This window comes from Sinohyriopsis cumingii, chromosome 11 (assembly GCF_028554795.1).
Source record: "Sinohyriopsis cumingii isolate HCF-2022 chromosome 11, ASM2855479v2, whole genome shotgun sequence".
In the NCBI taxonomy this organism is placed as follows: domain Eukaryota; kingdom Metazoa; phylum Mollusca; class Bivalvia; order Unionida; family Unionidae; genus Sinohyriopsis; species Sinohyriopsis cumingii.
The window spans coordinates 90447319-90591497 of NC_142971.1; the positions used below are offsets into that span (position 1 = coordinate 90447319).

Here is a 144179-nt window from a genome sequence, read left to right on the forward strand (position 1 = left end):
CAAACCCGCTTACAACATGGGTGAAGGTGTGGATTCCATTTTATAGAAAATGCAAAAAGAATCAAACACTATTTGCTGAATGTGAATAAAATCTCAATCAAAACTGGTAATAAGTCCTCGATAGACTAGAAGTGGCCATCTTGAAAATCTTGTTATTGCTACTTCTCCTATATGGATGGTCATATCAACATAGGGTTTTCACTAAAAGACTTCTTATAGTTGGTCCTAAATATAAATGTGTCAGTCTGACATCCAATATGACCACCATCTTGAAAATCTTGATGGACGGTCATATCATGTCTAGCTGGTCCTTAATAAAACAATGCTGATGTGATGTCCAATATGGCCAACACAACAGCCATCTTTAAAATCTTGTTATTGCAACTCCTCGTGAACCAAAAGTCATATTGATAAGTTCTTCTGGACACATGTTTGCCATGATACAAAATAGATAAAATGGCTGTCTACATCAAATGAATCATGAAAATATTAGCTTTGACCTTTATTTGCAAGTAATTTTCTATATTTTGAATAATCAAGTAATAACACCTTTAAATGGAAATACTCTGAAGACTTTTAACAGACAACCATGTTTTTGCAAGGTTTTTCAGTCTGCTGTATTCACCTACCATTTGTATCCCTCTCTACTGATTTTAAAATTAAAGGTATCAAGGTCCACCAAACTTTGTCAATTTTGTCATCAATTTATAATTTCTAACGTGATCATCACTAGGGGATGTCTAATAGAGACCAAATGGGAGTTTCTTTATTAACATGGTCACCATACTTGCATGAGCAAGTATATATTTTTCAGACAGCAGATGTGATGTAGTTTTCACCATCTTTGATATACTCTGAGTAAATCCATAAATTTTTGTAACTGGAAGTTACATTCCTTTGAAGAGGTATATTTAAGAGTTAACATCTTTTTATTTGTTTACCTTTTTTAATAAGAGTATTAAAACTAGACAATGCAATATTGAATACAGACAACACAGATTTTACTGAACGTGGACTATTCTAGGAACCTGGAAAAGGGCTATGAGCAATCTGTCTGCTTATTTAGATCACCAGCTTTCATTTATTGGAAATGGAAATGAGATGACAATGCTATGTGTCCCTTGGTGACAATGAGGTTAGAAATTAAAAATTGAGGAATGAAGTTTTGTGCACTTTTTTAATCTCTGTTGTTCTTCATTTTTAAAATTGCTTGTGGCAGATACAAACTGCAAGGAGTGAGCCAGATACTACAGTTTTCCAGTGTACAACTAAGTTTTCTGAAAATGACTACTCTAAATGATTGTTAAATTTTCATTAAAAACTGAAATGACTTTTCTACACCTAATTAACAGATTAAACAAATACGGAAAACAAATTAGGATGAACTGCAAACATACTATGCAAAAACATGCTCTCAATGTATTCTTTATAGCATTATATAAGCCACATTGGGAAAATAAACACTTCCAATCCCATTTTTCAGTCCAAATTATCAACAATAACTCTTAAAAAATAAACATAAAAATTCATTGAATATTAAATGGTGGACCCTGTTCTCTGCTCTTATTTCTCATAAATCAATACAGCAGAAGTTAAATAAAGATAATTTTGTGAAAAAGAATGGAAGGACTAATTTTTCAATATTCATCTTTTTCTATCCTCCTCCCCCCACATCCTTGCTTGTTTGTTTTTATTTTCCCCCAATGATTGCTTAAGTAAGTCTAAATCCTCTTGAAAATCTTGTTATTGCTGCTCCTCCTGAACAGATGATCATATCAACATGGAATGTTTTTCTTCAAGACTTGCTATGATCTCTAGTTGGTCCTATATTAAAGTTGTGCCTTTCAGACATCCAATATATCTGCCACAACTGCCATCTTGAAAATTTCAACACTACTTATCCTGAATAGATGGCTGTATCAACTCTAGTTTGCAGGGCCCCGAGTGGCCAAGTGGTCTAAAGAGCTCTCCGTTACGGATCACTGCCACCTCACCTCTGCGTAGATTGGAGTCTCGGATTCGGCCAATGTGGGTATGTGAGAAAGCTTGCTAGTAGCTTCTCGAGGGTCAGTGGTTCTTTCCGGGGATCTCCCGGGTTCTTCCTTCACCATTATTACTGGCCGCCATGTATAGCCTATCGTGTGCTGAAAAATGGTGTTAAACCCTACAACAACTCTAGTTTGCCTTAAATTAAAATGGCACCCATCTGATATCCACTATGGCCACCATGGCAGCAACTTGAAAATCTTGTTATTGCTACATGTCCCAAATATATATTCATACTGTCCTGGACATTTAAGTGAAAGACTTAATATGTCGTCTAGTTTATCCTAAATGAAAATGGTGCTGATCTTACCTAAAATTTGGTTGGTATGATGACCATCTTAAAATCCTTGTTTGCTTACTTTTCTTAAACATATACCTGTAGCATCATGGGATTTTTTAATAATAGATTATTTCTACTTGGTACTAAATGAAAAGATGCTAAGCTAGCATCGAGTTTAGGCACCGTGTGCCAATCCTGAAAATATTGTATCTACTTCCTAATAAACAGACATGTGAACATATTAACTCCAGTGAAAGGAAATAGTTTTGTAACCAGATTTGGTAGGCTTCAGTTTCTTAGAATATCAGAAATGTTTTCAATAGTCTGCAGTTGAAAAGAAGAAACAGACTAATCTGGGATTCCTGGAAATTCTTTACAACCAGTAGAACTGTGGTTCCCAACTTCCGGGGTCGCAACCCAAGTCAGTGTCACGAGGACATTCTGGAGGGTTGCCAGGATTTTTACTGAGGGTGGCAAAACTTATAAAATTATTGAAATGAGGTTGAGAAAAATAAGGTTGGGAACAACTGCAGTGGAGCATCAGTCCCTGTAAGGGACTCGTTTATTCTTAAGAAGGATCAGTTGAGCCTACGTGTGAAGTTTCGTATTATTTGCTGGTTTGTCTTTGATCCCTATTTTATGCTTATTTTTTCATTTAGAACTTTGAAAAAGGAAAATGATAACCCTTTTCCTGTTTTTGAATGCAACTTGTGCCCATGCACTGTACAAACTCTTTCCTTTTTACTTGAAATGACCATGTTGTCAACACACTTGCATGCAGTTGGTTGGCTCATTCTAGAACTACGTCATCCCATAACAGCAAACTGAGCCTTTGTTAAAAGAGGTCATGATGTGTAGTTATTTTCAACTATTCAGTAATTTTAACTGTAAATTTCAGGAATTTGAGGTGCATTTTACCAAAGAAATGGATTTTGTTTCTAAACATAATCTTCTACAAACAGAATAAAAACTTTACATTTAAAGATTTTCTCCACATCTAACCTTTAATAAAAATCTAAATTATCAGAATTATTGGTTTCTATGACAATGATCAAAAAATCTGAATGAGATTTCAATATTTCAAGACAAATATTAAATAAACACAACCTCCTTTAATATAATCCATTTTCATTTATCTCTTACCAGTTCTGTATATAGTACAAGCTATCCAAGTTGTTTGCTAGTACAGTCTCTCACCTTATCCCCAGCAATTTTAAATACCCTACTGATTCAAATCAATTAACAGGATGACAATTTTCTGGACAATGTCCTCCTCCTCTTGGTCCAGACTATAATATATTTAGTAATGAACTTTGCAAGATGGTAACCTGTCCAAATGGGAAGCAAATGAGAAATATGCATTCTACAAGGTGGTGATCTTGTTAAGCTACACAAGAGATAAAATTAGAACTTATTCCATGGGTTTACCATGCCAAACATGCTAACATTTTAAATAGAACTTTCATGAATTTCGTCTTTGAACTTATATTTGAATAGTAGTCTAAACTTGCAACCTGCGCTCTCCTGAAACAGAGAAATCCTAGTATATGGTGGCGTTATACAGTTTCGCATTTTGCATAGGGTTAGGATTTTAAAGAAAAAGAATGTCCCCGGCTTTCCTCACTGGTTATACTGGCTATTTAAAAAAGACCTTGTATATCTTAGGTATAATGCAAAGAACCTTTAACTCCCTTTATTTTGGTGTATGATTGATGGGTGTACTATGGGTTATAGAGTATACAGCTTGGCCTTACTTCAAATGTGCACCTTTCAAAAAAGTGCTAGCTCTACTTGGTCATTTTCACTTCCTGAACTTCAGAGGTAAATTGTATAAAAAAGAGCCGATAACTTTTTTTTACATTTTGTATATTTGGTAATTCATTCACTGCACTTTCAGAAGCTGGTATTGTCTAGTCTGGCAAAATTCATTTTCCCTATTTTAATAGCTGCTATGTATAGTGTACTTTAGACTAATTCAGACTGATTTTTTAACACAAGGGAGCAGTCATTTTAGTTAGCAGTGTGCTTAAATCATGTAAAATTTCCAAAAGTACAATATCCAAAAGAAATATCATCCACATTACATTAATGTAGCATAGAGTTATGCAAACATTCTCTCCACTGTGGATGTTTTAAATGTGAACTACTTCACCTTACATACGCCACTCTCTCAAAAGTACATATTATCTGGTGAGCGCCACCTATATGGTCTACCATTCATCTTTTCTTTACAAACAATCTGAAATTATCTTAAAAATGCATATCTAAGCAACTTAAGAATTGGTAACAAATATTTTGTTGCCCCCAACATAAAATACTGTCTATACTCCTTTATAAGTCCAACTGCAAACTGCACAAACCCAGATTTGCCATCACATAATGCACCAGCAGATCTTGATTTATGCAGCTTGTTAGGAGTAGTTAGTAGAACAAACAATATAGAACCTGATATGCATGCACGTTATGTTTTAGCTGCTCAGGATCTTTGTTGTTTGCAGTTTGTCTCAACTTTTAAGCGAGTATATATGGTTAACCAGACAAAGAAGAAATCACTTTATATTTTGTTTTTATTTTAGCTTGTAAAAAGTACCTGGTAAATTGAAATCTGTCAATGATAATCACCAACTAGACTGGCAGAAATTGACCATTGTTTATATACATGTTAATATGAACCAAGTTAAGTTCAAAAGGGGCTTACCTACCTTACCTCACATTTAATTAACAGATGACCAATGGAGAGAAGTTTTAATGTAAAATTCATGTAAATTACACATGAAGAAACACAAATTGGCTAAAAAGCAAGTGCAGAAAACATCGTAGTAAATTAGTCTAATCTAATGGGAATAAGAGAACATCTTGACCAGTTATAACTAATAATGCATGAGATCCTTTTGTTTCATCAAAAGGTAACTTAATTTCTTGTTAGGTCAGGTATATTTATAGATAACAATTTTCAGACAATGATCTTTAAGGCAGTCTCTTGCAGCTTTAGAAAAGGAATGTCATCTAACCTATAGAATTCTGTCCATTCTAGATGTAGAAAAATTATTTTGACCCATTTCCAGTTTAAGAGATTCAATATATCCCTACAAGGGGTTGGTGTATTTCTTTTCCACCTTCCTTTTAAAAATGTATGTTACAAAACTGGATTATTTTTGCCATTTTCAATTGTTCAGAAGCAATAATACAAATCACTGGTATTGTACATCCTCATTCTTGGCAACCCCTCAATTTCTGTGACATTATTTCCATATTTCTGGCAAAAACAGAATAATTATACATTTTACAAAAATGTATCAACATGCATATAATTCATGGTCTTCATTGTTTATAATACAAAAGTTTCATTGTTCTTTTTAGTGGGAGATTACTGCCCTCACAAATTTCATGGACTGTCTTATATTGAAGGAGTCCAGTGCCAGTCAGAAAAACTACCTCCATTATTTTATCTTCTTCTAGCAACCTGTGTCAGCTTTACTTCTTAATCCAAAAAAGAAAGTCTTGTATATATTCCCACTTTCGAATCTTCAGTGACCAAAACAGGATGGTGCTGTAACTGCTGCCATTTCCAAATTATACACATAATCAACTTTGCACAAGTTCAAAGTTTTTCCACTTTATAATGGGATGGTTGTGACTCTGTCTGTCTGTTACTGGGCCAGGACTTTCCTACATCAGTTGCAATTTCTCCCTTCTTTTTATCGACCTTTGATGCCTTTTCCTCCTGTACTTGTACTTTTTCATCCTGTAATGTATAATTCATATTATGAGGATACGACACAAGCACCAGCTGCATATCAAACTTATCAAACAAGCTGACCATTTTTTCTATCATCTGCAAGCACTGGCAAGAAGAAATAAAAATTTTTTAATAAAAAATAAAAATGAAAAAAGAATGTCATTCTTATGCGAGCTTTGTGTGATAAAAGGTTGCACTTGCTCAAAAAAATCCTCATAATTTTCTAATGAAATGAGCAGAAAATGCAGGTGTATGTGATATGGATTTTTAACATAGCTTTAACAATTTTTCAGTCATACTGCTATGATGTCTGCAGTGTAACAGTTTATAGTGATTTCTAGCACTGAGACATCATGCCACAGATATGTAGCATAATGTCCCACCCAGTCACATTATCCTGACACCAGGCTGACCAGTCCTAACACTAACCTCTTAATGCTAAGCACCTAGCGAGGCAGCTGTTAGTACCATTTGGTATGACTCTACCAGGGATCAAACCCACGACCTCCCACATCCAAGGCGGACGCCCTAACCACTAAGCCACCAGAGCAGTCCTCAATGTAATCTTTGAAAGCTAATGCAGGGTTTCATTTATTATACAAGGAAAATGTGTAACGTAAATCATACATTACATAACCCCCATGTTGTAAGTGCACTTCTTTTATGTAAAACCCTCTTTCATTGGTCAGATATTTAACCTTTAAATCCAAAATCAATAGTGATTTCCTTGTGTTAAATGCAAGCCATACACAAAATGATGTCAGGGTATCTTACTTGTCTCAAATAGAAGCTATCTACAAAAGTTTGATTATGACTTGGAGCATAGGATATTCCTTCTCGAGTTTCTCTACCTTAACCTTTGACCTTTTAACCCCAAATCAAGCTGTCAACAAAGTTTAGTCAAGAACTCGTGTAGTTTTGTGAAATTGTTTTTCTTTTTTCAGTCCCTGTCACTTGACCTTTAACATTTTAACCCAATCATGAAAGTTTGTTTCCATGTCTGAAGTGCACGCTATACACAATGTTTGGTCAAAGTTGGTGATGAAGGCCTCAAAATATCATGCAGAAACCATTGTGTTAATATCACTGTTACCTTGACTTTTGACCTTCAATCATTTGACCAAAAAATAAATAGGTGTCTTTATTATGTCAGATGCAAGCCGTTTTACACAGGTTGGTCAAGGCATCAATTTATTATGGTGAAAGAGTTCGTCTTCCTTCAGCCACAGCTCTGGTGGCCTAGTGGTTAGATCGCCTGCCTCAGATGCGGAAGGTCATGGGTTCAAACCCCTGCCAAGTCATATCAAAGACTTATAAAAATGGTACTAACAGCTGCTTCAGTAGGCGTTCAGCATTAAGAGGTTAGTGTTAGGACTGGTCAGCCTGGTGTCAGAATAATGTGACTGGGTGGGACATCATGTTACATGTCTGTGACATGATGCCCCAGTGCTAGACATCAATATTAACTGTATGTCAATTGTATTAATCAATTCATACAATGAAGATCATGATAGGAATGGCTGACTGTACTTTCAGTGACATTCAGGAAGATTGCCTTTTATTCATGGGGTCTTTAAATTTGTGGCCTGTACAACTGTAGCAGCCACAAAAATTCAAAAACATTTGTACCTAATGACTAATAGTTAATATACAGTATAATGGGTTTCAGTATACATGTTAGTACCTAATGACTAAGAGTTACTACATAGGTGGCGCTCACCAGATAATATGTACTTTTGAGAGAGTGACGTATGTAAGGTGAAGTAGTTCGCATTTAAAACATGCACAGTGGAGAGAATGTTTGCATAACTCTATGCTACATTAATGTAATGTGGATGATATTTCTTTTGGATATTGTACTTTTGGAAATTTTACATGATTTAAGCACACTACTAACTAAAATGGCTGCTCCCTTGTCTTAAAAAATCAGTCTGAATTAGTCTAAAGTACACTATACATAGCAGCTATTAAAATAGGGAAAATGAATTTTGCCAGACTAGACAATACCAGCTTCTGAGAGTGCAATGAGTGAATTACCAAATATATAAAATGTTAAAAAAGTTATCGGCTCTTTTTTATACAATTTACCTCTGAAGTTCAGGAAGTGAAAATTAACAAGTAGAGCTAGCACTTTTTGAAAGGTGCACATTTGAAGTAAGGCCAAGCTGTATACTCTATAACCCATAGTACACCCATCAATCATACACCAAAATAAAGGGAATTAAAGGTTCTTTGCATTATACCTAAGATATACAAGGTCTTTTTTAAAAAGCCAGTATAACCAGTGCAAAATGCGAAACTGTATAGCACCACCATAGTTGTTGTTGTTGTTGTTGTTGCTGTTATAGGGTTTAACAACATTCTTCAGCACAAGATAGGCTATACATGGCGGCCAGTATTAATGGTGGTGTAAGAACCCGAGAAAACCCCAGAAAGAACCACCGACCCATGAGAAGCTACCGGCAAGCTTTCTCACGTATCCACATTGGCTGAGCCTGAAACTTGAACCCACACAAATAGAGGTGAGATGGCAGTGATCCATGATGGAGAGCACTTTAGACCACTCAGCTACTCAGGGCACCAGTTACTACAAAGTGTGAATGGTTTTAGTATAAACATTAGTACCTGATGACTAATAGCTAATATATAGTACAATGTGTTTTAGTATCTTCCTCGATAACTCGTGCACAATGGGGTCCACAAACATAGGCCGCACTATAGACAAGGGCGCGAGTTACCGAGGGACCTCCAAGATTTGAAAAAATTCACTTTGGCATTGAGAAAACCGTGGTGGGTGGGGGGTCATGATAGGGAACTGGCTGTTTAATGACTGAATCCCCATATAACAATCATGTTGATAATAATTTTTAATAACATATTTTTTATAATGAAGTTGTTTGATTTTCTGTTTAAATAACATTTATTTACAAAATGTCCAGCATGAGAAAGATCGTTCCAATTAGTTTCAACAACCATCACGTGTACATTAAAAATCTGTGTATTATGTCACTGCTTTTTGTTTTCTTGATGAGTCTGGTTCCCATTGTGGTGTTTAATATTATCCTGCCAAATCGAGAGTCCCCAGAGCAGGGAACTAGACTAACTGTTGATACACCACCAAACAAGATTCCTTTCTTTCAAAAACACATTACATTTATTTTGTGAGACAATCATCTATATCAAACTCAATTTTTGTATTGTTCAATTAGTAAAATTTTTATGTCATGAATTCACTGGAAGTAATAATGAAACTTCTTATCATCTTTGAGGATATCTCTAAGTGCCAGTTCAAGAATTCTCTGAAACGTGCTTGCCCACAATGGTCTGTATCTGTGAAATCATGCTCTTTATTTTAAGAAGTATTCATTTCACTTGGCTCCCTTGCTATCTTTGATCAGAGTTATGAAAGAGTTGGTAAATTTAAGGTAGTTTACGGTTGATACACAGTAACATTTATAACTGTGTTTGATTGATCAATCGAAGTGAGTTCACTTGACATACGACCGGGGCCACTAGATTTTAAGTTGGTAGGATTTTTCATTCCTTTTAACTTTTCTTTTATTCCACCTCCTTTATTTTATTCAAAAGAAATAATTAATTTGATAATACAAAGGAGGCTAGGCTTTAATTCAGTGCAACAATACAACAAATACTTCCTAAAGTCAGTTATCAAAACACAGCCAGTACCTAATTATGTTCTGAGAGAAACGCTCACAAACATAGTTTTCATGGTAGATTGATGCATTTTTATGTTTGATTACAAGAGAACACATTGCATTTATAATGATTAAACTTAAAAGGAACTAAAAGAAATAACTGTAACACAAATTTCAATTGATAAAAAAATTATTTAATTTGTATTTATTTTTTAAAATATTGCCTCCACTTGATGTGACATTTTCATTGATGAGAAATTTCCTTACATATCATTAATTGCGGTGTACTAGGAATGTTGTTTGGAAAGAAAATGTAAAAAACTGTATGACCTATTTTTTAAATTGGAATTTCATAATGTTGATTAAATTTTCCAGGTCCTATCTACTATTTTCAATGATAACAGGAGCAATATATCAAAGTTTCCAATTTTGATCGCAATTTTCTTCAAGTTCAACAAATAGGGATCAATTTTTGGGGTATTTTCTGGTTTAAAAAATGGGATCCATGCCTGACGCTGCATTTTAAGAGGTTTGCGAGTTATCAGGGTGCGAGTTATTGACGAAGTGGTGTAATATGATGGGTTTTAGTATAGGCAATAGTACCAAATGACTAATAGTTAATACACATTATGATGGGTTATAATAAAGGTAAGCTTCTCTTACCTCCAGGTTAAATCTATGCTTCAGTCTCTCCTTGATCAATAGCCCTTTGACTAACAGTTTCCAGTTAGCAAGTGCTCTCTTCTCACGTTTCTATAAGAAACAAAATAAATTTCACAATGCCTAATATTCCTAGATGTGTCATGTGTTTCATACATAACATCAGAATAATAAACATATCCATCAAAACACAAAAATTACAATCAAAGTACTTTAATCTTATGCTGATTTGTATGATACTTATATAAACTAAAATAATAAAGAAACAAGAGTTAGATCTATTTTTATCTAAATATACATCATGTTTCCAGCACAAATTCAAATCTCTTGTGATTATAGTGCAGGATTTTTAAACATTTACACATATATCAAAGGAATGCAAATGTAGGTTTCAACAAAGATCTAAAATATGTACATTTTCCAAAAATGAGTCAGAACAATATGTAAGCAATTATTATACTAATTTACTTATGACCGACTTACTAAAGTAAGTTATTAAACTGGAGAGATAATCTCATAACGTTCCTTCTATACATGACTCAAACAGATAATCTATATTATTATTTATGTCCAATGTCTGAAATCTCATTTGGATGAGAATCATGTAAATTTACAATGTAAAGGTATTTCTAAAATTGTGAACAACCAAAAGCATGTAAACAGTGTGGACTACATGCATGAAGTAAGACTTCATCCAGTAAGAACTGACATTTAAACACACAGGGAACGGGAAACTTGAGAATGAAAACACACAATGTTAAAGTCTCATGAACTGAGAAAGTCATTATTGCATGTCAAATGTGTTAAAATATACAGTAAACTTGTATACACCGCTCCCTCAATAACTCGCGCCCGGATAACTCGCGATCCCGCTTATAACACGGTGTCCGTCTTGGCTCCAGATTTTTTCCAGAGAAAATGTATCTAAAATATCTTTAAAATATGCTGAACATGAAAAAATTACGATAAGAATTGATAAATTAAACCTTGATACATTGCTCGTTTTATCATCGAAAATGGTGATTAATGCCCGTAAAAATATAATCCATATTTTGAAATTTGCAAGTTCTAAAGAAGAATTAATTTCAGAGATCTCGAAAACGCTTAATTACGCGTATTTGGACGCCAATTTTTGATCTGGGAGGCAGAAAATCACTGAGGCGGGAGTCCTCCGTACGCATGTAATAAGTGCGCTGGAAAATTCAAAGATTTGCCAGTCTTGTTTCAGCCACCTGCTTTGTGGGAAAATGTGTTGATCAGTTAACTGTGCTGATATTTACAATGGCAGAATTCAGTGACTGAAAGACTCTTTGATGTACTGTTGCCATTTTATAAGAGTACATTAAAAAAAAAAAAAGAACATGATGCAACAGCTAGGCGGCTAGTTCAAAGGCTTTGACTAGCGGCTGAGTGAGAAAATGTACTGATATTTAGTGATTGAATTCAGAAGCAGAAAGACCCAGTTTTGAAATCCTAGCGAGACCTCTGTTTAAAGATATCATATATTATGTAAGTTTTTATGATAAATAGTTGTCAGTATACTGTAAATAAACAGTCTGGTGAAATAGCAATCAATGAAAACTTCTGGTAAATGCTAACAGGTGGCAACAGAAAATGAAATAAACACCAATTAAACGTCTTCCTGTGTGAAAGTTACCTTCTAATCCTTTAATTCCGTTTCAGTGTAAACATTATAATCACAACATATTCTGTTCATTGAAAACATGAAAAGAGTCAATCGACCGTCACATCGAAACCCGTGAGTACTTCTGTGAGAACCTAATTACATGTACATGCCGGCTTTGTTTTGATCAACAACTTGGGGAAGTGTTTTTTGCATTAAAAAAAAATCGATTACAAGAGACCTCGGGTGCTGGATTAAGGGTCTTGGAGCTGCCTTTGACGTAAAGCAAAACAGTAACAGAGACAACGACGATGATAGTGACTTCGAATGTTTCAGTGAAACTGATGTCATTAATGCCGAGGCTCTTTGGGAGAAATTCGTACAGACTCATGGTCCTGAGATGGGTGTTTCTCTTATGGAGGAGTGGATTTGTGCTGACAATGATTGCCCCACAGCCGAATACATGTCAGATGAAACTATAATTATTTCTATAGCGAATAAATTTGCAGCAGAAGACGATTCTAACTGGAGTAACACAAGTGCTGAAAGTGATGCAGATGCAGATTTTGCACCCCCACCCCTCTGCACAGGAAGCAATCAAATATTTTGATATTGCCATAAGGTGGCTGGAGACCCAAAATGTTGACTATGTAAAGCTCATGCAGTTGAGAAATGTGAGGGATTTTGCTCAGCGGCAGAGAAACCAAGGAGTAGCACACACACACAAAAAAAAAAAACTGATTTTTTTCAAAAAGTGAATTGATATTTGTCAAGCGTGGCACAAACGGCAAGTATTAACTTGTTCTAATTTACGTTGTTTTAAATTTGTAGACCAATTAAATATGTTAGTACTGATTAACCCTTGTTTTTTTTTTTTGTTTTCCATTTTACTTCTATCACATTCAAAAATATTTATCTATCTATCGTTCGATTGACAGTTTCTCGAGAAGAGTCGATCTTTTGTATATAAAAAAACGTCTAATTTGGATCAAAGAATAAAACTAGAATGTATCCAATTCAAAATAAAAATTAGTGACGTAGTATACAATGTGTGAAGTGGTACACATGTTAAGCGAACGGAAACCACGTGGAATAATGTTTTCTCAATATACTGTAATTTATCCTGAAATGTTGTCCTATGAGGAAATAATAAAGTACACCGTTATGAAGAGATATTTATTAACATTTAATCTCAGAACGATTATAAAGTGAGTATTCAACAGTATAATCTGTCTACCCCCCCCACACACACTTATTTCTCCGTTATATCGTCAATCACTTTATTGGTTTTGGGCTTATTTTATAGGTCCCTCGATAACTCGCGCCTCACTTATAGTGCGGTCGATGTTTCTGGACCCCGATGTGCGCGAGTTATCGAGGGAGTGGTGTACATAGAAAATAAAGATAAAAACAGCTGGACAGACAGACAAAGATTTTTTTACAAAGAATGTCAAACATTCACACCTCAGCTTCCTTCTGTTTGATGATTTCTTGTTCCTCATCCCATGCTGCCAGTAGAATGTCATTAAACTCTTCACACACAATCCAACCATCCAACCTACAAGCAAAATTTAAAACAAATAATTCATTACAGTAACTAACATAATAACCACAGAACTCAAGTCATTGTTTGACCTAGTTGATTTTTCATATTTATTCAACTGGATATATAATTTGCAAAAAGAAGATGAACAACAGGTGGAAATTAAGTTGCAAATATAATGAATTTATTTAGCATTTAAGCTGCAAATATGATGAATTTATTAAGCACAATTTTAATGACACTAACATATTGTAATTTAAAGATCTTGAATGCGATTTCAAACCCAAATTCGATCAAAATATGAGACTGGTGTTAAAATACATTTGTCAGACTCTAGTGCAGCTATTTCCAAAATGATACAAGAAAGCAAGATAAAATACTCATCACTCTTTTCATTACAAAAAATTTATGTATGGAAACATCTTGCATGCATGTGCATAACCAAACCTTTTTCTTATGTTGACTGGTTTAGTACTATACTTACAAAGGGTGTGAGAAACCACAGTGATTATCCCAGCCGGTCATGGCTGGAACACAGTCTATCCCAAGCTTCTTTGCAACCTTGTTTAATCCAGGAACTGAAGCAATGAATAATTCCATTACTTTTTAAGTTTATGTTGTAGTTGCTGTTGATATTCCTATTATTGATAATATCAGTATAATTATTGTAACTGTCATCAACATCATCTTTATTGAAAAGACATTACCATCAACTGTATATCATTATCTTATAAGTGTATCCTTGGAGGGGGGGGCTGAAAGTAAATAATCGAGAAATAAGGAAACTAATTTTTAAAAGTCATGGTTGTCAAGAACATTATGATAAAGAGATTTTGTTAGAACAAGTAAGAATTTAACCTCAAAGACTATCTAGTATCTATATTCTTAGAACCAGTAAGAATTTAACCTCAAGGACTATTTAGTATCTATATTCTTAGAACAAGCAAGAATTTAACTTCAAGGACTATTTGGAATCTATATTCTTAGAACAATAAAGATTTTAACCTTGCAGACTGTTTAGCACCTATATTCTGAGAACAATAAAGATTTTAACCTTGCAGACTGTTTAGCATCTATATTCTTAGAACAATAAAGATTTTAACCTTGCAGACTGTTTAGCATCTATATTCTTAGAACAAGTAAGAATTTAAACTCAAGGACTATTTGGTATCTGTATTCTTAGAACAATAAAGATTTTAACCTTGCAGACTGTTTAGCATCTATGTTCTTAGAACAAGTAAGAATTTTAACTTTGAGGAATATTTGGTATCTATATTCTTAGAACAAGTAAGGATTTAACCTCGAGGACTATTTGGTACCTATATTCTTAAAAAATAGTAAGAATTTAATCTTGAAGACTATTTGGTATCTATATTCTTAGAACAAGTAAGAATTTTACCTTGAAGACTATTTGTTATTTACATTCTTCCAAATGATTACAAATCTTGGAAAATAAAATCTACTTACTCTTCAAATGTACAGTCCCAGCTGGAAGCATCGAAGGTAAAAACAGTTCCACATTGCCATACCCATTTCTGGGCACCTTTCCCTAAAATAATGGATGAAAGAAAAACACAATTTCAAAAACATACTGCTCCTTTTGGTCCCACATAGTTTTGAATTCATGTGCAGGTTCTGAAATTTAATAATATATTTTAGAAAAAACAAATTATCCCAACAAAACATACACACAGCTAACTAGATTTGTGTTCGCAAAACATGTGTGTTTTATCCTCCATATTTGAGCTAAAAAGCTACCAGGACAGACGATTGGGCACGACCAAATAAAGATGACCCAGCTGCAGACAGTGGATGCATGACAAATTTCAACTTTTACGATATTCAAACAAGATTACTGCGAATGGCACATTATATGCCCTCCCAATGTTTATTTGTTTTATGCGTAGATATCTTTTGTGCCAAAACCATTTTTCTTCTTTCAGTCATGGTGACCTTTGACCTTTTGACCCCAAACTTTTCTTACACCAAGTGCAATTCACCCACTAAGTTTGGTCCAGATCTTTGATGTAGAGCTAATAATACTGTGTGGAAACAATTTTTATTTTTTCAGTCAGTGATCTAAACTTTGGATCTTTTGATCCCAATATCAATAGCCTTTCTTTCTTAATAAAAGTGCATGCCATCCACAAAGGTTGATTGTTGTATGTGATGTAGATATGATGATATTGTGCAAAACCCTTTTAATGCTTTCAGCTAGTGACATTTTCACTCCAAATTTACTAGAGTTCTTTGTTGTATTAGTGCAAGCCATCCACAAATTTCAATAACCATTGATGATAGAGAATTCCAGTTACAGTAGAGAAACCATTTTTTCCTTTTAGAGTTACAGTGACCATGACCTTTTAATTCCAAAATTCGCTAGGATTCTTTTTCACAATGTTGGCAAGTGCTGATGATGGAGAGCTTCTATGCAGAAACCAATTTCATTCTTTCAGTCACAGTGGTGATAACCTTTGACCCCAAGATAATGCAAGCTATCCATAAAGTTGGGTAACTGTCACATGTGGAGAACTCACTGTGCAAAAACCAATTTTCTTTTCTGTCATGGTGACACAGACCTTGGACCTTTGAGCCAGAAAGTTATAGGGTTCATCCTTGTATCAAAGTCTGAAAACTGCAGATGGTGCACAAGTTGAGTTATTATGTGAAAACCAACTTGGTCAAAGATAAATGTCTGGAGATAATGTACTCTGCCTTATGACTGGCATATAAAAAGGCAAAATATCTAAAGTAACCAAGATTGACTCTTGAACACTTTATTTGCTCTATTCTTACATTTTCAGGCAGGTTTATACCTGGTCTGAGGCAGCTCTGCCCAATGGTTGGCACTCCTGGGTCAATAAAATCATGATGTTGTAATTTCTACTATACCTATCAGAAAGGCAGTTCACCTCATCTGATCTACACTTACATCTGCAGGCAGGTTTTTACCTGATTTGACATATTTATATCAATCTTACTCAAGTACTGCAACTGACATGCTGATAGTGTTTAGGCATAAAAAGTTGTTTTTTAAAGTATTTGTTACTTAAATTAATACAATTAGCTGTATGAAAATGTTCACCAGAGCACTCAGAAACAACCGGGGTCAAATTCTTCGCTTATGTTCTGGCATACAAATGCATATAATAAACAAAATATGATGCCTCTATCAGACCCACCTGTGAGGGACCCACAATGCTCCCAGGTTAATGGACAATGCTGCTTGGGGTAACATTTACAAGAGTAAAATAACGTTTAATATGACATCATGTCTAAAGTAATATTTATTTGAAAGGAAAGAAAATGTAAGTACTAATTCAGAAAAAGTTCAAACTTGAAGAAGCTATTATTCAGGGCAAAAGTAGCAGAGAGAAAAGAAACTACTGTAACACATTTAAATCATTCTTTGACAGGCACTCTGAACCACTTATTCTCTTTGAAGTCCAGTTAAGCTGCTGCATATACAGAAATGATCCAGTTTTCTACATTTTCAACATTTCTTACGTTTGTGGCAGCAGAGAGATGCAAAGAACACCTCCTTTCACAGGACAATGAAATGAAGAACTGCCAACAAAATATATGCCAGTGTGCTGTAATCGGATATGCACTTATTGGAGGCATCCATGTGTGGCTTTTGTGATTTGTTTTGCAAAATCAAGAATCTTCTTTCTTACCCCAAGTGCAAGCCATCCACAAAGTTGGGTCTAGATATGTGATGTAAAACCAGTGTTATTATACAGAAATAATTTTTTATTCTTTCATTGACCATCACCTTTTAACTTTTAAAGACATTCTTCCTTATTCTAATTGTAAGCCATCCACTGAATCTGGCAACAGTAGATGATGGACAACTCAAGTTATTGCGCAGAAAAGAAATTGATATCAGATAGATAGACAGATTGAGGGACAAAATCAAAACATAATACTCATGAAATATAAGCTAGCACATGTTGACTTCAAAACCAACTGACAGTATACACCAAAATTACCTACATCAACAGCAGGAGGTGGTATGTATTCCTCAGTCTGCCAGCGCCCAAACAACTCTAGATCTAGAGCATCAGGGTTTTCTTTAGGTTTTTTCTGTAACATTGAATAAAATAAATCAGAGGAACAATCAAAATATATAAACAAGAATCATGAAATAGTCATGGAGTAATTAATGCCTAATTTGGGCAAAACTAAGTAGGGATTATTCAATGATGTGGCATTGTTTATGGGGACAGTTCGGTACTAAATTCAACAGCAAATTACTGTCAAATTATTAAAGAATACAGCCAAACCTGTCTTGTGTGACCATCTCTACTGTCAAGAAAAACAGCAATGATAAGAACAAATAATCACTCTAATCATCTGTAGCTATTACAAATATAAAATGAACAGTTTTACAATTTCTTGATGTATCAATCACTGACTCAATGATGACCTCCTCTTCATGAAATGAAAATCATAGTGTCAGCTCCAGTGACCTTGACCGTGGACCCAGCAGCCCCAAATTCAATAGCTTATGCCTCTACCCATGGGCATGGCACATGAGGTTTAAGAACAAAATACCACAGCCAACTTAAGCTGTAATGCAGAAACCACCTTGTCTACAAATGGATGGATGGATGGATGGATGGATCGATCGACTGACAAACTGACAGGTGACACTATTTCTATATGCCTCACACCTTCAGTTAGGGTGATAAAAAGTGATCTCTCAAAAAAAGTGTTCTCTCAGTTGAGGTCATATAATTATAAAAATGACACAGATTCATGCTTGAAATATGTGGCCTTTCATTAAATATGGTTTTTATAATTAGTTATAATTCAAGTCAGGAGTAAAGCAAGGTAAATAAATAAAGATCAGTTAAGCCAAATCAACAATAAAAATTACACAAAAAATTCAGAGAATATTACATATCAACATTTCCAGGGAAAAAACCCAATCAGATGAAAGATTACATTATTAATATGCATAGATCTAACACATAATCAAACTCATCCAATATCTTGATAATAAAAATCATTTTAACAAATCTGTGATAAAAATCTGAACAAAATATAATTTTTAAGGTGCTGACAAGCTCAACCAATCAGACACAAGATTACATCATTAACACGCATAAATTTCACTCATAGTCATACTGAGACAAGCTCTTAATGGCATCTGCCTAGTTACCAAGTTTCATAAAAATCCTATGATAAATACAGTGGTAAATTAGGAGACAACTAGATGCAAGATCACCTCATAGATATGTATAGATCTCACTCACACGAATCATAGTAAAAATCATCCAATATCTTTATGATACTGGCCTATTTGCCAAGTTTGATTAAATTTTGGTCATAAAACATCTTTTGAGTTGTAAGAAGCTCAGCCAATCATGTGCAAGTTAACCTCATTAATATGCATAGATCTTGCTCATTACAAAGCACCTTCTATGCCATAATAATCTAAGTCTCTTTATCAGTGAAGTTTGATAAAAATAAGATCATAGAGTTGCTAAAATGTTAACAAGCTCAGCCAATCAGATGCAAGATCACCTTATTAATATCCATGGGTTCCTGCATGTTATGGCACTCATCCAAGATCATGATGCTTTAATGAGCTCATAATTGGACCACAAATAGTCTTTACAGTGGTAACAAGCTCAGCCAATCAGATGCTAGATCACCTAATTAATACGCATTGGTTCTTGCTCATTATGGCAATCATTCAAGATCACGATGCTTTAATGGGATCAAAACTGAACCACAAATAGTATTAATAGTGGTAACAAGCTTAGCCAATCAGATGCAAGATCACCTTAATATCACTGAATCCCACACAATATCGAATTCATGTGATATCTTGATCATGTAACCTGATATTTGAAATTTGATCAAACTCAGATCAGAACTTCCTACATGATACAACCTCAGCCAATCATATGCAAGTTTACCTTATTAATATGTGTAAAAGTTGCTTATTAATGAAATCATCCACAACCTTATAAGTGTGATTAAATTTGGATCAGAAATGCCGTGTTTCCCCCCAGGTTTAATAAAAAATGGACCCAACACCCTTCATTTAATAAAGTGGGCCAATGGTATGATCATAATGGGCCAACCTCATAATAAATAAAATACCATTTACATAGTCTATTTTACATGTTATCTGCATGAAAAACCAAATAAATAGCCATCTTTAAGGTAGTATTTCCCCATCTAATGCCTTTGACCACACTCTAACAGCATGGAAGATGTCAAGGTCAACATTACTCTCATCAGTCTTTACAAAGTTTCTCCTATCAAGCCATTTCTTGAGGGTGTGATAATGTTTTTCTTTATATTTTCCACCATTGTGGTATCCAAGTCTTTGTCATTATTTTCATTCTCTGTTTGACATTTTTGTGGATTAACCAGCTTGTACACTAAAGTCATCAAAGTAATTTTCATTTATTCACAATATGAGTGGGATACTGGGGTAAAGAATTGGTTACTCTCCTCCCTTGATGCAAAACTTTGCCAAGCTGACAAATGATAATCAGTGCTACATATCATGAAACTGGAACCACCTGCTTACAAGAATCACAGAGACTACAAATTTTTCTTTTAGGTCAAAATGCTAATAAAACAGGACTAGAAGTTACCTCAATATCTTACTTGAATTTGTTTACTATTTTTCACTGAGACTATTGCAATTTGGTCTGTGCCAAAATCTGATTCTCAACATCTCAACTAAGACATATGGAATATTGTAAGTATATGACTACTTCCAGATAATCCCACACTTTACTATATACAGTGGTCCACCTCTTATACAGCCACCCCTTCTGCACCAAGAAAGTGGCCATATAAAACAGGTGGCCTTTCCAGACGGGGACTATACTTGTGACAAGTATGTATATGTAGTAAAAAAGCTATAAATAACTTTCAAGTATTTAATATCTTCATTTGAAAGTAGCACTAATTATAAAAAGGTTCTTCTTGTCTTAAAAACTGACTTATTCAAGTTAACATTAAATTATAAATTTATTAGCTCTTATTCTTAAGCATGAAATGTGAGTGGGTTTTGTTGACATACGAATGGCAAAACCATTCAAACATGTCATTTAAATCTTAGTACATACATAGCTTGGCATTTAAAACAGTTATCTTTCCATTTACTCCATTTTCCCACTGACACAGAATATTCTCCTGATCTGTTATAATGTTGTATTTCTGAGTCTTCCCAACATACATTTTTTCAGCAAGAATTCTTGACTGCATCCCACTCTCATCAAGCTGATTAACTTTTATTATTTCTTCTAAAGTATTAATTCTCTGTTTATGTAATGAAATGTTCAAGTTTTGTAACGATTTATTCCTATATTGCTAAGTGTTCATTACAGCAACTTAATTGGGCAGATGAAACTTTTGTACAGTTGATGAAAGGCCTTGTTTATAAAGGAATTTATACATGTACTGTCACCTGATATTTCAGTCTTTGTCTGGTACCCTGTTTTGTTCAAGGTTAATTTCTCTCTGTGTGTGAAAATCTACAATTAGCCTATGCTGAACATGTTATGATATTGCCTATTATGTCTGGTTGTAATCATTAAAAAAAACTCAACCACTATGTGAAGCACAAAACTTTATCACAACAATGTTGACCCCATTCCCTGTAAATGTCAGCGTTAATGATATAACATTAAACTTAGTGGTACATGTACTTTAGCCAACATGCCTTTCAGTAACAAACACCTGACATCGGGAAACAGACATCGGTACAGATAATCGGATTACTTACAATACAGTATGACATTAAATATTGGTTTTGGATACATATTAGAATGAAATGTGGCTGTTTCTAAAGGGTAGCTTGTACATTTTTGCACTAATATGGTGGCCATTGGTCACATTAGAGAGGTGGCCTATTGTGAGGGGTACTCTGAACACAAATTTGTCGGTGCCAAATTATTCTGGCCATAAAAAGTTGGTGGCCACTGTTCAGGGGGACCGTTCATTTGGGGGACCACTGTATAGGATTAGGAGAATTGGGAAAAGAATGGGTATAGCCACCAACACAATCAAAATAGATTGCTTGTTGGATTTTGTTCTTTTTAAACAAAAATAATGTAGCAATTCAGAATTTAATGATTGGCTGCAATCTGTATCAGGTTAAAGGTTAAAAAATGCAACTTTTCCATTTTTTGTGTCACTTTTGGTACATTAATCATTTTTTATTTGCAGGACTAGGTGGGGTTTCTTTGGTACTAATTACCCAAGGACACATACTGGCTGATACACTGAAAATATGACTTCCAGAGTGGTAACAAGGTGAGTCAATCAAATGCAATATTAAATCATCAACATTTGTGGATCTCATTCTTTATAACAATATAAGCCCATATTTCAGGTCTGATCAAACTCAGATAAAGCTTCCAGAGTAACAGAAACTCAGCCATCAACTGCAAGATCCCCTAATTAATATTTGCCTCTCATTACTGACTTGTTCAAGATCTTGACAAATCCCAAGGTTGATCAAAACTGGACCAGAAATATGGCCTTTAGAATGGTAAAAAACTCAGTCAATCAGATGCAGCATAACCTGATCATCAAAGTCATCTGAGATCTTACTAAAATAAGCAAATGTTCCAATTTTTATAAAGTCTGGATCAGAGATATATACTCTTGAGTGGTAACAAGGTCAAGATCACCTCATTAATACACACAGATCTTGGTCATTATCGAATTCATTCAAGATTTTCAGGATAAAACCCATCTTTCAAGTCTGATCAAAATTGCATCAGAAATATGGACACCATGGACATAACAAAACAAATGTTGATGGATGGACGATGCATGAAAGATGACACAACACACGATAGACATAGTACCATACTGTAAGCTCACTTGGTCTTCAGGTAACAAACTGAGCTAATAAAAAAACAACTATATTTGTAACCAGGATACATCAGAACATGTATTCTGACAGCTTGATTACTCACCCATTTAGGTCTGGATTTAACCATCTTGTATGCTGTTTCACCAATCTATAAAAAAAACCCACAATATATAAGCAATTTTGTGTGTGTGTGTATGTGTGATTTGGATTTTTAATGTAGCTTTAACAAATTTTCAGTCATATCGCTATGATGTCTGCAGTGTGACAGTTTATAGTGAAGTCTAGCAATGGGGAATCATGATGCAGACATGTAGCATGATGTCACACCCAGTCACATTATCCTGACACCAGGCCAACCAGTCATAACACTAACCTCTTAATGCTGAGCGCCAAGCGAGGCAGCTGTTAGTACCTTTTTTGTAAGTTTTGGTAGGACTTGACCGTGGATCGAACCCATGACCTCCCACATCCGAGGAATCAATCTTGAAAGGATTGCAAACACTGCCTTAGTAAAACTCAAGATCAAAAAATATATAATCTTCACCTAAACTGTTAATATAATATAATAAAATATAATATATTATAATATAATATTGCATATAAAATAAAGTATGTAATGTAATGCAATACAACACGATAAAATGCAATGCAATATAGTATAATAATATATAATACAATTAAGGCTGCAACATTGGGACGTGAAAATGGCTTAGTTTAGTATACTGCCTGTACCGATACTGCTTGTAAACATTTACAAAAATGTTAAATGTATAAAACATACTCATGGCGGTCAGTGATATGGGAACCATTCAAATTAAATGATATACTTCGATATTTTGTTTAGTAGGATTTTTCTGTAAATTCTTTCCCATGTCAAGATTTTCACACTGAATGTAGCATCTCAAGCAAGCAAAAAGCAAAAGTTGATTAGAACCAGTTGTAGTGCACATTACATATCAGGTTGTGTCATACTGTGAGAAAAATTTGCTGATGTTCATGGATGATGTATACAAATATTTTCCTAAATTCGTAGCTAAAAACACCTGGATAATTTCAATATGTATTATGCAAGATTTCGACAATAGACCTGATTATGGACAAAGAAATGCCTGTTAAAGTGTAACCGTTATGCAACGACCCATTCAATGTTAAAGTTACATCCGAGTAGAGATGCCTTTGTTTCTTTTGCATTCAGTCAGGGGCGTCACGACTGGGAATTCAAGAGTGACAGGTAAGTAAGAAATTACCCCAGGGCAGTTTTCGAAGAGACCGGGTCGTATCAAATTGGAATCATGAGATTCAAATCTAGGACAGAGTCACAAGATGCAATTTGTTCTAATTACATTTTTCCAATTAGTGCAGGTTTGGATGTTAGTAAGAGTAGATCACAGAGAAGTTGGGAGACACCAGACTGCACTCAGAGCAGTGCGCACGTTAATAAAGTGTGAAATGACTTTCAGGGAAATTCTAAGTTTGGATTGTGAATGAAGGGTTCTTGAGATAACTTATCTTCACGCAAATTTATCTCACTTTCATAGCTAGGTGTTGTAAGATTAATCTGTTATTATGCGCACTTTATTTATTAGAAATGGAATCTTCAATGTACAGCTGAATTATTAACATGCAAGATTAATGAGATTGTTGGATTGTGTAATTTACTATGCTGCATCATAATACATGACTGAATTTATCAATGAATTGTGTTAGAACTTGTACTTGCTTTATTACTATTTGAATGAATATATATTGTGAATTATGCATAGTTAGTCACTGTTGGACTTGTGCACATATAATTAGTACTTGTATATTTTATGTGTCATTATAATTCGAAGGGTAGGAAATGCGTATGGTTGTTGTTGATGATGAGAGTTTACTGCATCGAGACATTAACAATTAGGGATGTGTATGCATGTATCGAAAGTAGTTGATAAAATTGTTATTGTTAAAGCATAATTATTGGAGAACCAAGCATGTATGAAATATTTAGATGTGAGTGCATGAGTTGACCTGATAATTTATATGCCATTATTCTGATGAAAGGTCTGTGAGAGTGTGGTTAATTCTTCTGAGATTAGAGACAGGCCAAAACACCAGACTATGTGTCCCTTCTAATTCCCCAGGAAGCTTTCAAGGTGGGAGTGAGAGGCAACACCCAAGGATTGAAGAGAAGGAAGACACACTGAGAATATGTGGGAATCTATTGTGATGTAAGCAGTTGGGCAGAAGAGAGTTCCGGAAGTGCAAGGAGAGCACGGAGACAAGGGAACCATAAGTACCATGGGAGATAACGAGAGGCAGACAGATGAGTAACAAAATCTGCACCGAAGGAACCACACTCTCTTAAGGCATTAATTTCATATGAGGATAGTAATTGGCAACTGTGATTAGGTCATTGTTTGTATTTATCAAAGAATTATGGTTGAGAAAAGTAGTTTAATATGTTGATATTTTATTAAATTGTAATACTTTTCACTTGAGTCCGTTATACACCTAGATCATCGGCAATGCTGACTGGGGGCTTGGAGCTATTTAAATTTAAATTGTCTGTCCTTCTCTGGGGTTAGAAATAATACTGCAGGAAGCTTGTGACATGTTGATTTACTAATAATTATATCAAATAATTTATAAAACTACATTATTTACATTTGTAAACAAATGCTTGTGAACAGAACATTTGATTAATAGCATTATATCTTGAAAAAGACAGCACCATTTCACGTTTTTAAGCCATAGCACAATTTACTCACTGTAGATCCTAAAAAAGCATCCCATGCACAAGTCCATGCAGTATGCCAGTTACTTTATCTATTTGTATGTAGCATTGAAAAAAAAACAGTATCCTAACAATGATTTACCTAAATTATCAGATACATTACAGAGACATTATCTTACATCCTGAAACCTATCACAACAAGCAATAAAATAAAAATGGCACAATCAGAATTTGAGCAAGGAATGCACATTATAATGGAAGTCAGTTTTTCACTAAGCACAAGTGGAAGATAGCTCATTTCTTATCATTTTGATTAAATAATATCTTTTCAATTACTGTAAACCATGTGCTTGTTTAAAAACATTGGTAAACATTGTAGCCATAATATAATATAATATAATATAATATAATATAATATAATATAATATAATATAATATAATACAATACAATATAATATAATATTATAGGTTACTGCATTTGTATGGGAAAATATAGTTTTTCAGCTTGATATACTGCACAACCTTGGGAGTACAGTATATCCGTCCAACAAAATGAGTTCACATTTTCCCATACAAATGCAGTAACCTTTTTATTATATGCTCATTTTCTTATTCTACCTAAGGCTTAATTATATAAACAAAAATACACTACAAGAAACAAAGTAACTGAATGTATGCTATATTCCAAAATAAATACACAAGTGCAGATTCATCATTACACAACAACATTATTAATGCGTGCATAATTCCACCCAGATAAATTTGAACTTAGTCACGTGCTAGACATAACTTTCAAAATAAAATTGCATTTTGGTCTGCTTAAAATTGAAATGTGGAGTCATATTGTGAATGACTGCGTATTGCAAGAAATTTTCGATTTAATTGTGAATGATTAGATTTTGGAATTTTTTATCGATTCTATGATGTTTCATGATTATGGACTGGATTTATCTGTGCCAATTCTACATGAAGCACATTGGATTTCAGCAGCTTGTTGACATCTGCAAGTGTGTTTCTGTTCTGTCACTGAATTTTGAAATCATAATGTGGGAAAAATATGAAGTCTTTCAATTGCAATTATCAAAAAGATGCTATGGAATATAATGTTTATTTAATTTTGAGTGCAGTAAGGATGATGTAACTGCACTTGGAATATAGTCTAAATTACAGTAAAATTTCTAATGTGCAATCAAGCTCGAGAACCCCTGACATGGCTCATGTAATTTGGATTTGCAGAATTAAGAAAGTACATTTTGAAGAAATTCAGGATGTAAAACTGTACCGTATATACTTGCATATAAGCCCGTTCGTGTATAAGCCAACCACCCAAACTGAACAGGTATAAACACTAAAAAGTGCAAGACCAGCATATAAGCCAACCCACAACTCCAAGACATCTCAAGATGCACGAGGTAAGTTCTAAATGCGTTTATTTAGGCAAACTTATATTTAACAAAAATTACATGTATACATAAGTAATTTATTTAATTTTCTGTTTTCTTATTGTTTTTGTGTAAGTTAGATTTGTGCATAATCTGATTGAATGGTGACAAAAATATAGCAATCGCGAGTTGTTGTAACACTACCTCTCCCTTTTGACTCAATTATATTTGGTTTATGCATTATTAGCATTGGACATTTTATAATAATAATAATGAGGACTTTGTATAGCGCCTAATCTTTAGAAGCTCTAAGCGCTTTACAACATTAGACAACACCTATAAGATAAAAAACATAATAATATTATTACAAAAACAAACACCATGAAATTAGAAAAACATTAAAAAATAAAAAACATGCTTAGAATATTTCAGGTAGAAAACATTATTAGGTCTTTAAGTTTGTTCTTTCAGTCGAAACAAGTGAGTTTTGAGAGCCCTCTTGAATGTGATCACTGTGTCTTTGTGTCTAAGTTCAGTAGGCAATTCATTCCACGTTGCTGGGCCCTGGTATGCAAAAGAATGCTGTCCATATGACTTTGTTTTCATAGTGGGAATAATGAGTATACGATTGTCAGAAGATGAGCATAAGTATCTTGCTGGTGTGTACACATGGGTGAGGTCAGATAGGTATGTTGGACTAGAGTCCGACAGTGAAACGTAGCACAGAGAACAAATTTTGTGTTTGATTCTGGATCGAATGGATAGCCAGTGTAGGGTACAGAGCAGCGGGGAGGTGTGCTCTGATCGTGGTACTCTAAGTATGATCCGAGCAGCTGTGTTTTGAACTTTTTGAAGTTTCTGGAGTAGATATTGAGATGAAACAGACAGAATTGAGTTACAATAGTCCAGTCTTGAAAGTACTAATGAACACACATATCAGTGCACTGGTAATTACTTTTTTTCTTTGCTTTGAAATTGTAAATATCCAACTCTTTAAAATGTAATCCCAATATGACAACACATGGAAGGTCAATAAGGTTCGATTCCATGCTCGCAATTACTGTACGTATTTATAAAATGGCACCACCGCATGTACATAGTAGATTTGATTGCACGCTGAACTCAGCAATCCCATGGAGTTGAATCATGGGCACCATTGCACTAAACTTTAATGATATTTCCAAAATACAATAATGAAGTTTCAGAAATAATGCTTCGAAAATTATGCTAATACCGCAAAAGATGAGTTGTAGTTTGATTTGATGTAAGCAACCTTACACCATACCTGTCAACTTTCACGCCAGGAGGGGAAAAAAAACTCCTGATTTTGGGAGTCACTCCACGCCTACCTTCCGATTTCATATCTTCCAATTTTTGCAGAGAACTCCCGATTATTACATTATGTCTTCGATTTTCATTTCTTCTAAACAAGAAAAGTCCAACATGTTCTGTTGTATCACCTGTGAATTATTGTTATGACAAAATAATTACTAGAAAGAATTCACTTCTTCACTAAATAGAATGTTAAGTTTAAACATTATTCACATAAATTAATTATTTTTTAAAATTCTACAACAATAAAAAAGCTAAACTAGAACAAAAAATAAACCACAACATATAAAAAACCGTCCACAATTAATTTCAGTCCCAAGAGTGATCACTACGAATGATGTAACTCCGTATGCTAAAGCGCTATTCCCACGAAAGAAACTTACACGAGTGAACACCTGGCATTTTTATACCATATATACCAATGTTAATTACACTGGTTAAATTAAAAGGAATGAAAATATATATCACACAGCAAATGTATCATCAAAAAACTCATTCGAAATACGTTTTATAACAATCAATAATAAATGCTTTACGAGTTGATAATAAGGAAATAAGGTCAGATATACAAAGAGGGGAAAATAGTTGCCACATGTAAGGTACCATGAAGCTGGCTATTTTGGTACCTTTAGTTCAACAAAATTGGGAATCCTTTATTTGCCAATCAATTGCTGGTGCTTGCATAACACACAATAGTGTAGAACATGGTTTCTTTGAATTTCGATGGAGGGCCAGTCGTTTTCATAACATAGTTGCATCGATAAGGATTAACTTTTAATTAGTCACGCTAGCTTTCTTGCTTGTTTATTTAAGACTAATCTTTAGCTATTAAGCAGTTTGACCACAGCTGACCAGAACATGAAAATAGGGCACATCCTGGGGGAAAATATGGCGCGTCACAAGGAGAAAGGGCGAGTCCTTTTGCGAATTTCACGTATATTGGACAAGGAAGATCAATTAATATTTAGTGAAAACAAGGCTTCAAAAATGCCACAAGAAACCGCATGATTTTAGGTCCCAATCTTTTTTTTTTATTCAGTCTCCATACTTGGCTTTTGAAAAGTTCATAGGTATGCCTTACACCCCATTTTACAAAATTACGGTAATTGTGCTAATATTATGGAATAAAAGGCAATATCACATCAATGTATCGGTCAAAATGCCCTCTTAACACAAGCCAGTTTCAGGGTTTTAATGATTAACAGGCCTGTATTGCTGTTGCAAAATGAAAGATAAATTCGCCAACTATCAACATAGGAGATGCCAAAACATCAAGCTTTCCATTGTGTGGAAAGTTATGATGTTTGTTCAGCCAAAACATGAAACTAAAATTGATTGATGTTGATCTTAGTTGAACTATATGAGAATTTTAGCCTTTATTATTACCACTCTTCCTGAACATGTAAATTATGCTGGTCATGTGCCTTGTATAATCAAACGTGCACACCTTTTTTAAAATATTACCTCAGTTTGTAGGATCGCTTATATCATTAAAAATTAGTCATTCGTGAGCGCGTGATTCAACGTAAATGAAACGGCTATTAAGGACTAGCCGAAATGTTATCTGGAAGAATGCAATTTGGTCGAAACAATGAATAAAGCAAAATCTGCATCTAACATGTTTGGGGAAAAAATAATGATTTAAGAGACGCTATGCACACTTTGTACTGTGTAAGTACTGTACATTATAGTTCAGCCTGGTCTCCCGTGTAAACTGAACCGTCCCACGAATTATGCAGTCTGTATTTACCTTAATTTAATTTTGTGTTAAAGAAATCAGAAAATATGAACTTGCAAACTAATAACAAAATCAATCATAGCACTTTATAACAGTTTAATAAATGTCAAGTTACCAAAAGTTAATTTTTACATGCCTGTGTCTTAGGACATGGAAAAAAAAATACTGTTTTGTGTCCCAGGATTTATAGCCATTAGTCACCAAAAATATCTAAAAACTGTCAAGTTTAGACACTGGCCACAGGTAAGTCGACCCCCTTACTTCCAGGCCTTTAATTTTTCCTAAATTATTCAACTTATACGTGAGTATATACGGTAAATACATTTTTTTGTTATTCTAATTATTGCCAAAAGAAGACAGTTTATGCCTTGTCACTTGCATGTTATCTGTAAGGACCCTGTCTGGCATCTATAGCTAACCTAAATCCGAAACACTGCATAGCAGCAGGTATGTGGCAGTCCACAAAACATCTGCTTCAGTTCATTCAGAAGCAAATTTACCAAAACGTAAAGCGCCTATAATGTAAGTGTACATGTTTGTTTACAAAGTAGTTACTTAATACACTATTAGGCAGACATGAGCATAGGTGTCAACCCCTTTAGATGAAAACCTGTACACCAGACCATGAAAAACCTTACAAAGACCCCCAAAACCTTACAACCTTACATGAAAAAATGTATTCATATATTATATAAAATCAACAGTTTTAAAGCACCAAATGCTATACACAAAGTATTTTTACAAATATTTACATAATTATTTACATTTCTGAAACTTTATTTCATTCTTTTTACTTATAACACTATCATCTTCCTGCTTTGGCTTTAGCAAAGAAGCTTTTGATGGGTGTTCCCTTCTTCATTTCAAAACTTCTTTCATGCAGTTTTGTCCTGAAGTGTTCCTCCAGGTTATATATGCCCGATGCCACCAATCTTTAATGTCTTTAATGCATATTTTACAAAAAGCATTGGAGGATCCTAACTTGGATACTTCAACAATGCCAGGGTGCCTTTAATCCAATCAGCCTGAAACTTGCCACAACCTATGTCAGTGTCTTCAAGTTTCCGTTCCTTTGAGTTAGGACCAGCCATTTGATGTACGGAATATTTCAACTAGATGAAATAAATTTTTTAAAAATAATTTTAAAATTTAGATTTGAGATGTGATAGAGGAAGATCTCCGATTACAAATATGTTACGAATTTATATTTTCCCCCATAAACCCCAAGATATTACACCAGAAGCTATCCAAAACTTTAAATCTGAAAATAAATAAAAAATTGACAAAGTAGCAAGCCCAGAAGTTTATACCTCATAAGCTGTTGATTGTTTCTCTTCAAATTACATATCTGGTGTTTGAAAACTTATGAATATGCTATATAGTGTCAGGATTTTGGTCAAAAACTTGATATAAATTGACAGTGTTATACATTTTAGAGCCATGAGAATGAGGTCCATCAGTATCTGTACTACTTCCATCATTATGGCAATGCATCTTCCTGTTTGCATTACATATCCGACAAACTTAATTCAAAACTATGACAGCACAATAAAGTGCCAGTGCTAAATTCAGCTATTTAATTTTATTTAGAATATTGTTACAATTTTTAATAAAACGACTTTAACTACACACAGAAAAGTCAGATGAATTACAGTTACACCAACATGACCACCACAATTTGTAAAATAAAAAAATTGATGTAAACTTTATGCATTTGATAGTAATAAGTATAAATAATAAAATAATAATGTATAAAATAAGAAAGCATACTTACTACACAGGAAGTTAGTCAGTATTAGAAATCTGAGTCAGCGTCAAATTTCAGAGCAATAAACTACAAGATCTTCACACACAGGAGTTGTACAAAAAATGTACAAATTATGGGTAAACCGTACAAGTTGACACCTACATGCATGAGTGCAATATGAATTGTGCGTGAGTGCAATATTGTAAAATACTGAATGATTCTGACAATGTAAAGTTAACAGAGAAAAAAATTAACATATAATAAAATATAATATATGAACTTTAAGCCTCAAGTGTATCATTGTTTTAGTATATTGTAGTCCAACAGTTGAAAGACTTGAGGAAAATCAGGGACTTTTTAAAAAATATAAGTACTTATTTACTTTATAAATTTATAAATTCTGTTAAAATTTCTGCTAACGATTATGGAATTCGCCCACATAAACATGTATATAATATTTAACATCATCTTGAGATTTTAAAACACAATATCATACCCTAACTGCTCTTCCTTCCTTCAACCAGTTTTCTCTTGAGTGCAGCTGAAAGAAAGGTCAGAATGATTACTTTAGCTATTGTGAAAAAATTAACCATTTAAAAATGCATGTAAATATCAGACATATATCAGACATATACTAAATAAATAATAATTTAATAACATCATACTGCTGCAGGAAGGTCCGCGGGTAACACAGTGCAAAGTTAATTCCCTTGTTAGTGCATAGTTCTGAATAGGGTTGGGTTACCTCCCTTGTTCATATCACTAACTCCCCCAAACTTTCCAGTTTAACGTCAAAAGAAATAAAGTACAGCACAAGATTTTGAAATGTACTTACAGTTAAACCAATGTTTCTGTTATTGAAAGTAAAAGATAAAAACAGAATCTCTATTATTTGTAAAATAAACAAAACTTATTATTTATTATTAAAAATTCAACTATTTCCAACCACAGTTATGACTAAACTTCACTGACCTGTTTTATATAGTACTGCACATGCATGGATAGTCGTGTCATAAGAAAGGAGAGAAGGTTAGCACTCCCCTTGATAAGGACGGAAGAGACCTTTATGGTCTTTATGACACACATAAGGCAATTCCCTTCCTACTTCGAAGGGAACCTTTATTTTTTGACATTTCTTGGTGGCCAAAAGGGTAAAGTGAACCATGCAAGTTTCAAATGTGTATCTATCTAGTACAGACTAGCAAAATTAATAAAAAAATTTTTTTATAATATCTGTATGGGATATTAGCCAAGAACATGCTACTGAGAATTGTATGGTTTCTTTATCTATGTCATGAGTACGTGTTCTTTTCAGTGTGCAAGAACTTCAAAAGTATAAATATCAAATATGAAAGTGATGAATATATCCAACCTGATACAAACTCTCTTGAAATGTTTTTCTACATTTCTTTATATGAATTAATGCCAATATTTTTTAATTTAAACATACACTGACAATAAAAGGAGCACTTATCAAATTCTCAGCAGGATTTCCACACTAAATTTATTATCTCTCCCCACTGTTTACTGTATAAACTTTTCAATGATATGTACAGACTATGTCATACTCTTCATTTATAATATAATGTTGCATAACTCCATCAACATCATTTAAGAGTACATGACTCAGGATACAAGTTTATAACCATGTTTCACATATAAAATCTACCTATAAGTCCTTACCAACAAAGCCAAATGATCTACAACAAATAAACAATAAAATCTACCTACAGGTCCTTACTGACAAAGCCTAATGATCTACAACAAGTAAGCAATAAATTCTACCTACAAGCCCTTACTGACAAAACCTCATGATCTACAACAAATAAGCAATAAAATCTATCTACAAGTCCTTACTGACAAAGCCTAATGATCTACAACAAATAAGCAATAAAATCTACCTACAAGTCCTTACTGACAAAGCCTCGTGATCTACAACAAATAAGCAATAAAATCTACCTACAAGTCCTTACTGACAAAGCCTCATGATCTACAACAAATAAGCAATAAAATCTACCTTACTGACAAAGCCTCGTGATCTACAACAAATAAGCAATAAAATCTATCTACAAGTCCTTACTGACAAAGCCTTGTGATCTACAACAAATAAGCAATAAAATCTACCTACAAGTCCTTACTGACAAAGCCTCATGATCTACAACAAATAAGCAATAAAATCTACCTACAAGTCCTTACTGACAAAGCCTCGTGATCTACAACAAATAAGCAATAAAATCTACCTACAAGTCCTTAATGGCAAAGCCCATGATCTACATCAAATAAGCAATTAAATCTACCTACAAGTCCTTACTGACAAAGCCTCATGATCTACAACAAATAAGCAATTAAATCTACCTACAAGTCTTTACTGACAAAGCCTTGTGACCTACAACAAATAAGCAATAAAATCTACCTACAAGTCCTTACTGACAAAGCCTCATGATCTACAACAAATAAGCAATAAAATCTACCTACAAGTCCTTACTGACAAAGCCTAATGATCTACAACAAATAAACAATATCTGTATATACACTATTACCTGAATTCTCTCTATAACTAAATCCTGTTATATTGTATGTTGATGTCGTCACGTAGGGGCATTTACTCAAATTAAATATCAAGTGATGTTCTAAAATTTAAAATTAATATAGTTTAACCAAAATCTATTCAATTCTGATTACTGAATGCTCTGCACCTTAACTACCATCAAGAAACTTTCAGATGAAATTTTTTGATAGTTATGGAATTTACCAATGGTTGCCAATTACTAAACTGAGTCAACAAATGAACACATTGGGCCTAACTGTCAATTTGTTTTCAATATGCGGAGCTTTTGCATCTCACAGCACATGACATTCAATCTGGTTTGTGCTGGATCACACCTTTAGGTTGACCTTCTCCAAAAAATGTCCATGTACTTTAAAATTGAACTTTGCTGTATGTGTTTCTCAAAGCATGTAAAAAAATTGACCTTCCAGAAGAATATGGAAGTATGTGAATCCAAATATAGTGAATAATTGCCATTTAACCCTTTAGCTACTACAGCTTTTGTGCAGTCTCACTACTGACAAGTGCTATCATATCAGTTACTGAGACTACTAAGGCTGGTTCCTAGGCTGAATACTAGAACATCATCAAGGCTGACTACAGAAACTGACAATAAAAACATGGTTGCATTTATATTCATTATTTCATTAGTTTTTGCATGATTTCAGTGAAATAAAAAACAGCTTACCTTGTATAGTGTCTGTTATTCAAATATTTCTACTGTATATACTCCTACATCCCATTATACAAGATATCCCAGTCATGTAAACTATTTTGAATCCCACTAAATAAATCCAATATTTACATATGTACATATAAAAACATGAAGGAAGTCCACACTCTAATTACAAAGTTGAGAGTGGTACCTCTCAAAACAGTCATTATCCAAACTTAAATGTACTTGGCATTGTTTGTATCCTATGAAAACATCATGACTCCTCCCTTTCCTAACACACATCTTGCATCTCCCACGTTTCAAAAATCATCCTGGACAGTGCCTTAAACCTTCAGTATCAACAATGGGCAGAGCCTGTCTTTTCCTACTTCCCTGAAAGCCAGCAACCATCTCTTTGGCCAAGTTCATTCTGAATTCAAGCTGTGTTCTATTTTTTTCTTCCAGATATGGTTTTGATCTGGTGATTTGGTGACTCTTTCATACAGATCAGGGCATTACAGATCTCTGTATCAATGAGAAACCAAAAAAGGTCTTTCCACCATTTCTTTGCCTTATGGCAAAAACTGTATTGCATTCTGTTTTGGTCTGCAATATACCCCCCACACACACTTTGTTTTTCAAATACTCATCTGCATCTTTTGGGCAAGTTACTTCTTTTCATTGGCCAGTTTTTTCTCATCGAGTTATACTAGACACCTGTGTGTGATCCATATTGTTAAATAAAATATGGACAATTTTCTTGTCTTTCCAGGCAACACAAACAAGAGTCTCTTTTTGCATGACTTTCATATCCCCCTGGCTTTTTAAAGAACTGTTTTCTTTTTAAAGGTTCTGGCATTCTTTTCCTAGTTTCTACAACTGTACTGCAACAGAAGAGTCCATCCCGACATAAATTTTCAAATAATTGGGGATATGACAAGAAATTGTCCATATATATATATGGTGGTTTTTATTTATTATTTTTCTGGTAAGGTCTTTCACCACTCTAGATCCTAATCCTTCTTCTGTCACTCTCCCTCTCTGTCCATCAGGCTTTCCAACATACACTTGAAATTCATAGACGTAGCAGGTTTGGGGATGGGCTCTATCCCAGACTTTAATGCCAAATTTTGTGGGTTTGGTAGGCAGGCATTGCTTAAATGACAGTCTTTATAAGCAATCATGCCTTCATCAATTGACTGGTTGTTTGGAGTGTCATAATTTTCCAGGCATTTATGCAAGACTGTGTCGTAGAAAGGTCCTATATGGAAAAACTTGTCATGTCCTGCTTGGCCTCTGGATGGGTTGATGCTTGTGTCATTGGCATGGAAATATTTCCCTATTTTTTCAAATCTTTCTATTGTCATGATTTCTGATATTCCTGGGATCCCAAAATATATCTGCATAATAGTCATGACAATGTATATTCCAAGATATACCCACATCTAAGTGATGCTGGTTTCATACCACTTCAGATCTTGTTTTTGGTCCACCATTTTCTTGGCATAATCATTTTGTTTCTTTCACATGCTTTTCCACCGGACATTCAGGAAAAAACTTACGAAAAAATCTTTCTTATTGCTATGTGGTTCAAACTCAATTGTTGAACCAACATGAGAATCAAAATCATTGATCTCGAACACAGTGAGGTCATCACTCCATTATGCAAGTGGGATTATGTCCTCCTCATCATCCAATTCAAAATCACTTACATCTGGTGTTTAAACGGGACTAACATCAATATCTGATCCATTTTCTAAGAATGATCCATTAAACTCTTCGATATCACTTGCACTGAAACCTTCAGAGTTGCTGATATCTGAATTGGAATCCATCTTTGTTTATCTCAACTATACATGTTTTGTTAAGTGCAGAAAAGCCCTTACAGTGTGTCTAAATTTAACCTCTCCACTTTCAAACTTATATCAAAATGTTGTGCAAATAGTCCACTCATTGATTATGATAATCAAAAATATGTAAACTTCTGTACTTTCAACCAATCAACGTCTAGTTAACATAGCAGTCATATCCATATTGATGCGACCCTGGGGTTTTGTGTACTGCTGAACTATATACACATAAACGACACTGGGGTAGTAAATGAGGTTTATCGACACTGCATATATGCATCAGTGGGGTTCAGGAGCTATTTACAGGTGACACTTAGATGTGGCAGTCATAGCTAAAGGGTTAAAAGTATGTATAATCAAATTTTAAGAAATGACACCCTTAAATGAAATAGTTGGTACTGAATGCATACATGACCTGTATGACTTTTACTATATCAGTGTTCCAACAAGTACTCACATACACAAGTATGAGTCATGTACATTGTAGATTTGAGTCCAAATTTGGGACTAGAGTACTCAACAACAACAGACAACTTACAATTTGGAAAATGTACTTGACTTTATAAGCAATCATGCCTTCATTGAGTACTCTAGTCCTTGCTGAGTACTCTAGTCCCAAATTAAGTTGAATCTGCCTTAAGATTGCCATTGGGTTCTTATTCTTTCTTGTATTATCATGTTTGCAAGGAAGGACACTTGTGCATTACCTATTCTGAATCAAATGATTTTGGAAGCCTAATGAAAGCTTACGAATGTTGACCTAAAATATCTGACTTTTCATGCCACATTTGCTTCTCTTTTATAACTGAATACTGTCAACCCTGTCTCTAAATAAAAAGCAATCATCAGACACTGTTGCACTGTCTAGACAAGATGATGCAATGTGCTGAATGGAATACCAATTGGTCTACCAAATATAACCATCAATTTGAATCATGCAATATTTTCTAACTGATGTTCAGTTTTGATGAGCACATACTAAATAAACTGAGAAAAACTTTGCTTGATATCAGCTCAAATTTTCAAACTGTCCAGAAAGGGGTGGGTGGCATGTTCTCTGATCCATCAAGTGATAACAACTACAATGACTACAATTTCTAGTACTCTACAATTTCAAGTTCTCAAGGTCCAGTCAAATCTGCCACTTCAAGTATTCTAGGTCCAGTGAAATCTGCCACTTCAAGCACTGAAATCCTAAATTTTTGTACCAACTGCTTCACTACAGATGCAGATGGACCTAAGCTTATTAAGAATCTAATGTTATGTTTGCAGATTTCTTAGTTCAAAAGCTCTTCCTACCGCGTGTTACCTCATTTTATAAACGAATAATGATATCAAATAAAGATTCTAAATCACTGTCTGAAACAGCACACTCTGAACCCTAAATACAAGTTCATATACAGTAGTTCCCCTCTTGAACGGCCCCCCTGACCAGCAGCCACCCGCTCCTTACGGCCTGAATCCATTGGCACCGATGAGTTTGTGTTTAAAAGTACCCCTCACGAAAGGCCACCCGGCTAACGCTACCAGCATATTAGTGCAATAATATAAAATTTACCCCTCACAAGCGGCCGCATTTTATTTTAATATGTATCCAGAACCAGTATTTTATTCATAATGTGTGTTAAGTAATCTGATTTCTGTTTCCCGATGTCAGGTTTTCATTACTGAAAGAAGTGTTGACTAAAGTACATGTACCACTAAGGTTAATATTATATAATTTATGCCTCACGAGAAGCCACATTTATTCCATAAAGCCGATAAAGACTCAAATTTTAATCCATACAAAAGGGTAAGTACATGTAATCCAATTAGCCTTACTGCTGTGTTATCATAAGATGTCCGGTTTAGTCACTCTGATAATTGTTAAGTGTAAAGAAATGTATAAAAACAATGGGGTACCAGACTGCGACTAACGAATCACGTGACAAGATCACTTCCTTTAAAAATACGGCAATTTGTTTAGATGCATAAAAAATTGTTTTATCAGTATTGTAGTTGGCAACATGAATAACTTACTGCAAAAGATCAACATGTCATAGAGGAAAAGAAAAATTCTCAGTTTAGAAGAGAAACTGAAAGTAATTCAACTGACCAAGAGGTGGAAGGGGGGGTCGAGGATCCTTGCAGAAAAATAATGTCGGAAAGACTCAGATAAACAATATCATGAAAGATAAGGAAACAATTCTGCAAAACTGGGAAGGTGAAATGGACAGAGAAAGGAAGATTATTTGAGCCAGGAGATGTTTGTATCCTGATTTGAATGACAAGAAAAAGCAACAATTTTGTCAGCTGAATTGGGATATGACGACTTTACCGCAAGTAACGGATGGTTGCAAAGATTTCAAGTGCGACACAATATTAAGTATTTGTCCTTAGTGGAGAATCAATTGATGTTAATAATTAAGTTGTCGAAGATTGGAACAAAAGACTAAACGATATATGCAGGGGATATGACAGCAAGGATATTTTTAATTGTGACGAGACTGGTTTGTTTTTTAGACTGTTACCAACAAAGTGACAGATGATGTGATCTGTAACATAATTATAAAGACAGTTTTAAAACTATATCAATGGTTATTCATAACATTCTTTTGAAAATGATGAAACAGTTTGTTTTACATACATTTTACAACATGCATGTAATTTTTTAATGAAAATATTAAACGTTTTACAATTAAATGTACTTGTGACTTTCTTATGTATTTATATTCGCATTTGTCATCCCCCTCTAGAAAGGCCACCGTCATTATAAGGCCACTTCCCTGCTGCAATAGGGTTGGCTTTATAAGAGGGGGACTACTGTAAATAAAATACACTATATACTTGTTTGTAAGCCAAGTCCAATATACTCACTTGTAAGTAAAGTTCAACTACAAACTGCACAGACACATATCTGCCATCACATTATGTGCCAGCAAATCTTAATCAATGAAGTCTTTAAGGAGAATCAGAAAAACAAACAAGATAGACCCTGATCTGCCAGTGCATTATGTGATGGCAGATCAGGGTCTTTTGTTTGCAATTGGACCCAACTTCTAAGTGAGCGTATACATTACCACATTATTATGAATAATTTACACTCATACTCACTGACCCCAAAATTATTCACAACAGAAAAGGGACTAGTGTACATAAACTAGTGAGAATATTATAATTTGGTACAATGAATACACAAATCAGCTTACGACATGCACACATTCACGAGCATACACAGGTTCTCCCCTGACGTATCCAACAGGTATGGAAGTGTCTGGATATATGGCCTCAAACTTTAGTAAGTGTCTTCGCAAGACATACCTGAAAAAAACAAATCACATACTCTTACCCTCCTCCATCTTACATCAGAATGTTACTCCAATACATATTCATATTTTGTCATATATTACAGTTTTGGGAGTCATTATATGGCTATAGAATTACCAATGTGCACAACACAATCCTTTCTTATTTCTAAAATGTGACTAAAAATGCAAATATCAGCTGCATATCACTTGGCTGATAGGCAAGATCCCAATAACATTGTATTTCTAGCCCCTGCATGCTCAATGATGTGGAATAAGCCTGATAACTTTGTAATACTACCACCTCACATGCTCAAGAATGTGGAATAGACCTGATAACATTGTAATGCTACCCCCTGCATGCTCATTGACTGTGGAATAGGCCTGATGACACTGTAATGCTATCCCCTGCATGCTCATTGACTGTGGAATAGGCCTGATGACACTGTAATGCTACCCCCTGCATGCTCATGAATGTGGAATAGGCCTGATGACACTGTAATGCTACCCCCTGCATGCTCACGAATGTGGAATAGGCCTGATGACACTGTAATGCTACCCCCTGTGTGTTCATTTACTGTGGAATAGGTCTGATGACACTGTACGGCTACACCCTGTATGCTCACTGACTGTGGAATAGGCCTGATGACACAGTAATGCTACCCACTGCATGCTCATTGACTGTGGAATAGGCCTGATGACACTGTAATGCTACCCCCTGCATGCTCATTGACTGTGGAATAGGCCTGATGACACTGTAATGCTATCCACTGCATGCTCATTGACTGTGGAATAGGCCTGATGACACTGTAATGCTACCCCCTGCAGGCTCATTGACTGTGGAATAGGCCTGATGACACTGTAATGCTACCCCCTGCATGCTCATGAATGTGGAATAAACCTGATGACACTGTAATGCTACCCCCTGCATGCTCATGAATGTGGAATAGGCCTGATGACACTGTAATGCTACCCCCTGCATGCTCATGAATGTGGGATAGGCCTGATGCATTCTACTGAACATCATAAGAGGTAACCTGGGATGTATCCAGTAATTATCTTCCATCTGATAAGGTGATAGACTTTTAAAAAAAAACACAAGGTTTATATAAAATAAATGTTACTCTGTATTGTAATAATTTTATCCTATTTGCCTTTTTTGTTTCATATGCTTTTTTGTTGGATACCCAAGTTTACTAGGCATTATATAGCCAGAACTGTACTATCATTAAACCCTATACATGTGGGTATGTGAGAAAGCTTGCCAGTAGCTTCCTGTGGGTCGGTGGTTCTTTACAGGGTTTTCCCAGCTTCTTCCTCCACCATTTATACTGGCTGCTATTTATAGCCTATCTTATTCTGAAAAATGGCATTAAACCCTACAACAACAACATGTTGTTTACAGCTGGACAATGACTTTAGAACAGACTCATTCAGGCTGTAGGATGAAGCATGTTTACATTTACAATCAAACTTGCTACTACCTCTTGGGACTATGTATTAATACAAAGCCATAGTTATCAGCATACATAATAATTTGAATGGGATGTATTTCACACATCCTTTTCAATGTCTTTTTGACAAGGACCTGTTTGATTTGGATAATTTTTACCAATGAAATTTAATGGTCTACATCCAAACTTAGCTGAGGCAAGGAACTAGTTACCTGGTACAATGAACCATTCACTCAAGCTCCAAGGCTATTTCCCACCTGTTGCAATGCATATCATGCATACTAGTCAATACCCATGTATGAGTTTTCTGTTTAAAAACAATTATTTATCAATTCTGAATATAACTTTCTTAGCAAAAACTCCCAATGTCCATTTTGTGTATTTTATAGTCAGAGTGTATGTATGTGTATATATATATATATATATATATATATATATATATATATATATATATATATATATATATATATATATATAGAGAGAGAGAGAGAGAGAGAGAGAGAGAGAGAGTTTTCTAGTAGCAGATGTAATTTAAACATAAATGAATAAATATCTTGATTATCTAATACCTCATAACGGAACTGAACCCATTACACACAGCCCTAGGAAAATGTTGGACCTAAAGAAAGATTTAATAATTACTGCTGGAAAGTTACAAATTCAATTTACTGGATGGAAATAAGACAACACATTCTGATAACTTCGGTAGCCAACAGCTCATATATTGGCATCAATTGATCCTTATGGTAGAACAAATGGAAAGCTCAAGGAAAAACCACTGACCTTTGTACATGCCGATACTAGGGATCAAACCTAAGCTGAGGACACCTAGTAATTAATGCCAACATCTGACTTCTTAATTTTTATGGTTGACTTTTGCACTAGGGTCCATGATATTCTAAAATCTTATCGACTCAGATTTCAAGACTGGAAAACATTGCATTTGACCAAAAAACATCATAGTTTTTGCTCTAAACATTTTCTCAGCTCATCCCCAGTCAGTAGTCATCATGATTCTATTCTGATTTTCAGTTCAGCCGCTACAGAAATTGGTGATCTGATCTTTATTTACTCCACAAGCCACATTTTGTACTTGTACACAAGCTGATTCAAGAGCCCCAAAAGGCAGACAAACACATTCAGGTTGCCTTCATTTTTAATAAATCTGCTAAGAAATAATATCTGAAGTTAACTGCAATAAATATTATATTAATGACTCTATCCCATATGAAACTTCTGGATCTGAGTTATCTTGGAATCCTGTAAGATTTAATAATGCCATGGACATTAGCAGCGATGCTGAACTCCAAAATCAACAAATCAAAGATGGCATTAGGGGCCAAGGTGTCTTCATTGAATATTAAAACAATGTGTATGGAAATGCAAAGTGGGTATGGCACATTATCACAATGCTATCAAGGCTTCTGGTACATTAGGGTTTGCAAAGCCTGTTGTATCTGGTATACTGTGATATACAAAGCCTGATGTATCTGGTACAAAGTCTAATCTGGTACACTATGATATGCAAAGTCACCTGATATATTCTGTACACTATGGTATACCAAGATGGATGTATCTGGTACATTACAGAAAGCAAGGCCTGATGAATCTGGTACATTATGTAATGCAAAGCCTGGTGTATCTGGTACCCTAAGGTATACAAAGCCTGATGTATCTGATACATTATGGCATGCAAAGCCTGATGTATCTGGTACATTATAGTATCAAAGGCCTCTTCTATCTGGGACATTATAGTATGCAAAACCCGGTGTATCTGGCACATTATGGTATGCAAAGCCTGATGTATCTGGCACATTATGGTATGCAAAGCCTGATGTATCTGGCACATTGTGGTATGTAAAGCCTAACGTCTTATCTCTGAACCCAATGCTGGGAAAATGTTATGCGTTCAATACATACACAGCCATTTATTTAGCATTTTCTGCTGGTAAAAAGGACAAAGATACAAGACAGTAACAATTTTTGCATCAAAGCTTTTCATCCAAAAAGGAATTTACATTATTAAATATGTATCTTCCATGAAAAACTTAAACAATGAAACTGACAGACATAAAATATATATTTGTCTTTAAGACTGTTGTTTGACATGAGGATCTCTGAAAAATGGCTTAAGAATAACTTTGAATACAACATATAATCTAGTCTTAAAATTAATCAGTAATGTATTTTCATAATCTCTAAAAAAAAAAGAACATTTTCCATCTACTTACAATGGATGATTTTTAAACAGTGCCACACTTGTTGGAAGGGGCTTCTGAATGAGATGACCTGAAAAACAATACAAGTACATATATTTTAAAATTATTTAAACAACAATCTGAATTACGATACAACAGGATCTCAGATGATAGGGCAAACTGTACAAGATTATTCAGGACAATCGTTTACTGACATGAAAGATGGGTTATTTCCAAAAGTTTGATTATTTTGACATAACCACTCTGTTCCCCACCTCCTTCATGTCACCCAATTACAGTGCTGGGAAAGACTCTCAAAATTTGTCACATATTTTTTAAGCTTCCTTCAAACTTACATACCATATAGACTTATATATGATAAAGACCCTGATCTAGTGTCATATAATGTGCTGGCAGATCATGGTGTTATTTTTCTCTGACAAAATTACATTGACCCAGATCTGCCAGCACAGCACCAGTATATTTGGGTCTGTGCAGTCTGTAGCTGGATTTGACTTAAAATCAAGCATAAATGGGCTATGAATTTCTGCTGGAAAATATTAACAACACTGCAATAATTTAAAATGTCTTGGAAAGTTTAATCCATCTGTGGAAAATATTAACAACACTGCAATAATTTAAAATGTCTTGGAAAGTTTAATCCATCTGTGGAAAATATTAACAACACTGCAATAATTTAAAATGTCTTGGAAAGTTTAATCCATTTGTGGAACATCTAGGATCAGAGCCATCTATATGTGTGCAAATTTATTACTAATGATATACATGGCAAAATTTATTACCAATGATATAAACGGGCAAATTTATTACCAATGATATACAATGGCAAATTTATTACCAATGATATACATGGGCAATTTATTACCAATGATATACATGGACAAATTTATTACCAATGATATACAATCCAGTGGTGTACAAAAAATGAATTATATTATATAATCACGGATAAAACTGGTCCAACTGCAAACAACATATACCCTGATCTGCCATCACATAATGCACTGGCAGACCAGGGTCTATATTGTTTATACTACTAATTACTCCTAACAAACTGCATACACCAGAAAATATCAATGACCTGTATAAATTGGCTGCCACCTCTTTCTGGTTTGTACAAATATCTTGTCTGAAAATTATCAAATTACAATAAAACAATTAACGAGGGTCTTACACATGCATGTTTTACAGTGTGCTTTACTTATAAAAAAAAATCTAATTTTGCAAAAGAAAGAGATCAGTACTTTAACTGGCTGATTGACAGTGCCAGATTACAAATTAAGCACACGAAACATGCTTAGGGCATCAGCCCAACAGGGGCACCAGAAAAAAATTCAAATTAATTACTGATGATAAAATTTAATGAATAACCATTTTGATCTACATGTATAATTATTCTGATTTGGAATTATGGCAACACCTTTTAAGCTTTTAATATTATTTTCTTGAGTTTTACATTGGGGGGCACTATAATATTTTCATTGCTTAGGGCCATGGAAGGCCTTAATCTGGCACTGTTGATTGGGGATGGAGTCCTACTGTTTTCCACAGAGAGGTCACTGTTGTTTGGATCTCTATATTTATGGTATGCGTTACACACATATAGGTACCCACAAAAATAATTTCATTACATTAAATTATCAAATAATAAAATAATACAATTTCAAAGAATTAATCCTAGAATCATAGCAATAAAGTTCTTGATGCTGTTGGTGAGATTTATTTTTCATTCACACATTACAATGACACCTTAGAATTCATCATCAAAATTAAAGGATAAAATGAATAAACATCTAGTATATAACATCTTCAAATGCAAAACTGAATTTCTGAGCAGCACAGAATCTGACTGATTGAATGTCTGTGATGATGTAAGGATGAAATTATGGATTTTTCTGAGCTCTTTTTAACAAGCTGAAAGTTAATGAAAATCCACTAATATGGATAAAAATGTCATACTTTTCATTTCCTGGTCTTCTCTTTCTTCCATGTCTATGTTATGTGGTCGGTAAGGTTCTAATGTTTCCTCCCACCATTCACTCTCTATACGAAACTTTCTCGTCTCAGTCATCCATTGTGAGGCATACCGAGCAGTCACATCCTTCAGAGTTCCTTCTGAAATTCACACTGTAAGCATTCAAGCTGCTTTCTGAGGTTGATCTTTTATTTAAAGAGGCACAAGTGGGCCTGATATCACTTGCCTGACTTAAGTAACTTAGCAATTGACCATTACACAAACCAGGCTTATGTAGTATAGTATTTAAACTATCTGCAAACCTTTATATCATGAAGATTTTACCTATTTCACTACAGTCTGACAAAAATTATTTCCAATGATAAAGGCACATTTAATATGCAGAGCTTAAGCTCAGAATCAAACTCAATCAAGACCTTGAGGATATAGACCTACTTAACAAGTTTTATCAAGTCTAGATGATATATTTAGCCTCCAGAGATGTCAATAAGATGCATAATCACCTCATTAAGACCATGATGATGTAAGCTTTATACCAAGTTTGAACAAAATCCAATATAAATTTGGTCTTGTGAACAGTAAGTAGCTCAGAAACAAGATTACCACATAAATATGGAATGATCTTGCTCATGCTGTATCTCCATAACATGAACTATTTAATAGCTTGGATCAAAATCTGGTCACTGAGTTACCAGTGTTGACAACCTCAGCCAATCTGATGCAAGATCACCCAATTAATATGCATATAGCACATTATCAAACTTCCATGAGATCTTAATGCTATGAACCCAGATCCCAAGTTTGATCAAAAGTGAATGAAAACATTGGTCTCCAGTATAACAAGTAGCTCAGCCATCCAGCTGCAAGACCACCTCATTAATACACGTCGATCTGACTCATTATTAGAATCATCTGACAGCTTGTTGACATATGGTTTAATTCCAAGTTTGTTCAAAATTAGACAAAAAATATGGCCTTCAGATGGGTAACGAGCTAATCCGATTAGACACAAGACAACCTTGTTAATATGTCTGGCTCTTGCTCATTACAGTATTTTTTAACTGTAAATTATCTACCCCAGCATGTATCAGGTGCATGTTTTACTTACCGCCTAACCACATTCCATTTCTGGAACATAAATATCAACATTTTATGGAGATTTGCTGATAAAATACATTTCCAAATTTGAAGTGAACATTGGTTTTATGATGTTATTTGAAGTGTAATATTGAAATTTGTTTCATTTTTCAGTTTAAGTTTACCGAGGAAAACTGTGATGATATTAGAGAAGAAAAAATTCTGGACTATAAATTCTGATCTTGAGAGAGTTCAGTGTACCATTGGCTTGGTTTTAATGGATTTCACTGTGCAATGATCCTGTCCATTATCAAAATCGTCCAAATTCTTGATGATATAAGAATTAATTCCAAGTCTGATTGAAATCAGACCATAACTATGGCCTTCATAATGGTAACAAGCTCAGCCAATCAGATCAAAGATCACCTCATTAATATGCATGCATGTTGCTCATTATTGAACTCATCTAAGATCTTGATGATATAAGCCCATATTCCAAATCTGAAATGGCTCCAGAGTGATAACAAGATGTGCTATGATTGTGCTCAATATCAAACCTATCCAAGATCTTAATGATAAAAGCCTGCATGGCAAGTTTGATTGAAATCAAACCAGAAATACAGTTTTCACAGTGTAACATGTTTAGCCAATTAAATGCAAGACTGCATCAAAAATATGGATGGATCTGGCTTATTATCAATCTTCCCTGAACTGCTCCGGTGGCCTAGTGTTTAGAGCTTCTGCCTTGGATGCGGGAGGTCGTGGGTTTGATCCCTGTCCAAGTCATACCAAAGACTTACAAAAATGGTAATAACAGCTGGCTCACTTGGTGCTCAGCATTAAGAGGTTAGTGTTAGGACTGGTCGGCCTGGTGTCAGAATAATGTGACTGGGTGGGACATTATGCTACATGTCTGTGGCCTGAAGCCCCAGTGCTAGACATGACTATAAACTGCCACACTGCAGACATCGTAGTGATATGACTGAAAAATTGTTAAAGCTACATTAAAAATCCAAATCACAAACACACACACACAATCTTCCCATAGATCAGGATGTTACAAGTCCATATTTTAAGAATGATCAAAACTGGATCAAACACATGGTGTACAGAGTGGTAAGAAGCTCATCCAATCACAGGCAAGGCCATCTTATGTGTACATCTTGTTTTTTGTCCAATTCATTGGAGAGCTTGACAATATACACTTATATTCCAAGTTTGATCAAAATCAGATCAGAAATATTTCCTCCAAATTGTGAACAAGCAATTTTTGATTGACAGATGGATGATGGACTGGTGATGGATGCAGGGTCACGCCTCAAGCTTACTTAGGCCTATAGACAGGCGAGTTAAAAATAAACTTTTTGCACTCTTGAAAATAAATTATTTCAGTCATCTTTGATACTACTACACCAAGGCTAGAAAAATATCTCTTGTTCAGGACCTGCCAAAAATTGTATTCGGTAAAATTTTGTTGGACTTGCTTGTTGAATAAAATATATATATTTTTTCTTCAGGTCTCTTCCTCTGATTACCAATTCCTTAAAACTATGAGTATAACATTGACAATACAGAGTACTTAGAATGATAGAACTAATAACAGAGCACTTAAAGTGACAAAACTTGGAACACAATTTTTTAATTATTAAATATGTAAGGATACGTGTATAAATGACAATATGAAAATATGAATAATTCAATGGCTAGAAAGGAATCAAAAGAAACAGGAACACCATTAATGACACATTATATGTCCATCCTTGGTTTAATAGAACTCATAATAACCACAAGTACAGCATGGCTGGCTAAGGAAATTATTGACCAATGAATCTCAATGACCTGGACCTTTGGTCAAGATATGCCATCTAGAACTAACCTTAATGTGAAGAAACCATATCAGATTTACCATGACCATTCAAACCCAGAATCTGTAGCTTCCTTTATCAACCCAAAGTCATCCACAAATTTAGGTTAAGGAACTTACTCCAGAAGAAAAGTTATTCTGCAAACTCTCCTTTTTTTGCCATATTGGTCTTCACCTTTGAACTTTATGTCCCCCAAATCAACAGACATCTTCTACACCATAAATGCAAGCTGTTCACAAACTTCAGGCAAGGTATTTAATAATGATAATAGTAATGATAATAGTAATAATAATAATAATAATAATGTGGACTTAGCACAGTGCCTAATCTTTAGAAGCTCTAAGCACTTTACATTAACATATAACACACAAAAGCATACATCACCAGATTACAAAAGGGAATACCATGAAATTACAAAACAAAATAAGATGTTAGGTTTGCTTGGATGTCATGCATCAGGTGGGTTCTATTTATCATATTGAGGTTTCTCTTAGTAGCAAGAAGAGATGAAGGGTTAGGGACTGATGCAGTGAGATGGCATATGATGCAGAGTTCATGGGATATCAATAAAGACTTTATAATAGTATCATCAGGTCTATACAAAAATCCAATCCTAAGGGTGACCATGTTTATGAGTGATTTGGCTAACTGATTATTTGTGGTTGAAAATATGAATAGAATCTATTGAGGTGTATGGCCAGGGCAGTCAAAGTGAAAAGTAAAATTTCTAAGAATAGGCAGGTTGACACCAATCCTCCATGAGGTTAGGAAACTGCTCCAAAATGTGAGATTCAGTCAGCTTGTTTTCTCAACTATAAGGAGGGTGGCAGAGAGAGAAAAACAGGACTAACCTTTTATTATTCAAAAATTATTTTCTTCCTTTAGTCACACTGACCCTGATCTTGACATAGTATAAGCAATCAATAAAAGCGTGGTCCAGGTCTGTGATGTATAACTAATATTCTTGTGATGAAACAATTTTACTTTTTTCCAGCAACGGTAACCTTGACATTTGACCTTTTGATTCAAATATTAATAGGCTTCTTTCTTTTATCAAGAACAAATTACCTGCAAAGTTTGGTGAAGGTAGTTGATGTAGAACCAAAGTTATCATGCAGATAGAAAGATGGGTTTGACAGACTGTATCATATCAAAATCCGCTTCACCTAAATGTGGGTGTATAAATTGTGCAAAATGAATACTTTTTCATTTGTTGCTCTAACCATTGTTAAAAGCCAGAACATAATGGACTGGTTTTGCAGCTCTTCTCTCTATTTCATATGGCTTATTCAGCTGACAAGTGTGACAGTCTATGCCTGAAAAAAAAGAAGTGACTACTAGAAAACTTGGCAAGAATAAATGAAATTAAGCCATTGGTACTGTAATTAGCAAATCAACAGAACCAAGATAATCAAGCTTGCTAATCAGCATTTTCTGTGAAACAATGTTTCATGTTTTGAAAATCTTACCACTTCATTTGAGAGACATTAAAGAATTGAACTTTATATCTTCCAGGCTTCAAAAAGTTATGGAGCTTGATAATCAGCTACACACTGTGTGAATGACTGTAGTGAAGCAAAGGCAAGTTTTGATGTGTAATCGAGTGGTTCTTAACCCATGAGTTACGACTCCAAAACGGGTTGCCAAGCTGCATTAAGTGGATCGCTGATATCAACCTTAATAAACTTATATTTCCAACCTAGATGGATTTTTGCATTTAATTGGTTGCAAGGCTACTACCACAAATCTAATCTAGGTCGTATTCAAAAAGGTTAAGAACCAATGGTGTAATCGATATCCAAGCTTCTTTACTTCATGGATCCTGTAAAATATGAATTTAATTATTATAATTAAAATATACAGAAAAATAAATGAATCTCAGGAAATAAATGATAGAACTATATTGTAACAATTGTTTACAAAATAATATTATCAAAGCAAACATGAGGGGTGCATAAATACATAAGTAGATCCTTCTGATGTTACAAACTAAAAATCACTAGTTTTCTGTGACATGATGTGGTTTTTAACAATCTATAGTAAATGACTATTACAAAGGCTTGATACATTTTTTATTTTATAATTTTCCATTGATAGTGAAAATTTCACCAGTGCTTAGCAAATCCATTAGTCTGATGCCCAGCAGGCAAATAAATCAGCCTATCACCTTTACTCATACTGATTGGCAGTTTATGGGCTGATATCACCTGTTCATTAAAACATGCAAAACTCTGCAGAAAGTTTTGGCTGCACACATCGGTCTAAACTGTATACACTTACTGGTATTTATCATGGTTGTGGAGCTACCATCGACTTAAAGGTTCTTTTGTTGGCATGTACATTATATTGCCAGAGAAAATGTTTGGTGACTTGTAAATCCATGTGGAATACAACAACCCTCTGTCCTATGGCCATATTTAATTTTGCACTAGATATGACTGTTACCAATTGCCGGTATGGGTCTAAAGTGTATGCAGGTTTGTTCTGAAATATCTGCATGCAGCAAATTGCACATTTCAATAAATAGATGACATCAGACCCACAATTCATCCATTAGTATCAACACAAATTTGGAGGGCTGATTTATTGGACTAGATACCCAGGGCCCCTCTAAACTGAGACAGGGCCCCTCATGTATTCTAAATCTGCCTGTGAAAATTTAAATCACACTGATGAAATGCAGAAATTTATTTTCAAGTTGTTTAAATGCAAGTATATTATTAATATTGATCCAATGTATGCCTATTACCCACATCTACTTAGGCCAAGAAAATATGCGTGTTCCTACTGCACTGGTTTTAAAATTAGTCACTTGAGTAAGTATTTTGATCTTTTTTTATCATGTTAAATTGCTATAGTATTACAAGTTAAAGTTTAATGAATAATAATTCAGTTGTCCCTCACTCATGCAAAGCAGAAATTTAACAACTGACTGACAGCTTGTAGTAGAAAGAAGCAATTTAATAACTGTTAGACAATGGTGTACATAGAAGGAATTTAACAAAACAACTAAATGACAGCTTGTAGTAGACATGAAATGTTTGATGATTTCATTAACAACTGGCTGAAAGCTTGTGGTAGATCAAAGCAGATTAAGGATTCATCATGAAATGACTGACAGCCTGTTGTAGACAAGTGGAGTTAAGGATTCATTAGGAAATGACTGACAACTTGTGGTAGAAAGGTGGAGTTTAAGGATTCATAATGAAATGACTGACAGCCTGTTGTAGACAAGTGGAGTTAAGGATTCATTAGGAAATGACTGACAACTTGTGGTAGAAAGGTGGAGTTTAAGGATTCATAATGAAATGACTGACAGCTAGTGGTAGACATGAGGATTTTAAGGATTTATCATGAAATTACTGGCAGCTTGTGGAAGATATGAGGAATCAATAGATTTGTCAAATCAGTTTGGGATTGTTTAAGCAGGAGTTTAAGGATTCATCAACAAATGACTGAAAGAATTTAACAAATGACTTACAGCTTTGGGTAGACAGAAGAAGTTTAACAACTGACTGACAGCTTGTGGTAGATAGATGGAGTTTAAGGATTCATTAATTTATGACAAACTTACAGATTTCAATTACAAGCTTAAGCTGTACCCTTAAGTGTCACATCTGGCCTAGTGAACTTAAGCTTGATTTTTGTACTCGAATGTTTCAAGGCCATGTCATATGCCCATAAAATAAGCGTATAAGCGTAATTTTAATAGTGCATGTCATGCATAAATGAGTTATGTGACTTAATTGCCTTGAAATGATCCATGATCATCATTTAGATGTACAGTAAAACTTCATATGTCTACAAATTTACAGATTATTAAAGATAATCTGTGGGGAGGTAGAGAACCCAACTCAAATACAGTGTAACCTCATTTATCCCAAACAAATTTTTGCTGCTAAAATATCCAATAAAGGTGATTATCAGATAAACAGGTTCTCTTAAGAAATTGTTCACCACTGTTAATGCTTTAAAAAAAATGGCACCTGTCAGACAAATGGATGCAGGATAAGCAAAACTAGACCATAATGAACTCAAGAAACCGGGGATCAGAATGTAATATTTATAAGTAGTCACATATGTTAGCAAAGAAAACCTGGCAAAAACATATTTGTAATCTCTAATTTTACTGGATACCAATTTTAGTGACTTTTATGGTTACAACAATATGCAACCATAGACAACTAAAAAAAAAATTTATTCTGTGGAAGGAATAAAACACATTCCCAAAATCAATTTATTTAAATGCTGGGAAAAAATTCTCACATGAACAAAAATGCTCACCTACAAAAATAACTGAATTCACAGTTAGCTATATTATTAGTCCAGTCCACTTAAAATGATTATAACAGTATATACTTGCTTGCAAGTCAAGTCCAACTGCAAATAACACAGACCGGTGTCTATGTTGCTAGTTCTGATGATTACTCACAACAAACTGCAGAGGCCCAGATCAACCAGCACATTATGCAACAGCAGATCTGGGTCTGTATAGTTTGCTATTGGACTCAACTTATAAGCAAGTATATATACAGTATCTGCATGTTGTTAACATCATGTACTTACAAATCCACTTTTCTTCTGACTCCAAGTACACTTCTGTCCACTGATCAAAGTCTGAAGAAAACAATGAATAAAAAAAGCCTTTTCATTTCAATCAATAATGTCTCATAGATAATGTTACAATAGCCCCTATATCAAAACCAAGTTCAGAGTATACAGTATATACTAACTTATAATTTGAGTCCAAGTGAAAACTGCCCAGACCAAGATATGCTGTCAGATAATGCACCAGCAGATCTGTGTCTATGCAGTTTGCTAGCAGTAATCAGTAGACAAACATCAGCCTCTGATCTGCTGGCATACTATGCAATGGCAGATCAGGGTCTATGCTGATTGCAGATGGACTCAACTTGTTAGCAAGTACACATGGTAAGTTTTGATGACTTTGTTTAGCTTATCTAACAAACAAGAACAAACATTGCTTAAACTTGTTGCTTTGTCTATTCATAAATATTAGAGGTAATATACCAGTTTACCATGGTATTTATTTCCAGTGGTACATATTATCATACTTTCTCAATGTACCAGTACTTCAGTAGTTTCTGTCAGTAAAGAAAGTATAGATATTCTGAAGTAATCTTCTTACAAATTTTATGATATTAAAAGTATGTCTTCCATTTTTCATGACAAAATAATTTCCAAATAATTATTTTTAAAATTATTTTTACAGAAATAGTTACATCTGTCACAAATTAATTTTGAATATCACAAATATATTTATGAAACTTTAATCACATGTCTGACATGTGGCAAACATGCCAAAATGGCATTCAAATGGGACCAAATTATCAATCAGCTGTGTAGTGTTGGTACAATTTCTTTTACAGGGTGTCATCTAGAGTGTAAGCTTAATCATCCCACTTTACCTACAATTTCTGGATGACAAATTATATAACAATTAACACACACAAAGCAGATTCACTGACTACAGGGTATTGACCATTTAATTTTCTTGTGGGGAGCAGGGGTTAGCTGCAATTTTGTTTTGAGAAAAGATTTTTTTTTCACCTCTAGATAATTAATTTCTTAAAAATAATATAATGGACATAATATGGTGTTAGTTTTCCAGCTACGTGAGAGCCAAACATGTAAAACAATGACCCCTGCAGCAAAAAATAAATAATTTGTCCCTAATATAATTGTGGTATATCATGGTGCATATCATGGTATGTTCAAAAATACCACAGCATACCATTATACAAATATGTGCATATGTAGTGAAAAATATCAATTGCAACTAGGAACCCTGTAACACTATTTTAACTTGTTCTCATTACTTTTTCAATTTTGTTTTTTGTTGTGTATTGATGATACAAAATTATGAGCCCAAAGAAATCATTGGTCCCTGAGCACAAAAGATTACAAAATCAGCAAGACTACCTCATCCAAGTATCTGGGAAGGCTGAGGTGCATTATGGGAAGGCTGAGGTGCATTACTGAAGTAAAGTCTGTAACCTCTGCAACTTAACAAAAATAAAATGCTGCCAAAACATGACAAGTATCAATTTTAGAATAGACTATGAACTAATTTGGCTACAGATTTACTATACTGCACAAAATTTGAGTGCCTACCTTTTACAGATCTTAGCACTTTGCAATGACAAAATACTTTGAAACATATGGTACAAGTTTTTGGTTTTAATAAGGTGAATCATGTGATTTGTACTAAATTTGCACTTTCTTTGAAGACTGAGTGTTTCCACAATATATGTATACATGCAACTTCAAATGCTTTACAGATAAGTGTGTCATTTAGCCCAGAATTCTGTAAAATATGCATACAAGTTCAGTCTAAAAATTTCTCCAATCCGAAGAAAACCTTCATTCCTTATGAAAAAAAAGAATCTTACTGTCTGAAAACCTATTTGCTAATGACAACATTCTGTGGTCCACTGAGTGCACTCAAAAGACTAAATTCATTGCATTTAAACTCCAGCTAAAGGAAAAATCCAGCCATTAAACTTCATATCATTATATTAATTCTTATGAAATTCTAAGCTATTGCACCAATTTTCAATCTTATGGCTAATTCAATAATTAATATACAGGCTGAAACTGAATAGTCATATGGCAGTGTCATGTTAGCTCTATCTAGGTACTTCAATACAGATTAAATGAACTCCAATTCTCTTCAGGTGGTATCACACCAGCATATATATTGCTGATGACAACTAATGGGATGTACGTTTTTATTTGAGGTTACATACCTTGGATTGCTTCAATATTTGTACATTTTTAAACACTTTGCACAGTTTTTATTAAAAAGGATTTTGAATAAAATCAAACATGTATGCACAAGAATTCTGCATTTTTTAAATGTAGTAAATCAATTCTTTTTCAAACACAATCTATACAAAATTCCATAAAAGATCCACTTTGTTTCAATTAAAATCTCATAAATGTCTTTATACTTATAAAGAAAAGTAATCTAACAATAGATAAGTTTATTTCAAATGAACAAAAAACTGACCATAATAATGCTATGTTTCATTTATTTGTTTTAATATAATATGTACTCACTTATTATTCCAGTCAAACAACAAATATCCTGATCTGCCATATCATAATGAATCTGCCAATTAGGATTAATGTTGTTTATTCTACTGACTACTCATAACAAACTGCACAGAACTAGATCTGCCAGCACATTATGAGCAGATATATACTGTAATTAGAGTTAGAAGAACTAAGACCTAAGATGTTAAATTATGTTTCACAAACACAGTCAACATACTGACTATGGAATGAATGCATCATTGACATGGTTATCTTGTCTGATTATGAATCCTTCATAGCACATGGCAGACTCAATTTTTTAATGATCACATACATAATCCATGAATTAGATGAAATCTGTGGTTAACAGCTGTTCATTCTAATATCATATTTGTGGTTGTTTTGTTTTATTTTAAAAAAACATCCAATTTGTGACTAAAAATGCAGCAAGGTCATTTTGCTCACTTGCAATATTAGTATATACAAATGCTATCTCTCATTCTCAATCATACAAATTTTTGGAATTAAAAGCAAATTAGAAGCAATGATATACATCACAAATGCAGTGGTCAATGAGAAAATGGTGATCTCTTGTGATGAAACACTGGGAGATCAAAGGATGATTTCTCCTTTAATGGCATGCGAATTGTGTTCAATCAATTTTTACAGGTATAATAATTTTATTTAACTCTATCAATTCCGAACAAATTATACCTTTGCTAGGATGTTCATTTTACATACTGCAGTGCAATTTGCCTCTCTTTATTGCTTTTTTATTCTTATCAAATCTTTTGCAGGACAATACTCACCAGTTGTTTCTATGGTCAAACTTTCATCTGAATCTGAGGAAACAATCTTTTTATTTTTGGATCCCTTTGTTTTCCTTGTTAGTTTAGGACTTCGGAAAGTAACAGTATCCTTGTCAAAGTCAACATCAGAACTGTATAAATTTTTTAAAAAATACATAAATTGTAAACTGAAAAATGAACAGTTTTAAATCAATGTTAATTGTTTATTGACAATGATTTACCCACTATTATTGTAACAGTCAACATTCATGGTCTTTTGTTTATGGAAACTTGTATTATACTTACAATTATTAAGATATAATTAGTAACTTTCTGGTTGTAATCATTTGTAATCATGACTACACTGTGCGATTACAGTGCCAACGAACGATGATAACGATTATGATAACAATTTTACAGCTTCTGAAATCAATGATTAGGATTATGATTACAGCTCATACTGAAACTGATTGTATCTGCAAATGGAATACGCTCCAGCCCAGTGGATCTATGTTGTGGTGTTCCACAGGGGTCTGTTCTTGGACCTGTTCTCTTCATTCTGTACACTCAGTCGCTCTCAAGTGTCATAGATCATCATCCAGTGTCTCACCAATTGTACGCTGATGACACCCAAATATACAAATCTAGCCACCCAACTGAAGTTGATACTACCATCCAAGGTGTAGAGAGGTGCATTTCTGATGTGAAATCATGGATGACATGTAACAAGCTGCAGACGAATGATGATAAAACTGAGGCCATTCTGATCACGACACAAAGATTTTCTCATTCACATCCTTTACCTCAAACAATAAATATCAGGAACACCAACATTAACTTCACACAATCAGTATGAAACCTAGGTGTTACTCTGGACAGTACTCTCACATTACACCAACATGTCATGAACATATGCAAGACTGCATATCTTGAGCTGAGACGCATCAGCTCAATTCGCAAATATCTTTCAGTTGATGCCACTAAAACACTTTTGTGTTCATTAGTACTTTCATGACTGGACTATTGTAACTCAATTCTGTCTGTTTCATCTCAATATCTGCTCCAGAAACTTAAAAAAGTTCAAAACACAGCTGCTTGGTTCATACTTAGAGTACCACAATCAGAGCACACTTCCCTGCTGCTCTGTACCCTACACTGGCTATACATTCGATCCAGAATCAAACACAAAATTTGTTCTCTGTGCTATGTTTCACTGTCGGACTCTAGTCCAACATATCTATTCGACCTCACTCATGTGTACACACCAGCAACATACTTACGCTCCTTTTCTGACAATCGTATACTCATTATTCCCACTATGAAAACAGAGTAATGTTTCCTACCTTAACTATTCTCAGCATGTTTTTTAAAAAATGTTTTCTAATTTCATGGTGTTTGTTTTTGTAATCATATCATTATATGTTTTTTATCTTATAGGTGTTATCTAATGTTGTAAAGTGCTTAGAGCTTCTAAAGATTAGGCGCTATACAAAGTCCTCATTATTATTATTATTATTACAATCAATTACAATTACAACTGTGTTCGGCCCTGTACCTGCTTTAGATATCTCCATACTAAATACAAAATTTGAAGAAACAAAGTACTCACACAATTTCCCACATGAGAATCAATTAATTTATTTATTATAATCTACATCTAAAAGTTCACCCTATAAGGAAACTCTTACCTAATTTCCACTATATCGTCTGTGTTTATCCTAATTCTACCAGAATCTTTTGACTTTTTCTGATTGTTTCCTTTTCTCTCTTTATAGCTTTCATCTGAATCAGTGTCATCCTCCACTGGTATAAAGTCTTCTTCTGAATCATCAATATCCTCCTCCTCTTCCTCTTTCTCCTTATAGACACTGGGTGCCAACTTAGAAGCACACTGTCTACGGGTTTTATTTTTTGCAGTTAACTTTTTTGATGAATTTTCACCCTCTATAGCAATTGGATCACTCTTTTCTTCAGGCAATGTCTTTCTCTTTGTACTTTTATCTTTTCTTTTAGAATCTGAGTTTATTGCTTTGTCTTTCCTCTTTGATTCTCCTTTCAACACATCTTTTTTGGATGCTGATGCTTCTTTTTTCTCATCATTCTGTGCTTGTTTGCGTATTTTTGCAGGATTCCCCTTAATTTTAGTCTTTAACCTGGATGACTAAAAAAGAAAGAGCTGTATGGAATCTTTTGTCTCATCTGTGAATGGTATTAAAATAATGTAGGTCTCTGATGAAACCTGTGTATGACATTATGATAATGTAGCTTTCTGAGAAATCCTGTCTCATGTGTGAATAACATTATGATAATGTAGCTTTCTGATGAATCCTGTGTCTCACCTGTGAGTGACATTATGACACTGAAGCTTTCTGAGAAAACCCTCATGCCTGTGAATGACATTATGATAATGTAGCTTTCTAAGAAATCCTGTCTCATGTGTGAATAACATTATAATAATGTAGCTTTCTGATGAATCCTGTGTCTCACCTGTGAGTGACATTATGACACTGAAGCTTTCTGAGAAAACTCTCATGCCTGTGAATGACATTATGATAATGTAGCTTATTAAGAAATCCTGTCTCATGTGTGAATAACATTATAATAATGTAGCTTTCTGATGAATCCTGTGTTTCACCAGTGAATGACATTATAACACTGAAGCTTTCTGAGAAATCCTGTGTCTCACTTTTGGATGATATAATAATTTAGCTGCTTATTCAACAGGCAATACAAGAAATCCTAGCATAAACTTTAGGTAGATAGTAATATTACACCAAGTTTCAGTCAACTGATGTAGAAGATTTAATTATTTTCTTCAAAACTTTACACAGATCTTAACATGGTCACTGTGATCACAGATGAGATGGAAAACCATATAAAGATAAAAACTTTTAGAAGTATTATTCCAGTTTCAGCTGAATGCAATAACTGATGCTGGGAATATATGACTTTCAAGAACTTTGACTGAAATCCTGGTTTTATTCCAGGACACACAATTGCAGGACTCACACTACTCAATATATAAATTCAACTTGATGCACAAATATTGCACTTCACATTTTCGAGATCCAACATCATTTCTTTATTAAATACCTAATAAATTCAGAAGATTTTACCACCTTTTTTCAAGATGGAAATGGGGATTCCCTTAAACAAATTTTCATTTCTAGAACAGGCCATGGAAAATTTAATGTTGACACCATTTTCAGAAAGTTATACCAATGTCCCCCCATTCACAGATAAACAAATAGAGCTATTAAAAATGGGTGCATGGCAAAGGTCCCCACTGACACTGCCATCAACTCAGTACAGCCTTAAACAGATAAATTTATGAAACCACAGATGGGAGAAGATGGGCATGCAGGAGGGCATAACTCTGCTAAATGGCATTTATGGGACATAACTCCTCAAGATGCTCACAAGGAGTGCTTTAAATCCAACTCCTTCAAGATCTCTTCAATACAATCAACATAACATTCGAAAACATGAAGTTGAAAGACAAGTGCCATAACTCTATTAAAACGATGAAGAAGACATGACAAAACCCATAAATGCTCAAAGAAACAATGTTCCAATTAAATTACATCAGAATATGTTGAATTGTTCTTGAGCTACGTGGATTTAATTAGCAACTTTACATGTGAAGACAATAATTTGCTTAACAAGGCATATTAACTCAGTCCAAAATTATATAAAAGGGCAAATTTAATTCTATGAGACAATGCTCAAATCAAATAGCAATGGAATATGCTGAATGGTTCTCAAACTATACTTCATGCAAGAAACATTCCGAGTGAAGAAATGAAACTATCATGAGCCATAACTCTTTAAAAAAACAGAGTTCATGAAACAAAACCTACAATTTAACATACAATTCTTTGTAGTCAGGAAGACTGGTAGTTCTGCAGAATTCTCACTTGTCCTTCCAACAAATCAAACTTTACTAGCCACCAGACTACTGAAATTATGAAAACTACTTGTCTCTCAGGAAATTTACTACTCTTGGACTAGCAGATTGCTGTTAATTTATAACCTTGGTCTTACCTTGATTTAGATCAATGAGACAAATATCCATATTAAATTGCAGAATATATTCAACGGTTATTGAGCTAAGCTGGTTACAAGCAACATGCATGTGAAGATACAACAGTAACTACATAACCCTCTCAACAAGAAGGACAGGGCCAACATGTTGAGACTACAATCAAAGGATTGTTATAGCATGCAAAAGCTTGACCCAATGTCAAAAAGTAAACCCAGCATATTGCACATAGGAAATATAAGCAAAATTAAAACCTTTAACCAACACCTTAACACAGATTCTCAGACTGGCCTTGACCGCAATATCAAAGAGAGGATATCAAAGAAAAAAAAAGCACATGGTGTTCAACTTACTGACCCTATAGCCACATCTAGGCATTCAACTCTGGCGGAAAAGTGGAGTATGGGGAAATATAATGTCCCAGATTTATAATGAACTGGATAAAATGTTTATTAAAATATAAGAAATGGAATCAAAACTGTAAACCAGAGATGTACCGTATTTCATGTAATTTTTCATACACGAAAAAATAATGATTAATTTCAGTGTACGAAAAATTATACATAAAATATATAATTATCATTTTGTGGTACTATCTGTGTATGAAAAATAATGGGTTCGTAACCCAACAACTTCTACGGAACACACGTTACTCAACAACCTAACGGTACAAATATACAAAATAAATGTATATTTTCTGTCTCATTCTGCTCTCTACAAAAGAATTCAATTACAATAAAAATAAAAGTACTCAAAAAGATTTGTGTTATTATTAGTGTGAGAGAGAGAGAGAGAGAGAGAGAGAGAAAGAGAGGATAATGTCTCAGTGTGCAAGCTTATTTGCATTTAGAACACACTTCTTTGTAGCTGTTATGGTGTATAATGTTGGCAATTCATTCTTGTTTTAATTACAATATACAATGTCAAAACAAACACATGTCTATGCAGTGAATTATAACTGGTGGTTCTTTGATAACTTAATCACCTGTTTCATTATTTGATGCCTCATTTACAAATTTATGAGAAGTTTTAATTGAAGCAACAAATAGTTGTTTTTCATTCGAAATTATGCTCAGAAGAAAAATACATTGGTAGTTTGACACATCAATATCATATAATGGTATTTTTTCAAAGCCATTTGAAATGCAAACTTCTCTTCTTGATTCAAGTAAAAACCACAGAAGTACGTGGTTTAAATATTAATAAACAAAATTATAAGTGACCTTTGTGCACAATTATAAATGGTGAATCTTTTTATCTTACTTACTTGATTCATTATTCAATGTCTTACTTAAAACGGACCCAAAGTAAAATCACTGTTTATATCATACACTTAGCAAAACAATACTTTCATCATTGGACGTATATAAATCGTAACTTGGCATATTTTTGAAGATGTTTGAAATCGGAACCTTCCCAATTTTAACACATCAAAATATGAGGTTCAAAATAATACCAAAAAGAAAACAAAAACAACCATTAAAACCCACCTTAATTGTATATGATCAGAATTACATTCTCTTAATTTTTAAAAACAAAATGTCAATACAGTATTTTCGATCATTTTTGCCAACATGCATGTGTGAGTTTTTTGTGTGATTTAGATTTTTAATGTAGCTTTAAAAAATTTTCCAGTCATATGCTACAATATCTGCAGTGTGGTAGTTTAAAGTGATGTCTAGCACTGGGGCATCATGCCACAGACATGTAGCATGATGTCCAACCCAGTCACATTATCCTGACACCAGGCCAACCAGTCCTAACACATACCTCTTAATGCTGAGCGCCTAGCAAGGCAGCTGTTAGTACCATTTTTAGAAGTCTTGGTATGACTCAGCCAAGGTTTGAATCTATGACCTCCTGCATCTGGGGCAAATATAAGTGACAAAATAACTCTGAACAAAAACTTTATTCCCCATTACAGTTCCAACCACAAAGCAGAATGCTGGAGCAATACCATAAAAACTGAGTAAGAGTAATGGAATTATAAGTGATGAATACACTTTAACTAGAATGATGTGCTCCTCAATATGATTCCCATTCCAATGGCCCCACCCAGGCAAAGAAGTGATACCAAGAAAAGGGAAGTATGCAATGATATATTCCAAATATGAAGTGAATACTGAGAAAAAGGGAAGTATGCGATGATATTATATTCCAAATGTAAAGTTAATACTGAGAAAAGGGAAGTATGCAATGATATTATATTCCAAATATGAAGTGAATACTGAGAAAATGGAAGTATGCAATGATATTATATTCCAAATATGAAGTGAATACTGAGAAAATGGAAGTATGCAACGATATTATATTCCAAATATGAAGTGAAAACTGAGAAAAGGGAAGTATGCAATGATATTATATTCCAAATATGAAGTGAGTACTGAGAAAATGGAAGTATGCAATGATATTATATTCCAAATATGAAGTGAATACTGAGAAAATGGAAGTATGCAATGATATTATATTCCAAATATGAAGTGAATACTGAGAAAATGGAAGTATGCAATGATATTATATTCCAAATATGAAGTGAATACTGAGAAAATGGAAGTATGCAATGATATTATATTCCAAATATGAAGTGAATACTGAGAAAATGGAAGTATGCAATGATATTATATTCCAAATATGAAGTGAATACTGAGAAAATGGAAGTATGCAATGATATTATATTCCAAGCATGAAGTGAATACTGAAAAAGGGAAGTATGCAATGATATTATATTCCAAATATGAAGTGAATACTGAGAAAAGGGAAGTATGTGATATTATATTCCAAACATGAAGTGAATACTGAAAAAGGGAAGTATGCAATGATATTATATTCCAAATATGAAGTGAATACTGAGAAAAGGGAAGTATGTGATATTATATTCCAAGCATGAAGTGAATACTGAAAAAGGGAAGTATGCAATGATATTATATTTCAAATATGAAGTGAATACTGTGAAAAGGGAAGTATGTGATATTATATTCCAAATATAAAGTGAATACTGAGAAAAGGGAAGTATGCAATGATATTATATTCCAAATATGAAGTGAATAATGAGAAAATGGAAGTATGCAATGATATTATATTCCAAATATGAAGTGAATACTGAGAAAAGGGAAGTATGTGATATTATATTCCAAGCATGAAGTGAATACTGAAAAAAGGGAAGTATGCAATGATATTATATTTCAAATATGAAGTGAATACTGAGAAAAGGTAAGTATGTGACAATATTATAGTATAAATATGAAGAGAATAGGGTGAGTAATTACTGAGACAGAAATGTTGGGGAAAAAACAATTTAACCTTTCCGTGTGCTGAAAGTGCTAGATGTTCATACGTGGGGACAAAACAAATCATATTCATTGTCAGGTAAATAATTTGTAACTGCTGGTAATAAAGCATAGATATTTCAACTATACATACATACTTAACATTAATTTACATTCCTCGTTAACAGAAACTAAATGAAGGTTATCATAAAGAAAAATTACAGTTTCCATTCCAGACAACTTGAGAGGCAATGGCTGAAGTGACATCACCAATCTCGTCAAAAATCCAAGACTTCTTAGCAAGATAACACACACCTGAAAAGAATGGAATTTCTTACATATTGCATTCTCATCCTAGAAATTTTTATTTAAAATATCTTTCTGCACTATCAAAACTAAAATCCCAATAAACAAAATAAAAAAGAAGCCACACTGTAAAAAACAGTGAATTCTTTGTAGCCTCCTATAATGGTCACTGCCCTTCAAAGAGAAGGCCTGTTGTTGAGCACACGAGCAAACTATTACTGTAAAATGTATGGCCTTGAACCAAGGTCAAAAGATTGAGTGCACATGTCAGAATGAATTGTCTTAGCTTTGTAATGAATCATTTAAAGAAATGAAAAATAATCCGTCAAGGGTTTTATGTAATACAAGCAAAGAAAACACTTAACCAAACACTTTGACACAAATTCTGAGTGTGACCTGGACTTAAAATGTCATATGGGCTAGTGAGTACATCGTAGAATGGACTATCTTAAGTTCATAATGATTTATACCAAATATGCTGAGAATATATAAAAGAATGAACACACACACAAACACAGAGCCAGCCAGCCAGCAAGTCATACATATATACATACATTCACACAAACACATATCGAGTGTACACTCATGGATGATAGAGACATATACTACTGCTCACATATATATAGGAATGAAAGGGACATGTGTAACAAGTCTTATGAAATTTCCCTTGCAGGATATCATCTTCTGACAATGAACATTGTCACAAGATTGTGATGAAAGTTACTACAAATATACTACTACAAATATATTAATAGAAGGTGCTGCATTTTTTTTTTAAATAATGAGAAAATAATTCAATATTCATTATTGGCTATAAATATGTATTTTTCGGTACTGCAAATGATGTTGCTTCAGTTCAGTAATATATTACTGCTTTTTTTTTCCTGAACTATTCATTTTCTAAAAATTATTTCAGAAAACTCTAGCAGTTTAAAATTTCACCCAACGAAAGTGTTTTGTTCTAATGGGATGACCTGAACAAGATATAACCGTTTATCAGCAAGCAGACATTAAAGCCTAAAAATACATAAAACATAATTAGCTCAAATGCCAGTACTATAGCTCCATAAAATGTATTACATTTATCTGGTTCTAATTGGTCCTAGGCTTCTGATTTAAATGTCTTCATGGTTTGCCACACTGCTATATAAAGACATGTCAAAGGAACTCAAACATTTGGTGAGTCTGAAGCAATCATAAAATTAGGCACATGACTTTGAGAAATTTTTATTAGATTGACTTTTGAACCTCCAATGTCTTATACCTTTTTTTTACAACAGTGCTGTAATCGTAACTGAACAGCCATGAAAGCATAAGTACCAATTAAATCCATGGGATAATTCATGGGCACTTCATCTCAAATGTCTGACATGCTGATCAAGCGGCTGATATAGCAACTGGTAATAGCAGTTCATATAAGACTCGTTCTTACATCTATGTATTATTTTCAACTTGACATAATAAACAATTTGTACCAATTCTGAAATGTTCCCTATAATGACTAACCACTATTTTCACAAATAGGTAAAAATAACTGTCAGAACAGAAAATGCAGCAAATCTTTCAATTATAACAATATGATTATGGTACATAAATATTGCCTCATCTTTTAGTATTATGGGATGGAAAATTCTATGTCCATAATATTACAATTATCTGGACTTTATCAAACTACTGAGATCATTTCTTTTGACACAATTATTCACCTGCATGTTCTGGTTATTAAGTATCACAGTAATCACTTAAAAAATATAAACAGAACAAAACATACCGCAGCAAAATAAGCAGCAGAAGGAACACTCTTATATGCAATTCCAGTTTCTAGAATCTGCAGCTGAAAGCATAAATAGGTCATTTCAGTAAGAAATTCTAGTGACATTGTTAGAATATCATACTGATTAAATGTTTTCCTATTCTGAGTAATAGTGACCATATTTGATTGCAGATCAGAATCATTTGTATCAGTTTAAAACGCTTTCATGTCAAGGATGATTTCTGTCAAATTTGGTCAAATTCTGTTTGGCAGTCTTTGAGAAGTTATTAGTTTTATCTATTTTTAGCTGTGGTGGCCATATTTGATACTGGATGAGCATTATCTGATTAAAACTGAAAGACCTTTATATCAAAATGATTTCAATCTGTTAATCAAATGCCATTCAGCACCATCTGAATAAAACTGAAAGACCTTTATATCAGGATGATTTCAATCTGTTAATCAAATGCCATTCAGCAGCATCTGAATAAAACTGAAAGACCTTTATATCAGGATGATTTCAATCTGTTAACCAGATGCCATTCAGCAGCATCTGAATAAAATTGAAAGATCTTTATATCAGGATGATTTCAATCTGCTAATCAGATGCTGTCCAGCAGCATCTAAAGAGAATTTATTTAAAAGTTTATCTATGTTTAGTAGTGGCTGTCATATTGATAGCAAATTGTCATCATATGTAAAACTCTAAAATGCCTTACGAGAGGACACTAGCTTTCAAATTTGGTTAAATTTTGAGAAGTGGTTCTGGCAAAGTCATTTAAAGGTTTTTCTCTTTTTATTAATGGTGGCCATATTTGAAGGTGGGTCAGCATCATTTCTATAAATTTTAAAGGCTTTTATTTCAGGACTCTGTCAGTAATCTGTTCAACAGATTTTGCAAAGGAGACAGGATCTTTCCTTAAAAAGGAACTTATAGCCATCAACACTAGGCTAATTGGTTAGTAAATTACATGTGTATGATGTTTTTCTTAAAAAGTTGTCAATAAAGTTGCATCAGTAATTATCTTCTGATGACCTTGGCATTAAGATTCAACAATATTATTCCACATGTGAACCAAACACATTACCAGCTGTCCCTTGCTCAAATCAACTAGTAAGGAGTGTCAACATCTGATGCATTCAGAGTCCATCAAAGTGAAAAGATGCTAATTAATTTATTTTTTAAAATGAAACGCCAGGATGTAGGACAAATGTTCATTTCCAGAACAAACCAAGCTATAATTAGAAAATGTCTGTTTTTAAAGTTATACTAAAGAGCATGGTACTCACAATCTCCTTGACTCAGACCAACATGCATACATTTACTTCTATTGATAATGATCCTAATATTAAACCCACACTCACTGAGAAAATATTAGCTATGCATTAGTTGTTTACAGAAAAAAATCAATGGTTTTGGTCAGGTAAACAATAAACTTCATTTCGGACATGGTCAGGTACAACCCATAGCATATAATGAATAATAAAAGTAACAAACAATGCCAATTAAATATACATAACAACAGCATGTGTTCTGTTATGAACACATATACCTGTATTATATTTGGTTTAAAAAATGTTTTAAATAATGTTTCTGTAATTAAAACTTTTGTACAGTAATAACTCGAACATTTGCGAGGTTAGGTTCCAGAACCAGTCGCGGATCAGGAGGAATTGCGAATGTTTGGTACGAGTCACTAAAAATGCTAATAAATGCTTATTTCTAGGGTTTAAACCCTAAATATGACCCAAATCATGCTCCCAAAGCACTTTAATTTCATTTAAAAGTTAGCTTAATACATTACCCTTAAAAAGAGAAATAAATGGTTGACATAAAAATAGAGTACAGTATCGCCTAATGGGTATTTGCCACACTAGCGCATTTACAGTACGGTACATGTATACTAATATTACCCCTATACTAATTCATTGGCTGCCGTTTTCTTTTGCACTCACAGTAAGGTAAAACCAAGTAACGAATGGGACTGTAAACTTAATGACTGACGTTTTCTTTGTCATTGTCAGGAAGGTAAACTAGGTAAACTTCATATGTCACAGAAGTCATATAATGAAGGTACAATTCAATAAAATAAAGAAAACATGTACGTAGAGGATACCAATGAAAATTTTGCGAATCCGTGAATTCGAGAATCCAGAAATGAGAATGCACGAGGTATTACTGTATATTTTATCTCTACCTTGTTTTGAGATTCTTCTGGACTTATATTCTCTATAACAACTGTTTGCGAAATCCATTTTAGTAAGGAGGAAAGGCTACTCAGGCTGAAGGTTTTCACAGATTTTGGGATAAAATCATTGGGAAGGAGTGACAGCACCATGGCCTGGAGGTCTTCTCTGTTACACAGTCTGTTCCAATACATCCCATGTGAAATCAGACACAACAAGTGTACCTGAAATACAGATGACAGTTATTAGCAATTATTGTGATACAAAGTAAAAAGCCTAGAGATATTCTATCACACACTCCATTACTGTGCATCTCATGTGAGATCAGTGCAGCTATGGAACCTGAAATACAGATAACAATTATAAGTAATTATTGTGATGCAAAGCAAAAGCCTACAGATCTTCTCTCATACAATTTGTTGCAGTGCATCTCATGTGAGATCAGGTGCAATATGTGAATCTTAAATATAAATAAATATTTTGCAAGTAGTAGTTGTTAAACCCCAGAAGCCTGAAGATGTATCTGTTACAAAATATATTACAGTCATGCCAAATGAGATTAAGTACATCACTCGAACCTGAAATGCACTTTAAGTTATTATAATAAATCATATGTGCCTGTAGATCCTCCCTGTTTCAGAAAGTGCATCTCATCCAAGACACAAGTTAATTTAAAATACATGTGACAGTTATTTTTATTTCATGTGATGCATAACTGTAGTCTAGAGCTTATCTGTTGTCCAATTTGTTACAGTGCATGCAATACAAGATCTCATACCAAATCTGAACATAAAACACACAGCTGGCAGTAGCAGTTATTGGGTACTATGATTTATTAAATGAGCCTCAAGTATTTTCTGTTGCAGTCAGTTACAGTCATCCCATGTGAGATAAGGCATAACAAGTAACAAGTGAATATTAAATACATATCAGAGTGCATCCCATGTGAGATGAGAGAAAGCATGTTAACCAAAACTATATGGCATGCATTTACAATATTTTCAATACATTCAATTCAATTTTCTGAAAAATTCTTGATCCATTTGAGCTCTCTTCCTTAAAAATGTAAAATGTTGTCTGCTGTATTGGCTTAAACATCATATTAAAATAAGAAAAGTAAATTCTGTACCTGAAAGAAGAAAGCATAACACGTTGCCAAAACTACAAGGTCCTAACTTTCACAATATTTGTGGCAAATTGATATGGAAGTTGCAAATTGGAATTTTATATTCTGAAGAACTCTGGGCTTCTGACCTTTACTCAATCAGTCACAATATATTTTACTGTACCAAGTGAACAGACACCACAGTGACAACAAAAGAGTACACAACCAAATACTGACTTTAAACACAAGGGTTCTTTTCCCACACAAATGGACAAAATTGCGTAAAACTACCATATATACTCAATTATAAGTCAAGTCCAACTGCAAAAAGCATAGACCTAGATCTGAATCAATGCAGTTTGTTAGAAATAAGCAGTAGAACAAACAACAAAGATCCAGAACTGCTGATGCATTTAAAAATGGCAGAATGGGGTCTACATAGTTTGCAGTTTGACTTATATGGACGTATGTATGATACTGACATAGTCGTATGTATGGTACTGACATAGTCATATGTATGGTACTGACATAGTCGTATGTATGGTACTGACGTAGTCCTCACATTAATCTGCATCATGATACAGGATGATATTACGTAGTGGTTTAGAAAACATCAGCAAATGAAAAACACTAACACAATTTTTAACAAAATTGTCTATTGTTACCAATATAGGAGTCCTGGACACATAGTTTTAAAATCTTAGCAAGACCTGAGTTCACTTTGGGTATACAATGCAAGCATTTAGTAATTTGAAAATTCTTTATATTTATAACTTCATATCCATTCATACGAGTACCTTATGCATATCTTCCTGAAGTTCTTTTTTGAATCTGGTGAGCTGCCTTTGGAAATATGCCTTCCAATCAAAACTCTTTTTCTGTCTATAAAAAGAAGAAGTATGGAAATACATTTTTTGGGGACATGAACAGTGCTCTAGAACAGTTTTTCTAACACACAGGAAAAGTGCAAATAGATTATGAATGATCACTGGCTAATGTGAAAAAACAAGAAGACCAAAATTTTAAATTAGAATGTCACAGAAAGAAATGTCCAAGCATAATAATTCATGCAATGTATGACCAAAATCCATCAATGGGGTTTAGGAAATATATATGGAAATGAAAAAATCTTTCACTAGACCTTAACAAATATTTTGTGTCTGTGACCTTGACCCCAAGGTCAATGGGATGAGTATGCATGACACTCAATGAACTGTCTTAGCTTCATAATGATTTATCCTACATATAAAGAAAATATGTGGGCTTAGGCAATGTAAGCCAATGAAAAAACTTTAAATAAAACTTTCATGCAAATTTTATATGACTGTGACCTTGATTGCAAGGTCATGAAGTTTGTCATAATATATTGCTTCATAATGATTAATGCCAAGTCTGATGTGAATGTATGAAGTGGTTTATGAAACATCTGCAAATGAAAAACACAAACCAAAATTCTAACAAAATTGTCTATGACTAGGACCTTGAAAAAAAGGGAGAGCAAGCATGTCACAGAATGAAATGTCTTAGCTTCATAATGATTCATACAAAGTATGATGGGAATCTATAAAATGGTTTAGGAAACATACGTACATGAAAAAGTTTAATCAAAAACTTAACAAAATGTAAATGACAACAATTACTTTTTCCAACATCATTATTGACAAAGAAATGCATTAAACTGCAATCTTAGTTTGTATTTTGTATGTGTCAACATTTCAAACTAAAAACTGACATTACTCTGTATTATCCAGTCATTCTTGTGGCTTACAATTTGCCCTTCATATTAATGTGTGTTGTAATCCCAATCACCCTGTCATAACAACAGACCAGATGTCAATAATCAGATGAGGGTATAGCCAAATATTATATAACATAAAATGCAAACACACCATGTTCTTTGCTATTTCATGTCTTTAACCACTAAGAAATCAACATAAAGCTTGCCCTGACTATAATGTGCCTTGTTATAACATGATTCAAGATATAACATGGTAACCAACGTGGATCCCATGACCAAAATCAAGCCAATGTATTAACAATATAGGTTGAAAGAAAACAATGTGAAGCTTAGTGTTATATCTTAACTTCCTTTTCAAAACACTATTATTTAAAAACTTTTGATCATTCCCTCTATACTTCAGTTCAGCATATAAAACTAATCTCATATCTTGGTTTGGTACATACACAGTTCTCTCAATATCATGATTCATTACATAATGAGTTCCCTGGTTATGGACCCCAGCTACCACATTATAAAGAGGGAAAACTGTATCTCACTTGCAAGTTATACTCTTTAATTATTATGTTTTTAACAATTAGAGTAAAGGCACTACTCTGAATGCCTCGATGGGGTGGTTGGAGAGCACTGTTTTTGTTCTGAAAAAAAAAGGCTGCAAACCTCTTCTTTCCAATAAGTGGAGCCTCCAGTGTAATTTCTATTGGTTTATCTGGAATCTGTGACTTCTTTGGACTCGAAGTGTGGTGATCTGTAAAACACAGGAGAAATCACAAAACTGAAACATTCACCTTTTTATATTAATTGTATGTGAATTGCATTGGCCCACTTCTCACAAGAATTTGTTATGCAATTGTAAGGTGGCTTATTACAGAACTGTCATCTCCCCCCAAAAATGTATCAAACTTCTACAACCATTTCTAACTTAATATAAACTACATTGCTAAGTTCCTCATTCATTTACGAAGTCTTTAACATAATACTGTCAGAATGGTTTAATGGATCACTAGAACTTTTTTTATTCGAAAACCTCTTTGGTTGAATTATCTTTAAAACGAAAGACGTCCATGCAGCCCAGTCTATCTATATAGAAGATCTCTTAGTGCTATTATATATTATATTCTTTTCAGTGGAAAGCCCTGTTACTGTAATCCTGAATGACATGGCATTTAGTCAGAGTGATCTCCCTTAGGAAGGAAGTCATAAAAGTGGGATGTCTGAAAGCACTGGAATTTACATGTTCATGCTTATTTTTAAGGACTACCTTCAACTTCTTCCCAATTTCCTCCACTTTCTTCATCACTGTCCTCACTGTTGTCACCATTATCATCATTATTGTTATCATCCTCATCACCTTCATCAGACATGAGAATCAAAGAGTGATCCTCAGCCTTCACACAAGATGTGTCAGGTTTGCTAGGCATGGACCCAACAGGACATGATCTAGTTGATGGCCCCAAAAGGGCCATTCCAGGCCCCTCCATGTGAAGCAGGATTGCAGTAATATCCGTATGATCGATGTTTGAGGGAAGACAGTCTGGAAGTTTTTTATCCAAAGTAAATGAGTTTACATCTGAAGTTTTGCTTTCTGTAACTAACTCCTTAACTGTTTTCTCTAAAGTGTGTTTCTTTTTTACTTCACTTTTCAGTTTACTTTGAGATTTTCTGGAAACTATTTTCTCTCTGTCTTTTTCACTTGCAACTTTTCTCTTTTTTGCATTTGTGTTGAATGACTTGTGTTTATTAACACCATCCATGTCAAAGTCTGTGTCTTCAGAACCAGTTTTCACACCCTGTCCACTTTTTACATATTTTGTTTTCTTCTGTGTAAATGCTGCTGATGCTGAAATCTGCAGCTGTTCTTCTACTTTCATTTTAACAATTTTACCCTGATTCAAATCATTGGTGGTATCTGTAGATTTATTTCTACTTGTTTCAGACTGGTTTTCAGACATGTTTTTCCTTGATGAAACCTTAGACCTGCTGCTCGAGGACTTGTTCTTAGCCTTTCCTTCTAGTGTCTCCTTTATGACAACAAAGCAGTCTTCAATTTTAGGTTTCTTCATGTTGTCCTCATTATCAACTGGTGTCAAATCTGCCGCTCTATCATCTTGACTAACCCTCTTTTGTCTACCATTCCTACTTGTCCTCCGTTTCTCATACTTGTCTTGTGAATTTTCACTTCCTGGCAGCAAACCATTATTAAAAGATTTGTTCCCTCCATTTTCTTTCTTTCTTGACAAGTCACCATGTACATCTGTACTACCCATGACTCCATCTGTATCTTTTTTATTCAGATTATAAAGATCACTATATTTCTTTTGCTTTTGTTTCTTATCAATATGTGGTCTTTTAGCTCTATGATTCTTTATATTATTGGCAACCCTTTCATCCTTTGATGTTGTTCCACTCAGCTGAGAACCTTCAAGATAACATTCATTATTTTTCCTTTTCCTTTTCACACAAATAACCTCAGCCTCATTTAAATTGTGGTTACTCTTTAATACTTTCCCTTCTGGCACTCTGATAAACCTTTCTGCCCTTGCTTTCTTCTGACTTTTGTCAGGTGATTTCTCCTCAACTTCACTTTGAACCAAATTCCTCTTACCCCTTTGGGCAGGTCCGGTCTTGGGAAATTGTTCATTTTGAGCTGACCTTAACCTTGTCCTTGGCATCTCAGTGATCTTATTCTTGAAAATTACCTGTAAAAGTTTCAATAATAGGAATGAACAGCAATTGCTGAACTTATCAAAGTATTACACATACTGTAGAGAGAGAGAGAGAGAGAGAGACAGAGACAGACAGAGTTAATACTTCTGAATGGTCTTCTTTATACCTTTATATAGCAGTCACCTGGTCTATACAGCCATTCTAATTTTCTCCCTGAAAATTTCTGATATAAATTTCATATTCATAATGGTCACCTGCTTTCTGCAGTCACAAGCCAGGTGTATCCTAACCAAATTGTTTGTCACTGCTTTAAGTAGTAACTGGAGCCTATCAAATGACCATTCAGTGTACATATGTAAGTAGTAACGGAAGCCTATAAAATGACCATTCAGTGTACATATGTAAGTAGTAACTGGAGCCTATAAAATGACCATTCAGTGTACATATGTAGACTAACAAAACTTTTGTTTCATAATGAAGGTGTTGTTTAGATAAAAGCATAGGCTGTGAATCGATGTGTGAACATTTCTTATTTATTTATATTTAATTTGTTTTATTTGTTAGGTTTAATTTCCTTCATGTGTTATTTTAATTGTATTTTTGGACTCGACCTTGTCCAAAATCAAGTTCACTGCATTCCTGACTAAAGATACTGAAGCAGTTTTTTTTATTTTAGTAAACAAGTCATACACAGCTGATCTTTTTATAGTAGTGTGGGTTAAATATCAGGATCATTATCAACAGAAGTAAACAGGTTTATTACGGTCATCGTTATTGAAATTCCCCCATAAAATACCTAGTCTTAGTGATGTTTACCACATTCTATATTATAATTTTAGCAACAGAATTTTCTAGAACTGAGAAATTCTATTAGGTCATAGTATTTCCAGAAAATGCTAATTGTGACATAAGTCAAGTAGAGGGCCTTATAATCTTATTTATCTAGAAATTATTCATTTGTGCTGAAAGATCTTGAAGCATAATCATTTGTATTTGTTGTATTCAGTATTTTTGTTTTTGGTGAGCTTATTTATTCAAAGTGCTCATATTAAAAAATATTCTTGGACAGAGATATTATTTGATAATTATAGTGAATTCAAATAAGGACATCTTGGACTATATTATTGTGAGTCATCAAAAGACTGTTGTCATATCACATCACAAACCATAACAGGCACATCAACACCTTCTGCATTTGATCTTATTTCAAACACCACTGAAATTTAATTAGAACTTCATTCATTAGAACTAGTGATAAAACTTTTAGGACTATTTTGGGATTTAATTCACAATACTGTAAGTTCTTTTCACATTTTTACTTCTGTATTCCAATGAAATAAATAATTTGCTGAATTTTACAAAACTTGTTGCTTTTTGCGCTTTTCTATTAGTTAATTTAAGACCATAGAGTTGTAATACTCATCTCACTTGTACTCAGTATGTTCCAGTCATATTGCCTGTATAACACTGAGGTGTCAGTATGTTCCAGTCATATTGCCTGTATAACACTGAGGTGTCGGTATGTAATATTCAAGAATCAACGATAATCATTAGGAATTTCCTTTTTAACCTAGATATTCTTCATTCTTCTACCTCAAGACAATTTGGTTATTTATTTTTTCAACTAATATAATGGATATACCTAGTAAGTGATAGTTTCTTTTTTTTCTATAAATCTGAGCAAGAATACTACTGGGAAGCTATTTGAGGGCCAAAACGTTTTTCCCAACAAAATAATCCCAGGCCCTCCTACTCCTACCAATGACCAGTCCCTTGGGGTAGAAGGTTTAAGTAATTCCTTTGTTTGATGGTGGTTGTTGTTATAGAGTTTAATGCCATTTTTCAGCACAAGATAGGATATACATGGTGGCCAGTATAAATGGTGAAAGAACCTGGGAAAACCCCCGAAATAAATATTGACCCATGAGAAGCTACTGGCAAGATTTCTCATGTACCCACATTGGCCAAGCCTGAGACTCAAACCCACTCAGGCAGAGGTTTGATGGTGGTAAAGCAGTCATGCTATTATTAGAAATGGAAGTTGCCTTTTGTGAGAGGTTATAGTTCAATATCTGCATTGATTAGCCTATAACTGAGAGAGACTAGCTTTATCCATTTTTATTAGGGTCTGGTCATGTAATATTTAAAAATTTGCCTGTAAAGGCAGGTGAAGTTTTGGTTCATGTGTTGCTTACAATTATAAATACAAGGCTTATTTTTTATCAGATTTCATCACAAGCCTCTCACATAAATTGTCTTTTGATCTCTGCATGTTGAGCAACTGCTTAATCCAGACATGACTGGGAATGTCAACAGCTGATGCTAAGCCTAGTTTATGTTTGCTGTCAATTAGCAGTGAAATTAATTTTTATCATGGTATACAAAACAAAGTTCAACACCTGTTTCATGATCAGTGTTGATTTATGGAATGGATTCAAGTCAGCAGGATACAATAATCTTTTGTGGAACATAAGTTTGAGAGAGAAAAACAAATATACACACAGCAAAATCCTCTGATAACATAATAACAACAACAATACTAATACTAATAATAATAATAAAATTTGGTGTAGAGTATTTGTTCAAAAACCAACTTTGAAGGGGAACATGCATATAGAGGTCACCTGTGTACAAAAACCACTTTTGGCTTTTTCCGAAGGGTGGCCATTACTGACAGGTTTGACTATATATATCTTGCTTCTTTTTCCCAGTTATTGGTTCAAACTGTGTTCTTGACCATATAAAATATTAAAAACACATCAGTTACCTCCCTTACAAATTTCTTGTACTAATCAATAGATGTAACTTCAACAGCAGCTTCTCTGATTTCTACAGCTAAAATTTGCAGTAAAAACCTTTTGTATGCTTGATAATACATTGCTGAAGGTTTAAATAATTTCCAAAAACATTTCAGATTTAACTGGACATAGTATTGAGATGATGAATTTTGTAACATTGCTGTATAACAAGTGCCTCCTAATTTCATCAGAAACAGTTCTGAGCAAATTGTTTTTGGGAAATTGCTGGATCATTAGAATATTTTTTTTTAAATTTGGGCTCCCACCTCCCCAACAAACTTAAAATATGAGCCTTCTCCCCTGCAAAACTTAATTATGGGCCCCAATCACAATAAAAAAAGTTCTCTGATGGGAATTTTTACTCCCCACTCTATATTAAAATTCTATTGACAAATGTGTTTTCTAAAATACTGTAGTTTAAAGAAATTTTAATCAGCATTATCAGTAAATGAACCTGATGTGAATTGTTGTGTAATGAACATTAAATCCAATTCTCATCAGCTCCTGATTTATTCGTAATGATGCCACATTTCATTTCAAGATCATACTTTAAGAAAAGAACACAAAAATCTAACTAAACAATCCTTTTAAGCAAGGGGGTAGAAATATATCATTTAACCAGAATGGATATTAATGATAGCCAGGTTCATCTTCCTTTCAACATTTATCAATTTTGTAAATGTTTACAGGCAGTAAACTTAATTAAGCTGTGTCACGGAATGGTGTATATGTTATTCATTAAATACATGTACTCGGGTTTTCGTTTTTTCACTGTACAACGATACCTGAGGGTGATTATGTATATGGTCTATTGTATTTCAAAATCGTGAGTACGATTCGTCCTATGTCACACATGCAAGGTGCTTTCGATACGGCAAAACGAAAAGTCTAAACGTATAAATACTTTACTGCATGTAAAGGGTCTTTACAATACTAATGGTTTTGTCAGCAAGCGGCCTGCTTAAAGGATTTGCACAACTCCAGCTGTAGGGCTGTCTGAGGGTAGGAATATCTGGGGTGTCCAGTGTTGTCTAAGGGTAGGAATATCCAGGGTGTCCGGTGTTGTCTGAGGGTAGGAATATCCGGGGTGTCCGGTGTTTTCTGATGGTAGGAATATCCGGGGTGTCCGGTGTTGTCTGAGGGTAGGAATATCCGGGGTGTCCGGTGTTGTCTGAGTGTAGAAACGTCTGTTTGTCCCAAGCATTTAAGGTGCCGGAGTGTCTAATGTTTAGTGTCCAGAGTGTCTAATGTCAAGAGTGACTAAGGTGACCCAGCCGTAGAGCTGTCAAAAGGACCAGGGTGTCAGGAGGGTCTAATATTTGGAGTGTCCGGAGGGTCCAATGTTCCGAGTGATCATAGTATTCCGAGGGTCCGGAGTTTGTAGAGTTGTGAAATTGATTCATAGGAGCTGTGGAGCGGATATGGTGCACGGGTAACGGAGTGTATCTCCATACATGTATTTTATTAGCTGTATGCTAATTTTGGGTTAGTAAGACCCAGTGTATCATTCAGGACTGGAAAGATAAATGGTATATCCATCCTTGTGTTTAGCAACATAATTTTGCTACCTGAGCGAATACATTTTTACTATGAGTAAAAAGCTTACATCGTTTACTATTTGAGTGAACTATATTCATCTTTCCATTACTGAATCATTTGTGAATCATTTATCCTGTGGTTTTTTTTGTGTTACTGAACTAATTTATTCGTATTTTTATTTCCATCTTTGAATCTGTGCGTTTTATGTTAAATAAATCCAATATTTGGATTATAAATACGCACACATCTTCATAATCTACTGCTCATATAAATCACCACATTAAACCATATATATCTGTGTCGTCAAAACGTGTTCTGTTGTCAATCCGAAATATCCCACCTGGTTATCTTGTTACAAATGGTGTCAGAAGTGGGATCATTTCGGATATAACAGCACTGAAATTGTTTTATTATATTTGTATGCTTTTTGTGTGTTTCAGACGTGCTTGACAAAGCGCCGAGGTTAGGTAGATACCTAATATTACTTTATTTTTTGTATTTATTTAACATTTGTGTTGCATTTCGAGAAAGAAAATATGGTTTGTGTTAATTACGTGTTTTGTTTAAAACTGCACTTTAAGGTTGGTCACCACCAAACGTTTGAAATGTCTTCTATGAAAGAACTGGTAGAACTGGGGAAACAGTTTGGTTATGAGGGGGAGTCCCTTAGAAAATTTGTTCGTGAAGAACAAGCCCGGGAGAGGGACCAAAGATTAAAGGAGAGGGAATTAGAAAGGGAAAAAATTGAAAGGGAACAACAAATAGAAAGGGAAAAATTTGAAAGGGAACAACAAATAGAAAGGGAAAAAAGGGAAACCAAGAAGGAAATGATAGAATTAGAGAAGGGTAAGATTGAACTAGAGAAACAGGCTGAGAGGGAAAGGATACAATGGGAAAGGGAAGCAGAGAGGGAGAAGTTAGAAGGTGAAAAACAGGTGAGGTTAGAAACTTTGGAGATGGAAGATAGAAATCGGCAGAGGGAATATCTAAGAAATTCTGAGCTATTGCAAGCTAAAAAAGAGGGAGAACATCATGTTAAACTGAGAGGTCCAAAATTGCCCCCATTTGAAGACGATAAAGATAATATGGATAGTTATCTAAATAGGTTTGAGAGGTATGCTACGGTACATAAATGGAAGAAAGATGATTGGCCGCTCCATCTTAGCGCGTTATTGAAAGGTAAAGCATTAGACGTGTATTCGTGTTTATCCATGGCCGATTCGCTCAATTACCTCGTGTTGAAAGAGGCACTTCTCAAGAAATATGAACTAACCGAGCAAGGGTTTTGCAAGAAGTTTAAGTATAGCAAACCGAGAGAGGCGAAACATTCACCCAGTTCGTCAGTAGGACTTGCAATTATTTGCAGCAATGGGTGGAATGTGGTAAAGTCGTCAAGACATTTGAGGGTCTTATCAACTTTTTGCTTCATGACCAATTGTTAACAACTTGTGGCAAGGAGTTATATTTATTCTTGAAGGAAAGGTCCTTCACAAATATACATGAAATGGCCACACAGGCGGATTTGTTCGCCGAAGCTCGGGGAGGTTCACAGAATGTCATCACGCGAGATGTCAAAGGTGGGAATCAGGTCAAAGACAGAAAACCCAGGGAACCTGATAAATCTGGTAGGAGTAACCAGGGGAAGCGGAGTGACACGCAATGTTTCATTTGCAACGAAGTGGGTCATATCTCCCACTATTGTCCTAAGCGGAAGGGACCAGTCCAGAAAGTCATGGTAGCCATTAGAGGCAGAAGATCGGTAAATGGAAAACTCAATGTTTCCCAGCAAGTTAAGCCGGAAGCAGTGCGTGAACTGGTGGTGCGTTCAGAGACCAGTCGCGATGTGATCCAATCAATCGGCACGTGTATTTTTCCAAAGGCACGGGTGCCGACCGCAAACGGCACTGTCAACGGACAAGAAGTCACCGTTCTACGAGACATGGGATGCACTACTGTACTCGTGAAACCAAGCCTAGTCCATGATGATCAATTGCTTGGGTTTAAATCACCTTGCATGTTGCTTGACCAGACAATCGACCATGTTCCAGTTGCAAGGATAATGATAGAAACACCTTTTTTGACTGGGACTGTGGAAGCTTTATGCCTAGACAACCCGATCTATGAACTTACGATTGGCAATGTACCGGGTTCTAGACTCCCAACCATAGCAGATTTCTGATTTCCTATCATCCAAGCAGTGCAAACTAGGGCTCAGGTAAAGGAGGAAAATAAACCTTTGTGTAAGTTAAAAGTACCGGAAGCCGTTACTGATATATCCTGTGAAGAATTTCAAAATGAGCAAAAACGTGACGCGTCTTTACGTCCAACCTCTGAGAAAGCATTAATGGGTACCGTGAGAAAATGTAAGAACGGGGGTTCCTCTAAATTCCTTACTCGAAAGGGTTTAATGTACCGAGAATACTCTATATCGGATAGGAAGTTCTTACAACTAGTGGTTCCCCAGAAATTCAGGTCACATGTACTAAAGGTCGCGCACGAGTCGAGTATGGCAGGTCATTTAGGCGTAAAGAAAACAACGGATAGGGTATTAAAAGAATTTTATTGGCCTGGCGTCAATAACGACGTAGCACGGTTCTGTCGCTCGTGCGACGTTTGCCAGAAGACGATCTCTAAGGGCAGGGTAACTAGAGTACCGTTAGGTCAGATGCCCTTGATAGATACTCCATTCAAAAGAGTAGCCATCGACATTGTAGGACCAATATTTCCACATACAGATCGGAAAAACCGATACATCTTGACACTGGTAGATTACGCTACCAGATATCCTGAAGCCATAGCTTTGCCATCAATTGAAACCGAACGTGTAGCCGACGCGCTCGTAGACATGTTCAGCAGGGTCGGAGTACCCGAAGAGGTTCTTATGGATTGTGGAGCGCAATTCACCTCAGATCTCATGGCAGAAATTAGTAGGTTGTTGTCCCTTAAACAGTTACACACAACACCTTACCATCCTATGTGCAATGGATTGGTCGAGAAATTCAACGGGACATTTAAGCAAATGTTGCAGAGGATGTGTGCAGAAAGACCGAAGGATTGGGATAGATATCTGAACGCCCTTCTGTTTGCACATCGTGAGGTTCCTCAGGAAAGCTTGGGTTTCTCCCCATTTGAACTACTGTACGGTAGGACAGTTTGTGGTCCTATGCGCATACTTCGCGAACTGTGGTCAGACGAGGTCGCGGACGAAGAAGTTAGGACCACATACCATTACGTAGCTGATTTGCGCGAAAGAGTAGAAAGTACTTGTCGAATGGCGCAAGACGAACTCGTGAAATCTAGTCGTAGGTACGCCAAGTACTACAACCGAGGAACTCGGAGTAAAAAGTTTGACGTAGGCGATCAAGTGTTGGTGCTTCTCCCAACGAATAACAACAAGCTGCTAGTCCAATGAAAAGGGCCATATGAAGTCAGACAGGTGAAAGGCGAAATGGATTATATCATTGATGTGGAGGGGCAGTCCAAGACATTTCATGCCAATATGCTTAAAATCTACGTAGCGAGACCTGGACAAACGATTGATAAAGGGATTTTGAATGTAGTATGCGTAGCGGTGATAGAGGATAGGTCTGGTGACGAAGCGGAATTCGTCTCCAGCACAGAAATACCCTTTGAATATCCCATGGACGTTGGTAAAGAAAGTATTGACCAGATAAATGTATGCCCTGATTTATCGGAGGGTCAACGTACACAGATTATGGAGGTTTTGTCCAAATACCCAGATGTGTTCACGGACAGACCAGGCCATATGGGTCTAATTCAACACGAGATCAAACTGAATACCACTGAGCCTATCAGGATTAAAGGATATCCGATACCCTTTAATGCACGGGAGACGGTCAGCAAAGAAGTGATGAAAATGTTAGACCAGGGAGTGATCGAACCTTCAAATTCCCCATACTCGTCCCCCGTGGTGTTAGTCAGAAAGAAAGACAGGACCAATCGGTTTTGCATCGACTTTCGGCAATTAAACAAGATCACCGTATTTGACGCAGAACTAATGCCAGATATGGAAAGTGTATTTTCAAAATTGGCAGGTCATAAATACATTTCCAAATTAGATCTAAGCAAGGGATATTGGCAGATACCCATCGCCGATAATGCCCGCGAGTTAACAGCATTTGCGACTCCCAAAGGACTTTTTCAATTTAAAGTTATGCCTTTCGGTTTAGTCAATGCCAGTGCGTCGTGCGTTTGTCTCATGCGCAAACTGTTAAACGGAACGGAAAACGTCAACAACTTTGTAGATGACATCTTTGTTTACACGCATACATGGGATGAACATATTAAAGTATTACGGGATCTGTTCGATAGACTTCACATTGCAAATCTTTCAGTTAGGCCTACTAAGTGTAGCATAGGGTATTCCAATCTGGAATGTTTGGGACATCTGGTAAGTGGACTAGGCCGGTTGCAACCTCATCCAGATAAAATAGGAGCAATCATGGATGCCCCTAGACCAGAGACAAAAAAACAAGCAAGATCTTTCCTAGGTCTAATCGGGTTTTACAGGAAAATTGTCCCCAACTTTTCGGCTATTGCCAGCCCATTAACGGATTTGACTAGGAAGGGGCAACCGAATAAAGTTGCATGGGGTGTATGCCAGGAAAAAGCGTTTAACACTCTAAAACACAAACTGGTAAGTGCACCAATTTTAAAGTTGCCAGAAATAGATAAACCTTTTGTACTGAGGACTGATGCGTCCGATACGGGTCTTGGGGCTGTTTTGCTACAGGAGCAAGGGGGGATGAAATTGCCCATCGCTTATGCAAGTAGGAAATTGCTCCCTAGAGAGGAAAAGTACTCCGTGATTGAAAAGGAGTGCCTAGGTTTAGTATGGGGAATAGGAAAATTCCATACGTATATTTTGGGAGGGAGTTTACCTTGCAAACGGACCATCAGCCGCTTTTATACTTGAATAAAGCAAAGGTCACCAATGCAAGATTGATGCGTTGGGCGTTGTCTTTGCAACCATACAGTTTCCGAATCGAGGCAATTCGAGGGTCAGAAAATGTGGGAGCTGATTTTTTAAGTAGGGTGTAATTAGCAGATCATTTCGTTCGGTCTGCAAATTGGAAGTTTTAATAATGATTCATTGTTCACATTCTGTGATTGTTCTAAAAGTGATACCACTTTTTTTTAGGGGGAGGTATTGTCACGGAATGGTGTAAATGTTATTCATTAAATACATGTACTCAGGTTTTCGTTTTTTCGCTGTATAACGATACCCAGGGGTGATTATGTATATGGTCTATTGTATTTCGAAATCGTGAGTACGATTCGTCCTATGCCACACATGCAAGGTGCTTTCAATACGGCAAAACGAAAAGTCTAAACGTATAAATACTTTACTGCATGTAAAGGGTCTTTACAATACTAATGGTTTTGTCAGCAAGCGGCCTGCTTAAAGGATTCGCACAACTCCAGCTGTAGGGCTGTCTGAGGGTAGGAATATCCAGGGTGTCCGGTGTTGTCTAAGGGTAGGAATATCCGGGGTGTCTGGTGTTGCTGAGGGTAGGAATATCCGGGGTGTCTGGTGTTGTCTGAGGGTAGGAATATCCGGGGTATCCGGTGTTGTCTGAGGGTAGGAATATCCGGGGTGTCCGGTGTTGTCTGAGTGTAGTAATATCCGGGGTGTCCGGTGTTGTCTGAGTGTAGAAACGTCTGTTTGTCCCGAGCGTTTAAGGTGCCAGAGTATCTGATGTTTAGTGTCCGGAGTGTCTAATGTCAAGAGTGACTAAGGTGACCCAGCCATAGAGCCGTCAAAAGGACCAGGGTGTCAGGAGGGTCTAATATTTGGAGTGTCCGGAGGGTCCAATGTTCCGAGTGATCATAGTATTCCGAGGGTCCGGAGTTTGTAGCAGTTGTGAATTTGATTCATAGGAGCTGTGGAGCGGATATGGTGCACGGGTAACGGAGTGTATCTCCATACATGTATTTTATTAGCTGTATGCTAATTTTGGGTTAGTAAGACCCAGTGTATCATTCAGGACTGGAAAGATAAATGGTATATCCATCCTTGTGTTTAGCAACATAATTTTGCTACCTGAGCAAATACATTTTACTATGAGTAAAAAGCTTACATCATTTACTATTTGAGTGAACTATATTCATCTTTCCATTATTGAATCATTTGTGAATCATTTATCCTGTGGGTTTTTTTTGTGTTACTGAACTAATTTATTCGTATTTTTATTTCCATCTTTGAATCTGTGCGTTTTATGTTAAATAAATCCAATATTTGGATTATAAATATGCACACATCTTCATAATCTACTGCTCATATAAATCACCACATTAAACCATATATATCTGTGTCGTCAAAACATGTTCTGTTGTCAATCCGAAATATCCCACCTGGTTATCTTGTTACAAGCTGATTACACAAAACACTAATATATAATACATAAAGTATATGTTTCTTTACTATCATTTATTATATGAAAATATCAGTAAAGGAGGTAAGTTGCAGCAGACAGATTTTCCTTGCATATCATAACATATAGTTCTTTTTAATGTATCATGTGTATTACTGATACATAAATATGATCATTAATGTTCTTTTTCTGTAAAAAAAATTTTAGTATTATGAAAGAACATTCAATATTTAGAATTTGTTCATTTTTCACCATACATACCCAATAAACAAGAACCTTTCTGACATTGCTTTTACTGCATATCATACATATTAAAGGTATATATGTATGCATATGGATATATAGATTTTTTTTACCTAGATTAACCAAATACACAAAATAACTCTGAATTAGGTCAAGTTAGCCAAGATGTACTGATTGTTGTTTTGAGCTGGTACTACAAAGAGGTGTGATTTGAGTTACTTTGGTGTGGGATTTATTCAGAACCAAATGTTTCAATAGCCTTTTATGTATTGTAAATGCCAAATAATACAAAGTTAAAAGACTTTTTTTCCTAATTTTCCTTTCCTAATTTATTTTCTATTAGTTCTAAATATAAACGTTTAAATTCTGTTTTGAAAATAAAGATTTCAAACAAAATAGGTTTTCAACAGTGAGGCAATAAAATTACTGTTGTATACATTGTTACATTTTTCTGATTTCAATACTCCAAAATGTATCAGAGGTGAAAACGCTGATCATGCACCTATTTGCACACATATCATAATCCAAAGAAGTGTGTACTGTTGTTTACAATTTACCTATAATGTATGTACTGTATATAATAATAATACTATATATGGTACATATATTATTTAGAGGTAAATTGCAAGTAACGAAACAAGCCCACTCCCACACCTGCACATTTTTTCCTAGGCAGCATCCAATTAGTGTAGTCCTACAATGCAAGATGTCTCCCCTGTTATTTATTTTGTTTGGGTGCAACGTCTGTGTACTACCAAGTATGTGAGATAATCCTGAAATTTTGGCCTCTAGTTCCCCTGTCAGTGGACCGGGGAAAACGCTGCACAACACAGTTATTGATGCAATAAGACGTCGCAGCCAAAATTAAATATCGGGGCAAACGTCTTACACTGAAGGACTAATAATTAGATCTCAACAATGGAAAAGGTTTCATATATGCCTGATTCTGTAATTATATCGTACAGTCGGACCGAGCATTCATTCTGAACCTGACACACTGTACGTCATGTGTTCATTGACAAGATGTCTACCGATTATCAAGTTTCATACAGAACAGGATGCGTGCATCAAGGCACAGGAGTCTGACGTTTTATCAATAAAGTACGATGACATCTCTGTCAATATGAAATCACCGTATCGGCATTTATAGCACCGATAAAGTGATTTCATGTTGACAGCGATTTCGTCGTACTTCATTGATAAAACGTCAGACTGCTGTGATAAAGGTAAATAACTTGCAATCTGCCAATGCCCGTCACGTTTATATATCACATGCCGACCAAAATATGTGGCAAAATTAAAATTATTTATATATGTCCAAAGACGCAAAGTCATTATAAATCAAACCAAAAATGGTCGATTAATTAGCACGTCGGTTCATTACATTTTTTTCATTAATTTCATACCCGCTTTCACATGGCAGTGTTTATATAACTAGTATAGTCTGGATACAAAAAATACATATGAAAAACAATTATATACGATTTAAGACTCTTCCTTGAGCTCTGAAAAATATACGGAGCATTTTGTATTTGTGCCATTATTCTGTGCTAGAAAAGAACTGTCTGCTAAAGAAATTGGAAATGGGTATTTAAAGATGTTCGAGATTAGACTGAGCTCTGTTGAGCACAGTACTGCATTGTGCACATGAAAAAGTTTCAGTTGTTGTTTGTTTTCGGATGAACAACACCAGTATAACTGGTGAAGGAAGAACCCGGCAAAACTCCGGTAAGAACCACTGACCCACAGGAATCTACTGGCAAGCTTTCTCATATATCCACGCTGGTTGAGCCGGAGATTCGAACCATGGCAGAGGTGAGATGGCGTGATCGGTTAAGGCGGGCGCTTTACACCACTCGGCCACCCATGGCGCCCAAAAGTTTTAGTTGTATTGTTTCAAGACCGAAAAGTACTGCTGCGGTGCGGTCAAAACTACTGTACACAGCTCCAAATATAAGCCAGCTAGAAAATATGATCTGAACTCCTCTATCACGTTCTCACGAGTGTTAGAATGAACATAACAGTTTCTTCTTAAAAGTTACTTTCATCATTACAATTTTGTATTTAAAAAAATAAAAGTGTAGCATTCAACTAATTTTTCATTTAAATTTTTAGTTTAGAATTAAGGTTAGGATAAATTTAATATTTAGTTCTTACACAACAATATAAAATAATTTAATTTTAATATAACATAGGCATCTGATAGACAAAAACATACAACTGTTTGCAGAATCGGTATCCAAATTTCAGGTTTATTTCTATATGCAAAAGCATGAATTAATACATATAACAACTTCATTTAATATGCAACCGTTCAAACATTCCACCACGGCATCACTGTAAATACATAAAAGGCAAAAACAAGTACTTGATCGATAATAGGCCAGAAGGACATACAATTACACGTTTTCGGGAACTTACATCAGCTGTTATTCTATCCTCTCACAAGCGCAAAGATATATGTGGGTTATGTACAATTAAACACTCGAGAACACTGTCCTAAGATTAAATGAATCCGACGGCGGCCAAAGAAGAACCAACAGGTTGGACAGACTTAATCACCTTACAGACTAGGGAATATCTAGACAGAATCAAAGTATCGGAGTATACCTTATCTGCATCTTTGATGGACACGTACAAGACAGAAAATCTAGTATTCCGCCCGTTGTGGCAGTATCAGACAGTTCTAAAAGTTGATGGAGCTACTTATTGTAGAGCAGCAAGATGAAAACAGTAAAATGGCAGTAGGCATAACAGACTCAAACATGAAATTGGATCCCTTTGCAGCCGAGTGGCATGATTATGAAAATGGTTACCAGGTAGTATACCTAGGTAAAACAAACATTGAGAGAAATCCATTGACTCGTTTAAACTGGGATTAAACCCTACCATCAGTACTGATATAACTACAAGAGGTATTTCAAAGTCTGATAAACAAACCGTAAAAAACAAACCTGTAGTGGATTACAAAAAGAAGAAAACGTAGATAATAATGACATAACAAAGAGGGCATGCGATAATGATACTTGTTCGGAATACCTCGCATAAGGTGTTGAAGCATATCTCGTAATTGTATCAGATTATTTGACATTCAAACGGTCCGCTGTAGTTTTGAAACGCAAAAAACAACAACAACATTATAATGAAATAAGCAACAGTCGCTTTGTTGATACTCATAGTTGTTTGAGCTGCTATGGTTTTCTTTCTGAAATAGTTGATTATCTCTAACGCTTCTCATCCCGATGTTTACACGTCTGAAAAAGAAACGGTTGTTGGAGCAGTTTTCAAGCCGATCATTCGAGTTCCTTTTGCCCAGTTCACAATAAATTACCTGATAGTTGTTGAACATTTAAAATCATAAATTTTGCTCAAGAGATTCATTAATTCTTGTTGTTAGGTAAATAGCGTATGAAATGAATGAAATGGCAATGCAACATCTAGAAGTTAACGAAAAAGAAAACAATTCGGTCAAGGAGATCGAACATTACAAAGTCATGAGAAAAATTCAGAACTTTAAATTAAGCTTTGAAATGGTTACATTCAGTTATGAAAACAATTTCAGATGACGTAGGTATTTCAACAGCTTCACTGTGTTTATCTGCAGCACCATCTTGTATAGTTCTTCCAGTAACAATTGCAGGATTTAGCACAGCAATAATAGAAATTGTGTCAAACACTTTGATTGTAAAGATCGATCGCAACAATGTTCTGCAGCTTGATTAAATAGAACATCAGCCATCGATAAAGAGAACCATATCGATGAATTGATTAGCAAATCGATCACTTATAACATGAGTGACTATGACTTCAGTTTCATCATCAACAATTACAAGTAAAAAAAGATGAAGAAAAAATTAAGAAAAATAAAGAAATGAAATTGGAAAAAACACCTCTTGATAGGTGGACAGTTCCAATCAAGGGAACTATATCGCAATAGTCTCATGACCTCAAAAGCAAAATCTGATATGCAAAAATAATTTATAACAGAATTGGCAGGTTATAAAATTCGTTCGGTGCAGAGAGGAGATTTTGTTTCTCCGTATTACGACATTTCAGGTGGACTCAAAATCAATACACCAGTGACAAGACTGCAACGAGGACTGTTTTAATTCTCGGTGCCTATTATAACCTGAAATAAGTCGAAGAGAGTATGACTATAAATGGTAACAAAAAGGAAAGTATTGATGTTGAATGCTTTGAAATATAACTCAACGTTAAAATCACTTTGAGTACCAATTACACACTATACATAACCAGCTGCAATATTTAATTGATAGGATTCGGTAGTCAGAGAACTACAAAGCATCTATTGAATTAGTTACAGTTTCTGTTTTTTTTTAACTTAAAATTCCATAAATTCTCCTAAAAGAAATCAATGACGCAATAAACTACAATAATGGCTACTAATACTTTGTTTCTTACACTGCGTATGGTAATTACAAACAATTACAGAGGGGTTTAATCAACAAACTAAGCACATGTATAAGAGATGAAGACATCAACGTAATAGGTTTTAACGACATTCATGTAACGTGTGTTTTCACGTAAAGTAAATAGAATGGGTACAGAATGATTTGTAATTTATTCCATCGAGGTCCATGTGATCCTATAAACATTAGGACAAAAAGCAGATTCGCAAGATACAACATTAGGTCAACAGATAAACTGTGATTTATTCTTTATTAATAACTGTATATTCAATTTACATGGTACTGGAATTATTAAACGATGCAGCAAATAAAATATTTGTATTGAGAAAGATGTTAACCAGACAATGAACTGTTACGTATATTAGATTTAATTTATAGTTGATTTAATTTGTGTTTGATTTGTTTTTTATTCTTTGTGGGTTTTGGAGTCTTTTTATTTTCTTTACATGTCAATGTAATGTAATTTTGTTTACTAGGAATTTGATATTTTCCAGAAAATTCAGCTTGACCTGAATCTTTTCATAAATGCCTAATAATAGAAACACTGTTTCGATTTTTGACTTAGTTCCTGGCCTTGATTGAGGGTCAAGTAAAGAACTTTTATTCTGAAAGTAAAATGATTGGTTCTTATCAAGGATATACATGGACTACGTGATTTTTATATGTAAACATGATCACGTGATCCTCTATATCGCAATTAGTCATTTCCAAAGTTGCAAAATAATTAGTATTAATAGTGATGTTTAGAGAGATATCTCAGAGTTTTGGGGCTTTTAAGCAATTGATGTCAAGTTGTTTTCTTCTGTTGTGGCAAGTTTTGAGCTTTTGAATTTTAATTTAATTTTTCGGATTCTAAAAGAATAATTCGTTTCTCTGGAAATATTTTGTGCTCATACAGAATTCTTCAACAAAGACATTTCTTAAAAGTTTTATTTAGATTTCCCAAACCGGAGGATTAATTATTGTGTTTCTATAAGGAACTGTAGACTTCACCCAGTACAGGTTACAGCATACGTTATCGCCTTCCATCTTTGATTCTTCGTCGGGACTCGAACTTGAATTCATTAGAACATTTAATTATTAGGACTTCTAAAATTGTATTCGTGGATTATTCTTGGATTATTTTTTGGATTTGATTCTTAAAACCGTAAGTTCTTATTTTACCCCATTTTTACAGTAATTTTCCAGGTAAATAAATAATTTGTTATATTTTTCAAACTTGTTGTTTTCACTCTTTCTTGTGTTACTGTTTATTTGAGCCTAAACACGTAACATAAGAAAACACATTTACTGAGAACAAGTTGAAAGACATCTAGACGAAGACGGAACATGCTGACTATAAACCAGCTGCTATTGAACAGAATGGTAATGAAACGGCTAGAAAAATCTCCGAGCGACAAAGTCAGATTGATGATAACAGATTTTAGAAACTCAGTTCCTGTTCAAAAAGAGATTGAATGTGTTATCTACTCCCATGCAAACCGTACGATCAGTAAACGATGGAGTATATGATCACCTAATAGTAGGGAATTGTAGTGACCGATTGAACAGAGGATAATACTGAATTAGATGCTTTTAAGAGTGACATGGAAAATGACAAAAGAACTCTGGAAAATCGTGATGCTATATTATGTCAGTTGGAGAAGTCAAGCGAGATCTGAATAATGAACTGAAACAGAACGATCAAGAGATTAGAATAGCAATGAATAATTTTAACCCACAAATTACTTGTTTGAGAATCAAGATCAAAACTAACATTAAAATGTTGTCAAAGTTGTTAGGAAAGAATGTTTTAAGAGTTAACCAAAATGATAAATAATGTAAGCACAAATCGAATATAAATAAAATAAATTATGATGTTAATTACCAATTTGAATGATAAAGTTAAAACGATAATAGAGCTTGCTTTCACGAAACTTTAAAACAAACTGTATGCCGATCTTGAATAACCTAATAGATCAAATACAAAATAGTATCTTGATATAGAAGTAGTCGACAACATAGGGAGAGAAGTGAGTGCGCAAGGTAGAATTGATGAAATAGACTCAAATATTAAACGAAACAAAGTAAATTTAACTGAATTAGAGAAAAGGTTTAGAATAGCTACAGACACATTAAACACTGAAGTAGAGAAAACAATACTAGCATTAAATGGAAGTATCAATAAAGTCAACGCTGATATTGAGGCTGTAATAAATAAAATAAATTGATACAACAAAAATTAACGCTTACAATAAATGCAGATGAAGAGCAACGCGTTGGGAATTGAAAATTAAAATGATGCAACCAGAAATGAGATCGAGGAGAAAACGCAAACAATGCCTAAATGTAGATTGCTTGGCGATTTTCCAATTGCACTGAGTCAAACCTTTATTCATCCATGGGATACTTCAGTCTGTTTTGGAGACGGATATATAATTAGCTTTGAGCTAACTAGCTGTGTGGAACTTATCATAGGGTTGATAAAAGTGTTTAAGCCTAAATCTACACCTCAGGCATAGCTAACGGGTTTATCTATTCACCATCATGCTTAACAGAACACATTACAAATGACGTCTTAATTACAAGTTAGAGCAATAGGACATAAGAGGAACCAATAGATACACTTTACAGTTAACAATAAACATGTACATACTGCCTGGAAGACAAGCATATTGTACTCACTACTTTTAAATTCAAACATAACCAAGTTCGCAGCAAGATACGAGATCGCATTAGTATCCAGTTCTGCTATTCTTAATTAAATACATTAAAATAAATGGTTTTGCAGAGGTTGTGATTGCAGGAGTCATAGATTACGGTCTTAGGATTTAGAGAAAGCAACCGTGTAAGCTATCTGATCCTAATGTAGCTAATGAGAAATGAATTACACACGACACACTTAAAAATAAAACAAAGAACAAATGAAGACAGTAATGAAACAGGGCCAATATGCCTGATTATTGGAATGGAAGAGTCATACAACAAGGCTTGGTGGCTCAGTATTTGAACAATATGTATGATAGTTTTTCTCTCTTTAATTGTAATCATGGTTTAAATGATATGCAAAAACGTGAAAAATAAAGGCAACTTAAATGTGCGATCCTACTGACCTTCTGATGATCGAATCAAATACAAAACAGTATTCACTACAATGTGATGGGTGTTAGTTTGGATATTGTTTGAATGTTTTCGTACGCCCTTTAAGTACAATAAGTAGCGAGGAGCAGGAAAAATAACTCAGGGAGTTTGATAACTCAGTCAAACGCATCATTGTATCAGTCACAAACCAAGCAGAAAAAAACATAACAAACTCTGCATGTTTGTATGCCGAAACTCGACCCAAATATCATGACTGTACCTGGCAGTGTTGTCATGTCTGTCGACATGAAGGTTAAACGAGATGCTAGCAACGCCTTGATACACAATTTTGAAAGAATGTTAGTGAATGTCATCAAAATATCTAATGGAAGCTGTTGGTTTCAAGTTTAATGACTCCAATACCTTCGCGACATGCAAAACGTCACGTGTCTCTTATCGGTTAACAGAGATGAGCAAGGTATCGTGAATGCAAAACTGAGGAAATTGTCAGCAGGAGCTGGTAACAAGCAAAACATTGATAACGAACCTATACAGCTGATAGTATTTAAAAGACGTTTAGGATAACACTTGATTTTCAGACATGAACAGATAATTAAACATCTTATCCAACATACCTATCCGACCTCACCCATGTGTACACACCAGCAAGATACTTATGCTCCTCTTCTGACATTCGTATACTCATTATTCCCACTATGAAAACAAAGTCATATGGACAGCGTTCTTTTGCATACCAGGGCCCATCGACGTGGAATGAATTGCCCACTGAACTTAGACAAAAAGACACAGTGATCACATTCAAGAGATCTCTCAAAAACTCACTTATTTCGACTGCAAGAACAAACTTAAAGACCTAATAATGTTTCCTACCTTAAATATTCTCAGCATGTTGTTTATGTTTTCTAATTTCATGGTGTTTGTGTTTGTAATTATATCATTATATGTTTTTTATCTTATAGGTGTTGTCTAATGTTGTAAAGCGCTTAGAGCTTCTAAAGAGTAGGCGCTATACAAAGTCCTCATTGTTATTATTATTATTATTATATGCTCTTCGACATGATTTGAGACTTTACATTACACTCGCTAAATCAATCGATGACTGACAAGTACATCAATGGAATCGCTGTCTTGCACGATTACATAACGGGAATGCGGGAAAAAAGAGATAGAAAGAATATCATAACAAAGGCAGTCAATAAAGCTGCAAGTAACACCACTCTTCATTCTCACAGAATGAGCTCTAACGGTGTTTTAATATAGCGCAAACAAGACTGGTGAAGGTCGTCCCGAAGACTTTGACAACTCAACAAAGGAGAAAATATCGGTGATAATAGAAGGTCTGCCATGAATGGTTCATTCCTACGGCTTTCAAAAGAGGCAACAGTTTCTTGAAGCCTCATTGTAAGTGTTCAACAAGCATAAGATAACTGAGGAACGTAACAACATGTTAACAATACACTATTATTATTGTACCTGGCTTAGCTTGAAAAGTATTCGCGATGGCATTGGTCTGAAATTAGCCAATGTTCACAGTCTGGATCTTACGGTGCGGGGAGGGGGGAGACGGGTGGTTGCCCGGGCTCCTGAGGTCTTGGGGTGCCAAAACCCTTTTGGGCCTTCATCGTCGCCCAGGGCGCAATTTATCCTTAGTACGCCAAAGAATGTCCAACAAGGTATCCACATTAAAATTAACACGAAAACAAATAATAACGCTCACAAAATATATTTTGTTTCAGATGGCAAGAGCGATTAGGTGAAATCAATATTATCACTTATAGACGTGTTCAAATGCATTTCAAATAAATGCATTTGTGGAGCGACTGTGGTAAAACATTTGTACTAAATTTTGAAGTCAACTTAATACAAAGTTTATTTTCACCCTCATTTTTATCATCTGTCCAACTTTTACGTGCAATAAGACCTATCATAGAAAGTGGATATTCATAGATATACAGGTAATCATGCTAGATCCATACGATGAATTAGACAAGTCCAGAGAGCAGCTATTTGATATGTGTCGAGGAACCAATACTTTGTTCTTAATTGGTAACTATCTTAATGCTGATGAGGTAAAAATATAAAGAAAGCAACTCATTTATCTAAGCTGGCTTTTACTTTTTAGACATTTTGAAATCTCGGTATTGGTGATCTTTCAGAAGCACAACACATTTATTGAAGATTTTAGAGAATATATGTTTTTGGGGAGTTGTACTGTACAGCAAAGATAAAAAAAAAACAATGAAAACATCGTATGAAGATAATCATTTAATTAATATAAAATGAAATCAGATGTTGTAGATATTTTAAAATAAGGAAAATAACAAACTTGTAATGAAAAAATTAAGTGTTTACGTCGTCAACTAAATACTTCTTGTCATAAAAAATTGATTCTATAACATAAACAAATTCGTTAGCAGGGAATCATCCCTGTGATTATATAAACGCTTTTGACATCTGAACTTGTAAATTCTTGTTGATTACACATTTTGTAATTCCTTTGCATCCTTTCTTTTCAACTTTGTCCATCTTTTGTATGACAGAGTTTTGCCCTTAACTCACAAAGCTCTCTGAATTATGTCCCATTTAACTCTTCTATGAAAAGCCTAGGATATCTTTTGGGATAGTCACTTGTGTCGTAAAACACAAAGTTAAATTTTCCTTTTCGCTGTAGACGTTTTCTGTCTCGACACGAATGCACAAAGAATCAATGTCGGTCATTAATAGCGTCCTCTTATGCTATTATTTTTTTTTTAAAGTTCGAGTATCAGAATTCCTACATCAACCCTTTAGGTATCTATAGCGCCGTAAAACCAGTAATAAGTTTGATCTTTTATTTATCATTTCGACTAACACCGGTTCCTTGTCTATTATTGTCCTCCCGGTAAACGAAAAAAATTATCCACCTGAAAACTTTTTTGATCAGAACAATTTTTTCACTGTTGTTGTTGCTTCTCATTTTGAGAGGTCCTTTTTGCCTGAACTTTTCCATATGCATAGTAAATAAAGAATTGTTCATCAGTTTGAAATATCCTTTCTCAGATTCATTGGTAACTCTTCGTCTCAAATTCAAATTGAGCTCCGTGTATTATTTCAGCCAAGACTGCTGGTCAAATAAGTTAAGTCTTGACTTGTTTTCACTTGTTTAAGGCTTCTGTAATGTATCACACGTTTCTTTCTATTTCTTTTCAATGTACACAATAATTTTTGGTACAGTTCATCTAATACCACTGCACTCATTTATAATTTCTTTTGCAATCTGGATAAATCAATTTTACCTGGATTTCATTTTTCTTGAGCATGGGGTGGGGGTAGGTTTTGAAATGGTCGTGTAGATATATCTTTTATCTCCAATTGAACTTTTTTTTCTGCCTTCTAACCATTAAATTAGCTCATCACTCGCCCATCTGATGCTTATCTGGCACATATTGTCTCTTTGCACAATATTATACAATTGTTGTGGGAAAGATACGTGATATATGGCCTTGACTATCACATTGATTTCAAAATAACCATCTCATTTTAGCCTTGTCATTGTCATCAGCTTAATATTTATTTTTCACTTTGGCCGTACTGTCCAGTATCGTGCTAATACCCCTTCTAATTTCACTTTGGCCGTACTATCCAGTATCGTGCTGATACCCCTTCTAATTTCACTTTCAGTTATCAAAAACATGTCATACTCTATCAAATTGTTAAAAACATGTCATGTCAAGTTCAATTTCAATATTTTATATCGTTAAATTTACATCATGGGCTAAATCGGATGCTCTGTATTAAAGTGATGGATCAAGTTTGTAGTTTGCAGTACATACATTTCTGTACTCTTCAAAAATGTCACATAGCATTGGTGTATCCTTTTCACGTGCAAAAATAAAAAATGTGACATCACATCGTGTACATACTGACATTATTTATCTGAAGGGTTCGAATCACTCAGATTTAAAAAAAAAAAATCTTTTCCTTTGGCGAACGCTATCTATGTCTTAATATTAGTACACAGACGTTCTCAAATATGTAGGTTGCATGTCTCTAAAATGTTTCATAATCTCAAGAAACTTTTCATCATTTGAATTATTAGTCAGTTGTTCTAACGACTTCCCCATTATCCTAAAACAATCAGCAAATATAATCCTTCATTCAGCTGTTATTTTCATTCCATCGTTCATGAACCTATAAACTATGTTTTTGTTGAATATTATTGTACCCCATGATCTGGATCATTTATTAAAAGTGTTTTCATGAACTGATGACTCTTGTACCCCCAAAAATAGTGAATGAATAGTTGGGTGTATTTCGGTTATCTAAAATTTAAGATAAGTTTCTATGGTCTGGACCTCTATAATTGAGTGTTAAAAAAGAGATCGCGGTGCAGTCATGTTAACCTACACAGTGTAACGTTTTGGAAATGACATTTAATGACTTCTAATGCTTTTCCAGAATAGAAAACTAATGCGTTAGTTTTAACGCCACGCGATAGAAATCCAACACGCTAAAAATAACTTATAACTAGGATGAGGGGCATCTTTGGTAGCCAAGGTTCCGATATGAATACCCCTATCTACACATTGGCGGATCGAACAGATATTTTAGAGCTTTGTCCAAGCGACATCTATTAAATTTCATTAGTTGCCTCCCTTAGTGTGTAATGCCAATTAACCAACAGCGTGTAACAGCGGTGCATTGTACGTCGGTCGCAAATTGCAGAGTCAATTGACTTAAATATGATACTTTGTAAGTTTAACATCGAAAGTATGACTACGTAACAGAGGTAAGCCATTACACGTGTATTTAACGTAAAGGTATTGTACAAACACGGACCGGCATTGGAAATTTTTTATTTAAAAGTCCATTCATGTTGTGTGCTTGTCTCGATCATGCAGGAACACTGCTCAAATTTGAACAACTTACTTTTGATTGGATGCGTTGGCTTTCCGCCGCATCCTATGAAATTCACAGATCCGAAACACACACATATTTGCTCGATGAAGGTGTAGAGAGGGTTATGATATCGGAATCTTGACTAGTGAAGATGGGATGAGGGGTAGACTCACTATATATATATATCCTGATAGTATGAGCCATGGGTTTAGAGACTATCTGAAACACGGTTCTCATTTGATTTGGGTTTTTTTTCATAATAAATTATATTAGACCTCTGGTAGTAGAGACATACTCTGATAGTAACGGCCCATATTAACCCCGATTAAGATTCCAATGTGCTCTGGTCACTGGTCAGTCCAGTTCACGTTTTACTAACACGGAGTATTCAGTTTCAAAGTGCCTATTCGTAACGGAGTCTCAGTATTCATTCCTAAGGGGATTAGGGTCCAAAACCTTCAGCGGATACTTCTTAATTCCATTTTTCAACATTCCCACCCCACTAAGACCACACACACACAGAGGGGATGTGTACTTTCACAGTATTAAAATTATGTTTTCGCGTGTTTAAGTTATAATGCGTTAGTTTCCCACATATTGGACACGAACTGCCTTTGATAAGAGGTCCGTGTAGAGAGTATGTGTTTAATGAAAAACAAATACATCATAGTCATGTTCGCAGGCAAGAGATATCGTCTTCCGAGAGAGAGAGAGAGAGAGAGATATGCGTAAAAAATAATTGAGGCTAGGGCTTGCATACGTAAGTCTACTGCATCAGGTGTGTTCGAAAGTAGAGTATGCAGCGGTGTGAATATTCTCACTGTTTACCTGTTCTCAATGTTCCAATTTTAACTGAACAAGCGAGGCAACGTTGCATAGAGCTGTGTCAACTCCTGATATAAATGCGACTTAACATTTCCTTATAGTTTCCGCCATATCTATACATAATACATGCGCGGTATGACGCTGGCTGATTCATAGGGATGAAGACTTAAGGCTCGAAACAGACGTAGTGGTAATATAAACAACATGTGTTTGAAAACCAAATGTAAGAAGTGTAACCGATACACGTGGGCAGGTAAGATAAATCGTATGTAATCTCATTGTTACACACATGAGGGGATTACAGGTTTTATAGAATCGAAGAAGGGGAGAGTACTAATTGTTTAAATATGCCTATTGTATACGTAGTTGGGATGTGCAGTATGGCTGTGTAAAGACCTATAGTGACGAGGAAACGTAAATGTTCACACATACATGAACAGAAACGTAAATGCTGCAGGCGACTATTTGCGAAGCGACCGACGGAGTAACATTCATTAGTTACTTACCGTTTTAGGAGCTGGTTGTTGTTGATCGTTTGGGTTGGTGGGGGTGGGTGGGTAACGGGACTTTGAACACGTTATTGACTACATCCTTGCGAGAAAACCGATAGTGTGAGCAGGTATCGAAGCCGCGCCTGGTAGAAGTAATGTGACACTTTACCAACTGGACTACCAAAGTTCGACGTTTAAGGGAATACCAAGTGCAGCTCGAACCACGATGAACTAATTATTCAGTGAATCATTTGATCAGTCATTGATAGTATTCATGTGCAATTTACGGACCTCGAGCAATTTTTATCTACCAGACGGTGTGACTCGCGGTTCCATTTAAAAATTGCTATCTGGCTCATAGTCCGATAAATCAAACCCCACCCCACCCTAATCTATGTTGATACTGGTGGACAGCTCTTCCTTCGATAACATTACAGGTGCGGGGCTGATTTATCGGCCTATCCGGCTTGCACGCTGGAGAAAGCTGTTCATGCCAGGTGTATGGTGATCTTGGTCCTATGATGAGCAATCAGTTTAGCGAAAAGTACATATAGCAGTATACAACCCAATTTAATGAAAATATATCTTTTTCATTTTTTAATCAGGGAAGGGGAGCAGGCGGGCTAGTGTATGTAAACATCGTAGGCCTGTCAGTAACATTCCTTAGCAACAAGTGCCCACAGCGGTGTGTGTGATTTAGATTCTAACGTAGCTTTTACAATTTTAGTCATATCGCTTCACTGTCTGCATAGTGGCAGTTTATAGTGATGTCCAGCACTGGAACATCATGTCGCAGACATGTAGCATCACGTCTCAGCCAGTCGCCCTAACACTAACCACTTAATGTTGAGCGACAAGCGATGCAGCTGTTAGTACCATTTTTTTTATATAAGCCATTGGTATGACTCAGCTGGGGTTTGAACTCCCGCATCCGTGGCAGACGCTCTAACCACTTATCCCACAGGAGCGGATTGTCTATAGCGGAAGATGAATCATACTTGATATACGTGCATAATCCACTATTTCTTTATGATTTTCATAGCTTAAACTATGTTTTGGTAGTAGTGTTACTCATGTCCGTGCTGCATTATTAATAATCGTTATGATGACTGCGCAGCTCTCATTTGTTTCATAAGTAAATGCAGCTGCATTTTTTTTTTATAGCGATGATGATGATAATTTAATGGTGGTGTGATGAGGAAGGTAGTGGTGGTTGTCGACGATTTTGCCCAACACCAATAAAGGAATGATTTAAACAGAGTATTTACTTTAAGAGCAATAATGATTACCTTTTTCATGTAAATTATTGGCATTTATATCAGTTATACAGCATGCACAACATGTAGCATTTCTGTTTGTCAAATATGTAAGTTGTTTTGCTTTAATAAACATGACGAGTATAACAACTCGATAGATCTTAATATCTGTGCTAGTCAAAGCAATAGGCTGCAAAAAGAATTTTAGTCGTTTAATACAACCTAGAGGTTAGCCATTGTATAAATGCTGATAACATCACTATTTTGTTGATAATTAATTTTTGCTAGGAACCAGCAAACACCGCCTCATACACTTAATTTAAGGAAATAGTCAATTACATTTATATACATAATATAATTGAAGACATTATATCAGTGTTCATTTTGTTCTTTTTTGCTTTTGTTTTAACAGTATAATCACCTTATATATATATATATATATATATATATATATATATATATATATATATATATATATATATATATATATATATATATAATTAAGGTGATTGTTTACCGACATTAATATAAAAAAACGTGATTTCGACGAGATGTTTTCGAAATAAAGAAAACGAATATATTAAAATAAAGAAAATATTTTAATTTGGAAAAGCATACTTATGTTATTACGAAACGATTTCCATTACTTCGGAAAGATATTTTTGAATAACAAAAACGTTTCATTAATATTTTTGAAATAACAAATTTTTTCCTTGTTACTACATGTAATAACGGAACGTTTTTGTGTTTTTCCGAACGAACTTTCCAACGTAAAGAAAATATTTTCGTTAATCTCGAAAAGATAATAATAGTCATAATTTCAAAACGTATCATCCAATGTGTGTGCATTTCTGATATTTTATTTTATTTTCAGTAGAAGTTATAACCAAAACAGTTTCAGTTTTGCATACACTAACACGCTATTGAGTGATATGACGATCCATCAGTTGTTATAAATGGAACTACAATAATATCTATGGGTAATTCAAGAAAGAGCATAGTTTGAATTAAAGGTTGTTATAAAACTCTCAAAGCAAAATACAATCAAAATACAAAAGCCTCACTGATCGGGGTGGCTCAAATGCAAGAAACACGTTGATAAAATTGCGAAGTTGATTTATTTACTTTATGAAACAAATTGTAGACTAAAATTGAAATTGCATTAATAACAATGCAAACTTTAATGATGAATAGCTACGAACTAAAGCTATAATTTTCACATTTGTGTAAATAACAAGCTGGATCGTTGCGAAAATGATAAAAATACACTCGTATAGCACGATATAAGAAGTTCAAGTTTCATTGTTGGGTGGGGTGTTACGGAGTAAGAGACATTTTCTCGGCTCAAACGACAAGCGTCCATGTCGATAATAGACCTATTATTATTTCTTGTTTTCACTATGATAAGATAACTAACTGTTCTACCAACTTTTGCAAATGGAAACTCCAAAATAACAGATTAAACCTTTAACACGTATTGTTAAAGTCGAGACTTTTCAGTTGTCACGTGAACATTTTAGTTTCAATGACAGAAAAATAACGTAATTTACCGAGGACACAGATTTTATTGTTCATCCACCCTTTTTGAAGGGTGTGCTTGGTGTGTTCAGATACGCACGCGCATAATATTGAATACCTCTTTCTACACTGTTTAACCGAGTTTTTAAACTTGGCGATATCACGGTCGGAAAACATTTAATCAGTAAATCTAGAAAAATTATTCGTATATGCTCTGTTGCTGCAGATGATGATGATGTTTATTATCATTATTATTATTATTATTATTATTATAAATCTATTGTAGGATGCGGTCGTCATATCGAGGTGGTGTTGAGTGACGTACCACCCGAAGAACGATGCCAGTGTAAGACGAAAGAAAAGGGGTGTTCCATTTTATAGGATATAAAGCCCTCGTGTTAGGTACATAAATGTATCCTATCTCCTTCCTTCAGGACGAAAACCTCGGAAACAAACTGAAACATAATTGCTTTCTATAAATAACCGTCAGGGTGCAACAACTCTTGAAAAACATGTGATATAAAAGGAACTTGAAGAAGTGTTGTATGTCATATGATATGCATATTTATTTTTGTTATTTTACTTTCAAAAACGACTTGGAATTACATGTTCCGTGGAATACATATAATGCATATTCTACTAGCCATTCAACTTTAAGCAATTGGCCCCCAGATATGATTTCAACACACCTGTAGATGTACAAAACTATCTGTTTGATATGGGAACTGAGATTAGGGGGAAGGGGAAATAACTGAGAAACACGTGGGATGTTACATTTTTATTTCATGTTCTTATTTTATCTTTCTTCTTTCTTTTTTTCGCTGTCTACATCCTTACTGTATATACTCGATTACAAGTCGAGTCCAGTTGAAAACTACACAGACCCAGATGCGCCGGCAGGTCAGGATCCGTGTTGTTTGTTCTACTGATTACTGCCAGCAAACTACACAGACCCAGATCTGCCGGGGCATTTTGCGACGGTAGAGTTTGCTGTTTGACTCGACTTACAAGCGACTATAGACGGTATTTATTGGCTGCTCATTGTATGTTCGTTTCTTTGAAAACAATCGTTTAATTAAAGGTACCTGTTTATTTCAAGGTATGAGGTCTATTAGTTTGTATCCGATTTTTCTTTTCAGATAACCTAGTCGCCAGACATGTGTATAGTTAGCTGTTGTGAGGACGTGAATCTCTTGCAGATGGCTATTTGCGACAAATACTGATTTGATATAAATCTGACAGATGGCTATTTGCGACAAATACTTTTCCGATATAAATGTGACAAATGGCTATTTGTGACAAAATTACTATTATGATATAAATATGACAGATGGATATTTGCAACCAATACTAATCTGATATAAATCTGACAAAAAACACGTGTATATTTTGCAGCATCACCCTATCTCATTAGTATGTATCCACGTGTACAAATAATTGTCAGCATAAATATAATTCTTTATCAATTTGTTTTCCTTAGTACGTATTACTATCTTACATCGCTCATGGTCTCGATGTTTAGTGCTCCATGCCTTTAAGGTCACCAGGAATCTTATCAACGTTTACTAGTGTTGAGCATGAACCTGTTTTCACTCCAGCTTGAGATTTTGTACCAGTCATTAGATGAAATCATGTTTCATTAAGTAGTCATTTTTGCTGGCTTTTATCAGGTGATTTTGTTTACAAAATAAACATTCCGATAAGTAATTAGTTTCTTGTTTCTTAAATGTTTGGGGTATTTTTGCATTTATTTGAAAATATATCTTTCTGTCGCACTCAAAATCGTGCTGGAGACAAATTAATATTTTTTTCGACAATTTATACTTTCAGTATAATTGAATTAACAAGCATTTTGGTAAATACTATCAATGCATTAATATTTGAAACCTAGGTATCCATATATACATCTTCCTATAAACAGACGAAAGGACGGAAAGAAAAACGGACAGATATAGAAGTGTAGATACATAAGTACAGATTCATAAGTACAGATTCAATATGTGGGTGTTGTTGTTTAAATTAAAGGGAAGATGAATATTTTAATCCGCTTATATTGGAGCAATATCGTTTTTAGGGAAGCGACCTTGAACATAACCTATTACGTTGACATACCATGTTCCGTAAAGACTTTATTACCAAATTGCAAAATAAGTTTGTGAACCATTTTGAGAAATCAGATTTATCTTTTAACGTGATTGCATTGAAGGTCGTCTCAGAAGTAATGATAACTAGAGATCAAAGTGTTTAACGTGTGTTAAATCTGGAGACAATGTTCTCTCGTGGGTTTCCTTCGGCAGCAACACGGATTTTTGTCTTAATGTTTTGTATGTAAAAACTGATTTGCCATCGTATAACCAGCACGTCATTCACCTTTCCTTCATGCGACCGCTCCGGTGGCCTAGTGGTTAGAGCGTCCGCCTCGGATGCGGGAGGTCGTGGGTTCGATCCCCGGCCGAGTCATACCAGAGACTTAAAAAATGGTACTAACAGCTGCCTCGCTTGGCGCTCAGCATTAAGAGGTTAGTGTTAGGACTGGTCGGCCTGGTGTCAGGATAATGTGACTGGGTGGGACATCATGCTACATGTCTGCGGCATGATGCCCCAGTGCTAGACATCACTATAAACTGCCACATTGCAGACATCGTAGCGATATGACTGAAAAATTGTTAAAGCTACGTTAAAAATCAAAAATCACATCACATCACATCCTTCATGCGAAAAATAAAACTGAAGGCTACGAAATTCCGTCCTGGCTGCAGTAATATTGCAAATAAAAGATGAAAACTAAAGTCACGCTGTTCAAAAAAAGGGATAATCTGATGATGTATTCTGTTTATAAAACAATAAGTTCTTAAAGTTGATTTTATAATTGAAGCCATAATCTGTGTTAGTTGGTGACTGTCTTTATTTAAATGAAAATGCGATTTCAAAAGGCGAGAAACCGTCACTGTACATATGATTACAATCAGTGATCAAAACGTGCTTACTACGGAAGTATTTCTTTACTGATTATTAGTATCCTGTATGTATTGTTGTAAAACATGATTCCAATTAAATAAAATGCAACAATCGAACCGAAACAGAACTAAATAAAACTCTTTTGATAGTATTTCCGCATAATACATTTTTCCACATTCTTCGGTCATAAAATCTCGTATTTATGTGACTGGAATTAAAATAATGTGGAATGTACAACTTTATGTAAATATTATCTCGAAATTTACTGATCATCTTTATGCCATGTTGTTGTGGCTCTTATATAGACATTAAAACAACGTCAACTCACATCGGATCACAATACCTATATTTTAAATAATTGGAAAATGGATCTGAATTAGAATAAAGCAGTAATTTCATATCAACAATCTGCCATACTTCGCTTTTCTGAACAACATATTGGAAAGGACCACCCATTCTCACATACCCACGTTGGCCAATCCCGAGACTCAAACCCAGGTAGACAGAGGTGTGACGGCATTGATCGGTAAAGGCGAGCACATTGGACCACTCAGCATCCGGGGCCCCAAAATGTGACGGTCACTCGGAATGAGAGAAGAAAATTGGTCCAAGCTAAATATTGCAAACGCCTACGTAAGGGAATATTAAACATCACTGTACTCTGGATGGAAAATATCAGTACTTGTGTTGAAAATGATGTTCATACGACTGGGGAAAATCAAGTTGTATTGCATGCAATGTCGGATAGGGACTTAACAAGATTGCAGGAACCGCCCAGTGGTAGTAATGAATAGCTGAAACAAATTTTGGTCTTTGAAACAAAATATGTAATGATAGAAATAACGACAAACCGTAGGCCCTAAAAAAAAAGTTTTTATTCTTGGTTAGATGGTATTTTTTTAACAATTGGTGTAAGCTTTAAATTCCGCCGATTTATAATTTTAAATAAATGAAAAGCTTGTAAAAATATATACGTGTTATATTAAAAAAAATTATAGTAATTACGGTATCAAAAACAGGCAAGAGATGTCAAACAACAGAAAATTACATTAAATCATTTATCTTTCATGAAGGTTGTGTTATTTAAATTAAAACTGTCATGTGATTTAATTCAAGAACTAAATATATATCTTGAAACGCGAAGGTTCCATTTCGCAATTTTCTCATGTCACCATTCGGTCAGACGAAACGAACGTTCAGGTGTAGCATTCAGATTGCAGGACTCGGCACACCGTATCATTTTAGCTAGCCAAGGTTCCGATATGATAACCCTGTCTTCATATCGAAACGTTGGCTAGCGAAGATGCACACCACATATGATTCCAATCGTTTATCACATGTCAGTGCTATAACGGAAAAGTCCGCATTGTGTACCCTTCGCAAACAGCTAGACTACATTTGTCTCGCGGTACGCATACGTTAGCAGCTGAAAAAGGCTAATATAAGTAATACGTTTATTACTGTACCTATTATAAAGTGGTAATAACTTGTCTAGCTCGGTCATTTTCTTCTGGCACCCTTAATTAAATGGAGACAAATGGTTTATGGACGGGGGAAAATAGCAAAATGTGTAAAATCCATATGAAATATGCACGAGAAGTACAGCTGTCAGGACTAATCCAAAATATAACAGGATTAGAATAGGCCGATCAAATTCAAACAAATTATAAATATATTTTTCTTCGGTATCTTATTTTTCTCACGTTAGAAAGGACCCATCTTTGCACAATATAGTGCTTACAATGGAAGTTATATTTATTTTGGTCAAAAAAACTACGTATGAATGTGTCCGAAAACAATACCCGGTTCGTACTAGTTACAACCGACATTTACAATTGCAAATTCAGAATGAATGAAACGTTGGAAGAGAGAAGACGTATAAACATGAATACATGAAATTTAATTTCTAGTATGCGCTTCAAGGGTGAGAAACGCGGGTGCCATTAATTTGCTACTGACAAATATCTTCTGATACCTCTTCTCCCCCCTGGGAGCATAGGGCTTTTAATACTTCTAACCAGCAGAACCTTTTATGAGCTGTTTTATGCGATTCGACTCGCGTTATTCTGGCAGTTTTGATCTTTACTTCAACAAACCTGCGACAGTACTTCATTCTTCTGCCACCTTTCTTTTTCGTTGCGGTTTCATTCTAGGTCCTGTCTAGTGATGTTGTTTGAAGGCTATCATTGTGTATACCCCATTCAACCTCATTTTCTTTTGGAGATTTCTTGGTTGATAGGGAGCTGACCGATGGTTTCCTAGAAGTCGGTATTACGGGTCATCTCTGAAGTTGTCTTAGTCACCCTCCAGGAATTAGAGTAGTTGAGCAGTAGAGACTTCACATTTGTGTTGAACAGTCTGACCCTGTTCTTTCTAGAGAGGGGTGATGAGCTTGTCTAGTTTTCACAAACCTGTTCCGGGTGTCTTGGTCGGTTCCTCCGTCGGCAAGACATTACTCCCTGGATAGATGAAGTCTTTAACTTCTTCTTTGTCTACACCATCGAATTGTATTCTGCTCTTTTGCTTAATGTGGATTTTCATTGTTTTTTGTTTTCCATGCGTGTAAATGAAGTCCGGTCCTTTCTGATTATTTTGCCAGGCAGAAGGACCCGGCCTGCATCTACTAGTAATTTAAGAGGCCCACATCATCTGCAAAGTCCAGGTCTTTTAGCTGTTTTATGAAGTTGCATTGTATTCCACTTCACGTTTCGTTAGTGGTTGCCTCCATTATCCAGTCTTGCCGCCAAGATGATCGATTGAGGATACATCCATGCCTAACCCCAGTTTGGACAAACAAAAATGTAGTATTGCTCAAAAATCAATAAACCAGGTGACAGAAAGTAGTTGGACTATACAATTTTCACCTTTATATATAGGAGGGATTATACAAAATAGGAAGTTAAACTATTAAATATACTTTATTCTGGTGGAACAAACAAAATGTATAATAGTTTAATTTTGGTGATATTGTTATACCTGGTGTATGAAAAAACCAGTATAATGCACATATTCGCTATAGTGTATCTCTTTTATGTAACTTTACATTGATATATATATATATATATATATATATATATATATATATATATATATATATATATATATATATATATATAGAGAGAGAGAGAGAGAGAGAGAGAGAGAGAGAGAGAGAGAGAGACAGACAGACAGACAGACAGACAGACAGACATTTCTATTTCTTGACCGTTTCTGAAAACAGTTTGGGGCATCTATTTGAAACCTTTTGTCATCTCTGATCACTTTTAAAATGAGCACTTTTTCAAAATGCAAAATTAAAATCGTGTACATGCAGCAAACTTATTGCGAAAACGCATTTTTAGCATCAAGCAAATAGTAGAAAATTAGAGAACCATTTACAGAAAAAGAAAGTATTAAGTAATATTGTCAGTTATGGAATACCAGTTGCTGCATATCAACTCCGAAAATGAGAGGGAGGGTTTTTATGTGGAAAAAGGATGAATGGTAATGAATGCCATAAGAAATTCATGTAGTCTCAGTTCCGGTAGGATACAAAGCATGTGTGGCGCAAACAAATTTAAACGGAATAATGTAGTATATTTTTATTTACAAATGTAATAATATTTGTTTTAAAAAGTAATGTTTTATATCAATAATAAACATAGGTATTATCATAGTTTTTCCCTTTATCACCAACTATTTTTAATAAACAAAATTAATAGTTTCACAAGTCGTTTTCTTTGTTCACATTTCCATTCCCACGTGTGTACGATCATATAGCTGCTCGGATCATATTTAGAGTACCACGATCAAAGCACACCTCCCCGCTGCTCTGTACCCTACACTGGCTAACCATTCAATCCAGAATCAAACACAAAATTTGTTCTCTGTGCTAGGTTTCACTGACGGACTCTAGTCCAACATACCTATCCGACCTCACCCATGTGTACACACCAGCAAGATACTTACGCTCCTCTTCTGACAATCGTATATTCATTATTCCCACTATGAAAACAAAGTCATACGGACAACGTTCTTTTGCATACCTGGGCCCAGCAACGTGGAATGAATTGCCCACTGAACTTAGACACAAAGACACAGTGATCACATTCAAGAGTGCTCTCAAAACTCACTTATTTCGACTGCAAGAACAAACTTAAAGACCTAATAATGTTTCGTACCTTAAATATTCTCAGCATGTTTTTTCTATGTTTTCTAATTTCATGGTGCTTGTGTTTGTAATCATATCATTATGTTTTTTTATTTATCTTTTATGTGTTGTCTAATGTTGTAAAGCGCTTAAAGCTTCTAAAGATTAAGCGCTACACAAAGTCCTCATTATTATTATTATTATTATTACTATCATATTCCAGTGTAGAAATAACTTTATCTTCAATCTCCAACAGAATAAAACTTAAATAGGTTTCCAGAAACACAGTCTTTAGCTCCTGATAAAGTCTTTAATGTAAACATTTCCACCATATTTATACGAATTCGAACACAAAGACTACATTCCCTAGCTAGTATTTTATAAAAAAAAAAAAATATTACAAAAGGAGATAACACGAGATAAGATAATAAAGGTAACCCTTATTTACACAGTTTGATATTGGTTCAAGAGTGCCTTGAAAGACGATCTGTACAATAGTCTATATAATTTGCTGTCTTGCTAGTCGGTAAAGGTTATGGAAATAAAGCATAATAAATTTTAAAAAAGCATAAATTTAGCTCTATGTTGGAAATAATAATAATAATAATAATAATAATAACCAAAAGAGAATATTGTTATCTACCTAAAATATTGGCCATTTGGAGGTGAGGGGCAATAAAATATAAATGAGATTTTTTTTCCTGCAAACTTAGCATGTTGCCATCTATTTACCCAGTGACGTCACTAGGGTTGGTGTCACATAGTGCGGTAACTCACGGTGTCTCCCTCATGGACCTCCTTCCGTAATAGACCATACAGTATCCTTAGTAATGTCATTTTGATGTCACCCTGTGCGGTCCGCACCCCCAGTAACCCCCTACTGACGCCACTGTTTGTTACCAAATCAGTCTCGAAGACAATCGGGGAATAAATGCCCATGAACATACCCTCGCTGAACGGCATCAACAATCTCGCTTTCCAGCAAGCTTCATTGCCAACAGCAACGAGATTCTTCTGACCGCATATAGCCATTCCACTAGACTAGAACAATTGAGTTTAAATAAACTGCTACTACTACTACTACTGTAGTTACTACCAATACAAATGTAGCCGGATTATAAAAAAATATAATCTTTTCAATTGCATGATTATAGTTGAATATAAAAAAATATTCATTAGAAACGATATAATAATAATAATAATACGATAACCTAAATGACAAAATTAGAGGATCCAAATAACATTGTCCCAAAAAGCGCTCAATGATCCGTCTAACCCGCCAGCCCCATCCCTGCCCATTCTTGTATGCCTAATTTTGGTAAAAAAAACCCAACATATTTATAAAATGCATACAAATCATATTTGTTTCCGCAAATAGGGTAATTGGGAAAATTTAGTAATGCATGAGTTTCCCTAACTAACGCATACAATTCGTAAGGGGGGTGGGGGAGGAAGTCAGAGTGTTCCACGGAAATTACGTGTCATGTGAACAAATAATATAAATTGGTCGATTTTATGTGTATTATATGCTGAATAACATTGTATTAAAATGTTTCTGATAAGTTTCCAGAATAGATGTACACCAATGAATTATTAACTATACATCAATAACTTAATTAAGCATGAGTCTATGCAGTGAAAAAAAATTGTTTACTAAACTGTCATACGGTGTTGTTATTTCTAAATTGAGAATATACGTCACTCAGAACAGCCAATAGCAAGTAGAGTTCTATTTATAGTAATACGTGCCGTTTTGATATATAGCTGTGCGTCCAGGCACCAACTGCATAAGGAACCTAATCGAAGGTATGGTTGGAGCTATTTGTATTCGCCAGTATTTTGTGTCTGAATCATTATTCAGGTTTAACGAAATTCAAAGTTCACTTGCTATAAAAAAAAAAATCATGTTGGTTTTCGTATATATATATATATATATAGTTTTCAAATGCAAAGTAAAATAAATGACGCATGCCAAAATGTAAATTATTTAATTAAGCGTCTCCATTCCAGTGACATGGCCTAGTTCAATTACAATATTTAGAACCATACCTGTACATAGTCATATCTATACAATGTTTAGTAAGTAGGTGGACAAAAAGAAACAACTACACGGGGCATTAGCATAATGAAATTATGAAATGTATGATGAAATGTATTTTCTACTTCGTTTACAGAGGTTATTTGAAAGAAGAAAACAGAAATCACAATGCGTTTTCTTTCAATACGTAAGAAGTTGGTCATAGTAGGGGATGGGGCCAGTGGCAAGACGTCACTTCTGATCAAGTTCGGGAAGGACCAATTCCTTGACGTATATGTTCCCACTGTCTTTGAGACCTACGTCACCGATATTGAGGTGGTCGGAAAACAGGTAAGAAAAAAACTCTCACATTAAACTCGGGTAATAGATGCTGTTAAAAAAAGAATGACAGACGGATAGATAGACAGACACAAAAGTGTCTAAAATAAATAAGTACATAAATAAATGAATAAATAAATAAATAGACAAATTAGAACATTGACAAACGACAATTCTGTTCCAGATATATAAACTATTTGCTGCTGCTTATAATAATAATAATAATAATAATAATAATAATTATTATTATTATTATTATTATTATTATTATAAATAGGTGAAATATCGATACATATATACTAAGGGCTATTACAAGTTGTAAAATTTGCGCGATAATAATACCACATTTAAATATATCAGATGAATATTATGAGTCTTTGATTAATAGAGAACATATCTCTCATTATTTGAAGACTGAATGCCTTGCAAATAAATTCTTCGTTTGGTAGATTACTTTTATTCACCTACTTTTCAAGTTGAACCAAGACTTCACAGATCCCAATAACACTGCTCCTTCGCAATTATATCAGTACTCCCGTTGGTGAACGTATGATTAAATGTAAATCCTTTCCCATTTATTATAGGTGGAGTTGGCCCTTTGGGATACAGCGGGACAGGAAGACTATGATAGACTGCGACCCTTATCTTATCCTGACACTGACGTCATCCTGATATGCTTTTCCGTAGACAATCCGGACAGCTTGACAAACGCCCTGGACAGATGGTCGCCGGAAGTCAAGCATTTTTGTCACAATGTTCCCATAGTTCTCGTTGGCACAAAAACAGACCTCAGAGAAAATGATGCGGTGAAAGCAGAGCTCGCACAACAAAAACTGGAACCAATAAAAGCTGAAGATGCCAAAGTTATATCCAAAAGAATGCATGCCAGTGCCTACGTTGAATGTTCAGCCAAGACTGGCGAGGGTGTGAGAGAGGTTTTTGAGACTGCAGCCAAACTGGCGTTGAAGGACAAAAAAAGAAAGAAATGGATATCTAAATTGTTATGCATAAATCTCTGAGCCTATTCGTTAGATATTAATTTTGGCAGTCTTGCTATCCAGCTAAAATGATATCAGTTACAGGGAATAACTGTTAGCTGGACAGTCTGTGTCTTTATAAAATATACAAGGAATCCATCGGAAAGATTTAAGTCGAGCACTAGTCGTTCCTTGTGAAAGGAGATTTCAGGATATGTTAGAATCAGGGTTGACAGCAAACGCGACCGACTTTGAGTTTGACAGAGTCTGCCTAGAATATATTTAGATGGATCAGGAGACGTGAACTCGTGCGACGTGTTGTTTTCAGTGCTAGCTTCGCAATATGTGAAACTGCCATGACTTTTGATTGATTACAAAACCTAGTAATTGTTTATTTAATGTTAATCAAAGTTTTTCTGTGAAGCACAAATATGTAATTATCCAAAATCATATCATATTTAGCAACAAATTATATATCGTAAAGGACATTACCTTAAACACAAAGATTTCAAGAAGGTTTCTATTCTTCCAAGGATTTGAGTCAGTGAATGCTATGTATCAGATACATTACGTATTTGTGACTGGGAGTTTCACAACAGAATGACTGTATTAAGCCACGTTAATAGCACGTTGTTTTGGATATCTGTGATAAAAATTAACCTTATGTTGTCATCTCTGAGACTGAAATAATCGTCATCTGTACTTTCTGTAAACTGATGGATATGTCATAATACGACGTGTATGTATTTTACAAACACGTGCTAAAGATTTCCAAATGATGTGATTACTGTAATAATATGTATGTATGTATGTATGGAATATGAGGCGTGTCGCTCTATAATGAATATAGTAGTAGTTAAAAATAAACATAGCATATACGTTTTCTGTCTCCAGTTTCTTTGCTGAATCAACAAAATATCTGAGATGCAAACAGTATCATCAGAATCTACGTATTGTATCAGATAAAATAAAAATATGACCACAACAAACTACCTATTGCATGAGATTAAAAACAATACTATAAAACTTGCCATCAGTTATGTACAAACATGAAATCAGAGTAATTCTGTTCTGTTTTTTTAAAACAGTTAATTATATTGTTTTAGAGTAGGTACAAGTCCATATCTATCTAAATGTAAAAATGTACACCTTTATCCACCCGCCTACCTGTCTACTACTTACCTATGTCTGTCTGTATGTTTGATGACTTGAAATACAAATAATATTGTTTTCAAATTTCTATCTTAGATAAAAATCGATGAAATACACAGCAGTGGGGGAAATATAATTACAGAACTGATTGTCATACTTGGTAATAAATTTTCGAAATGAAAGTCACAGGATGAATTTTTCGGTTATCGGTGCCTACGCATACACACGTACATGCATGCATACGAATGTATGCTAATCATATGTTTCTGTAGGTACGTCCAAGTTAATGACGTTGTTAGATCTGGAAGTATACTATCAAAGAAATGAACATTCTCTCACCACTTCAATCCTATTATTCGGACCACAGTTTCTTTTACAATGGTAGCATTACACCCAAAATAACGACAACCATGCATTTGGAATAAACGTTACATGCAAAAAAATCAAGATTTGTTTTCAAATATAACGATGTTATGCGTATTGGTCGGCTTAAAATAGACCACTGTTCCTAGACGATATGAAATGGTAAAGAATATCGGCAGGGAGCTTATTTACCTTAAAACGGTGTAATTTATTATTTAGCGTTAGCAAGAAATATTTGACACATATACAAATCTAAATTAACGTCATCTTCATTGTTTTCCAATTTAAATAATACTAAATTTCACAGGTTATGATCAGTAATTTCTGCCAAATCTGGTAACAAATGTTAACATTTCACTTTCAAAACACGGGAGTCATTGTTGTGTGGCACATGGAGTAGTCTTGTATAAGGTAATTTCCTAGCCAAAGCCCTATTTTGTATTAGGACCACCAGACAATCTTGCCCATAGACCCCAAGCTAGCAAAACAAATACGAAAACAATTATGTTGAGACCACAGCGTCGATTTTATAGTCGATTACCTAACTTGAGGACCTATCATGAAAATCATCATCGTCGTCAAACAAAATAGGGTTGGGTCAGAAACAATCCCTTTATAGAAGACTACTGCGGTTTTTATTTTATATTTTATACAAAAGTTTACTTGATCTATTTTTGATATTCACATAAGATTTTACACAGCCACTTGTCGAGATATTTTTAATGTATCAGCTTTTGCTATTATATAACTCTCATCGTTATTATAGAACAAATATAAATTTATCTTACCACTGATGAGAGAGCCAGGTTCTAACATTTTGATAAAATTCCCATGTGAGACTATTGATTTATATACATAATTTTTTTAGCTCATTATCAACTGTGATCTTTGTGTATTTGTTTTGTGATATTGGATTGTAAAGATTATCAATAGCACCAGAAAGTGAGTCTGTGATCAAAGCAATCTTATTAAAGTACTCTGAATTTTCTGCTCGAACCAGAGACAAATTTATCTTATTTCTGTTTTTGAAATACGTGCTGTACTGTTCGTTGTCAAGCATAATTATTTATATTCTTACCTCGGATTTTTTTTTCTTCATCTTTAACATAGTACCCTCTACTATAATATCTTCCATATTTTATATTTCACGCAAAATTTACTGAATATCGTTTTTTTTTTTTATATTTCACAACTCTGTTCGGTATCATATCAACTAGCAAATCGTCTTAGACGCGCAGTTCCTGTATCAGATCTAACATAAAAAAGCTTCTCACCTCTTAGATAAGCTTGAAGTTGATTAAGAATTTTGTTGTAGGTCGCTATTGCTATTTTACAAGAAGCATTTTATTATCGTATTTTCCCTCGATCTTTTTGTTTATTGCTGATAGACTTACACCTACTCCTGATACTATCAGCAATAACGGATTTGCAGTTCCGCTCGCTGACGCAATTTCAGCCGTTGTTAGTATCATTGGAATGTAATTCAGAACGCCTATTCTTTTACTGTAATATTTTCGGGCTCATCTGACGCAGTAAAAATTTTTTTATGGTAACATTTATAGTATTTGATCAACTCGTCCCTGTCATTGTCTGAGAGATGTTTTGATATGACTGAAATCAATAATTTCTCTTTTTGTCTTTATGAAATTGTTTTAGTTATTATTTCAATTGACATAGTGAATGTATTTTCAGCAGCAGCCTTATCAACCAGAGCACTGAATATAATATTAACAGGATCAGCAAGAAAATCTCTGTACTTATCATATACTTCAGCTGAGCTATCATTATATCTGCTTTGTGTTAAAGTTTACTATCTGAGGATGAAAATGGAGGATCAAAATTTGTTGGTATTTCAGTAATATCATTGACTCTACCACGATAAATATCTTCTGTTTCATCGATATAAACTAACAACATAACATTACTGTCCAGTTTAAAATTTTTAAGTACTAGATATTGCCCCATAATTAAATATGCTGTTGCAAAACTCAAAAGACCGCTAATATCTGAATTTTTAGGTATCCGGCTATCAACTCTTCAATATTTGTATATTTTGCTTCTGTCAGTAACTTTTCAGCTTCTTCTTATAGTTTTTCAACTCAATTTTTTAGAACTATCATGCGCGTTATAATATTCATCAATATTATGTTCAATATCTGCAATATCGTCAAGCTCCTGATAAAATATCATCATATGACTCAATTCTATGCTCAGCATCTGATACTGCGTTTAGTGCAGTATTGATATGGTATACGTTATATTTTTTTTATCGCCGGTGAAAGAATCTATTAGAACTATATATGCTGTTGTTAGCAGGTTGATATCAGCACTATTATCTACCATCTTCATTATTGTCTTTTTCTCATTATAGTCCATGCTTACCACACGAAATATTGACGTTTAACAAATGTGCTTTTGAGCTAACTATTTTTTTTAGAAACTTGTGTTTCCTTGTTCAGCAAGCTGATCAAGCTCATCATAAATCTTTTTTCAGTCGCTCTTCTCCGGCTTTTTAACACCATTAAGTTTTGTTTTTACAAGGTTAGATTTGTCGATCGTCAAAATATTTTCTTTTTTAGCTCAAGCTACGTTTTTATCAAAAACCACTCAATATTTAATCGTTTTTCCTCACACGCATTTACAGGACAGTATTTACAAATTATATTAAACTCTCTGATCGCGTATGATAGTTGAGGGCCTCTAATTCCTGCAACTCTAACAATGTTGTCACTGTCCTCATTTAAACCGGGTGAATTTAAAGTTTTTTTTTTCATTCAAGCAATTATATTTGTTGCTCTTGGTTCCTCAGCATTCTCTGGGTCTAGCTGATCAAAACCAGCTATTTATATCTAAGTTTTCGGGTTAGTTATAGAATTATGAAACTCTATTGCGTCTCTGAACGATTGCTGAGCTTTATCGCGAAGCAACTGGCGGGTCGCTAGCATCGTAACAGTCCGCTGCCCAGGGAAATCATAATTTCTTTTTATTTGATAAACTTGCACAAGATCGAAATCGCATGTTCAGATGTGGAATAGATAAGTTTTTAGATTGTAATAATTAATCTAACATATACTTATAAAAATGGACGCAAAACGAATAGCGGTTCTTAAGAAATTTGTTGCAACGTCAGGAAGTATTATCAGGGAAACAAAAAGCTCGTACCTTTATCATTCTTGCAAAGACGTCAGATGAGGAACAAATTATGTTTTATATATAAAAAAGCTGCAAGAGAATCAATATCACTAGAAGATTACAATTTTACTTGAAAGATTAGATTCCTACTGACCAACATAACTGTGAAGTGTAGAATTCTGAATTGTATTGAACATTAAAGTTTAATGCATTGAGCAAAGTCTTTGTGAAGGGTCACTTCGACCTTTCTTCTGATATACCCCCCCCCCCACTCAGTGTTAAAATTTGAAAGGCTATAATTTATAACTGAGTGAGATTTGACCAAGGGCATTGCAGCGCTGTCCTGAGAATGTAAACATTTGAGCTACCAACCATAACCGCTTGATAGGAGCCTATGTCAAATTATAATTTTCAAAGGGAAATTGATATACCACTTAGTTCACAGATTATATACTGTCTAAATCTGACAGAAGAACTTATTATCTTGGGGAAAATTTAGGAACCGCTGCCTATGATTGGGCAGAATATATTAAGGTGTACACTTTAGAAGCAATGTGAATTTAAAGTGATGACCTTAGTCGAATTCTTTAGTCTTAATTTCCTGAGCGAGGAGTAGTTTTGGCTCGAAAGAAAGGAACCAGGTGGGTGTCTTGTGAGAAAAGACAGGGTTTAGTGCTAGGACGCACAAGTTCTGAAAGAGAACAACATTAAAGAACAGCTTTCTAGCAGAAAGATCGAACAGTACGAAGACGTATGTAAGAGAAAAAAGAAGGATGAGGTCAGAATAAAGGACTAGGAAGTCCAGGAAGGAACTAAGTGTAGATAATAGGAAGTCGAGGAAATAGGAAGACGTTTATACACGCACGGTCAAGGGAGGAATGTGATGCAAATCGGTCGTGGACATTGAGCTCTTTTTACCACTAGTTATTATGATGGAATAAATCCAAATTGGACACTGCTATTAAATTCTGTTGACATAATTTAGATTGAATTGGAATTGCCACATTTAATTTATTTTGAGTAAATTTGTTATTTTTCTTGTCTATGGGGGCTCATATTGCTTTATTTCTTCCCAGTATTCTTGCTCAGTTCTCTGTTGAAATTCTATTATTTCTTTACTCCCACCGGGCTATAACATCGAAGGAGGTCATCCTCTATATAACGCCAGCCAAATCCAATTAACCACCCCTCTTACAAAGAGGGCCACGTTACAATAAGTTTTATCAAATTTTATGAACGGCAAGAAAATAAATATAATAATTTTATTGATAATCTGGTAAATATTCGAAATATAGGATTAAAAGCTGGAAAGAAAAAACTGACAAAGCAGAAACCGAAGCAGCATTTTTAAATTAGCGTGATGAAATTATTGATGGTGTATTATCACATGCTGCTAATAAGTACAGAACTATAAAAATTTCCAAATAAATGGACATTTTATTCTATAAGGGATACCAATAGAAATCGTGATAAACGTGTTCCAGAAGAGAAAGTACCTGGTGGTTTAAAGATCTATACTCTGAAGCTGAAATAGTTGATCGACTGGTCAAAAGAACCCGGAAATGTAAGCAAAGGAATTGTTGAAATTTTAAATAATCTCATATCAAACGGTTATCTAACATCTGAATAATATTATATTTTACACAGTGATTTGATTTGCTAACCGCAAAGCACAAACTGCTAGCAGTTCAGTTTTATCCATCATTAGGAACAGCTGCTGATTCAGGAGCCATATCCGGAGAAACTAAAAAGGTTGTTCCCGGTGACGGTATCAAACAGTTAGTAATCTAGCGATTTTGCATAACGATTATGATATATAAAAAAAATGTCTGGGAAACGTAAAACAGCAAGGAAACGTAAAACAACTAAAACTAGAGAACGAACCGCAAAGCTGTCCAAGGTGGATTCATATGGCCATTCCTAGACAGAAGAGCGGGAAGTTTACTTCCCAATCTGTTGGGAATATGAAGAGGGATAGGACTGACGCCGTTTAACAACTTTGAGACTTTTTATAAACTGAAAGATGTCAACCAATTTTGAGGAGTTATTTCAAAAGACGGGTTATCACTTCAAGCCAAAAAGCGTAATAAATATTTAGATTCTCGACAACGGAACTGGCACGCAGCTGGTAGCACTTTATAAAAACAATTATTTTGATTCGTTTAGTATGAGTAATGTTGTCAAACAGTACGTGATATCGTCCAAGTACCAAAACATCAATTACTCTTCTAATCAACTACAGCTAGTTGGAACTGCAGATTGTGGATATTATTCTGTTATATTTGTCAAACAAATGTCCGGGATGCAAGCCACCCCGACGCAAGTGCAGAGTGCAAAGCACTCAACGGGTGATTTTCTGAAATTTATATTACAGTTTACACCTAAATCAAGCTTGGAAAACGACACAATTGCAATTTTATCTAACAAGCAAATATATAAAAAAATGACTACATATTGGTATTATTTTAGTCGACAATTAAATTATAATAAAAATGCAGAGCGATTCACGCAAATCTAAAGCCGACTATGATCTATGTATAGAGCAGGATAAAATAATAACTTACTGTCAGTGTTGCAATCATCAAGCTGTAATCGGATCCGGCTAAGATATTCACAAGTTATTTGGCAAATTACCAAAACCCAGCCGTGGATGGACATTGGCATGACACAAGTACACAGGTCCTTGTAATCCGCTCGATAAGCAAATTCATGAAAATGACAATCCAATTCCAGGCGAAGAACTGAATAAGCAGGTTGATGAAATCGCGATGCGTCATGACATATGTTACCGTGACAACGAAAACGATAAACATGGTTGCGATAGTATTATGCTTGACGAGGTAAGACATATGCAACCGAAAGGCCTACGGTTTCATAGGCTGCGAGACTGAATTGATCGTAAGTTAATCTAAAGTATTATAGGTACAAAATATAAAATCGGAGTGTGCTTCACACTCGAAATGGGCCTCAACCCCCGCTCGGAAATGTATCTCATGACACTGGAGTGCAAAGCACTCTTGCACATGAACTGCACAGACCTAAAAAAAAAAATGATTTCTCGACGACGGGGCGTCTCAAATGCAAGTGATGACATTTAGGCAATATCTATAGCTGATATGTCAAACATTGCACATTACGACAGTAGCTGATATTCTTTGTAAATACGCGTTTATTGTACCTGTTGCAGATAAATCGTGAAAATTATAACTAGTGCGATGCGAGGAATTATTATTAACACGGAAAGAAATCCAAATAAAATTTGAACTGATCACGGAGTTTTCTGATAAGCGATGCGAGCAGTTTCTGACGCAGAACAATATCACAGGAAATGAAAATAAAAGTGTTATTGTCGAGAGATTTCATCGCACGTTAGAAGAAAAGATATATAAGCAGCTCACAGAAAAAAACCCCACTAACATGTAAAGATTTTATCAGATTACAGTAACACTAAACATAAAACACTTGGAATGTCTCCCAACGAAGCAGTTAGAAATCTAGTACTGGCGAATGAGAATTCGTACCGAAGACACAAGTTTAAAATCAGTGATCGTGTTAGAATTTCATTAGTGAAGAAAACATTCGAAAAAGGATTTACCCCAAACTGGTCCGAGGAAGTATTTGTTGTGGATAAATTTTTAAGAACAATACCCCTAACTTACAAACTAAAAGATTTATCAGGAGAAAAAAATTGCTGAAAGATTCTACGAAAGGAGCTACAGCGGACAGAGTATGATATAGTCATTATCGAGCGGGTAATAGCAAGAAAAGGTAAGCGAAGTTTGGTGAAATGAAGAATTTATATTCATAGTTTTAATAGTTGGATACCAACTAGTGAAAGACAAATTCTTGGATTAGATTGATTGCGATCCGATAGTGTGATGCGTAGCATCCGATGTTCCAATCATTGTAAATCTTTCCATTTCAAAAGGACAAACTTACATTTCACAGGTCTACACAACGATATCAAATGTTGTCTTGGTGTTTTCGTTAGTGCAGAGTGATCGCACTCTCCCATCAGGTTAAAAATCTTAACAAACAGAAAATCAAATTGTATATTTTAACGACCATAAACTTCTTGATGTCAACGATTCATTAACGACTTTAACATCTCCCAGAATGTCTACTGCTCAGAGATAGTAGACATACATTTTTTAATCTTTTTAGCAAGGTGATATTTTGCACTGTACCGTGATTTTGCTGCGAAATAAACTTGCTTGTCATGAGGTATTACGGCGGGTTCATCAGCAAATTTATCATCGACGACAGGAAATAGATACGTTTCTAGATCGAACTTTGAATTGTTAACAGTTTTTAGATTCTCAGAATCCTGATGCAAGTCACACTTGGAGTGCTTGCACTCTGCAGTTTCAAGATCGATATCAAAGTACAGATCTGGCAATCTTTTCGCGAACAACAAAGTTGTTTGGGACATCTCTTATGTATAAGACTTTTATCTAATTACTGTAATAAAATGTCAGATGAAACAAGAAGCATCGTCAGAGCTAAAATCTTTGATATGAACATGCTACTCGATGCTGTCAAGATATTTATTAGCAACGAAGAAACAAAGAAATGTACATGAGTTTGATCAGTAATTATGATCATTACTCAACGTTTAACGTGTTACTGACATATTCGGAGGTACCCGGAATTTGAGAAATGTAACAAAATAACTGTTCTATATTACAGGGATACTGCTGTGAAACGGGTTCACTGCTGTTTGACAATGGAAGATATCAGAAACTTTCTGAGAATTGATCTTTGAATAAACTGCTAGCGGTGGAGTTCGAAGCACTCTAATTGTATGTAAAATATAAAATAATGGATATATTTGTTACTGGAGCTAATGTTGTAAATCCTTATCAGCTAGAATAGGCTGTAAGAAATATGTTCCACGGTGAGAACAACCTCGTAGTTCGCTTTGAAGTAGAATGAGTAAAAAATAATTTGATCTTGCTCAGCAATCTTGAACTCGATCATATACTTCGACACGGAAAGATATTTGTCGAATACGACAAAGAAGCCTTTTAGAAAATGTTTAATTTGCTGCTTGACAAACAGCGACGTTGCGCATATATTAAACAGCAGGTGATTGATAACTAAAGAAGATTCTGACATAAAACTGTTTTGAAAATGCTGATTTAAAGTTTCTATAGCGATAAATTTAACTGATTGTAGAACAACACTAAAATGATTTGAAGCTGCTGTTGTTTTTTCTTTAGTTTTAGTATGAGTTGAAATAACAGGACTTACAGGTGCTTAAGGGGGGGGGGGGAAATCCTTTTCCTCGTCTAGTATACTCTTGTTGTGCGACAAGGTCCAAGTTCTCCAGACGGTTATTGGTTTTAATATTATTAAGATGATCGATAAATAAACTACTTCAAATAATGCTATGAAATACCTCAGACACGAACCTACGACAATAATATTTAACTTGGCTATTATTACTTCCTCTAACACATACACTCAAAAAGCCATTGTTATTAATATTTCCAATAACGATTTTTGTTTTAATATATCATATCATACCTCTATCGTTGGTCGCGTTCAGATCATAAACAGGATGACGTTGAAACTCGTCTTGCAAAGATAGATTTTCGATATTATTGTTAATAATACTCGCATTTACCTGATATACTCGCATTCCTGTTGAAATATCATCACATAACTTAATAAGGTCTTTGATAAATGTCTAGGTATATTCAGCATCATTCTCTGATTTCAAATTTACCTTAGTACCCACTGAGGTTCTAATTCCTAACGAAGCCTTAGTTTTAGGATTAATCACCACTCCCAGCATATTTCCAGCATAGCAGTTGTACTTCTGATGAACGTAGAATATCTCATGCTCACTAGCCGTTGTTTTCATCGTGATATATTATTACTCGTTAAGACACCAGCAATGAAATCACTGGCAATAAAACAAGAAGCTGATTTTGCTGCAGCAGAAATATGTCATATTTGTCAAGGACAGCTTAAATCTGACCGTGTAAAAGATCACTGTCATATCACTGGTAAGTATCGCGGTCTAGCACATGACAAATGTAATTTAAGATATGCCTCACCAGATTTTGTTCCTGTTGTCTTTCACAATTTCAGAGGATATGATTCTCATAGTATCGTTGAGGATTTTGGCAACAAGGATAAAATAAACCGTCTGAAAATGAATAACAATGATAAAATTAAATGTTTCCCAAATAACACAGAAAAGTACATGTCTGTGACACTTGGTAAGATAAGATTTATTGATAGTCTGCAATTTATGGCAGGATCGCTGGACAAGCTTGTAAAAGTCTGCGGTAAGTCTGATAATTGTACTGAGCATTTCGGTGACAAGTCAAGCTTATTGACACGAAAAGGAATTTTTCCTTGCGAGTATCTTGACAATTGGGATAAATTTAATGAAACAAGTTTACCTGACAGAGATCATTTTTATTCTCTGTTAAATCTTGAAAGTGTCACTGATGATTATTATCCTTATGCTAAATCGATATGTGTGTTTTTGCTCGCAGATATATTTGAAAATTTCAGAGATGTCAGCGATGATAACTACGGACTCGACCCAAACTGGTACTAGTCTGCACCGGGGCTAAGCTGGGATCCATTACTGAAATATAGTAAAATTATATTGGAGTTGTTAACAGACCCAGATATGTTCTGTTTTATCGAGCGTGGAATCAGAGGCGGAATAAGTGTCATAACAAAAAAAATATACACAAAGCCTAATAATAAATATTTACACGACTATAATAATATAGCACCATCAAGTAGTATAACCTATCGTGATAGCAACAACCTGTATGGAGATGCCATGTCCGAATCTAGGCCGGTTGGTGGTTTCAGATGGATTAGTGAAAAACGTTTTTTTTTTTGATGAAACTGATAAAACTTATCCGTATGATGTTAGTTATTTTATTGAAGTTGATCTTTACTATCCTGTTGAGCTGCACGATAAACATAATGACAATCCGTTTCGTCCAGAGCCTATGTTGATATACTAGAGTTTATTATCTGATGAACAGTGAAATTATTTGCAGAGTAAATTTATTTCTAATAATTATGTTCTTCAAAAACTAGTTCCTAATCTGCTTGGAAACGGAGATAAATTTTACATTACAAAAATCTAAAACAGGCACTTGATCATTGTCCAGTATTAAGAAAAGTTAATCGAGTTTTAAAATTTAATCATTCATGTTGCATGAAAAAGGTTAAATCGACTATATTACTAGCCAAAGAGCATTTGCAAAAACATAAATCGAAAAAAACTTTTTCATGCTCATGAACAGCAGCGTGATTGGAAAATATCAGAAAGCGGGTCCATATTGAGATCGTTAAAAATCGTGGAACTTCGTAATAAACTTGTTACATCTGATGTTTTTGTTATGAAAATATTTAATGAAAATCTAGGTGTCGTTCATAAAAGAAAGACAAATCTAAGGCTGAACAAGCCAGTTTATGTCAGTATGGTAGTACTTGAGATATCAAAGAGATTAATGTACTGGTTCCACTATGATTTTGTAAAGGTTACAGGGCCTGATGTATAATTGCTATTTACAGACACTGACTCACTAATGTACAAGATAGAATCTGATGATACTTATCAAGAGTTTTACGATAACCGAGAAATCTTTGATCATTCAGATTATCCATGGTTTAATGGGTTTAACTGTGATAACAATAACACAATAATAGGAAAATTTAAAGATGAGAAAAACTTTGTTCCTATCATTGAGTTTATCGGATTGCGACGTAAGATGTATTGCTTAAAACTGTCAGAAAATAAAGTTAAAAAACGAGCTAAAGGTATAAAAAAAATATGTAGTAGGTAGGGTGATATGATTCGAAATTTATAAGGATTGTCGTAAAACTGAGACTGATGCTATCATAAAATCTAATCTATATAATTTTGATGACAAGCGATACTGTTCTGGTGGCATTAACACATTCGCGTTAAGATATAAAAAGTATGATAGTATTGATTTTTAGCAAGGTAGATATTTTAGATTGGTTATTGCAGTAAACTTTTATGTGAATGTCAAATATATAAAAAGTACAATTTTGTGAGAAATATAAAATAAAAACCGTAGCAGTCTTTATAAGGAGATTATGTCTGAGCCAACCCTATTTTACTTGACGATGATGGTGATTTTCCCTGATAGGTCCTCAAGTTAGGTAATCGATTAAGAAATCGACTCTGTTGCTTCAACAATTTATTTTCATATTTGTTTTGCTAGCTCGCGGTCGATGGGTAAGATTTTCTGGTCGTCCTAGTACAAAATAGGGGGTTGGCTAGGAAACCCCTTACAAAAGACTAGTGATATACAGGAGACTATTCCTTGCATAGTGTGTCCCAGCATAGATAGATAGATAGATAGATAGATAGATAGATAGATAGATAGATAGATAGATAGATAGATAGATTAGACATACTGATAGATAGATAGATAGATAGATAGATAGATTAGACAGACAGACATATAGATAGATAGATAGGCTAGACAAACAGACAGACAGACAGATAGATAGATAGATAAACAGATAGATAAACAGCTTAACACGAGAGAAAAAAGAATGTTAAAATAGAATCCTATAAGTAATCTTGTATCAGTAAATACGTTCTCAGTTTTGAAAATATGCAAGCACAAGAGCGACACGGACATGGATCGTCGAAATGCTATTATTTTTTTTATTCAAATTTTAAATAAATAATAATTTGAAATAAACCAAATAATATTAATTGTCACCAATAAACATATAAACATTAACAAACACAATAAATAGTTTCACGAGCTATTACATTGTTCCTATTACCACATTTGTGTGATCGTATTTTGCAGTGTAGAAGAAGAATGAGACACGTTCACCTCACTACAGCTTACAAAGGATTTCTAGACACGCAATATATGGCTCTCCATTAAACCATTAAAATAAATTTTCCCACCAATTGAGACGAATTTGAACATAAAAACGACTAATTTATTGTGTGTTTGTTGGGGGGGGGGCGGGGTTTGGGGTCGCAAAATTTAATTACTAAACCTTGAGTGTACGTTAAATAGGTAGGAAAGAAATAATCAAAATAAAGTTTTACCAACATGTATAAAAATATTTTACGCCTTCTCGTGTCTTCGATGAACATTCAAAACAGTGAAACACATTCATTTTATTTGCCAACTCATTTCCGTCCTGAGATAAATCTGGGGACTTGTCTAATTAGGGAAGTTCCTTACTCGTATTCTCAGTGCCCCTCAAGTTTGTTTCATTCCTGATAAGAATTATTGGACAAATTGGAGGATAATATCTCCCTTTGGGACCCACGGTGTGGGCACATCTGCAGAACTGTAAGAATTGTCAAAGGAGAAACACAACAGTAATACGTCAGTGTCTGTCCTTATAGAAAAATGGGCGCAGACTTCTGTAGTTCTCTTCACCTGCTGTTTCACACAGAAACTGTTCAACCCAGAAACAACAACAACAACAATAATAATAATAATAATAATAATAATAATAACAACAACAATAATAATAAATTTCCCTAAACAGAGCATATTTTTGTGTTACCTAACGATTTGACCGTTTCGAGGGGTAGGTGTATAAAAAGTTTTTTGTTTGTTTAATAAAGGGGTAGGAAATAAAGCAAACATACAATATAAGGTATTGTTCTGAGGTTGCCATGGGGACCAAAACGTGTTCTGTTTGCAGGTAAATCGAGTTACAACTGGACTGGTTTAAGAATGTTTCACTGTGTTACTACTACTACTACTAATAATAATAATAATAACTACTACTACTACTACTACTAATAATAATAATAATAATAATAATAGTTCAAAACAATGCAATATCTTTTGTACGTGTACTTTGTTTCCTACCACTAAAATAAGCATACAAAACACACACACGAACAAACGATAGTTAAACAATCACTTGCACCATTCAGGAATCTTGGTCAATCCCTTCGCCAAGAGTAAACAAACAAGAAGCGTAATTTGCATGCTTTTTCACAATCTATTGTATTTTTATCTTTTCTTTTCGTCGTTTCTTACCATTTTGCAAGCTATTTTTAGTGTTGCCAAGTAAGTCTCGAAAGACAGTGGGAACGTAATGCCCAGAATTGGACGATTTTCTTTTTATCTTCATGTCATAGGTTGGTGTGGCTTTGAATTCGAATCTTGCAGATAACCTATCTTTTCAACATACGCGTATGTATTTGCAATAATAACTTTTTTAAACATGTGCTAATTTTAACGAAAAATGAAATATTTGTTTACTAGGCTGTCGTACAGTTGCGTTATCTATAATTTTAGCAATTACGTCACACAGTACAGCCAGTGGCGAATAGCGTTCTATTTATAGTAATACATACGTTTTGACATAAAGCTGATTTCATAGGCATCAAAGTGTCAAATCGACTGCATAAAGAAACTAATCGTAGGTATGGCATGAGTTCTCTGTATTCGTCACAAATTTTGTATCTGAATAATTTTTCAGGGTTAACGACATCCGTAGTTCATTGACATCAAAACAAAAAACAAACAACATATCTTACCGTGTTGGTCTTTGTTTGATGATGTGCACACAGGCAGAGTTGTCAAATGCAAGTAAAATAATACTCGCCGAAGTGTAAGTTTTTTAATTAAGCGATCTGGTGTGGTCAAGTTAAATATTTAGAGTACTAGCATATTTGTAAATTTATAATTATTAAGACCTACTTACTGTATTGAAGGTGGAGAAAAGAAACTGCTCAACAGTACATGAACATAGTGCAATGTATTTTCCACTTCCTTTGCAGAGGTTATTTCAAAGAAAGGAAAAACGATCACCGTGCGCTTTCCTGCCATGCGCAAGAAGTTGGTCATAGTAGGTGACGGCGCCTGTGGCAAGACATCACTTCTAACCAAGTTCAGCAAGGACAAATTCCCTGACGTCTACGTTCCCACAGTCTTTGAGACTGACGTCACCGATATTGAGGTGGATGGAAAACGGGTAAGAAAACATTCTCACCTTAACTCAAGTAATAGATTCTATCAAAAAAGAGAGAAAGAATGACGGACATACAGACTGACAGAGAGACTGATCAACACAAAACTGGCCAGTTGAACAACTAAGCTACCAAGTAAATAAATAGAAGATTGAAAAACTGCGTTATGTTCCCAATATAGCTACAATTTCTTGTCGATGATATTAATACTACAGCTAATAATAATAATAATAATAATAATAATAATTAATGTGTAAAATGCTCATTCCTTAGATGTACAGAATATTTCATAAAATAATATAAATAACTTGTGGTGCAATAAAATCAAATATCAAGCTAGACTTTGTACCGTTTGCATTTCGTAGAACTGCTGATACATTAGACAAGCCTTATAAAAGGTAAACATTCATGATTAGTCATTTAGTCTCCATAACTAGCATTTATAGTAAAAGGTCTGACCCGTTCAAAATGTACATTCGAAGGATGAACACCTTCCGTTTGAGGAGCTGTTAATGATGTAATCAAATCAGGTTTAGTGAATCATATAAAATTATTTGATTCAAATCTGTGTGCACCTTGCCACTCAATTGTGTCATAATTAGGCTACCTCTATGGGATTAAAACTATTATGAATCATCTGGCAAAGATATTATTATTATTATTATTATTATTATTATTATTATTATTATTATTATTATTTAAATTAACACTGTAAATAATCCAATCTTGAAAACAAAATAAGAGACAGAGATAAATTGGATTAGTAATTTTAAGAGTTTCAGCTATGCCTGTATAAGACATTTATTTTAGAAACGAGCACCCTAAAATGTATTCTTTTGCCTTGTGAGAGTTTAAAGAAACTGAAAAACACACTCTTTTCCTTAATTGACTGAGGGCTATTACAACTTGCAAAGTTTGCGCGCTGAATATACCCGCTATAATATATAAATTAGAAATTGTTCATATTGAAGTTAGTCCAAATATTTGAACGCAGTAATTAATAACAAATATGTCTTTCATCATGTAAACTTTTAATGCCTAACATGTCAATGTTTCCTTAGGTATATTGCTTTAATTCGATTAGCGAACATTCATTACATCACTGTTCATTATAGGTGGAGTTGGCCCTTTGGGATACAACGGGACAGGAAGACTATGATAGACTGCGAACCTCATCTTACCCTGGCACTCATGTTATCATAATATGCTTTTCCGTAGACAATCCAAACAGTTTGGCAAACGCCCTGGACAAATGGTCGCCGGAAGTCAAACAATTTTGTCATAAGACTCCCATAGTTCTCGTTGGCACAAAAACAGACCTGAGAGAAAACGATGTGGTAAAGGCAGAGCTCGCAAAACAAAAGCTTAAAATGATAGCAACTGAATATGCCAAAGTTATATCCAAAAGAATGCATGCCAGTGCCTACGTTGAATGTTCAGCCAAGACTGGTGAGGGTGTGAGAGAGGTTTTGGAGACGGCAGCAAAGCTGGCATTAAAGGACAAGAAAAGAAAGGAATGGCTATCTAGATTGCTATGCATACGTATCTGAGCCTATTCATTAGAGAGGAATTTTGACGGTCTTGCTATCCAGCGAAAATTATATCAATCACATTAAATAACTGTTAGCTGGACAGCTGAATCCCTGCAAACATGCATGAAACCCAATGAAAAGATTTAAGCCGAGGACGTTTTGAATTTTGGACTTGACTGTCGTTCATTGGTAGATTTTTAGTATATGTTGGTATCGCCGTCGAAACCACACTTTTATGGTTACAGACGCAACTGAATATGAGTTACACAAACTCTTGCTAGAAACTAATAACATTGGATCAATAGAAGTAAAGCCGTGAAACGTGTTGTTTTCTATGCTAGATACACCAAATCATCTTTCATGATTCAACATACAGATTCATTATTCACTCATTGGTTATCAAATTTCTTATATTAAACTAAGTCTGTAATTATCAAGAACCATTTATGTCCTTATATTTTACAATAAAATGTACGTCGTAAAGGACATAACCTCGAATAATTTGATTTAAACATGGTTTTCATTCTGTCGCTAAATATGACAATTGAGTCATGTATGTATGTATGTATGTATGTATGCATGTATGTACACCCACCGATCTACCTAATTACCTATTAGCATACCTTTCTCTCTGTCTGTCTCGCTATTGAGATTAGGTCTTTGTTTCTATGCAACAACAAAAATGGAAAAAAATCACATTGTTTTAAAAGTTCGATCATAGATAAAATCGATGGTATATGCAGGGATGAAAGAGCACATAATTCAACAAGCGATTGTCATCCGTGTTCACACGTTTTCTATTACAAGATGAATGTTCTGTGTGTAGGTAGGTACATACACACGCATACGTACCTACATACTTACCTACCCACGTACCTACCTACCTACCTACCTACATACATACATACATACATACACTTTTTTATTCATACGTCAAGACTGATTTGGCTACATAGATCTGGGACAGTGCGGATTACCCATCGAGCACATTAAGCATACTTGCTTATGATAAAAGTTAATGAATTATATATGACCATTTCGATCTGCATGTTACGAGTATTTTCATTTGGAATCATGCAACACTTGTATTTTCCCATCTTATTAGCTTTTAATATTTTTTTCTTCAGTTTCCCATTTTGTAGGGGTGGGGAACCGTAATATTTTCAGTGCGGATATATTAGCATCATCCCTTAAAACCGATAGTTGTAATGGAGACCGGTATACGTTTCGTATTAGAGACGCTCTCATTTGCCTGCAACCTTGACTCAAACCAATTCCAATAAAATAATTTAGCACAATGCACTCTGTCGCTACTCCCTTACCACCTCCCCCATCCCGAATCATTGCAACGTTGATTAAGATGTGTTTCAGTGGAACATAAATATCAAAATCTAACCCGAGAAAGAAAAATAAAATGTATGTTCGGCTCATTGTTATATAAACATCTTCTCAGAGCCACAGCATGATGCAGTTCTAGAAAGTGGATATTGCGGATATCATTAATATCAAAGTGGTAATAACGTGTTTTCCCCTTGATTGAAGGGAGATAACTAATTCAGAACGACAAGACAGAACAGTATTTTTTTTTTCAAATCCAAGTAAACTATATACGACAATAATGATTAGTCGATTAAATTCAGATAAATTATAAATTTCATTTTTTTCTCTCGGTATTGTACAGGTCTAGCATAATACTTACAAAAAGTCCAGTTTAAATAAAAACGGAAATTACAAATACCAAGCAGCTGGTATTAAGTTATTAACGAGTCTAAAAACAATGTTCACTTCGCAAAGGGTTTAACCAATAGTGACAATTTCAAATTCAGAATGATTAAACATTTGGAAGAGCAGAAGACATATCAAGGTGGAAATAATAAATTTATTTTATTTGTAAGTGCTAAAAGGGTGAGAACATTGAGGATTTTTTGTTGATGTTGTTTCTTTTGGGTGGTGGTTCATGAAAAATTATCCTATGGTTAATAATTTAATTATTTTATGAATAAACCAACTGTAAATTTGAAAAGCTGTAATAAAAGCTAAACTAGAAAATTTTATATTAGAGAGAAGATTTTAAATTACTTGCGTCAACTTTTAAAAATTAACTTATCTTAAGAAAAAAGTGAACAAATTGTATAACATTTTAAACTTTAGGGATAGTATTATAGCTGTTCTATGAGAAACATAGTACATTTTTTATTCAGTATAGTATATCAACTATCAGAAAGATTAAGAAAAAGAAGGAAAAAAAAACGTATGAAGCAAATTTTCCGAAGAAGTAGATATTTCTACTTCAAAAAAGGAAATAATTTTTTTAGACAGTTTCTGAATACTCCTTTTTAGCATATGTAAATGCGAATTTATATCAACATCAAAATCTAAATGCAATAGATCCTATTTTTTCTGATTTGGGTTCTGAGAAGCAAACATTGTCCCTAAATGCTGGCACAGAACTTACATAATACAACATACCCTATTAAATAACTTGTGGGGCATACATAAATTGCATCAGATCGGTAGATATCCAAGAGCCAAGCAGATTGACATGTGAAGAAAATGAATTCTAAAACGTCTTGCCTTAAGCAATGATGTATCAGTAAGCAGTTCAGAAAATATATAAACGCAGAGCGACACAGAGAAAATTAATCAGAATACTAATTTATTTATTTATTTTATAAAAATATATTACAATAAATAATATTTTGAAATAAGACGAATAATATTATATATCGACAATAAACATACACTGATTATCACAACTATCTTTTTTATCACGTACTATTTATAGCAAGAAAAATAAATAGTGTCACAAGTCATTCTTTGTTCACACTCCCACCGGTATATATACTATGATCGTGTTTTCTTTCCAGTGAATAACAACAATGGGAAATAACTCCAACAATTCTCAAAATTGTCATTTTAGTAATAGTTTACGTACCAACCGATTATATTTTCCTTTGCTTACGAAGAGCTCAGGCAGTCATGATGACTCACGTTCACGCCTCTGGACATTTGCTCAAGACAATAGTCTACTGTCTACACTTTATATCAACTTAAGTCATTTAAAAAAAGCATTGCAAATGCTATTCTTTGTTATTGTTGCTGGTTGGTTGATTGGATGTTTCTTTCTTTTTAAGTGCCTATTTGAAAGACACACGAAGACACCTGAACCGAAACGTCCTGAGCGAGTATCGAACCATCGACTTTGGATTTGGAGTCCAACACTCAACCATCTGAGCTATAGGAGCTCCAAATAATGCAACTATTGTACAATTGTTTTCTTATGTCCATCCAGATCATCCTAGATACAGATTCACATTATTTCTTACTCGTATGCAATACAAAATATATCATGAATATGCATGATATGTGTCAAATAATTGTTAAAAACTGACACATAATTTCATGAAAATTAGTATTCACACTTCCAGCCGAGGAATTTTTTATCATAATTATTTCAAATTAATTATTTCCTGAGTTCACTGTAAATCTGTAGAAAAAAAATAAGTACAAATAATACTTTAACAGATTTATATGAATATTCTACGAAAAGCAGAATAGCTTCTTGATTCCTCTCCATCTCCGCTTCAGAAGCGCAGCCCTAGCGGCAGTTTCGAAAACATTTCGGACGCCTTCCCTGGTCTTCGATGAACATTCAACGTATGCAAATGCATTTATTTTATTAGCTAACTTAATTCCGTCCTGTGTTGAAACTGGTGACTGGCCCAATCCTTTAAGTTCATTTTTCGTGTCCTCATTGTCCCTCAAGTCTATTTTATTTCCAACAAGGATTATTGGCACATTCGGGGAATAATATCTTACTTCTGGGACCCACGTTGCAGACACATTGGCAAAACTGTCTGGATTATCCACGGAGAAACACAATAGGAATATGTCAGTATCCCGATAGGAAAATGGCCGCAGACTTCTGTAGTCTTCTTGACCCGCTGTGTCCCATAGAACTAGTTCGACCTGGAAATAATAATAATAATAATAATAATAACGACAACGATAATGATTATACAATTAAACTATCCTAATTTGAACATTGTTGGTACCTCTGACAAGACTGTTTCACTGTAGTAGTAGTAGTAATAATAATACTAATAATAATAATAGCAATAATATGTGTATGCGTGTACTTTGTTCACTAACTCTAAAACAAACAAACAAGCGAAAACACGATCGCTAAAAAAAACACACTTGTACAGAAGGTCAAAAATCTTGGTCAATAATTTCGTCAAGAGAAGACAAAGAGGGGAATATAATCTGGAGTCTTTCTCTTGTCCAACTGCATTTTATCTTTTCGTTATGTTTTCTTTCTTTCTTTTCTGCAAACTTACCATTTTGTCATCTACTTCTATTGTTGTCAAGTCAGTTTCGAAAACAGTGGGGAAGTAACTGTCTATAAACACATCTTTGCTGAACACCACCAACAAGCTAGTTTTTCCACAGGCTCCATCGCCAACAATAACCAGCTTCTTCCGAACGGGTTCCGCCATAACAATCGCAAATTAGATCTAAAAAAATGAGTTTAAATTTCTAAGCATAACTTATGAGAAAATACTAACACTACACTACTACTTCCACCAGTATTATTATTATTATTATTATTATCATTATTATTATTATTTGATTACTTTCATGTATATCACTTCCAGTAGATGTGATATTCTTTTGTTACGCACAACAAAAATCGTTTTGAACCGCATGATGTATGGATATATATACTGAGTCAGTGGCGTGTATTACAAATAAGCAGTATTATTACTATTATTATTATTATTATTATTATTATTGTAGATGATGATGATGATAATGATGATGATGATGATGACGACGATCCACTTGTCCCCGGATCGAAATAAATTTTAACACCATTTAACTCTGATGAATTCAACAAAAGTACTTCAAGCCTTATGTAAAGATCCATGTACGTTTCATAAGCAATAATCAAATTGCTTATTTTATAATTATTTCATTTTAGTCATGTTAGGTCGTGCGTTACTGGAATTTCCAAGTGAAATATTTTGTATAATTCACTGGAGTGGAAGACGATAACGTTATAGCCAAGAATTTCTTTTTTTTTAGGCATGTTTAGACGCTTGCATTGTATAGTAATCGGACCGCCTCACATGCAGACGAACTTAAGTATTTTCATCCACTCGATGAAATATATCAGTTATTCACTCGTTTCAAGCAACCCTTTCTTTACTCCTGATCTTCCCATTTACGTTTTTCCTCTGATTCTTCCAAATGAGACCATCCATTGAACAACTCATTCAACCCTGCAGTTTGTGGAGAATGGTGCATATATAATTAATAGCACAAACCCGGAATATGTCAATGTGTTTTGTGAATAGCTAATGATGATGATGATGATGATGATGATGATCCAGTTGTCAACGAATCGAAATAAACTTTAACACCATTTAATACACACACATTTTAATTACATGACCAGTTAATTTTGACGTTCTTTATTAACGATGTACAAATAATAATAATAATAATAATAATAATAATAACATCATAAATAATAACGACGACAACGAAAAACAATGACGACTAAAACAATGAAGACAATAATTATAGAACATTCAAACTGAAGCTGTGCAAGCTTTGATGGAGATAAAGTTATATATCTACCCCCCCCCCCAAACCAAACGAAACACATGGAATACGAACCTGTAATGTTTGTCCGATAACGTATATAAAATGATCGCATAAACTCTATCTTACCTTTATATAGTACACCTCTAGTTGTTACTAAAAATAGCTTTAATACTTGCTAAAAATAAATGGACAGATCATGCTAGTTGAAATGTATTGGTTACCTTTTTAGGTGGGAGAGTGAAGTATGTATATGTGTACAGTACAATAATAAGAAGTTTATACGTAATCACTTCGCCCTACTTTAATATTCTATTCATTTTCATTCCTTTTCACTCTTTTTTTCTTCAATTTCGAACATGTTTTGTTAGCTAATTTGGAATGATACTATGTCAAGATGACATGCAATGAAAATGCATTCTACCCGAGTAGACACTATAATTTCAAGTGAAACGTAAGTTTCGTAAGGCAGGTAACATAAACTCATTCATTATTATTTTTTAAAATTATTTTACTTGAATTTACAATTGAGAGGAGATGAATAACTATTATCCAAAGGCGGACCCCGAGTGACTTTAAATGTGAAGAAAAGTCACGTATGTTTACAAAAAACACATAGAGTTGAACCTTTAAAAAATGTAATGAACTACTTTTGCATATCGGGTCATTTTCTGAAAAATTTACAGCCTAGTAGATTTCATTGCAAATTAGTAATTGCGACGACAATTTCGCAATTAGTATGAATGTGTGTATATGGCCCCGAGAGAGAGAGAGAGAGAGAGAGAGAGATATTACGCTTATCAATTAATATTAATACACATCACTTAAATTAATTTTCACATTGGCCAATGTTTGTGTGTTATGTGTTGGTGGTACATTGTATTAAAATGTTGGACAAAGTCTTGTGCTATGTGTTTGGGTAAACTTTGTATTCGAATGTTGAAGATAACAGTTTCTTGTATCGTGAACAAAATCAATTAGGAATGATACATTTTTACTTATTTAAGTATTACTAACTTGCACTGAAAAGGTAATTGTTTACGAGGCTATAATACAATTGCGTTATTTCTTGTCTGAGCAATAACGTCACTCAGAACAGCCAATGGCGAATCAAGTTCTATTTATAGTAATACCTACCTGTTATATATATATATATATATCTAGTGGTATGTACAGGTATCAAAGTGTCAGATCGACTGCATAAGGAATTTATTCGTAGGTGTGGCTGGAGTTCTCTGCATTTGTCCCTAATTTTGTGTCTGAATCATTCTTCATGTCTAACGACATTCATAGTTCACATGCTGTTAAAAGAAAGAAAGAAAAAACGGTTTTGCGTTGTCGGTCTTTGATTATAAACACATTAGTAGAGTTTTCAGTTTTTAACAGAGCTAATGATGAATTATAGTATTTAGAATACCAATATAGTTGTAAATTTATAATGTCTGTAATTATTAATACATATTTACTGTAATTGAAGACGGATAAAAAAAAACAACGCCATAGTACATGAACATAATGAACTATATGTTTTCTATTTCCTTTACAGAGGTTACATAAAAGAAACGAAAGAAAAGTCACCATGCGCTTTCCTGCCATACGTAAGAAGTTGGTCATAGTAGGTGACGGCGCCTGTGGCAAAACATCACTTCTGATCAAGTTCAGTAAGGAAAAATTCCTTGATGTCTACATTCCCACCGTCTTCGAGACTGACGTCACCTATATTGAGCTGGATGGAAAACAGGTATAATTTGTTTTACCCCATCTTAAATTCAAGTCATAGATGCTATTATGAAAACAAGAAGGAGACGGATAGGCAGATAGCTAACTGACTTCGAAACTAATTAAACAATATAACAGCGCATTGAAAACACGGCAGTTCTGATTAAATTTAGCAATTATATACCGCTGTTGCTGACGGTATTAATACTAATATTGCTACTACTACTACTACTACTATTAATAATAATAATAATAATAAATAGGTAAACTTAAGTTTGATATCTAAAATATTTAATAATCTAAATAACTGGTAGTGGATTAGAAAACCAAGAGTCCGTGACATTTGTGTATCGCGCGACCACGATTCATTACACACGCCTTAAGAAAGGTTAGTCAGGTTGTTTGCATAGAACAACACAGATAGCATTTGTAGTAAAGATTCGACGCGATCAAAGGGTCACTTTTAAGGCGTATAACATACAGTATGACGAACTTTCAACAATATATTCGGTACACGTTTAATGAAGCGTGGAAAGGTATTTCATTCCAATTTTTTGGCACTGGACGATTCAACTGTTATAAGCAGACTTCCTATATCCAATTAAAAATATCGTGAATCGTCTGACACACGTAAGGTGTATAATATTATAATTTAAACTGACACTATAAACAATCCACTATTAAGAAAAAACTGAGAAGGAGAGTAAAGTTTGAATAAATAATATTGCCAGTTTCAAATGTGTTTATACTGACAAAAGAAAAGAGAAACATTTTTGTTTGCTTGAGAAATCAAGGAGTAAAAGGTATTATATTTTCCCCCCGAAGATTTAAGAGAAGATGAGGAAAATAGCTTTTTACCCAATTTACTAAAAGATATTATACTTTGTAAAATTTGCGTGCTAATATTACTCTCCTGTAATATATCAGTTAGAGACAATTCATTTAAAAGTTAGTCCATACTTTTCAACTCATTAATAGCGAACGTATATGTTGGTAACCTTTTAATGTGTTGCATATATATGTTATATTAGTTACATTACTTTCATTGTATTATTTTAAAGTTATACTGTTTTGCAAAATAATGTCCATTAAGGAATGCACGATTAAATGTAACACGTTTCTTTGTTCATTATAGGTGGAGTTGGCCCTTTGGGATACAGCGGGACAGGAAGAATATGATAGACTGCGACCCTTATCTTACCCACACACTCATGTCATTCTGATATGCTTCTCCGTAGACAATCCCGACAGCTTGGCGAACGCCCTGGACAGATGGTCGCCGGAAGTCAAGCATTTTTGTCGCAATGTTCCCATAGTTCTCGTTGGCACAAAAACAGATCTCAGAGAAAATGATGAGGTGAAAGCAGAGCTCGCAAAACAAAAGCTTAAACCGATAAAAACTGAAGATGCCAAAGCTATATCGAAAAGAATGCATGCCAGCGCTTACGTTGAATGCTCATCTAAGACTGGCGAGGGTGTGAGAGAGGTATTTGAGACGGCAGCAAGATTGGCGTTGAAAGACAAGAACAAAAAGAAAAGAAAGTCTAGATTATTATGCCTACGTCTTTGATCCCATCCGTTATACTGAGATTCAGGTGGTCTTGTTGTCCAGCTTAAATAATATTAATTGCACGGAATAATTTTAGCTGGACAGGCTAAGTCTTTACAGATATACCAGGGACCCACTCGAAAGGTGAAAGCCGAGAGTACTTTGGAGCAGTATCCGCCAAAGAGCAAGAGAGTATACTGTTGTGCCATGCGCATGGATAGACATTTCAGTACAAGCGGGTCGAAACCACATCATGACTGCAAACGGAACCGACGATGAGTTTGATCAACTCGAAGCTAATAAGTAGTATCAGGAGTAGTCAAGCCAAGAGACATTGGTTATTTTTGCGTGCTGCATTCTCAACATCGTTTTTTATGATTCATGACTGTTTCAGAAGCGGATTAATTGTTCATTTAATGTTAATCAAAATTCTTCCATGAAACAAAAGTATGTAATTATCAAGAACCATTTACATCTTTCATATTTAACAACAAAATGTACCTCTTAAAGGACAAATGTTCCTCTTAAAGGACACTACCTCAGACACTAACATTTAAACAAAGTTTTCACCAAATATAACATTTCAGTTAATGGAGTGCATCGGCTATACTAGGTATTTGCCACCGGAAACATTAAGTTAGCACGATTGTATTAAGCCCTATTAATAGCACATTGTTTTGGATATTTATAATGCAAATCATGTAAAAACAATATATTGTCATCACTAAAACTGAATTAATTATCATTACAATACATATAGCGGCATTTTCTATAAACTGTTGGATATGCCTTAATACGTGTATAAATTATGCAAACACGTGCTCAAGATTTCCAAAATATGGTGAATACTATGTATGTATGTATGTATGTACGTATGTATGTATGCATGTATGTATGTACGTATGCATGTATGTATGTATGTATGTATGTATGTATGTATGTATGTATGTATGTAATGAACAGGAGTCACATTGGTTATGGTTTACTTTATAAAGGTTGTGAAACTGAATGCATATCAACATGTTACTTTCTACATTTACTAAACCTACACGTTGTAAAGACAAGAATAATACCATCAAAACGTAACTATTATGTGAGATAATAAAAGAAATAAGAGCACCAGAACTTATGCACAAACAATCAGCTTAATTCTGTTCCTTTTATTTGTATATAATGTTACTAACTTGAAGAGTACAATAAATCAACATGCACATTGCAAAAAGTGATAAACAATAGTTGAATGTGTTCTTGAAAATGATACACTTGTTTTTAGTTTAGGGACAGGTATGTATTTATGTATGTATGTATGTGCCAACTTTCACAGCGATTTAAACAACAAAATTGTGTCTTACACGACATTCAGCTGCTATAGTTAAAGGGCAATAACTCTAACATAAATTTGGACAGCATAGTGAATTGTTGATATGCGCGTATTCAGATGATGGCCATAATGATAACCTGTACAACAGTGGCGTCACTAGGGTTGGTGTCACCCAGTGCGGTAACTCGCCAGGGACCTCCTTCCGTAAAAGACCATATAGAATCGTTAGTAATGTCATCTTGGTGTCACCCCGTCTGATGATGTCATCTTGTGCGGTCCGACCCCCCCCACCCCCGCAACCCCCCAGTGACGCCACTGCTGTACAAAGTTACATGGCGATCCATGAAATATGTGAGATCAGTTGTGTTCAAAGATTATGTCGCCCACGGGGGGCGTAGCTACCATATAGCTATAGTATGCAAAGCATAGGGGCCCACGAACCAATCCAAACAAATTATTTTTGTACACTATAGAAAGGAACTATGAACAGGCATATACCTAGACCAACAAGTACTTGTTGGTCTAGTAATATACCATACATTGAATACCGTAATTTTGGACCTGCAAACTTGCTATTAACATTGCAGGGGCCTATCTGTAAGCTTTGCATAGGGGTCCAAATATACTAGTTATTAAAATTGCAGGGGCCAATCGGTAAACTTTATGTAGGGTTCCAAATATCCTAGCTACCACACTAGTCGTAAACTAAGCTCTGAGTCAAACAGAAAAAGAACTAACAAAACTGACAGGTGCTCTCTGATTTGACGAAATGATTTATCTTCACATGACCAACTTAAACTTTCACAGTCATTCATTAAAATATGCGGTAATAGTTCACTTCAGAAGATTGTTTCATACCTTGCATTCCGTTGCAGAACTATTAGGGTGGCCTTCCTGGTTAGAGCGTCCGCGTCAAATGCCCGAGGTCGCGGTTTCGAACCCCTGCCGCGTCAAACCAAAGACTTATAAAAATGATATCCACAACTTGGCAATCAGAATTAAGAGGCTAGAGTTAGGACGGGACCGCCTGGTATCAGGATAATGTGCCTGGCTGGGATATGATGCTACATGCTAGCGGCATGTTGCCCCTGTACTACATATACGTCGCTATAAACTGCCACACTGCAGATGTCGATATGACTGAAAATTTGTTAAAATCACACATACACACACACACACATTCCGCTGAAAGACAAAACGATCAAATGTTCTGAGACAATAGTAATTTGTCGCCATTCGCATTTTCAGATGATGGTCACAATATCTCCCAAGTTTCGCCACGATCCGTTGAAATCCGTGATACCAGTTATGCTCACAAGATTCTGTCATACTTAGTTGCAGTGAAACAAAAATGGGCATTAACTTTTATAACACTTACCAAAGCACGGCGATTTGTCGATATGCGCATTCGGGTGAGAATAGTAATGTACATCGGGTTATATAGCAGTTCATGAACAACAACGGGGCTAATTGCGCTAACGAGAATGTGTCATGTACCTACAAGACAAAAGGCCAATAATCCAAACATAAATGATGGACACAAAGTGATTTACAGATATGACCAGCTGTATATGATCATCATAACATTCACCAACTTTCATGGAAATCCATTAAAAACGTGAAAATATTTGTGATCACAAGATGTTGTCATACGCCTTTCAGTTCAGATCCAACAAGGGCAATAAAACGTACACAAAATGCGTCCGCAAAGAGATTAGTCGATATGTGCGTCTTCCTGTAATGACCATAATATTTACCAGTTTTCATCACAATCCAAAAACAAATTGGTGAAATATTAACCCTAACGAGATTATGTGCCAGATGGTAGGACGTACGGACCTTGTCCTGTTGCGTGAGAAAATTTGTAACAATACCTGCTCATGTGTATAATGTCTTCTGATAGAATTCGTAATTCAAAGTACTTTGGGTAATGTCAATACGTGTTATATAATATTACGACTTTAGACCGATTCTGAAATAAAGAAAATATCTGTCCGTGAATTAGCCATTGCGTTAACTTCAAAATCGCGGTTACTTTCTTTAAAGAAATTTTCCGCGGAGCGAGAAATTCTGTTTGAAATCAGCAGTGATATCACCGGTCAGCTTAGGCTTGGAAGCCGGAAACCCGACATTGCAACACCTCAGTAACACCACCCAGACCGTTTTCAAAGAGACCGCCGGTATCCATTCAGAACTAAGATATTCGAATTTTGGGCGGGTTTTTCATGCAGTCCGACATTATTCTGTTTAATCTGTTGTGAACAAGTCTGTGCACATCTGGGCATTGGCGAGAGCAGGACGTAGGGAAGTTGGAGACAGTAGACTGCGCTCCAAGTGCCGAAGTTGTGCGCTCGTTAAAAGGGCTGGGAGTTAGTTCTATGAACTTCGGACGAAAATGGAAAAAAGGTTTTTGATGTAAAAGATCTCCACCCGAATCTGTTTCACTTCCTTACTAGGTGTCGTAAGATTTATACGTTATTATGTACATTTAATTTAGTAGAAATTTAATCTTCGATGTATAGCTGAAGTATCAACATGACGTAATGTAGTGTGTAGTGAATTAGTAATATTCAAGATTATTTTATGTAGTTGTCAGGATAAAATCGAAGTGGATGGTGTAATCTGTTACTATGTTGCATCGTGGTGCAGAATTAAATTTAATAGTGAGTAGCTAGACTTTGTATTTTTTTGTATTTGAAGTTATAGTTGTGGATTGTGCCGAGATAGGCTTTTTTGGCCTTGTGCACGTATAATTAGGCATTTGTATCAGTATGCGTCTTTTATAATTTGTTAGCTAGGAAATGCGTAGCTATTGTTGATACTGATAGTTACTATATAGAGAATTAGGGATATGCGTGTATGTATCAGAAGTCGCGATATTGTTGTTGTTGTTATTGCCTTTATTATAACAAGCGTGTGTGGAATATTTAGATGTGAGTTTGTGAGTTGACCTAATGAGTTAATTGCCATTGCCATGCTGATGAAAGATCTTTGAGAGTGTATTAATTCTCCTGTGTTCGAACAAGGATGCACAATTGTACGTCCCTTCTAATCCACAAGAAGCTTTTCTGGATGAACTGGACGCCACTCGAAGATTAGAGAGAAGACGTTGAGAGCACGTAGAGATAGGTTGTTGTGCGAGGAAGGAGGGCCGGAGACGGAACGAGGGTACCGGAAGTACAGACAATAAGGACCGAGACAACGGAAACGAGGGTACCGGAAGTACCATCAAAGAGAGCCGGGAGAGAAATACAAGGCGGAAGTTACAGATGAGTAACATAGAAGGAACACGGGAAAGAAACACTCTCACCTTTAATTTCGCGGAATGAAATAAATGGCAATTTGGATAGATCGTGTAGTGATTGGAAGCAACTGCATTGAAAAATTGTCCTGTTTTGTGGAATACTGTGATATAGTTTATTAAATTGTTATACCTTTCACCTTATTAATTTTATATTTTAACACATAGACTGTCGGCTTTGCTGACTGGCGGTTCAGAGCTATTTAACCTTTTAATTTAAAAATAATTTATTTTTCCACTAATAAAGCCAGCGTTTATGACATAAATGTACGCATTGCAGATACATTTGCACTTACGCAGAGGTAACAAATAGATCTGTACGGAGACTCCTATTTACATGCATCTTCCCTAGCCAAGGTTCCGATGTGATAACCCTATCTACACCCTGGCGTATCGAGCAGATATTTTTGTGCTTCGGGTCTGTGCATTTTAAGCCACCGCATCCAGTCAAAATTAAGTTGTTCAAATCTGAACAATGTTCCTACATGATCACGACAAGGGAAGCACACAACTTGAATCGACTGATAAATAATTTTTCTAGCGCGGTCCGTGTTTGCACAAATACCTTTCACTCAGATACACCTGTAATAGCTTCCTTCTGGTACATAGTCATACTTTCGATGTTAAACTTTCAAAAGTACCCTTTTTAGGTCAATTGCTCTACCATTTTCGGCCGATGTACAATGCACCACACTATTAGTTAGTGAGAATTACATAGGAAGGGAGACAACTCATGAAATCCAAAAGATGTCGCTAGGACGACGCACCATTTTTTCACCAATGCGACGCAGAAATCTAGCTGTTTTGCTCATCTTAGTTTTCTTATCTCAATCTAGTCATCTCAGACCAGTCGTCCCAGTCACGGTGTCCACGCGCTTAGAACTACTTTTCAAACAAAGAAACCCTTGTTGTCTTCTGCTGTGCCTGAATCAAATAACAACAACAACAAATATATAACAAAAACCTAGTAACTTAAGGTCAATCCATCTTTGAGAACTCACCATACAAAAACATTTCGAGACATAAAGACACACATGCAAACGATGTCGAGCTTTTTGGTATTATGCTAGTTCGTTCCACACAGCATGGTCAGTTTTATTCTATATGCAGGCCTAGCTCAGTATATTTTCAGGTCAGCGTCATTAAAGGTAGCTAAAGCTACGTAACTATTTTTAAATACTTCGTGTGAAACAAATTATATACTGTTAGCTACATTTAAAAGACGCTGACCTGAAAATTTACTGTGCTACAGATAGGATAAAATTCTCAATGCTGTGTGAAATGAACTATGACAGAAACCACTGATCCATGCACATAGACTATACACCTATACACTTCATAGCCTCCCAACTCTCTTAACACCAACGGAAAACTTAGTAATAGCCAGAAATGTGTTATGCCAAACGTGCTTTATTCTAATTCTGTTAAGCATCTCCATTGTGACCCAGTTGAACCCAAAATATAACTACAATATTTAATGACGAATAATGCACTTACCAGCCAGAGGGAATCATTTATCCGTGAACACATTAATCCGTAAGCAAATTTCACTGTAGCACTTGTCATATTTCCAAAACAATTTTTTTTTCTTCCAAAGAATCCGTGAACTGGAAAGTGTATCACATGGTTATCCGCTAGGGTCCGTATTTGGAGGGTCTTTTATACACAGGGGTAATTTTACAATCAATATTAAGGACAACACAAGTACTTCACAAACAGCTTCACCTAATCCAAAGAAAGGAGAGATATATACGATAGTGACACAGATCACTAATAAGCTATGAATAATCTAATGCAACATGTTACTCTTCGTTACAGCTTGTACTAAGTAGAACTACAGTAGAGGTGAACACCCAGTATCGTTTCATTATTTACAATATAACTTTTCAAAATTGGAACATGAAAATGAAACAGTTTCTTGTAATAAATATTAATTATTTATTGTCAATTTCATACAAGATCCATATATTAAATGCGATAATACCTCATTACTATGCAACGTTTTATATTGTTATTTTTCTTTGCTCACGCGTATAAACTGTGTACTTCGGATGCAACGGTCACACCCCATCCCTCATTACCATATTTGTATTAATGAGCCGCTAGTAAACTATATTACGCTAGTCAAGAGTTCATTTTACTCTAAAGGAAACTATTGAGTGAGAAAAATAATCTACGTTGGGGTTTGGACCGAGACAAGGAAATTCCAGTCGCGGAGTTACATTATATGTCTCCCCACGAGACAAGCCTCTTGGGGAGACAATTAATGTAACCCGTTGACTAGGATTTCCTTGTCTCGGTCCAAACCCCAAAATAGATGCTATATATACCAGTTCGATCATCCAAAGTGTATATAGGGTTATCAAATCGGAACCTTGGCTAGCGAAGATGACTCTCAGGACACGAGTTTAAAATATTCGCATGTTGACAAATAACCACGACTGTTTTAATTTGTCTTACACTTTCAATAGAATGATACACTATATCGATGAA

General features: G+C 34.7%; 5 protein-coding genes, 1 long non-coding RNA gene and 1 other non-coding gene across 13 annotated transcripts; 5 read left to right on the plus strand and 2 right to left on the minus strand.

Annotated features, from left to right (window-relative positions):
• Nucleotides 1-2859: 2859 nt before the first annotated feature.
• On the minus strand, nucleotides 2860-84935 carry LOC149788966 (DNA repair protein complementing XP-C cells homolog). The gene is made up of 22 exons (XM_089975113.1): nucleotides 84785-84935; nucleotides 71750-73187; nucleotides 71149-71236; nucleotides 69548-69632; nucleotides 67657-67869; nucleotides 65477-65539; nucleotides 63622-63714; nucleotides 57780-58252; nucleotides 56113-56243; nucleotides 52811-52861; nucleotides 49468-49560; nucleotides 45287-45442; nucleotides 43340-43397; nucleotides 39559-39670; nucleotides 31814-31858; nucleotides 22509-22553; nucleotides 17545-17634; nucleotides 15016-15097; nucleotides 14033-14126; nucleotides 13470-13563; nucleotides 10385-10474; nucleotides 2860-6071 (listed from the first exon to the last, which is right to left on the minus strand). The coding sequence occupies exons 2-22, from the start codon at nucleotides 73158-73160 to the stop codon at nucleotides 5928-5930; spliced, it is 3711 nt and encodes a 1236-aa protein (XP_089831239.1). The 5' UTR covers nucleotides 73161-73187; nucleotides 84785-84935; the 3' UTR covers nucleotides 2860-5927.
• LOC149788967 (U6atac minor spliceosomal RNA) lies at nucleotides 32325-32445 on the plus strand. Its single transcript, XR_016424804.1, has one exon. It is a non-coding gene; the product is annotated as a U6atac minor spliceosomal RNA (small nuclear RNA).
• A 12452-nt stretch (nucleotides 84936-97387) lies between the features above and the next one.
• LOC149788968 (uncharacterized) lies at nucleotides 97388-102316 on the plus strand. The gene is made up of 3 exons (XR_016424279.1): nucleotides 97388-97597; nucleotides 100896-101011; nucleotides 101749-102316. It is a non-coding gene; the product is annotated as an uncharacterized LOC149788968 (long non-coding RNA).
• Nucleotides 102317-109462: 7146 nt separating this feature from the next.
• Nucleotides 109463-111911, plus strand: LOC149788969 (ras-like GTP-binding protein RHO). Of its 2 annotated transcripts, none has more exons than XM_089975119.1 (3): nucleotides 109463-109502; nucleotides 109871-110064; nucleotides 110637-111911. In XM_089975119.1, exons 2-3 carry the CDS (start codon nucleotides 109903-109905, stop codon nucleotides 111069-111071), a joined length of 597 nt encoding a protein of 198 aa, XP_089831245.1. In that variant the 5' UTR covers nucleotides 109463-109502; nucleotides 109871-109902; the 3' UTR covers nucleotides 111072-111911. The 2 variants fall into 2 exon arrangements, with proteins under 2 accessions (XP_089831245.1, XP_089831246.1); XM_089975120.1 differs by lacking the exon at nucleotides 109463-109502 and adding an exon at nucleotides 109512-109557.
• A 14111-nt stretch (nucleotides 111912-126022) lies between these two features.
• On the plus strand, nucleotides 126023-128737 carry LOC149788970 (ras-like GTP-binding protein RHO). 4 transcript variants are annotated; one of them, XM_089975122.1, is made up of 3 exons: nucleotides 126023-126108; nucleotides 126466-126659; nucleotides 127770-128736. In XM_089975122.1, the coding sequence occupies exons 2-3, from the start codon at nucleotides 126513-126515 to the stop codon at nucleotides 128202-128204; spliced, it is 582 nt and encodes a 193-aa protein (XP_089831248.1). In that variant the 5' UTR covers nucleotides 126023-126108; nucleotides 126466-126512; the 3' UTR covers nucleotides 128205-128736. The 4 variants fall into 4 exon arrangements, with proteins under 4 accessions (XP_089831248.1, XP_089831250.1, XP_089831247.1 ...); XM_089975124.1 differs by having other exon boundaries at nucleotides 126028-126104; nucleotides 127770-128737; XM_089975121.1 differs by lacking the exon at nucleotides 126023-126108 and adding an exon at nucleotides 126141-126296.
• A 2088-nt stretch (nucleotides 128738-130825) lies between these two features.
• On the minus strand, nucleotides 130826-133902 carry LOC149788971 (ras-like GTP-binding protein RHO). The gene is made up of 3 exons (XM_089975125.1): nucleotides 133872-133902; nucleotides 132527-132703; nucleotides 130826-132155 (listed from the first exon to the last, which is right to left on the minus strand). The coding sequence occupies exons 2-3, from the start codon at nucleotides 132683-132685 to the stop codon at nucleotides 131727-131729; spliced, it is 588 nt and encodes a 195-aa protein (XP_089831251.1). The 5' UTR covers nucleotides 132686-132703; nucleotides 133872-133902; the 3' UTR covers nucleotides 130826-131726.
• A 1061-nt stretch (nucleotides 133903-134963) lies between these two features.
• LOC149788972 (ras-like GTP-binding protein rhoA) lies at nucleotides 134964-138073 on the plus strand. Of its 3 annotated transcripts, none has more exons than XM_089975127.1 (3): nucleotides 134964-135015; nucleotides 135343-135537; nucleotides 136651-138073. In XM_089975127.1, the coding sequence occupies exons 2-3, from the start codon at nucleotides 135376-135378 to the stop codon at nucleotides 137083-137085; spliced, it is 597 nt and encodes a 198-aa protein (XP_089831253.1). In that variant the 5' UTR covers nucleotides 134964-135015; nucleotides 135343-135375; the 3' UTR covers nucleotides 137086-138073. The 3 variants fall into 3 exon arrangements, with proteins under 3 accessions (XP_089831253.1, XP_089831254.1, XP_089831252.1); XM_089975128.1 differs by having other exon boundaries at nucleotides 134974-135011; XM_089975126.1 differs by lacking the exon at nucleotides 134964-135015 and adding an exon at nucleotides 135040-135133.
• The last annotated feature ends 6106 nt before the right edge of the window (nucleotides 138074-144179 follow it).

Excerpts from the sequence above, each read along its gene's own strand:
- LOC149788966 (XM_089975113.1), bottom strand. The coding sequence starts at position 73,160 with ATGCCAAGGACAAGGTTAAGGTCAGCTCAAAATGAACAATTTCCCAAG. Across the intron at positions 65,540-67,656 it reads CAGAAGAATCTCAAAACAAG|CTGCAGATTCTAGAAACTGG; the intron begins GTAGAGATAAAA and ends TTATGCTTTCAG. Across the intron at positions 14,127-15,015 it reads TGGGACTGTACATTTGAAGA|TTCCTGGATTAAACAAGGTT; the intron begins GTAAGTAGATTT and ends TCATTGCTTCAG.
- LOC149788969 (XM_089975119.1), top strand. The coding sequence starts at position 109,903 with ATGCGTTTTCTTTCAATACGTAAGAAGTTGGTCATAGTAGGGGATGGG. Across the intron at positions 110,065-110,636 it reads TTGAGGTGGTCGGAAAACAG|GTGGAGTTGGCCCTTTGGGA; the intron begins GTAAGAAAAAAA and ends CATTTATTATAG.
- LOC149788970 (XM_089975122.1), top strand. The coding sequence starts at position 126,513 with ATGCGCAAGAAGTTGGTCATAGTAGGTGACGGCGCCTGTGGCAAGACA. Across the intron at positions 126,660-127,769 it reads TTGAGGTGGATGGAAAACGG|GTGGAGTTGGCCCTTTGGGA; the intron begins GTAAGAAAACAT and ends TGTTCATTATAG.
- LOC149788971 (XM_089975125.1), bottom strand. The coding sequence starts at position 132,685 with ATGGCGGAACCCGTTCGGAAGAAGCTGGTTATTGTTGGCGATGGAGCC. Across the intron at positions 132,156-132,526 it reads TAGAAGTAGATGACAAAATG|GTCGAACTAGTTCTATGGGA; the intron begins GTAAGTTTGCAG and ends TATTATTTCCAG.
- LOC149788972 (XM_089975126.1), top strand. The coding sequence starts at position 135,095 with ATGCTGTTAAAAGAAAGAAAGAAAAAACGGTTTTGCGTT. Across the intron at positions 135,134-135,342 it reads AGAAAAAACGGTTTTGCGTT|AGGTTACATAAAAGAAACGA; the intron begins GTCGGTCTTTGA and ends TTTCCTTTACAG. Across the intron at positions 135,538-136,650 it reads TTGAGCTGGATGGAAAACAG|GTGGAGTTGGCCCTTTGGGA; the intron begins GTATAATTTGTT and ends TGTTCATTATAG.